Consider the following 102,975-nt stretch of genomic DNA (forward strand, 5'->3'; position numbering starts at 1 on the left):
CTTCCTGTCCAGGTGGTCACTCCATGATACCGCTTGGAGTCAGTAATGGCTAAATGGTTGTCCTAGACGGTAAAGCTGATGGTGCAATGTCTTAGTGGTAGTTTGACCTTCTGTTAGATCTTAGACCAACCAAGGTGTTCATGCATAGAACAGGTAGCATGGTTATGAGATTTGATTCCCTACTCTTTGGGTCCTGGTTGGTGGTTCCTGGTGGTTGATACTCACCATAAGGGGTGATCCTGGACAGATGCCTGCTACTTCCTGTCTGAGTGGTCACTACAAAGTATACCACTTGGGGTAAACAACTGTACTATCAGTGCTAGGTAATCGCGGGCTGTAGTGGCCTTTGAGTGAGACTTAGTACCTAAAAATGGTTGTATGAAAAGGTACTAGATGGTTGATGCTACCTGTCAAAAGTTTTCCATGAAAGTAAGTGCTCTCTAAAGGTCGTAAAATAAATTGAGTAACAGTATCATGCAATGGGTTTAAGGAAAAGTAGGCAGTATATTTCTAGCTTTAGATCAGCCTTAAATGTGGCCCGATGGGAAATGTCCTCATATATGGTGCTGTCTGCTTGAGGAACAATAAGTACTCAGTGGTATGGTTACCCTTGGGGATGATAGGATACTAGTCCAATGATGCTTCATAAGAAGTAAAGGGAGACTTGGCCATAAAAACTCTAGCAAAGTAGAAAGATGCTCTAAAGCTCATTAGATTCGTCTTAATGCAATGATTCGAATAAGCTATTGTGCATCTCTATATGATCACTGGTTGTCAAGATATTCAACAAACCATAAAATGGGGCAGTATCGTAACTTGCAATATATAAAATGCCAATTTTTTATATTTTGTTGAATATCTCAGCATCCAGTGATTGTATAAGGATGAAATTAGTGCCATTCGATCCATCTCAACGAGAAGATTCTAATGATTTATTGTGCATCTCTGTAGCTCACAATTTTAAAAAAATCCAATCCAGTTTCTGGTTTCTATCCAGATTATCTGATCTGGATTTAAAATCTGGATTGACCTGGATATAATCCAGATTTTTTTTTGTGTAATCCGGATGATGGTTTTCATTCGGGTCAAAGCACTATATTAACCTGAATAATCTAGAAAATAAAGAGCAAAAAAAACTTACGCTAACATGGAATAGATTAGGCACAAGCATAAAATATATTACACAATTCAAAACTATTTATACATGCTAGTCTAAACGTTACGATTTTTTTATGTATTTTTTGTTATACAGATTATGATCAAATTATGCAAATAATGCATTTTTGTGATATGGAATTGTCATTTTCCCATATTCCTATATAGATTAAATACATTTTTTAAGAAAAAATTGCATAAAACCTAGGTTCTAATTATAATAAAATTTATTATTCAGTGATATTTAAAGCTCCCTGCTATATTTAACATTTACTTGTTAGTAAAAAAAAAAATTATTCCACGATCGTCATCTATATCAATTCATACTAGACCCAAATTAACTATTGAAATTCATCCATGAAATACTTTATACCTTTGCATCTCTTAAATTTGTCATTTTTGAAGTTTTTCAATGTTTACAAAACAAGAAATTATTCCTTTCAGTCACAGCATTTTTATAATCATCTGGTGAACGGTTTATTGGACAAACCTTTAATTTTATTTTTCGAACAAAATAAAAAATCATTTACAGATCCAAATCATACAAATTTGGAATAAAAAAAAAATGATTTTGATTATTCTTTTTTTAAAGAGAACATTGAAAAAAAAAGTTATCCATGTTTATCAATTTATTTATTTATTTATTTTATCTATGTGGTAATTGTGGTTTATTCTTTATTTGTTATAAAAATAATTAGAAAGTATAAAATAAAAGGATTTTGATTTGTGTATTTTAGAGATTTAATAAATCATTTTATAATATTGTTACTCATAAATATTGAATCACAACATGATTAAATAAAATAGATAATTTATTAAAAGCTCCTTCAAAAATACAATCTTTGACCACTTAATTACAAATACTGTGCGCGAACTAACTTTCATAAATAAAAACTGACTTATCATTACTAGTTTACTAAATAAATTTCGATCTTAAAATTACCTATTGCAATTTATATTAATTTAGTAAAAAGCGTTTTATATTATAAAAGTAATTTTATTTTTTCAAATTCCTTCATTAATTTGTAATCTAAAAGAGGAATAGATTTAATGCAATAGAATAAAGTCAATTTCTTTGATAAATTTTGCTAATAATAAATATTCACTAGGATATTTCAAAAATTTTAGATGTTTAATAAAGGTATAAATGTATATTAGAAATTTTATTTATAGGCATTATAGTCTACAATGTTATTATTTTTATAGTTTTGATCAAGCTATTTGCTCAATTACAAACTGATTTTATTTTTGTAAAAATAAATTTTACATGTACTCTATAATCAAGTGTTGAACAAATATATAAATAAGAATAAATAATATAATACTATAGGTTATTTTCAATCTAGCTAACTTATCATGTTAAAAATAAAATTTATTCATTCGTCGTATCATCTTTGATTTATAATTTTATAATCTGTACAAAGAATTGGTTTTGGGTTAAATAAAATAAAATTATAAAATTTATAAAATATATAAAATTTATAAAACTTACTTTGTAAAATCAATAATTTCTACTGTGTTACTGTCAATATTATCATATTTTGGGATATTTTTTGTAAATGGATTAAGTAATCGTGATGCATAAATAGCTTGTGGATGATTAACTAATCGTTTGTTTTCATCAAATGATGTGAGATGTAATTTTCTGTATTCTTCTGCTTCTTTGAATTGTTTTTCCATTTCATAATGTTGTTGTTCCTTTTCAATTCCCATATAACTTTTAAAATTAGCTGTATTATAGCAGCCGATAAATAATTTAATTGATTCAAAAATTTCAGTTGCTTTTGGTCTATTATCTGGATTAGAATTCCAACACTGCTTCATCAAGTCAATATAACATTTTGGCGCTTCTGGCATATTAACTTCAGGTCTATTTCCATTACAAATATTTAATACTAAAAACTCATCATGTGCACAATCAGCAAAAGGTTGCTTTCCAGTTGCTACAAAATACATGATCATACCAAGACTATATACATCCGCTGCTTGAGTAAAAAGTTGCCCTTTTAACACTTCAGGAGCTACATAAGGTATAACTCCATAAATATTATTTTGATCGATATTACTAACATCTCCACATAATCCCATATCTGAAATATATATACTGTTATCATCCGTATTTGAATCGATTGTGTTTAATAAGATATTTCCTGCATGAAAATCACGGTGGACCATCTTCTTTTGATGAATTTCTTTAAGACCCAGACTAATATTATAAAGTATAACCAATTTTTCTGACCATTTAAAATTGTTATAATTTTTGTTCATCCAATAATTAAAATTTCCACCTTCCGCATAATCAAGAACTATAATGTATTCCTTTGTATCTGGATTTTGAGATATTCCATATATTTTAAGTATTTTATTTTCAGAATAAGTTTCATGTTCTTTAATTGAATATAATTTAGCCTATCAAAATATGAAAGAATACTATTATGTTAAAAAAATATATAATTAGTATTAAATTTACAGAAAAGTCACATACCTCATTGAGAAATTCACTTGTGATATTTTGTGAGTTATATAAACATTTTAATGCAACTTTTTTATCCTGGTTTCTTGTATATTTTTGTGTACCAATATTATACAACAATGGACCATCAACCCATATTGCTGAATATACTTTAGCAAAGCCACCTTTGCCTATCTCTTTAATATCATCAAACTTATCATATGGTATCCATTCAAATACTATATCGTCATAAGAATTGATTTTTGATCGCATTTCCCGGATTAAATTATCAATTTTTTCAATTTTACTGGTCAAGCTTATCTCATTAATTTGACACGGTTTGCACCATTTATAATCGTTATCTAGAATTTTACCGCATTTATTACAATAAAGTCTATTCGGAAATGATATAATATAATTTTTCGTATAAGGATTTTGAGATATTCCATACATTTTAAGTTCATTATTATTAACCTAATAAAATAAAGGAAATTTATTATTTTATTTTAAAATATTTAAATTAAATAGAAAGTTAATACCTCATTTAGAATTGCATTAATATTTTGTGAGTTATATGATTTTAAATTGACTTTTTTATTCTGTATTCCTGAATATTCACGTTCATCATCGTCATATTGTAATGGACCATCCTTCCATATTGCTGAATATATTGTAGAAAATTCATCTTTTCTTAACTCTTTAATATCATCGAACTTATCATATGGTATCCATTCAACTATAATATCATAAAATTCGTCGATTTCTAATTGCTTTCCCTGAATTAAACTATCAATTTTTTCATTTCCGCTGGTCCAATTTGCGAAATTTTTCTCTAGAGTATTTAATTGACATGTTTTACACCATTTAGAATAATCATTTGTAAATTTTTTACCGCATTTATTACAATAGACATTTTGAAGAACTAAAATGTAATCTTTTGTATCTGAATTTTGGGATATCCCATATATTTTAAGTTCATTATTATTAGCCTAATAAAATAAAGAAAATTTATTATTTTATTTTAAGTATTTAAATTAGATAAAAAATTAATACCTCATTTAGAAATCCATTAATATTTTGTGAGTCATATAATTTTAAATTGACTCTTGTACTCTGATTTCTTGAGTATTCACGTTCATTTCCGTCATATTGTAATGGACCATCCTTCCATATTGCTGAATATATTGTAGAAAATTCATCTTTTCTTAACTCTTTAATATCATCGAACTTATCATATGGTATCCATTCAACTATAATATCAGCATATTCGTTGATTTCTAATTGCTTTCCCTGAATTAAACTATCGATTTTTTCATTTCCACTGGTCCAATTTGTGAAATTTTTCTCTAGAGTATTTAATTGACATGGTTTACACCATTTATAATAATCATCTATAAATTTTTGACCGCATTTATTACAATAGACATTTTGAAGAACTAAAATGTAATCTTTTGTGTCTGAATTTTGGGATATCCCATATATTTTAGGTTCATTATTATTAACCTAATAAAATAAAGAAAATTAATTATTTTTTTTAAGTATTTAAGTTAGATAAAAAATTAATACCTCATTTAGAAATCCATTAATATTTTGTGAGTCATATAATTTTAAATTGACTTCAGTACTCTGATTTCTTGAGTATTCACGTTCATTTTCGTCATATTTTAATGGACCATCCTTCCATATTGCTGAATATATTGTAGCTAATTCATCTTTTCTTAACTCTTTAATATCATCGAACTTATCATATGGTATCCATTCAACTATAATATCATAAAATTCGTCGATTTCTAATTGCTTTCCCTGAATTAAACTATCAATTTTTTCATTTCCGCTGGTCCAATTTGTAAAATTTTTTTCTAGAGTATTTAATTGACATGTTTTACACCATTTAGAATAACCATTTGTAAATTTTTTACCGCATTTATTACAATAGACATTTTGAAGAACTAAAATGTAATCTTTTGTATCTGAATTTTGGGATATCCCATATATTTTAAGTTCATTATTATTAGCCTAATAAAATAAAGAAAATTTATTATTTTATTCCATATAAATTATTTCTTTCAAAATATACCTTAACGTATTATAATAAAAAAAATTGTTATTATACGTAAAATAATTAAGTTAAATAAAGAGATTCATACCCCATTTAAAAATTCATTAGTAATATTTTGTGAGTTATATAATTTTAAATTGACTTCTGTACATTGTTTTCTTGAATATTCACATTCAACTTCGTCATATTTTAATGGACCATCTTTCCATATTGCTGAATATATTGTAGAAAATTCATCTTTTCCTAACTCTTTAATATCATCGAACTTATCATATAGTATCCATTCAACTATAATATTGTCATATTCATCGATTTCTAATTGCTTTCCCTGAATTAAACTATCGATTTTTTCATTTCCACTGGTCCAATTTGTGAAATTTTTTCTTAGATCATTTATTAGACATGATTTGCACCATCTCCGTATAAAATAATTATAACTATATTTTCCGCATCTTTTACATTCACCATCTTCATAATCACCATATAACATTATAAAATTTTCAACGTTTGCAAAAAAATAAAAAAAATAAAAACTCAAGTTCCTTATTAACTGGCTGCATTTATGCCATTGTGCAGAGATCGTCATGTTATGCATTTGTGTAACACTAATATGATGAATGAGCGAATTAAAATCGTTGTAAAACAAATAAGTTCGGTAGAAATTTAACCGAAATCAAAGAAATCGGCTCTTGATTTAACCGGAACTTGTGACTTGTGTCGATCTTTAGGACACGTGCAGACAATTCTTTAAAGATGGTCCTAAAGACCATCGGCCTACGGGACCGCAGTCTTTTACGGCCCTCATGATCGTCCGATGGATCAACAAGACCGACGGTCTTTTTAGGATCGTGGTCTTTGATCAATATTAATTATTTATAGATCGATTACATTACAGCTGTTTTTATATTATTCGAGACAAAGTAAAATTTTGAACCCGACATCTGGTCTGGTATGTCGGATGTCGGATTGTTACGTGATATTTTTTTTTTGTTTATAGTTAAACGTAACTCATAAACATAAATATGATATGAATCAATAGTTCATATGTTAATTATTAAAATAAATGTTTCTGGAATAAAAATTATATTGAAAATTAGTATACTTTTTTGTGCGTATATCCAAGTCTAGGTAAACTTCAATCAGAAATGGAATTTCGGATGTGAAGAAGTCTAAGTATTTCAACATTATGCCGAAGTTCATGCAAATACCAGTCAACCCTTTCTTTAAGCAGGAAAATTCGTGGTCTACCTAATAAAGGAAGCTTTTCTACACGTAAAATATTGGCATCTAATATGTAATGAAAGCTTTGATTTTGTCATGATAGCATAAAATAATTGGTATACCGGTAATTGAACTTGTTTATTTTGTTTGTTTATTTCACCATTTATCATTTAGTATAAATCTTGATTCACGTGACTTCAAAATTTTACCTTGTCCGAATAATATGAAAACAGCTGTAATTGATCTCTTTTTTATTTTTTTAGTAAAACTTCTAATACATACAAATAAATACAAACTTTTGTTAAATGAGAAATTATGATTTTTTTTTTGTTTATAATATAAATTTCAGCTGTAAGTTTATAAATCAATTACTAGTTAATTTTAGTTTATTCCAATCTTCAATGGTTAAAGTTTTTGAGAACGAGATTGTGAATAATCAAGTCGTTTACTTGTAAGCAAAATTTGCGATTTCTTCGTAGGTATTGGCCAATTTTACTAATTCTTAATTTCTTGTAGCTTGCTATCCTTATTAAGTTCTTCAGTTGAATAGTTGTTATTCAAAACATGAAATAATTTACGAAACGCTTCTTCCAATTCCTTGGTCATTGGACGATTGGAAGAAACTGGATCCCAACAACGTTAAGGTGTACAGTATCATGTATGTTCTGGAATTTGTGGCGTTGACCATAACAAATAACCAAAGTTAAATTCTCATCATATTACCTGTCAGTTCCCTACTGATCACTTTGACATTATCATCCCAAATCCATAAATATCTGCTGCTTTGGCCAATAAAACTCAGTGTTCGGAAATGACCTGGTCATTTGACCTTTTAAATGATTTATGAAATCATTTGTCATTATTCATAATCATTTGTCATTTGGTCATTTCAATCATTTGATTTTGATTGGCTAATATTTATCACATAAATAATCATGTGACTATAATTAAAAAATAATGAATGTAGTGTAGGCAAAAATTATAATGCTGACCAAAATTACATTCAAATGACCAAGGTCATTTGTCATTTAAGCATTGAAATGACATGTCATTTGTCATTTGTCATGCATGTCTGAAATGTGTGCCAGGTTGATGGCGCAGTGTGGCGCAGCGATTTTTTCCAAAAAAATTAAATTGCAATTTTTTTTATTTAAAATAAAACCTTTAAATTCCTGCATTAGGTGTATTTTTGTCCGCTCTGCAAATTTACTTAAAGCATATACGGGTGGTTTAGAAGGCCATTTTCGAGTTATTTAACAAAAACTGTTCTTTCGACAAATCCAATTTTGGAAATGATCGGCAAAGACGATAAAATCGGTTGTTATATACTAAAGTCAAAATCTACTTCCAAAACCTCCTTCCATTTATAAGTGAATTTTGTAAAACAGATGAAAATACATCTAATGTGTAAATTTGAAAGCTTTACATTAAAATGAAAATCTTTAACTTAAATCTTTTTGAAATTACTGCGCCACACTGCGCCGTCAACCTGGCACACATTTCAGACGTGCATTTGTCATTTGAATCATTTGGTCATTTCAAGTCATTTTCCGAATACTGATAAAACTTGGTGCGACAAATGGTAAGACGTCACATAGTGTTTTATCTGGAAAACTTTAATCCATAGGACGATACAGACCAAAATCTGAAATCACAAAATTGTATTATCAGAGTAAATTGAGTTCAATATGTTGCCATTGCGGAAATCTTTGTGGTGGTAATATGCAATATGAACATTTTTCAAGTTAGGTTACTATATTTTTTAATCATTCCCTCAGATTACTGAATGCCGTAACAATGGATCACGAATCGCTCCATATATTCTAAGTAAAAATTTCACTTGAATTAATTGATATCAATCTAAAATTTTTTTTTTGTTAAAAAAACTTTATCAGAAAGATTTACAGAACGTTATTACGTTATTAGAGCATAAACCAGCATGTACACGCTTTTTATGATGTAGATTATAAATGTAATAGTTCACCACCTTACACAGAAGAAAAAACTGATACCAAAAAAAAAAATCAGGAAAATAACAATATTATATACTATTGATATTGCAATAAAATTCTGAATTGAACACGTTTAATTCTTAAATTTCGTAGTCTTATAGTGAATCTTATAAATTAATTATTTATTACTATTAAATCATTATTAATCTAATTAAGTTTGTAAAAAATACGGTAAAATGTTTTATTTAAATATTGAAACAACAATAATAAATAATAATAATGATAAATATTAAAAAAGTACGTTAATAGATTTTTAATAAACTTATTTATTTTCATTATCATCTTCCTCATCTTCAATATAAACTTCTTCATATACATTATCATCTTCCTCAATACCTGCTTCATTTTCATCTGCATATAATACCTTTAAAGTTTTAACAAACTTGGGAAGTTTATATAATTCACCAATACTTACCTACATTAAATCAAAACTAATTCCAACTCTACCATGATCATCGGTAAATACTGGTACTTTTGGATACCAATGAGTTAATAATAACAAGGTATGTGCATTCATCCTATTGTTTTTTTTTAAAAAAAAAAATTTTAAGATTGTTAATAATTATTAAGTAAAAAAAATTAATATATATATTAAATATACAACACACCTTTCACCTACTGAAACGGCTTCTTCCGTTATACTATGATTTTTACTTAAGGCTTGCTCTGTCAAATCATTCTCAAAGGTTGCCTCGTGAATTAAAAGCGTAGCGTCCTTACCAACACGCACAAGATCCTCACAAGGTCGAGTATCACCAGAATAACTAAATTATAATAAATAAATAAATAAAATTGTAAAAAGATTATTAGTATTAATTAATTAAAATGATTTATTTTAAAAAAACGCGTTAAATTTTCTTTTCATAAACTTACACAATTTTCTATCCATCAGAATGTTCTATGCTTATACCAAAAGAATTAGGACAATAATTACTGCCACAGTCTCAACTTTACTAATTCTCATCGAGTTCTTCAAATATTGTAGGCTATATTCGTATTATATTAGAAATTGTATAAATTAATTTAATTATGTTTAATGGATCTCTTTCAATAACTTTCAGTCTCTTTCATAATAATAAACTTACCTATCTAAACTAGTATTATTCCCTTTTTGTTGCTTCCAAAATAAAAGGTCTTTATTATCTGTAAATTTAACTTTAGAAAATCCGATATCCTCAACATCACTATATTCGTCAAGCCATTTCTGTAATCTTGAGGGTCCAAATACGGAAATTGTTGCATCATCCACACCCTTATGTATCTATTATCTTGCAAAAAGGTTAGGTATTGAGAAAGTAAAAAAATTTGAAATAAAATCTTATAATATTAAATTTTTTTTAAAAAAAAAATAAATAAATAAAATCAATCAACCGTTTACCTCATTCCATTTCTTTAAAACGCGAACTATGCCAAGATGGTGATCTGCGTGCATATGCGATATAAAAATACATTTCAAATTGCTTATGCGACTCTCTAAACTTGTTTGGTCATCACCATGAGGTTGATCATATGGTCCAAAGTGTCTTGACATTGAACCAAGTGTTCCTTCCCCAACATCGAGAAGAATAAATCCATTATTTGGAATTTTAATCAAGGTTGCACTCACTAATCGTAAAAAATTTGTGAGATAAATAAATAATTGCTTTTATTGTAAATAATAATAAAGAATTTACCATTTCGATACTTCGAGATCCTGTTCCAAGTGTTGTGATAATAACGTCTTTACCGGGGATATTTTTTGCTTCTGAATGCGATCTCGCAACTTCCTGCTTAACTTCTTCCGCAATGTTTAGATAATCATCTGATGACTCTAATAATTTACCAGATTCTATATTATGATCAAATACAGGTCCTAACTGGGACATATCAAGTTTAAAACTTGGTTCTGTTTGATATATCATCATTGGAACGGCGAATGATGCCTTCTTAGGAATGTTATCCACTACATTAAAAAAAATAAAAAATTAGAAATTGAGATTCTGTACTATTAAAATTAAAAGGATAATATACAAACATGATTCCAATTGTTTGATTGGTTCATTAGAATAATACGGAATGCGAAAATGTTTTTTCATCAATTTTAGACAATTTCAACTGACTAAGCGCCGAACTGTAAAAAATAATTCGTTGAGGACAATATTTCTCATTTGCAATGATAGGCTAATAATAAATAAATGAAACATTATGTTAAATTATGTGACTAAATTTTAATATAATTACACATAAATTAATATTATATCACTCTCACCTCAGTTTCTGGACCAAATTTGTTCATCCATTCCTGATATCTTTTATCTTCTAATACACCGTTTCCAACCATATGAATAATAACTCGAGGTTGTGTATCCTTATTACTTATCTGATATGTAACAAATTCAGGTGACTCACACACTGAAGAAATATACGAAGTAGAAGGAACATCCAATATAATAAAAGTCTAAATATATAAAATATTTAATTTAATTAATCTATAAAATTTAGCAATATTAATTTGATTATTACCATCCCAGGACGTGATGGATCCATAACTTGATGCGGATGGATGACAGTACCGTCTGGGGCTGTAACAGAATTTCCTCGCATCAAATCAGCTGTATAAAATCAAATAAGTTAACGAAAATGATAAATTGTTATTAAAAAAAATTTTAAATTATTAGATAAATATCCTACCATATTGGGGTCCAGGTTCCAACTCTAATGCTTTTGCAGCAAGTGGATCAAACTTTCCTTGTAATCAGGTCCTTTACAAATATAAGCTACTGATGTAAAAGAATGTTGGGATTTCGGTAATCTTTTTGGAAACATTTCTTTTCTTCTCTCACGTAACGAGTCTTTATTATCCCCACGATTTGGTGAAGACTTTCCACTATTTGATTTTTTTGACGTTTGCGTCGTTTGATTATCCTGAGGTTGATCAGAAATATTCATTGCTGTGCCAATATCTTCATCATACTTTGATCTTTTCTTATTCGATGATTTAAGATCATTGAATAATTGACCTTGATTAAACATCAATGATAGAATTTCCTTTTTGTATTTTAACGTAGAATTACTATTAATTTCATCCAAAGTGGAATCTCTTGTACGTTTTGTACCAGTTTCAAGATTTTGTGTTGAAGATGACGAAGAAGTAATATTTTTTTGCCATTCTGGATAAAGAAATACTGGAAGAATTGTTAAATTTTCATCTTTAAATTCCATTCCATCTTCTTGAAATTCATGTGTTTCTACTGACATGGTCGATCTAAGCAAACGACAAAAAAAATAAATAAATCGGTATATCGAAAAAAATAAAATACTAAATTTTTTTTTTTCTGTAATTACCTCATAACGAAACCTCTGGTAGCTGTAAGGAAATGAGTTAAATTTTCGCCACAAAAAATTTTTATATCTTTTGTTCCAGTATCAGCCAATGTAAGAAGCATTCCTAATTAATTTAAAAGATGATTAATTTTTTTTTTTTGTAAAAAATATATATATATACATTTTTAAAAACGTTAAAAAAACATTAAATAGAATTAAATTATAAAAAAAAAATTTTTTTAAATACCAGGAAGACCTCCAACATATTCCCAATTAACTCTAGTAAGAAAAATATTTTTTGTCTTTATGAGTCTTAATTTATTTTGTAAACAAATTCTCTGGGTTCCTTCACCACAATTAAATAAATTTATCTTTTACAACCTTTTTGATTATCATAATGAACTAATACTGAAGGATTAACATCAAAAGTTCCACTACCAAGTATTTGAATATAAGATTTCATGAGTAATAATGATGTATTAGTGATCATAAATAAATTTATTTAATAAGGGTCTTGACTTTAGGATAAGTCGACCGGATAAAGGAATACAATTTTTTTTTTTCTTAAAAAACAAAAATCATAAGTTATTTTGGTTTACAATAATTTAAATAATTTAATAACTTATTATCGAGGTCAGGAAAAAGATTTGAAAAAAAAAATTTTTTTTTATTTTTATTATTTAATTTGTCGTTACACAAATACTTTTTAGAATTTTGTGTCATTCTGAGGAAAATTTAATCGAAAAAAGTTTTTTTTTAATTTTAATAACAGATTTATAATAACTAATATAAATAAAATTATGAAGCATCACTAAAATCATCATCCTCCTCATACCAAGGTCTAGATTTTCTAATACTTCTCGAAGATAATATAGTAGGATCATCAATAATAATATCTTTTGTATCTTTATCAATATGAATAATTTTTTTTTCATTAGATAATTCTTCTAAAGTTAAACCTTTTGTTTCAGGTATTAATAAAGTAAATAAAAAACCAATAAAAGTGAAAAAACCAAAAAATTTAAATAAATGATTAACGGATTGATTTTTTCCTCCAATATCTTTTAATTTTAAAAATACGAATTGAGAAATTATAGCACCTAATTTACCAGAAGCAGCAGAAATTCCATGACAAGTTGAACGATATCTTGTTGGAAAAACTTCACCTGGTACGATAAAAGTGGTTGCATTTGGACCAAAATTTTGAAAAAATTGGGATAAAGAATAAAGGATTATAAATAAAGGAATTGATTTTGTAATAATTTCTTTATAACCAAAACCAATAATTATAAATATTATTGTAAGTAAAGCGAAACCTTGTAATTGAATATATTTTCTACCTAAAGAATCTACTAAAAATACTGTAAACCAATAACCTGGTATTGTACCCATAAGAGTTATAACAATATTTCCAATAGAAATATTAAATAAAGATTGATAAGCATCATCAGTTTTTACATAACCTATAGCTTCTAATATTATAGCATTATTTAAACCAATACCATAATAAGCAATATCATGAGCGAACCAAGTAACAGAAGTTCCAAGTAAAACTTTTCCATTTTCCCATTGTCCAAAATGATGTATGAAATCTTTCCAAGTAGCTTTTTGTATTACGATTCTATATTCTGATTCAATTTCATATTTTTCAATATATTTACCCTGTTCTAATGCAAATTTAATATTATGAGCAGCTTTATCAACATTTCCTTGAACATCTATAGTAAATCTTGGAGTTTCAGGAATTGTTAAACGAAAATAAAGTGCGATTGTAGCGGGAATAATACCGACACCAATAATGATACGCCAAACATAATCAAGATTTTGTGAATTTGATAAAATTAACGGTCGAAAAGCTAATAAAGTAACAAGAGATACAACTCCAGCGAATAAAATTCCAAATCCTTGCATCGCAAAAACGGCCGCCATCATTGCTCCACGCCTTTTTTTACTCGCAAATTCACTTGTTATAACTAAACGAAAAATTATAATTAATTTATATCTTACAAAAGCAAAATGATGAATGTAATTTAAATAATTAAATACTTACTTGCGGATAGAGGATAATCACCGCCGATACCAAGTCCAAGTATTAAACGCCATACAATTATGATAGTATACATATCAATTGATAAATTTTTTGGTGATAAAGCAGAACCAATTGTTGTAACAATAATTATCATAAGTTCAATTCCATACATCTAAATTTATGTAAGAAAATAAATTTATAAAATCAAAGAATTATGCATTTCTAACTTTAAAAATACGAACTTTCTTTCGACCAAATCGATCGGCCATCCAACCGAAAATCAATTGACCAAACATAGTACCAATTGCAGCAGATGATTTTAATCCCGAATCAATATCGGTTGGTACCTCATTTGCATTTATACTACTGAAATAAGTATAACCCAATATTGCTGAAACTAAATTAATTGAAAATAAATCATATGCATCTGTAAAGAATCCTATACCAGCGACCAAACATGCGCGAATATGAAACCATCCAAATTTAGCATTATCGATTTCTTCTAATGCTGCTCTACGTGTATCATCTAAATCTTCTCTCGAAGGAGATTTTGGATTTGATGTAGACATTGAGAAATGAATCAAGATTTACGAAATAAAAGCTGTTTAAAAAAAAAAAAATTTTCTTGAAGAGGCGCAAATATATATAATGGCTGTGCAGTGGCTGTGTCTAAACATAACACGTGAACGATTTATTATATTACCCGTTTAAGAAATTGCCATTTTATAGATTTAATTTCGATCCATGTGTTATCTGGATAGATTCTTTTAACGCATAATAACTTGTGAGTTTCTATTGTAAATGTCCGATGATTATTAAAAATATGGTTATAAAACTAGATTGTAAATTTAGAAAAAATACTGGTATAAAAAAAATGATTTTACGTATGAATTACCATAAAAAGTAAGATTTGAATCTAAATAATTGATGATTTACAAAATTTATTCAATTTAAGTGGATTATTTTTTTTAAATATAAACAACAATAAAAGCGATATCTTTCTTCAACGGATGATTTGTCTGTCTATTATTATGAATACATAATAAGACGATTTTGATATCCGAAAGGTTTATTAATAGGAAGACGTTGAATACTCAAAAAAAAATTATAATTTAAAAATGCTAAAAACAAAAACCAGTAGAATAATTTTTTTGTAAAATGTCATTAAAAAACCATTTTTATTTAAATAAGGTAAATTTTTAATAGAAATAAATAAATTTTGGTAAAAACTTTTGTTTAAAAAGTCTATCTTACGGTTAAATTCTCAATGATTAATCGCATTTGGTTAAGATAATTTCCATAACATTGTACGTAATCCCCTGGAGCGTGTCACACATTAAATATTAACTATTTTAAACTTAACTATTTTAGACTAAATTAGTAATTTCCCGGCTATCTATATGAGGCCGGACAATAAGTAAACGAAGATTCCCAGTCATTTGCTAATCACTCGCAATTTGTATGAAGGGACTGAAGGGTGATCACTTAGTACAACAGGGGATTGGGATTACATAGAATCTACAATCATCATTATTCTGTCACGTGTAAGGGCAATTCTATAGAATTTTACGCATAGTACAAATAATGAATCGTGTGTTACTTCTACTACGTTTTTATTTCATATAAAATGTTTTAAAAGTTCAAATTATTTGTTACTTGCTGTAAATCATCATACTGAATAGAGCTTTTGGAAACGTTGACAAATGATGACGTAATGGCCGCAGCGCAATCATATAAATGTTAATCCCGAACACGTGACTTTCTAAATCAACGAGATGTTTTTCTATCACTATTTCTGATGAAGACACAAAGTAGCCTTAAAAAACTTTAAATAAGAAATCATTTCAAAAAGTTAGACTTCAAATGGGAAAAACATTCAAATATTAGGGAATGTTAAAAATTTTCATAATTTTTATAATTTTTTTATATGATATAACATTTTAAAAACACCGCAATTTAGTTGTGATACTTTTTAGGCAGAACTCTTTCTTTTTATTTCGTTCGTAGAGAAAACAACAAAATGGTTGTATAGGGAAAGTATGACAGGCAAAGCGTGTCGGGAAATAATTATTCCTAAAATTTTATATTAAATTATTTTCTTCGACAAAAATATATATTGTATGTAGTAAAGTTTAAAAGATCTTGAAAAAATATTGGTATTGTAATAAGAAAACTCTTTATAGGACCTTTGATTAGAGAGAACCATTGTAAAATGGTTGTGTAAAAATTTGTACCAAAAATTTACGGAAAGAATCACTCTTTCGAAATGTACTATATATGAAATCATTCAAAATAAAAAAATCATGTGGTTTTTCCTGACCAGGGGTTAGCGAAATTTTGCCACAAGGGTTCAGGACGTAGCCCATATCGTAGTACATGACGAATTTTCTATGCTAATTATGTCAGTCTAATAAACATGCTTATTTTTTCAAACGATATTCCTCTATTTTAACCTTTTTTTTAAGTTGTGTAATGCGTCAGTTCTTTTAAATGAGTTCATAACGTTTAGAGTTACTGCGTTTTATTATTTTTCCGGTGTTGCAAGCACATTAGTTAAATACGGTCAATCGTACTACCAAAAAATTACGTAACAATAATCACAATCTAGTGTGTAATGATAAAACCGTACTATTCAAGATCAAATAGCTTATGAATCACAAATGTGACTCATATTTATAAATATTACTCATTCTATCTACAATACATGAATCTATTAATTCGCGTACTGATATATATACTCTCTAACTCTCAAACTCTCATAAAAACTACTAAACCCTTTTTTCTCCAAACTAAAATTTACGGATTTCGGCAATATATAGAAATATTTTATTATGCTTTTTCAAAAAAAAATGGCTCAAAAAAACCCGCTTTTTTTTAAGCAATGTAAAGATTATGTAAGATGAATTACAAGAGCAAGAAAAAAAAATTACTAGAAAACTGTAAGAAAAAGAACTGAAAGAAAATCAAAGAAAAGTAGAGAAAGTTTTTTTTGAAGGTAGGTTGTATTGGGTGGTATCCTCCAGTCCCTATTCAGCTTTTGCAACCCCGTTTACGTGACTTTACAACATTCTGAACAACATACGCTTTCAACACCGGGCACTTTCACTGACTTTTGAGAAGTTTTTGTAGATAAGCCACTTAAAGAAATTGAAACCAAAAAAATGTGACTCTGAAGAAAACAAGCCTGAAGGTAGGTTGTATTGGGTGGTATCCTCCAGTCCCTACTCAGCTTTTGCAACCCCGTTTACGTGACTATACAACATTCTGAATAACATTCGCTTTCAACACCGGGCACTTTCACTGACTTTTGAGAAGCTTTTGTAGATAAGCCACTTAAAGAACTCGAAACAAAAAAATGTGATTCTGAAGAAAACAAGCCTGAAGGTAGGTTGTATTGGGTGGTATCCTCCAGTCCCTACTCAGCTTTTGCAACCCCGTTTACGTGACTATACAACATTCTGAATAACATTCGCTTTCAACACCGGGCACTTTCACTGACTTTTGAGAAGCTTTTGTAGATAAGCCACTTAAAGAACTCGAAACAAAAAAATGTGATTCTGAAGAAAACAAGCCTAAAGGTAGGTTGTATTGGGTGGTATCCTCCAGTCCCTATTCAGCTTTTACAACCCCGTTTACGTGACTTTACAACATTTTGGACAACACACTTTCAACACCGGGCACTTTCACTGACTTTTGAGAAGTTTTTTTGTAGATAAGTCGCTTAAAGAACTCGAAAGGCAAGATGAAACCGAAAAATTTAACTCCAAAGAAGAATTTGCAGATAACGAGCTGAAGAACATAACACTGAAGTAAGAAAAAGCGTATATAATCATTTTATCATTTTATCATTTTACCATTTTAATTTTATAATATTCTTTTATTGTTTTTATTTTGTAAAATAGATTCAACTTTGATGTGAAAATTGTAATAATTCATATTGTAAATGCCGGCCAACTTATTGAAGCACAGATGGATATTGCCTAGAATGTTGTTATTGTAAATGTTGTAAAAAGAGGTTTAGTAATACAAAATCTGGGCTTCATATATTTTGATTATAAAAGCAGTTTAGTTAATATTAGCAAAAAATGAATACCACATTAACGTAACATGGCTGAATATTATGATCATTCTATCATTTTATCGTAACGAATTCCAAAGTTTATTATTATAGCGATTATTCATGTATAATAGTACATAATCTAACTATAAATTTATTTAGTACATCGTTCAAAATTTCTGTTATTATGATTTATGTAAAAAAGAATCCGTATTTTGGCGTATTTTGACATTAATAATCTTAAAAAAATTAACGTGAATCAAGAACGTGAGTCCAACCATAATAATAACGTGAAAATTTTTTGCAAAATGTATATAAATATTAAATATCATCTATACTCGCTAGTAAGTAGTAATTAAATAAATATACTGATTGTAATTGGTGAAACTTTGTTATAGAACAAAAGGATTGTTGAAAATATTTCGATTGAAAAAAAAATTGAATAGAATAACAGATTAGATTTTATATGAATCTTTATTATCATTATTTTTATTGAAATTATGTCTTTAAACGTTCAGATTAGCAAAGAACAGATACAATTGGAATTTACATTTAACAAAGGGATCTTTAATTTTCATTATCACATGAAATCGATCGCGTGACAACGTGTAATCAATGCAACGCGCACAACTCATAACGTTAACGCAAAGGTTGGAATAAAGTAATATTTCCTCATTCACCCATCTACTTTCGATATTCGAATAATTATTTTCATTTCATTAAAATTACGAAGGTAAAATTATTTCTTTTATTTATACTTGCAATAACTAATTTCATTATAATCATAGAATTGATAAATCATGATTGACAATGACTATGAGGATAATATTGAGGGCGATATGGACTTTGAAAGATATATTGACTGCGATTATAAATGTCATGAATGCAGTCAAGAAGATAGTATAGATTATTGTAAACCGTGCAACTCAGTACATTTCAGTGATAATTTCGCACATTGGATCAGTGGTGACTCGAATTTTGATGAGCTTATTCAAAATTCACAACTCAACGCAGATAATTCGTACAAATTTATTGAATGGATTGAATACTCAAATCGAAATATAGAATTTATTGCTCATGGTAGGTGTCTATAAAGCAATTTTGAAAGATGGTCCAATCATAAATTATAAACCTTGGAACTTTAACAAGTCTGAATAAAAAGGAAGCGGCAATAAAGAAATTTCGAAATGCGACACAGAGTTTTTGCGTGAAGTGAATAACATCAATTTTTTTTTTATATATTGCTTTTAGAAAAAAAAAAAGTTCACACAATGTAATCTAAATATATTATAGGTTGAAATTCTTTCAAAGTGGACACACTAATTACCGCTAGGATTTATGGAGTAACTCGTTCTCCACAAAGTTGAGAATACGCCATTGTGACTGAATTAAAAAATGGTGGAAATCTGAGCCGAATTAATGAGACATTGTTGGGATCCTGTTCCTAACAATCGTCCAACGGCTGTTGAATTGTGAGATTATTTTTATGAATTCTGGGAGGTTTTGAATAACAAATATTCAATAATCAAAATTAGTGAGAATCATAAAGAAAAATTTACTCGAGAACAAAAAAACAAGTGGAAAGCAATTTTGGTAGAATTGGCTACGAATCCTTCGAAAAAATCACAGAATATGCTTACTAGTAAAAGACTTCTTTCGTTGAAGATTGGAACATAACTGAAATTTATGTTTAATAATAGAAATTTGAAGTGTTATAATAATTCTAACGCATTTAACATTTTGAGAGTTAATTTTTTAATGAAAACTTTGGTTTATAACAGTAAGGATATTTTTTAAGAAAAATCATGTATAAATTAACTGAATTGAAAAAATTCTATTAACATGATTGGACTGAAATAATCGAAATATGGTATTTCATATATTTAGTTTTTCAAAAATAAATTAATGTTATAGGTATTATGAACGTTCATTTCATTTCACTCATTAACATTGATGCGTCCGTTATCTAGGATGAAGCTTGATAATACTGGATTCTTTAAAAAATTTATTCTGAGACTAAGATATTTTAGATTATGTAAAAAACTATTTTCAATTAATAAATAGCTTTTTTTATGGATGATTTATCTGTCTATTATCATGGGTACATCACATAAATTTCTTATGAGAATATTAATGTTTGATAACCGGAAGAATTTCATAGTTTTGTTTAATAGATGTCGTTGAATAATTAAAGTCTTAAATTATTACGTTAATATCATTAAAAATATTTTTATTTGAAAAAAATAAATTTTTAATAGAAACAAATAAATTTCAATAAAGAATAAAAATGTATTCTTCGTTTAAGATTCTATGCTTTTAGGTTTAATTTTAATCTAATTCTTAAATTCTTCTGCGATTAATAGGAAGTTGAAGATAATAACAATTCCGAATCTGCAATACGTACATGAATTGAACCAAAAAAAAATATTGGCAAAAAATTATTACGGAACTTGATTTCCGAATGTACTAGGTCCTGATTGGTTAGAACATTCGAGATAAAAACCTATTATAATCATTTTTTGAAAGTTTGAATAGGGTTTTTGTGAATCCGTTTGATAACTTTCTATATTAGTACAGTTTGAATGAGTTTATTGACAAAATTCCGGAGTGCGTAACCATATTCATTACCTACAGTATTGTATATCCTTTTATTTTGTATAAAATGCATCAAAGAAATGTAAAAATTTTCCTGTAATATAGATACTTAACTTCTAAAAGATTTCTAGCGGGCATAATATTATAATTTAATTCGGTTTCAAAAGCGTAAGGATGAATGATATTAACAATAACTATGAGGACGATATTGACTATGATATGGACTATGAGGAGAATACTGAGGATGATATGAACTATGAAAATGATATTAGCCATGGCTATAAATGTCAAGAATGAGGTCAAGAATATAATGGAGAATATTGTCGACCGTGCAATTCAGTACATTTTCGTGATAATTTTGCACATTGGACCAGTGGTGACTCGAAACTTGACGAATTAATTCAAAATTTCCAACTCAATGCGCCATTTTCTAGCCAATTAATTGAATGGATTGAATACTCAAATCTCGAAAATATTGAACTTATCGCTAATGGTGGGTTTGGAAGTGTATATAAAGCAATTTGGAAAGATGGTCCAATCATAGATTGGGATCCTTGGGACATGAATAAACACAAATGGCAACGGATAGGTGAAACGATAGTAGCAGTAAAAAAATTTCGAAATGCGACTCAAATCAACTCAGAGTTCCTAAATGAGGTGAATAACATTAATTTTTTTTATGCAAATATATTTATGTTAAAAAAAAATGTTCTCACAATATAATTAATATATTATAGATTAATATTACCTTAAAAATGAATAACTCAATTAACGATGTTTCTACAATTAAAATTTATGGAGTAGCTCGTGATCTACAAAATGGAGAGTATGCTATTGTTACTGATTTCAAAGATGGTGGTAATATGAGGGAATTTATTAAGAAAAACCACAGTGAACTAACTTGGAAAAAATTCATTAGGCTACTCATTCATTCCATTTGGACACTGTGGCAAATTCATGATAAAAATTATTACCACAGGGATCTCCACAGTGGCAACATTTTGAACTCAATTAACAAATACGATATTTCCCCAGCAATTTCAGATTTTGGTCTGGGTCGTCCTATGGATCAAAGTTCCACAGATAAAACTTCATATGGTGTCTTACCATTCGTCGCACCAGAGGTTTTACGTGGTGATGAATTTACTGAAGCAGCAGATATTTATGGATTTGGGATGATAATGTCAGAATTGATTAGCGGAGAACCACCTTTTGTTGATAGAGAATATGATATGAACTTGGCCTTGGCTATTTGCAATGGTCAACGTCCACAAATTCCAGAATATACACCTGAACCATATGCTAAATTAATGAAACGTTGTTGGGATCCTGTTCCTACCAATCGTCCAACGGCCAAGGCATTATCTAACAAGTTTAAGTGTTTATTAATTATTTTGTGTCCTGTTAAAGATGAATCAAATGAATCAATCGAACTTAGCGAAGACGATCTTAGCGAGGATTTTATCCTAGAAGTTGAAGAAGCATTTAGTCAGGAAAGGGAAGACAAGTGGAAATTACGACTAGCAGAGTTGGCTACAAATCCAATACCCTTAAAAAAATCACAAAATTTGCTAACCAGTAAACGACTTAATTTTTCAGAGTCCCTTTCTCTAAAACTTAGCGTTGAAGATTGGAATAAACTAAGATTAACCGATTAACTTGATAGAATTCATGTTTAAAAAAGGAAGAATTTCGATAAATAAGTTAAACATACGGATAAATTTTTCAATGATGATGTGTTATAACTTAATTTGTTTGAATTTAATATTTGATTATTTGAGTAGTATTGTAATTTTTGCATTTCATGATGAGTATATTAATTAAAAATAAAAATTTTTAGTTTATTGTTTCGTTGAAAGTTAAATAAAATTGCTTTTTACGATAAATAAAATGAATGTTTGGTGTCCGATATACACCAAATTTAAAAACATATTGAATAAAAGTTACTTAATATTTACGACCCTATAAAAAAAGAAAATTCGGAATTTGTCCTGAAAAGTATGGAAAATTTCCGGACATTTTCCATACTTTTCAGGACAAATTCCGAATTTTCTTTTTTTATAGGGCGAAACATTTAAATACTTTAAAAGACATGAAATAATCGATATACATACAAATATTTATGAAAAAAAATACAATATTTCAACGCTTTAAATTTTATTTTTTTAATAATTTTGATGTATTCTTTGTATTTACAATACTAAAGCCTTTTTTCAAATATTGTACGGTAGTAGTATTTATATTAGTTAACGTCACGAAATGACGTTAAACAATATAAATACAACACCGTCAGTTTTTATAAAATTAAAATCAAAATAATATATTAAATACAGTATTAATTTATTATACTAACGTTAAACGTTAGCTCAATTTTATATAAATTCATTCCATTCGTTAAAACGTCGTCTCGGACTAATCGGACTAATAATTCCAATACGATGATCAAAATAAGAAATTCATGTGTGTTTTACATTTTGCCATAACGCATGATGCATAATGATGATCTCATTCTCATAACTAGTTTTATGACTTGATTTTACGTACCATACATGTACTTATTCACACAAGTGTAACAACATGCATATCTAATTCTTTTAAGAAATGTATATTTTATTCTATTTGGAAAAATAGGAATAATAGAATTTTTAGAATATTCCAAAGATCTTTTAGTATTTTTCCTTTTTTAGATAATAAAAAAGATCATCACTTCTAGAATCCATTGTTTAAAAAATAAAATTTTCTAAAAGGAATATTCATAAAGAAAAAATTTTCATAATGTAAAACGGAAACTACACAAAGAATAATGTTACATTCTGAGAAAGAAAGAAGGAAAAAGTAAATATTTTTTTTTTCATTATAAATAAACCTTTTTAACGAAAATAATGGAACGTACTTTTTTTTTAAAAAAAAAGGAAAATTTATTAAAGCGAAAAAAAAATTATTTAATTATTTAAAATAATAATAAATTAAAATCGTTATTATTTCAATCGTTAATATTTCAAAATCAAATTAAACATATTTTCTAGTTAAACAAATTAATTATGTCACATAAATCAAGGAAAATAACATTTTTTTATAATAAAAGTAAGAAACGTCAAACAAATGATGATGATGAACAAATTTCGGAAAGAGGATCCAAAAATCCTCGTATTGAAACTAATGATGATTCAAGAATGATAATAGATGATGATAAAAATATACTTAAAACTTCTCCTCTATCAGTTTGTAATGATTCAATTGATAATCAATTAAATTCAACATCAAAAGGTTACGTTCAAGAAGATAATGAAGTTTCAAGTGAATTAAAAAGAATGAGTTTAAATAATATTAACCAATCAAAATGTGATGACAAATCAAAAACAGAATTATATAATAATAAATTAATTACTTTAACAAAAGGATTTTGTTGTATTGCTCAAAATATTGAAGAATTTACTCCTTTAATTAAATCTTTCCTTGCTTTAGGAAAAGAAATTATATCATTATATGAAAAAGCCGAACATCATAAAGAATTATGTAGTTTTCTTTTACAAAGATGCAATTGTGCTACGGCAACCGTAGAAGATTTATATATTAGAAAAACTGAGAATGAAAAATTTTTTTTTAAACAAGGAAATTTAAATTTATTTAAAGATTTTATAAAATGTATAAAAAGGATAAAAAATTTTATAGAAGAAATAAGTCAATTGGGTAAATATCGGAAATTTTTATTAGCCAATAATATTGAAGAAACTTTTTCTAAACTTATAACTGAATTTGATGGTTATATGAATAGTTTAAATTTTTCTTTTACTATCCAAGCTATTGATGAATTTAAAGTAATTAAAAATGAGACAAGGGAGATAAAAGAATTATTATTAAACGTTTATGGAGTTTCTGATGATAAACAATCTCAACAAAATTTTTTAAAAGATATGGATTCTTTGGCTGAAAGAAATAAGGAATTTCAAAAACAGAGTAAACAGAATAAAGTTTTGGATTCTTCAGATTTTAAATTATTAGAAGCGAATGAACCTTTACTGGACGGTAATGATTATCAAAGGACTAAAATTTGTCCTTCAAAAAGGATTGAAAAACGTACTTTATCTTCTGATGATAATATTATTCAAGAATTTTGTTTTAAAGAATTTTCAAATAATACTACAAATTCTCCTTCTGATGAATCTCAAATTGAAATTAGAAGACAAGTTAATATTCTTAAAGAATTAAAAAATACGAATAATATAATAAGATTTTTTGGTGTTGCTCAAGAAAATTCGAAATTTTATTTGGTTACTGAATGGATGGAACTTGGTAATTTACATGAATATTATACTAATTATAAAGATAAGATGAATTGGGAAACAAAAATTAGATTTGCTTTGGATATTTGTTGTGGTATTTCTTATCTTAACGATTGTCAGGTAAAAATAAATTAAAAGATTATTGAATGATCAAAATAAAAAATCGTAATTCTCATAATTCTTTATTAATCCATTTTAGATCCTTCATCATGACATTCAATCAGCAAACATTTTAGTAGATAAAAATGAGAAAATAAAGATAACAAATTTCGGTTTAAGTAAAAAATTCCATGATCTTACTAGAAATATATCTCCTAATATTGAAAATGTAAGATACATGGCTCCTGAAAAATTATTATCAGTAGATAACGACACAAAAAAGGAAAAAGTTCCCTATGATTCAAAGTGCGAAATATACAGGTATGAATCATATATTATCATATAACTATTAATTATTTATTTAACCTATTTTTTTGATATTATGTAGTGTTGGAGCATTATTATGGGAAATCGCTGAATTGAAAAAACCTCATTCTGATCTTAATAAATCTGAAATCCTTGTCGGTATTAGAAATCGTGTTACTGAAAGATATAATTTACCATTTTCAGATGGTATACCAGATGATTGGAAAAATTTAGTTATAACCGGTAAGTTTAAAATAATAATAATAATTATTATTTTTTTTTAAAAAAAAACGAAATATAATGATTTATTAATATATTTAAAATGTTATTTATTAGCTATGTTACATGAACCAGCATGTCGTCCTAAAATATCAAAAATTTGTCATAAACTTCATAAATTGAGTAAAAATTATTCTAAATTCTCTACATTAGATGATTGTACTGAAGATTATGATGAAAATTTATCATCAATTGATGATAATCAAAGTACGATGACTTCATTTTTCACAATTACAATTCTTACTGTTGAAGATGCTATTCGTGCTCATAAATCAAAAAATGGAAATAAACAATTAGCTTGGCAAAGTTTTAAATATCATTCTGTAATCGATATTTACGCAAAATATATGGTTGGTTATTATTATTATCATGAAGAAGTTCCTGAATTACAAAAAATTAGTAAAGATGAAAGGGTTAGAATTGCTGTAGAAATATTTAAAGAAACTGCTGATAAAGGAAATCCTTCTGCTCAATTAAGATATGGAATATGTTTATGGCAAGGTGAAGGTATAAGTGCTAATTCTTTTGAAGCTCTTAAATATTTAAAATTGTCTGCTAATCAAGGAAATTCTGCTGCTATGTATGTTATTGGGAAAGCTTATTTAAATGGTGGTAATGGTATTGAACAAGATAGGGAGAGGGGTGCTAAATATTTAAAAGAAGCTGCTTTAAAAAATCATCTAAAAGCTAAAGAAATGTGTACTAAAAATAATATCGTTTTTTAAATATTTTTATGTTATTCAATACATTTAGAACATTTATAAGTAATATTCAAATATTTGTTTTATTTCAAATAAAATGTACAAAATTATATTATTATTTGCTATTGATTATACATAATTTATGTATTACGTAAAATTTGTACATCCAAAAATAAAATTTTCTACTACAAATATAATTTGAACTCTATTTAATTGAGGAATTATGAAATTTTTCTTCGTTTAAATATAAGTTTCAGCTACAAGTCTTATTAATCGGTTAATTTTAGTTTATTCCAATCATCAACGGTAAGTTTTTGAGAAAGATACTGTGAATAATCAAGTCGTTTACTGGTAAGCATATTTTGCGATCTTTTCATGGGTATTGGATTAGTAGCCAACTCTGCTAATCGTGCTTTCCACTTGTCTTCCCGTTCTTGACTAAATGCTTGTTAATTTCTAGCCTTCGATCCTCACTAAGTTCGATTGAATTGTTATTATTCAAAACATTAAATAGATTCCAAAACTGGTTCTCCAATTCCTTAGCTGTTGGACGATTGGTAGCAATAGGATCCCAACAACGTTTCATTAATTCAGCATATGGTTCAGGTGTATATTCTGGAATTTGTGGACGTTGGCCATAGCAAATAGACAAAGCCAAATGTTCATCATAATCCCTATCAATAAAAGGCGGTTCTCCACTGATCACTTCCGACATTACCATACCAATCCCATAAATATCTGCTGCTTCAGTGAATTCTCTACCGAGCAATACCTACCTCAGGTGCGACAAACGATAAGACACCACATAGTGTTTTATCCGCGGAACTCTGTTCCATAGGACGACACAGACCGAAATCTGAAATTTCTGGGGAAATACCGTATTTGTCAATTGAGTTCAAGATGTTACCGCTGTGGAAATCCTTAAGGTAATAATTTTTCTTGTGGACAAAAAATAGTCCATTGCTGATATTTAAGAACATGCACAGAATCTCGTACCACGTTAGTTCACTGTGTCTTTTTTTTATCACTTCCCTCAAATTGCCATCACTTTTGAATTCAGTAACAATGGCGTATTCTCCATTTTGTAGATCACGGGTCACTCCATAAATCCGGACGACATTGCTAGATATGGTGTTCATTTTCATGTTAATATTAATCTGTAATATTAAAAAATTATATTGCGTGAATATTATTTTATTTTCTCTAAAGAATTTCAATATTTAAAAAATTACCTCATCCAAAAACTCTGAGCTGGCATGGGTTGTATTCCGGAATTTCTTTATCGCTACTATATAATTACTCTTTCTTCGCCATTTAGATTTATTGAAGTTCCAAGGTTGTTTATAATTTATAAGTGGACCATCTTTCCAAATTGCTTTATAAACATTCCCAAACCCACCATGAGCAATAAGTTCAATATTTTCGAAATTTGAGTATTCAATCCATTCAATTAATTTGTACGAACGATCTGCGTTTTGTTGCGAATTTTGAATCATTTCGTCAAGATTTGAATCACCGCTGGTCCAATGTGCAAAGTTATCACGGAAACGTACCGAGTTGCACGACTTACAGTAATCTTTACCATATATTTGACCACATTTTTGACATCTGTAGTATTCATCCATTCTTGTTCGTTCCCAAAGGCGCCTTTAAGCCAGAAAGTTCAATTTCAATATTCCTATAACAAAATACAGCATAAATATTTAAAGTCAGGGATGAGTTTAATAAAAATTTATTCTTTAATTATTAAAAAAAGCTACACAATGCATTAGCCAATAATTCAATAATATCATGCATGTTCGTCTTACCTAAAAGCCATATCTTAGGTAGAAATCTTAACGTTCGTGCTTTCGTAGTACTAATTACTATAATTCCACTAAAATTCTTAATTTAAATATTTATAAAAATAATACAATTGTTACGTCTATTACATGACTTTTTAGTTTTTATTTTATTATTCGTAATTACTTCATGATTGTACAGTACTATACCATATATAGATACTTAATTTTTTTAATTGACTCAAATTTTCACTAATGATAATTTTTAAATAAATCCTAATAAATTACCTTAATAACCCGCTTTTTAAATTCATTTTATTGATTTTTGTTGAATTTTTTTTTATTTTTTGCTAGTTGAAAATTACGTTACTCATTATAATTTTATAGTCTATCTTCAAATAAAAAAAACGAGAGCTTTTTTCTTACAACACAAATATTTGTGTTAGCCCCTATATTTTGTTATTTTGTTTATCTGTCCACTTGCCGCAACAGAATAAATACTTATTTGTGCCACTACTTTTTTTGTACTTGTACAACGAATGATTTTTGTATAACGATAATGAATTGATTTATCATCTAACGCAAAAATTTTATCCTTCAACTACTTATAGATCATATACTCGTCAAAGATTAGAATTAGAATTATTTTTTATTGATCATATTTTATAGAGAAAATTAGAAAATAACAAGTCTAAAAAAAAAATTGATTTAAATAATATTAAATATTACTTCATATTATATTAATTGAAGCGAAATTTTTTTATTATCTTGTATAGTATCTAATATAAACATTAATTTCTTAAATTCTTATTAAGTTTTAAACACGGAATTCTTTAACTAAATCTATTATTATATAACAGTCATAACGATATGTCGGGACGTATATGAAATTTTTAGAAAATATCGTTATATCAAAATTATACAATAATTATATGTTCTCACAAATAGTAGGAAAATAAAATTTTATTGGTATATCAAATTTTTAATAATAGTATATCAGTATATCGAATATCGGTATATCGAGGTTAGACTTGTACTACGATAGAACCTTTAAAAAAACACTTCCGGACTTATCCGTTTCCTAATCTATTTATATGTTTTAACGCCGATCGGTATATCGGAAAAAATACGGTCCGAAACTTAAACTAATTATTTATTCTTTTTTGTTTTTTTTGTTGTAATATCTAGTTTTGGTTAAAGTGTTTTCCTTTTTAGTAATCCATTAATGTAATATTAAAAAATTCGAAAATTCGTCTAAAAAGAATTCGTTCTAATAAAAAAAAAAAAAATTCAGTAAAATATATCTTTAATCAAATGGGAAATAAGTTTAGTAAATTAAGGCGTAAAGATGATAACAAATCTTTAAAAAAATTAGCAAAAAATGGTGATAAATTAGCAATGTTTAATTTAGCCAATAAATATAAAGATAGAGAAGAAACAAAAAAGAATTTAAAAAAAGCCTTTTATTGGTACCAAAAAGCTGCAGAGAATGATAATGAAGATGCAATGTTTAAATTAGCTTCATGTTATATAAATGGAAAAGGAATTAAAAAGAATTCTGAAAAAGCTTTTTATTGGTATCAAAAAGCAGCGGAAAATGATAATGTAGATGCAATGTATAATTTAGCCGCATGTTATATAAATGGTGAAGGAACAGAAAAAAATTTAGAAAATGCCTTTTATTGGTATCAAAAAGCTGCAGAAAATGGTGATGAAGATGCAATGTATAATTTAGCCATATGTTATAAAAATGGAGAAGGAATAGAAAAGAATTTAGAAGAAGCCTTTTATTGGTATCAAAAAGTAGCAGAAAAAGGCAATATAAAAGCAATGTTTAATTTAGCCATAATGTATAAAACAAATGAGAATTTAGAAAAAGCCTTTTACTGGTATCAAAAAACAGCAGAAAAAGATCATGTTAAAGCAATGTTTAATTTAGCCACATGTTATAAAATTGGAGAAGGAACAGAAAGGAATTTAGAAAAAGCCTATTATTGGTATAAAAAAGCAGCAGAAAATGGTGTTAAAGAAGCAATGTTTAATTTAGCCATATGTTATGAAAATGAAGAAGGAACAGAAAAGAATTTAGAAGAGGCCTTTTATTGGTGCCAAAAAGCAGCGGAAAAAAATCATATTAAAGCAATGTTCAATTTAGCCATATGTTATATAAATGGAGAAGGAACAGAAAAGAATTTAGAAAAAGCCCTTTATTGGTATCGAAAAGCAGCAGAAAATGATGATGAAGAAGCAATGTTTAATTTAGCCTCATGTTATGTAAATGGAGAAGGAATAAAGAAGAATTTAGAAAAAGCTTTTCATTTATATCAAAAAGTAGCAGAAAATGGTGACGAGGATGCAATGTTTAATTTAGCCATGTGTTATAGAAATGGTGAAGGAACAGAAAAGAATTTAGAAAAAGCCTTTTCTTGGTTTCAAAAAGCAGCAGAAAAAGGTGATAAAAAAGCAATTTTTAATGTAGCTGTTTGTTACAGAATTGGAGAAGGAATAGAAAAGAATTTAGAAAAAGCCATTTATTGGTTTCAAAAAGCAGCAGAAAAAGATCATACTAAAGCAATGATTAATTTAGCCATATATTATAGAAACGGAGAAGGAACAGAAAAGAATTTAGAAAAAGCCTTTCATTGGTATAAAAAAGCTGCAGTAAATGGGGAAGAAGATGCAATGTGTAATTTAGCCTCATGTTATATAAATGGAGAAGGAACCAAAAAGAATTTAGAAAAAGCCTTTCATTGGTATCAAAAAGCAGCAGAAAATGGTAATGAAGATGCAATGCTTAATTTGGCCACATGTTATATAAATGGTGAAGGAACCAAAAAGGCTTTAGAAAATGCTTTTCAATGGTATCAAATAGCAGCAGAGAAAGGTAATAAAGAGGCAATATTTAATTTAGCCATATGTTATAAAAATGGAGAAGGAATAGAAAAGAATTTAGAAAAAGCCTTTTATTGGTATCAAAAAGCAGCAGAAAGAGGTCATGTTAAAGCAATGACCAATTTAGCTTCATATTATGAAATTGGAGAAGGAACAGAAAAGAATTTAGAAAAAGCTTTTTATTGGTATCAAAAAGCAGCAGAAAATGGTATTAAAGAAGCAATGCTTAATTTAGCCACATATTATGATAATGGAGAAGGAACAGAAAAAAATTTAGAAAAAGCCTTTTATTGGTATCAAAAAGCAGCAGAAAATGGTCATAAAGATGCATTGTTTAATTTAGCTGTATGTTATGTTAATGGAGAAGGAATAGAAAAGAATTTAGAAAATGCCTTTTATTGGTATCAAAAAGCAGCAGAAAATGATGTTAAAGAAGCAATGTTTGCTTTAGCCACATGTTATAAATATGGAGATGGAACAGAAAAGAATTTAGAAAAAGCCTTTTATTGGTATCAAAAAGCAGCAGAAAAAGATCATATTAAAGCAATGTCCAATTTAGCCATGTATTATGAAAATGGAAAAGGAACAGAAAAGAATTTAGAAAAAGCCTTTTATTGGCAACAAAGAGCAACAGAAAGTAATAAAGTAAGTTTTAATAATGAAGCTGGATTACTATGTAATGAATGTGAACTACCATATATTGATTATCAGTGGTGCCAACAATGTAATACTAAACGATTTCAACAAGAATTTTCAAAATGGACTAGTAATAATGAATTTATTGATAAATTTATTCAAGAAGCACAAAAAAATGCTAAAAATAATTATGAAATTTTAGAGTGGATACCTTATAATAAATTGTCAAGCATTAATTATTATGATAAAGGAGGATTTAGTGAAATTCATAAAGCTATATGGTCAGATGGACCTATCTTTAGTTGGAATTTTGACAAACAACAATGGAATAGACAAACAGATTATGAGGTTATTCTTAAGACACTTAATAATTCATCAAGTTTAAATAAGAAATTTTTGGATGAGGTATAGTATATATATTTAATGGCAAATTTTATTTTCTTTTTACAAACAAAAATTTAATAATCTTTTATATTTATACAGTGGAACTATCATTATATTTGTCAGAAAAAATCATTTTCAAAATTTATTCAATTTTTTGGATTTACTCAAGATCCAAATAATTTAAATTATATAATAGTAATGAGTTATGCAAAAAAAGGAAGTTTGAGAAAATGTTTACCTAATATAATTAATTTTAAGTGGCAAGACAAGTTACAATTATTGAAAAAAATTGTATTAGGACTTAAGGTGATCCATGAATCAAATTTAGCTCATGGTGATTTTCATGATGGTAATATTTTAATGTCAGATAATTACAATGAATTATTTATTATTGATTTAGGTTTATGCAAACCTATAAGTGAAATACAAGATTCTGATAATAATGAAATTTATGGAGTTTTACCTTATATGGCGCCTGAAGTATTAAGAAGAAATCCCTATACTCCCGCAAGTGATATTTATAGTTTTTCAATGATAATGTGGGAATTTACATCAGGTAAACCTCCATTTAATCATGAAGCACATGATCATGATCTTATATTGAGTATTTGTGAAGGGAAACGTCCCGAAATTATAAAAAATACTCAAAAATGTTATATAGATTTAATGAAAAAATGCTGGGATTCAAATCCTTCCAATAGACCAACCATAACAATGCTTGAAAATATTATATCTGAATGGATTAGATGTATTGACGAATATTATAGAATAAACAGTGATGGAAATCCTACCTTTGAAGTACCTAATATTGATAATCAATTAATAAATGATATATCTGGATTTGTAGAAGCAAATAAAGCTTTAACAAAAGAAGAAGCAAATTTAGCACAAGAAAAAGTAAATACTTCTATTAAACAATCTCATCCACAAGCATATTATACAAGTCGCAAACTTACTGAAATGTATTTTCAAGAAGAATCTCAGGGTTTTGATTGTATGATTGAAGATTAATAATTTTATTATTAACTTATTATATAGAAATTTTTATATTATGTACTTTTACATACAGTTTTTACAAATAAAGTAAAAAGAACTATCCATGTGGTTGTTAATTTAATGAACAATTACGAATTATTTTTTCTCCTTTACTAAACATAAAATATGAAGTGGCTGTACGTAAAAGCACGAAAGCCAGTGTACGTACCAAATCCATCTTGGAACAATCCTATAATTATGTCTCAACTCCCAACCTAATTGAGATGATTTTTTCATATTCATAATCAACTTAATAGTAGCTTAATTGTCCGTTGTTTTTGCTTTCTTTATCAAAAAGTTATACCAATCGTAAAATTACTGCGCATGACATAAAATAATAAGCATTAAAAATTGAATTTTACTCCGCAACATAAACCAAATAGTTTTAATTCTTTATCGAAGTTTAATTTATTTAAATTAAAAATTTAAACCCTTCAAATGAAAAATATATAAATATACCTATATTAAAAATAATAATAAATTTTAAAAAATTATTACAAAAAAAATCAAAACTAAAAATCGAAAGCTTCTTTACCATTATTACGCCACCTAAAGTAATAAAACTTAATAAATATTATATGTATTGAAGATCAAAGATAAAATAATAAATAATAGAAAATTATAATAATAACAATTTGATTTGGTAATAAAGTAGCATCATAATAAAATCTAGGAGTTGGAGCATTAGTTAAATTTCCTATATTATAAACTAAATTTATCGTATATAATAAAATCATATCATTTGATATCAGGAGTTACACCAAATAAATAAATTTTAGAAAAAAAAAATGGTTATGTATGTAAAGGGGGTTAAATATGCGGTCAAAATAGAAATTGTCGATTTATTCCATAATAAAATAAATGTTTTAAAATATGAAACGAAAGATTTTCTTACCATATAATAAATTATTTGAGAGGGAAATAACGACTGAAATTGTTTATTGAAATAATCATGGCGCGTGTGGTTTATTTTGATTTATTTTCATTTTGATAATATAAAGTCATTATGCAGAAGCTACTTACATATTTTTCTATAACATTTTCCTACCGAATACCGAGTATTAAATAAATAATGATACAGGGTGAAATTCAAAATATTTACGAAAATTATTATTTTTTAAAAAATGAAAAATGACGTCAACATTTTTCCTATGAAAAAAAAGTCCGAGATTTTGAATGTTCGGGTGTTATCCGGAATTTCGGAGTATGTGATGATTCATGTTTTGTAAACGTTGATATTCTGAATGTTTTCTTTGTTCCCTGACGTTGCGTGGACGCCATGTCTTTTTTGAGGTAAACCTTTTACGATCAATGAAAATTATTATATAATACCCGCCAAAAAAAAAAAAATATCAGAAAATTTTGTTTTACAAATTTTTAATTCGAAGTACACTATTAACATCTATCTATAAAAAAAAATATTAATTCATAAAAATTTTACATTATCTTATCATTCAAATAAACTGGAGTGCAGCGACGATTAGGAGCTGCGGAGCTGCCGTTAAAATAAAATAAAAACCATACCGCTGTACTCGGGAATATATATTTAGAATATAACCAGATTTATTATAAAAGTCATCTAATCTTATAAGCGGACCTTGATATTATGCACATGTTCAAATCTCAGCTATTTTAGAGCAAGCGATTACAAAATTTTATGCATGATCACATGATCAATAAGACAATAATCATGAGTCATCTCATATTGATTTTTGATCATGACGCGATTTTTGATTTTTCTATACTTTGACTACAAACTCCCGTGGGAAAAAAAACTTTGTATGACAATTTTTCATATAAAATACCTCTCCAAAATTTTTTTTAAAAAAAATCCATCTTTCCCTGTCGTTCTCTCCTTTTCCTTTCGTTTTCCCCTTTCCCTTTCGTATTTTCCTTTCATAGACCATAAATCGTCTAAATTGATTTTTACCTATATACACTGATTAACTCTTAAATTTTTTTAAACATTTTTTTATATTTATATTAAAAATTTTTTTTTCATTTATAGTTTCATCTTACTGTAACTTATGTTCAACATTTTCATAACCATTTCTTTCTATTATATTAATTAAATAAAATAAAATTAGTGTCAGTTACAGTATACTTGCTCTTGGCCAGATATCATATAGTAAGTAACAAGTGGAAAAAAATGGTGAGGGTAAAAAAGAGGAAAAATCGCAACAATAATGCCAGTTACTTACGTAGACAAGCTTTAAGAAGCGAGATAAGAAGTGATCATTATTACAGGTGAGTAGGTTTGGATGTTGAGACGAAGGTTACCTAGTCTCCGTTATTCCGTAGTTGCGATAAGGTGGTCATGAGCATAAGGGTGGCCGAGGTACTTTGGTTACTACCATATGTATGGTCACTACAAGTATACCATACAACCACCATCTGTATGGTCACTTCATAGAAAACTATATGGTGCTGCAGAGTCACCCGCTTTAGCTTCGCAAAATGCTTGCTTAGGCTGGTCTTAACACTCACATTGTATATTTGTAGACGTATGATTTATGCCCATTGTTTTCAAGAGGAAAAATTGCAACAATAATGCCAGTTAGTCAGTTACTTACGAAGACAAGCTTTAAGAAGCGAGATCAGAAGTGACCATCATTGCAGGTGAGTAGGTTTGGATGTTGAGACGAAGGTTACCTAGTCTCCGTTATTCCGTAGTTGCGATAAGGTGGTCATGAGCATAAGGGTGGTCGAGGTACTTTGGTTACTACCATATGTATGGTCACTACAAGTATACCATACAACCACGACCTGTATGGTCACTTCATAGAAAACTATATGGTGCTGCAGAGTCACCCGCTTTAGCTTCGCAAAATGCTTGCTTAGGCTGGTCCTAACATTCACATTGTATATTTGTAGACATATGGTTTATACATAGAATGTTCGTAACAAGTGGAAAAATGGTGAGGGTAAAAAAAGAGGAAAAATCGCGACTAGTATGATGTATAGACAGAAATAAAACAAGGTAAGAGACCTGTTCCTTACTGATAACACACGCGTCATCTCAGGATACCGAATCATTATAATTTAATGGTTAAATTATAATGAGGGTGCCGCAAAATTTTCTCTTACATTGCAGGACCATGATAAGGATCCTCATACGCATATTTTATTGGAGGTTGGAGGAAAGTATGTTAAGTGAGGTGGTTGTATCTGATTGGCGGTCCCTAATAAGGGTGACGTTAAATTCCTTAATTCCTATTCGTTTTCTTGATAGACTATTTATAAAATTTCCTTTTGCTAATTAATCGTTACAGTGATCCGTGTTACTCATACATCGGTACTCTTTAATTTTATAGGTATTTTTCTGGATTCTGAGTCAAATTCACGTCAATATGATTGATAAATCAATAATTTTATTATATTATTGATTTTATCTATTGCTTCCGAAAATGCATTTTTAGTAAAAGATGTACAGTATATTAATAAAATTGTTAGGGAAAATTTGCTTTGTTCAAGATTCTAAATGAATATACAAAAATGATTTGATAAGTATACTTGGTATAACCATTCAAGTTTTTATATAAATAAATTAAATTGCATAGTCTAAATTATAAATAATATATACTATGTTATGTAATAATTTCGTTCTAAAATTACAATCAAATAAACTTACAGTATTAAAATGTAAAATTAAACAATTAAATCGAACAATATTTTTTACAGTTAAAATTATATTTGGTCGTACCATTTCCTACACAAATACAGTACATTATCCCTCAAGTACTTTCTGGATTCAATAATGAAATACAATGTACACGTCCCCATCACGATATTTTACAAAAAGAACTCTTTTTTTTGCATTAAAATTTAAAACCTTTTTTTTTTAAAAAAAAAAAGTATGAACATTTCTCTTTTTTTTTAATACGGTAAAAACAGGGTCTTTTTTCAGTATGTAAAAAAATAAAACGTCTCACTAATTTTTCGCACGTCTTATAAAATAAATTTATTTCTCTTATTAGGTTATTAAGCGCTGACACAATTGATTAAAACATGAACTTTCTATTTTTTCTATTTTTTTTAAGATATTATGTCACGTCAATAATGTTTCAAGATATCACATTTTCTATAATTAATAATCAGTAACGCCTTTATTGAAAGTTTTCATCTTGAATGAGTCTATATGTGTCTTTTTAACAAGGTATTTAAAAATAAATTAATAATCATAATATGTAACGATCTCTTAACAGATGAAAAAGATTTTATCATTGAGAACGAAAATCATGATTTTTAATTTAATAATGTTAATTTTATTTTCCATTTTTATTTTACATTAATTAAGTAATAAGCTTAGTTTTCCAGGTCCAAAGTAAAAATTATGGAATTGTAGTTATAGAAGCTCTTGCTAAATTAAATAAAAAGATAAGTATACTTCTAACATACAAATAAATATCAAAAAATTTATAAAATATTTTTATCAAAACTACTTTTTACCAGATTTGCATGCCACAAACAAGTTTTTTTGAAGGCTGTTATAAGGAAGGTACATAATTGAAACCTCATTCGGAATCAATAGACCTTATATCAAGTCCAACAAAAAAGGCTTGAAGTAAACATGAAATACTGGTAAAATAACTATAATACATTTCTAACTACTGTGCTCGGAGACGTATTCGTGTAAACTTTACTGATACTCTTTCAAGTAATTTTCGGCAATACGATCCTTATCTCCGGAACCTCACATAATAAGATAAATAACAAACTTTTTATACAGCTATAATAAAATAAATGTACAAAATACTTAGCTTTTGAACGATATTTTCTTATTAAATAAATATACAGGTTTCATAACATAAAGAGTGAGAAGAAAAATTTTTAATGAGAGAGAAAACTAAAAATTATACGTTTGTGAGTCAAATTAATCGTGAGAAAAAAAAATTTATCCACATGATTCACATGATATATTGATATACTTACATATCAATATTGACGTAACTCATTATAATTATTTATAGTGTTTATATAATCCGTAACCGTAAATCACAATTCACGAAAAAATAGAAAAAATATCGAATATACTATACATCAATAAAACTTTATTTAATGACACTTTGCAAAAAACTTAAATTTTGGTTTTTTTTAAACTTTCTAAATTTGCTTTTTTAAATTTAATCATATTATTCAAAGGCCTTTTAAACAAAACTTTGTGATATGTCAATTATACGAAAAAATTTTTGTAAAATTCACATTAGTACTTATCCATAAATCATAATAATGGATGAACGGAACTTCTCCGATTGTAGTATATCAATATTTTTTTTTTGTTTTTAAAACAAATTTTCCTTATTATTGAAGTTTAATGTGAGGTTAAAATATTTTGGACAAAAAAGATAACTTTATTTTCATGTCCTTGGAAACTGATAAAAAGCTCCATCTATTCATTAATATATAGTTAATTTTTATTACGAAAATTAAATATTTTAAATTCAAATTTTACTCTTTAATTTTAGTTGAATTAATGGTCAAAACTTCATTATTAAAAAAACCTGACGTACAAGAAAATTTTCTATATGATTTTCGATATAAATATTTTTAATATACCGTAGCATTGTAACCAGGTATGGAAATCGACTCGTTCAGTTGGTTCTATTTAGGTAACTTCATCTTAAAAATTTTAGTCAATTTATTGATTAACTTTATTGATATGTAATTATCAATAGACTTTATATACTGTTTATTATTCATAAATTTTTTTAAAAAATGTATCTTATTGTCATATTTATTAAGTATAAAAAATTCCATTTTTTTATAAAAGAATTTTCTTAATATGATAAAACACAAATTCAATAAATTAAAATATTACATAATTTTGTGAATTAAATGGAATGTGAATGAAAACAAGCAATTAGATAATATAATTTATTTCTCAAAAAGAAAAAAGGTCTCAAATATATTAGTTTAGAAGGTAGAAATAATTAATCTTTGTACATTTTTTTTTCTTCCTAAAAAAAAAAAATTCAATACTCTAACACCACAACTTAAAAAACTTAGCCCCCCGTATTTTAGCTAGGTAAAGTATATAACTGTTAAGATGATATCGGATCATAGACTGGTAACATTTTTGAGATATAGTCTTTATATAGATTAGTTCATCAAGGAAATTACGATCAAAACTTCCTTTGATTAATTTTTTTTAATGAATTATAATAAAAATTTAGTTGCTTCATAAACAAAATGTAAAAAAATTAAAATAGAATACTAATAAAGGTAGTTTTTGATTTTTGAAATCGATAAAAAATATTGGTAAATTAATCTTTTAAATATATAAATTTTTAAGCCTATATCGTACTTGTACAATTACTCTCATTAAATAAACTTTCTTTTATGATCGATTTTTTTTTTTTGTAAAAGGATTTTTATTTAACGTAACAAAAATTAATTTCTGTACTTTTCATGAAATATATGAAATTGGAATTGAAATTGAAACAAATATTAGTAATTTAAAATTTTATGATTACTTCAACATTATCATAAATCGTTTGAATAATTATTTTATTAGGATAAAATGTAAATTTTGTTAGATTTTTAACCAAATTTTTAAAAATTTCCTTTGTTTGGAAATGAATTTCAATTGCTGGTTTGATTTAATATTAGTCGGTCAATTTTAGTTTATTCCAATCTTCAACGCTAAGTTTTTGAGAAAGAGATTGTGAATAATCAAGTCGTTTACTGGTAAGCAAATTTTGTGATTTTTTCAGGGGTATTGGATTTGTGGCCAATTCTGCTAATCGTGCTCTAAACTTGTCTTCCCGTTCCTGACTAAATGCTTCTTTAATTTCTAGCTTTCGATCCTCAATTAAATTGTTATTATTATCCAAAACGCTAAATAGATTCATAAACTGGATACACAATTCATTAGCTGTTGGACGATTGGTGGGGATGTGATCCCAACAACGTTTCATTAATTCAGCATATGGTTCAGGTGTATATTCTGGAATTTGTGGACGTTGACCATAACAAATAGCCAAAGCCAAATTCTCATCATACTCTCTATCAACAAAAGGTGGTTCACCACTAATCAATTCTGACATTATCATTCCAAACCCATAAATATCTGCTGCTTCAGTGAATTCTTTACCAAGTAAAACCTCTGGTGCGACAAATGGTAAGACACCATATAGTGTTTTATCTGTAGAACTTTGATCCATAGGACAACACAGACCAAAATCTGAAATTACTGAACCGCCGATAGTATTATCAGAGTAAATTTTATTCAAGATGTTGCCACTGTGGAGATCCTTGTGGTAGCATTTTGATTCGTGAACAGAATCCAGTCCTTCGCTAATTCTGTTTAATATTTCTAGGATGTTTTCCCAAGTTAGATTACTGTAATTTTCTTTAATCATTTTCCTTAGATTACCACCATTTTTGAATTGAATAACAATAGCGTATTCTCCACTTTGCGGATCACGAGTCACTCCATAAATTCGAATAGTTTCAAAGCCACCATTCTTATTATTCATTTTTAGATTAGAATTAACCTGCAATATATTTAATTTATTTTGTGTAAATATTTGTTTTTATTCCTAAAAATCTTCATACATAATTTTAATATTTTAATTACCTCATTTAAAAAATCTGAGCTGACAATAGTCACATTCTGAAATTTCTTTACTGCCACTTCCTTTTTATTCTCTCGTTTCCATTCTGATTTATTCAGATCCCAAGCTTGACTACTCACGATTGGACCATCTTTCCAAATTGCTTTATAAACACTCCCAAACCCACCATGAGCAATAAGTTCAATATTTTCAAGATTTGAGTATTCAATCCATTCAATTATATCCAATCTAATTGTTGCATTAAGTTGTGAATTTTGAATAACTTTGTCAAGATTTGAATCACCGCTGGTCCAATGTATAAAATTATTGCGGAAATGTACAGAGTTGCACGGTTTGCAATAATCAAAATAATCAGAAATTTCTTGATAACATTCTTGACAGATGTACATCCTTATTAATTTTATTTTGAAACTATTTAGAAAGTAAATTGTAATGGGTGAAAAGTTGGGTTAGAAATACTTTATATAAAAAATAAAAAGATTTACATAGGACATGACCAATATATAGCCAATAATCTTATCCAACAAGTACACGTTTTTGAATGTAAATTCTATATAGAATAGTTTGCCTTACACAAAAGCTCGTCACGTTTTTCACGCACTAGGGATGATCATTACTATAAAATTAGGTGATTCAAAAATACTGAGATTTGTAAATAGATTTACTATAATTTATATGATAATCAATAAGCAACAAAACTCTCTTTCTTTTTAAAAAAAATTAACATATATTAGATTGAAAACTAAGCTTCACTCTTTATAATTTAAATAAAGTTTTATCTTTAATACATTAAAATCAATTCAATAGATTTTAAAATTTATATAAAATAGAAATTTTGTAATTCCAATAATTACAAAATTTGTTCCGGAAAGTGGGGAAAAACCTGTTATTTTTGTATTTAAATTATATAGAAACCATACATATTTTTGCTATACGGTTTTTGTCGCGTCTTAAAATGTAATTTTCAACATTATCATTATTAAAGGAGCATATAAAGCTATTCTTAGTAACACCACAATTACTATCAAATTTCCATCCAATCGGATTATATCCTCCAAGAATTTCGTTACTACACTTTAACAAATGTTACAGTATATTTAAATAAATAGTAATAAAATATCTCTATAGTAATATATGAGATTTAAGAATTCAGTTTAATAATAATTTTTTTTTTTCATGAATTAATTATACCTTGATGTATGTAGGATAAAGGTTGTTTGCACCTGCACTTTAAAGGTGTCAAATAAACATCTAAATTTTTTTTCTTCAAATTCAAAAAATGGATTTTTAAACAATTTGTTTTATTTTATCTAGAATTTGCAGTCTCGTATGGTATTTAAATAAACGAAATGGCTGGATTAATGCTTTGGAAAAAACCATCTTGATAAAAAGAATTTTCATCTTAAATTTTAAACTTTTTTCCGAATAAGATCTAAATATCTAATATTGAAATAATTTAATAAAATCTTTAAAGAAAGAATAAAGAAATTCATACTGATGATATTGAGTCATACTAGATCGGTATCATTTTTGAGATATAGTCTTTATATCATCTACACAATGGAATTGCGACCAAAATTTCCTTTGATGAAATTTTTTTAATTAATTATAATAAAAATTTAGTTGCTACATAAACATGTAAGAAAATTAAATAGAATACTAAAGAATATTGTTAATATAATATTTAATGATTAAAGGTAGTTTTTGATTTTTGAAATCAATTAAAAAAATTGGTAAATTAATCTTCTAAATACATAAAATTTTAAACCAATGTATAGAGTTTGGAACCGGTATCGGACATCGGATTTATAACCGGTTTAATCGGTTTTATTACAGCTGTTTTCATAAGACCTGGGACAAAATAAATTTTTGAACCCGACCGCCGACCCGCCGATCCGGTTCAGTTGTTATAATCAGGATCACGTGCCCAGCTAAAAATACCGGATCGGCGGATCGGGTTCAAAAATTTAGTTTGTCCCAGGTCTTATGAAAACAGCTGTAAAACCGGTTCAAACCGATTAATCGGTTTCATTCAAAAAATTTTTTCATTCATATGGGCGAATTTGACGATTATTTCAGCCAGAATTAACGTTAATTTTGGCCACATTTACAATCATTCACATTTTAAATCATAATTTTTTTAAGTGTTTTTAAATTTACTGCGTCCGCAATAGTGTCCGCAATAACGTTAAACTATTAAATAATTAATATAAAAATTTCAAGAAAGAATATAATTTCAAATCTAATATTGTGCCAAATTCCACGCAATATATTTATAAGAAAATAATAACCAATTAAAAATATTAATTTCCTAAATTGAACAACTTTATATAGAAACAAATCGCCTTTCATTAAAGAACCAATAACGTCACTACAGACTCCCTAAATAAACCCATTGTCCAATAGTTTATGGTCATTTTGGACCGCAGTCCCTATTAATAGATTACCCCAGCGTACCCTTCAAAAATGTCACGAAACGGCCGGCATTACGGTGTTATGCACTAACACGTGAAAATAAACAGTGACGAATAAGGGTGAATACGTTTCTACTTACCCGAAAAAAACTAAGTCCCTCAGATACTTATGAAAATTGGAAACAAGGAAGGGTGTGACGGATGTGACAAAAAACAGTCACGTGTTTTTATATTGTGACATTTTTGAAGGGTACGCTGTGGAAATCCTATTAATAATAAATGCGTCATACTTTATTAAAAATTTTAAATAATTGTATTTAGTTATAATAAGAAGTACAGTAAATATAAAATTTAATAAAACCAAATCTGACTAAAAACAAATTCTTTATTATTTTATTATTTTATTATTTATATCTATTTCATTATTAATATATTGCAATTGAATAGATAGACTTCCAGTACCATATTTAATTTATTTTTAATATACAAATTTTAAATAAAACAAAAAATAAAATAAATAAAATAACACTTTATTGATAAAAATTCTCTATAATGTATTTTATTATTTTTTTTAATTATTTTTAATTTACAAATTCTATTTAAAATAAAAATAAACAAAAAAAAATAAAATAAAACATATACTTTGATCGGAATGTTGATCATTTGCCAAAATTAATGTTAATTCTGGAAAATGATCAACATTCCGATCAAAAGATAGCCCATATGATAAATAAATAAAACGAATCAGAAAAAAATTTTTTTAAATATCATAATCAGTTTAAACTGGTTGAATATAACCGAATATTCGGTTTAAACCGGTTTAAATATAACCGGTTTACATTCGATTTTTAAACAAATTTTAAAAATTTCCTTTGTTTGGAAATGAATTTCAACTGCTGTTTTAACTTAATATTAGTCGGTCAATTTTACTTTTTCCAGTCTTCAACGCTAAGTTTTAGAGAAAGAGATTGTGAATAATCAAGTCGTTTACTGGTAAGCAAATTTTGTGAATCTTTCAGAGGTATTGGATTTGTAGCCAATTCTGCTAATCGAGCTTTCCATTTATCTTCTCTTTCCCGGCTAAATGCTTTCTTAATTTGTAGCTTGCGATCCTCGCTAAGTTTACTTGATTTGTTTTCGTTAAGTTCAATTGATTCATCCTCACTAATTTCAATTGATTCACTCTCACTCTCACTAATTTCAATTGATTCATCATCATTAAATTCACCATTAACTTCGATCAATTCATCCTCGATAGATTTAAATTCACCATTAACTTCGATCAATTCATCCTCGATAGATTTAAATTCATTAAAATCTAAATCTTGTAATAATTTATCAAACGTTTCTTGCAACTCCTCAGTCTTTGGTCGATTGGTAGGAATAGGATCCCAACAACGTTTCATTAATTCAGCATATGGTTCAGGTGTATATTCTGGAATTTGTGGACGTTCACCAAAACAAATGGCCAAAAACAAATTCTCATCATACTCTCTATCAGCAAAAGGTGTTTCTCCGCTAATCAATTCTGACATTATCATCCCAAATCCATAAATATCTGCTGCTTCAGTAAATTCATTTTCACGTAAAACCTCTGGTGCGACGAATGGTAAGATACCATATGGTGTTTTGTCTGTAGAACTTTGATTCATAGGACGACACAGACCAAAATCTGAAATTACTGATTCGCCAACAGTATTATCAAATAAAATTTTATTCAAGATGTTGCCACTGTGGAGATCCTTGTGGTAGTATTTTGATTCATGAACAGAATTCAGTCCTTCGCTAATTCTCCTTAATATTTCTAGGATGGTTTCCCAAGTTAGATTACTGTAATGTTCTTTAATCATTTTCCTTAGATTACCACCATTTTTGAATTGAATAACAATAGCGTATTCTCCATTTTGCGGATCACGAGTCACTCCATAAATTCTAATAGTTTCAATGCCACCATTCTCATTATTCATTTTTAGATTAAAATTAACCTGCAAAATTTTTAAATTATTTTGTGTGAATATTTGTTTTTATTCCTAAAACCTTCATATATGAAAATTAATTTTAATCACGTACCTCATTCAACAAATCTGAGCTGACATTAGTCGTATCCCGAAATTTCTTTACTGCTACTTCCTTTTTATTTTTCCGTCGCCATTTAGATTTATTAAAGTCCCAAGCATTGTCATCCTTGATTGGACCATCTTTCCAAATTGCTTTATAAACACTCCCAAACCCACCATGAGCAATAAGTTCAATATTTTCAAGGTTTGAGTATTCAATCCATTCAATTAATTCTGATGGACATGTTGCATTAAGTTGTGAATTTTGAATAACTTTGTCAAGATTTGAATCACCACTGGTCCAATGTACAAAATTATTACGAAAATGTACAGAGTTGCACGGTATACAATATTTATAAAAATCAAAATCATCACTTCGACCACATTCCTGACATTTAACCATCCTTATTAATTTTATTTTGAAACTATTTAGAAAGTAAATTGTAATGGGTGAAAAAGTTGGTTAGAAATACTTTATATAAAAAATAAAAAAGATTTACATAGGACATGATCAATAGCCAATAATCTTATCCGACAAGTGCACGTTTTTGAAAAGTAAATTCTATATAGAATTTTTTGCCTTACACAAAAGCTCGTCACGTTTTTCACGCACTAGGGATGATCATTACTATAAAATTAGGTGATTCAAAAATACTGAGATTTGTAAATAGATTTACTATAATTTATATGATAATCAATAAGCAACAAAACTCTCTTTCTTTTTAAAAAAAATTAACATATATTAGATTGAAAACTAAGCTTCACTCTTTATAATTTAAATAAAGTTTTATCTTTAACACATTAAAATCATTAAAATCAATTCAATAGATTTAAAATTTATATAAAATAGAAATTTTATAATTCCAATAAATTACAATTTGTTCCGGAAAGTGGTGAAAAACCTGTTATTTTTGTATTAAAATTATATAGAAACCATACATATTTTTGCTATACGGTTTTTGTCGCGTCTTAAAATGTAATTTTCAACATTATCATTATTAAAGGAGCATATAAAGCTATTCTTAGTAACACCACAATTACTATCAAATTTCCATCCAATCGGATTATATCCTCCAAGAATTACTTCAACTTTAACAAATGTTACAGTATATTTAAATAAATAGTAATAAAATATAACTCTATATTAAATTTAGGAATTCAGTTTAATAATATTAATTTTTTTTTTTTTCATTCGTTATAAGTTTATTATAAATAATTAATACCTTGATGTATTTAGGATAAAAGTTTGTTTGCACTTGCACTTTAAAGGTGTAAAATAAACATTTAAATTTTTTTTCTTCAAATTCAAAAAATGAATTTTTAAACAATTTGTTTTATTTTACAGTATCTAGATTTTGCATTCTCGTATGGTATTTTAAATAAACGAAATGGCTGGATTAATGCTTGGAAAAAAAACCATCTTGATAAAAAGAAATTTCATTTGAGATTGAAACTTTTTTCCGAATAAAATCTAATGCTGAAATAATTTAATAGAAACTTTAAAGAAAGAATACCGATGAGATCGGGCATAGACAGAATATTTTTTTAAGATATAAGTCTTCATGTAGATCATTAATTTTTATATTCATTGTGATTTTTGAATAATTTATGATCTGATGTTTTAGTGAATGGCAATAAATACATGTCTCTGTAATTTTAAAATAAGCTCTAGTTGAAACAAGGATTGTGAAATACAATACAAATTCCAGTAATCACTTTTCTAATGAAAGAGTCATAAGGATTGGAGAAAAATACAAATTCCAGTAATTACTCGAATCATGGGGTCAGAGAACAATATAAATTTGACCCATTCTAAAGAACCCATCTCATCCCTTTTTCTACATGAATTACTCCTTCTTTTAAGATCCTTTAGCATCATGGTATGAAATAAAGAAATTAACTTTCCATGACGAGTGTTTCATTCAGAAATAGGTATTTAATGTCGTAGTTGCTACCCGCTTCAAATAATAATTTAAGAAGGGCATCATTTGCATCATTTTCTGCTAATGGACCTATTTCTACAACTTTTGACAACAATTCTTTTGTAATCAGGAGTCCAGGTGATCTTATATGAGAAAGGACCAGTTTAGGTGGACAATTGTCACCTTCAATTAAAGTATTTTTTGGGTTTAATACTATTAAATTGAGTGATTGTCAATTTAAGCATTAACTTTCATAGTGAATACAATAACATATACTATCTGCTAATGAATTTCCCTACATCGTCAGAAAATGTATATTCGACAAACTGTACTGTATGGTGCTTATCTGAACATAGACTAAAATCTGGAATTGCTGTCTTAATAATATCAGAATAAGATGTATCATTGTGGAAACAAAAAGTTTGGCAATAAATAAAAAAAAAATTACGAATTACTCATCTTTAATAAAAAATCAATAAATGAAATAATGAATCTATATCTATATAATTCTATAATTAAAAAAATTCATGTGTAACCGGTAACGTTTAGATTAATCTATCTGCATAAATATTACTGAATTGTGATTCGTCTGCACGTATGGGAATTCTAATCATTCGACGCACCTGACACACCTCGTTTGACATAGGTTGGCGATTATTATGATTTGAATAATTTGATTGGCTGTGGGGTCACGTGTACGGTGTACGTTCCGAACATTCAATCGCTGCTGCGGTCGATCGCATCATTCGCCTCACTTTTGAAGATCGGATCTTTTTTTTTTAATATTATTCTTTTTTCGGTAGACCGGATCTTTTAACCGAAATTTTAATAAATTTTAATATTTTTCATTCCGGTTTTTTTGAAATTTTTCATTTATTTTTATACATATTTTTTTTATGAATTTTTATCTTATTTAAATATTTTATTGTTATATTGATTTAAACCCATTTAATTCTGTTGCAACGCAACAGGTTACAGCTAGTATTATATAAAAAAACCATCAAGATAAACATATTCGTTGGTTTGTAAAATTACGTTATACTTTAATAATTTTTTTTTTTCATATTTACATAATTAACAATAAATATTAATAAATTCCTTTTAATATGAAATTATATTAAACTTCATTATTATTTTGAGTTCAGGAATTGTACATAAAAATCGATCATATTTTATATAATAAAAAAATATATATTTATGTATGATATATATTAAATCACATTCAATATGAAGATTTCGATTAGTGAAACGTGGCTTTTATAATTTTATCGATCAATCAGTTTTTTTTCGCTGATTAAAAAATTTAAAAATAAGTTTTTAAGTACGGTTATTTGATTATGTATTTATTACGTGAAATTTTTAATTATATTAATTTTAAGAAATTCGAACCTGAATCCGTTATTACTTTACTATAATAAAAAAATCCTTAAAAAAAGAATGATGGCACAGTAAAATTTTTAGTTCCGAATTATGATAGGGTCCTTTGCAATAACATTTGATTAAACAGATAACGAATTCTAACGTTGCTAAAAAAGAATTAAAAACACTATTAAAAAATTATAACGAAAAACTAATCTGCAAGATAGAGTTAATATTAAATACAAGCATCATTTATGCGCAGTAGCTTATCTGAGATTATTTTTTTAGTTTCAGAAAAAAAACACTGTGGCATTATTGTGATCGTAAAAACGTTAGCATCCTTTTTATAGCGAATTTTCTTTAGTGTGGTACGCATTTAATCATATGAAAAAAAATTGTTACACCGAATTTTACTAATAAAATGCAGTATAACGTTGAACGAAGAAAAACTTATAAATTCGTGACCCCTTTTATAACGAATTTTTTTTTTAATATAACAAAGATTTTTTCAAGATAAATATTAATATAAAGGGCAGCTTGATACTAATTTTGTGGAATTTTTCTCAAATAAGCAATTTTACCACTTTTAATTCATTTTATCAAAAGATGGATGATTTATGTTTCGAAGTTTCCTTTGCCTCATGAACATGACATGTTTTGATTTTCCTCTATTTACTGCATTATACCAAAATTTTTCGTTATACCGAATAATTCGTTATAGCATTAACGAATTTTCTCATAACGAAGGCCTGATCGGCTTGGACGCCTACTTCGTTATATCGAGGGCCGACTTTAAATATTTTAAGTTTAAAAATATATTGTAATAAAAATATTAGATGCTATCATTTTAAAATTTCTATTTTTATTGAAAGTAGAGCTCATACTCAGTAGTCAGTACAGATTACACGTACACAAAATAAAAAACTTTTAAAGAACCGTATTCATGTGATCTGCTGATATTCACGTGATGATGTATTATTCGTTGTACGTTTAAATTAAATCGTTAAAACTTTAATAATTGGTTGATAATAGAAAGTTCTCTAACTTTTCTCTTATTATACTGCATATCCTTCCTAATAAAATCAATAATATTCAAAGTTAAAATATTAGTCGTTCTTATTTTGGATTTTGTCCATACAAATGGAGTTTTGGACTTTATGAAATCTTGCAGGACTTCTCCGTATTTTTCCGATAATTCCTTTTTTAGTTTAGGTGCAAATATCGATATTATAATCAAGACTTGGCAGTTGACACTTTGCTGACACTTGGCAGTTTGTCAGTGTAACTTAGTTTTTTATAAAAATTCTAAAAAACTTTTTATTTGGGCGTTTTATGCTCGTGTAAATTTTTTTTTTAGCCAATAAAAAAAATTTGAAGCAGGTCATCAACGGGTCTACCCAGTGTTACACGTAACGTCACTACCGACATTACGGAGAAAATTTTAACAAAAAATTCCGTATTTCATATCATGTGTACCGGTATCTTATGTATTATTTGTTTGCCGATCCTATAATGAATTTATTCCGTAATCAAAATTTAGGAGAAAAAAAAGATTATGCAACAATGAAAAAACAATCAGAAATGTTTAAAATTAAAAAATTCTTTTTTGTTTTTTTTTATCCTATTGCATTGCCATTCTATTCAGAAATGTTAACTAGAATATTCTTGGAAACTTCTTAGAAGGGTCGTACTAATTAATTTTGATTTATATTTTTCCATTTTTAAAATATTTTTTTTTTTTTTTGTATTTTTAATTTATTACATCTTTTTTTTATTATGAAAAAAGAAATTATTTTATAAATAAAAAATTCTTCTAGACGTCAGAGAAAGAAAAATCCTGTATTTTTTAAAAAGAAAGTAATACAAGAAAGTTTTATCCCATTTTAGTATTAGACTAATGCATAATGCACATCAATGTCCTTTGAAAAAATGAATAAATATAAAGAAATAAAACTCCGAAAAAAAATTTTTTTTTTATTTATTGTCCGAGCATTTTTCGTGGTCGTTACAATTTTTTTTTTTTTTTTTTCGCTTAAAATTATCCCGTTAAAACCCATTAAATTGATTATATACACATATTAGATTAAATATGAATATGAATAAAATAAAAAATAAATTTAAAGGTAAAAAGCGTAGCAAAGATGATGATGATCAAGCGTCGGAACACCTTCCTCGTATTAAAGTTACTAGAATAGACGAGCCACTGTGTATGGATTTAGATTTTTCAAATGTTTATCAACAACAACAAAACATTTCAACTCCGTCCCCATCATCTCCTTGTCCTTCACCGTCATATTCGACATATTCGAATTTTTCGACAATTTCGACACATTCAACATATTCGAATATGAATATGTTTAATCCAATGTTTAATAATAATAATAATAATAATAATCAACAATTATTTTTTTTTCCACAAGAAACTAGTTTGATCCCAAATTATATTCCATCTCAAGAAGAGAATGAATTAAATAGATTTAAGATGATGAGTATAGATAATATAGTGGACTTAACTCGTGAAAATACTTCTGATACAGCTGCTAATATTAATTTAATGGCAACTTCAACTTTTAAAGGAGTATGTAGTGTGGCTCAAAATTTTGGTGAATTTATTCCACTTATAGATAAATTTATTAAATTAGGTGAAGAAGTTTTACTCTTATATGAAAAAGCAAAACATAATAAAGAATTATGTGGGTTTCTTTTAAATAGGTGTAATTGTGCTATGGCCGCTGTAAGAGATTTAAATATTAGAAAAACTGAAAATACGGAATTTTTTTCAAAGGAAGAAAATTTAAGGTTATTTAGAGAATTTATTAGATGTATGGAAAAGATAAGAAAGTTCGTCTCACGTATTAGTAAATTACATAAACTTCTAAAATATTTCGCTGCTTCTAATATTGAACAAGATTTTAATGATCTTATATTAGAATTTGATGGATATATGAGAAGTTTAAATTTTTCTTTTATTGTACAATCTAGGGATGAAATATCAAAAATGAGAAATGATATTAGAGATATTAAAGATATGTTGATAAATGTTTATGGCGTACCTGATGATAAACAAGCCCTTATAGAATTTTCAAATAGAATGGATCAATTAACTATGAAAAATATAAATTTTCAAACTTCTGCTAGACATGCGATCGAAGATTCTTCTGAAATAGAAGCAAATGAACCTTTACTCGACGGTACAAAATATCAAAGATCATATATACATACAAAAAAGATTGAAAAACGTACATTATATAGTAGGTGTGAGGAATTTTGTTTTAAAGAATTTGCAAATAATACTTCTCCTCCGGATCAATCTCAATTTGAAATTAGAAGACAAGTAAACATTTTAAAAGAACTGAAAGATTCTGATCATATTATTAGATTTTTTGGTGTAGCTCACGAAGATTCAAAATTTTATTTGGTTACTGAATGGATGGAATTTGGAAATTTACATGAATATTATACGGATTATAGCGAAATTATCGATTGGAATACTAAAATTAAATTTGCTTTAGATATTTGTCGTGGTGTCGCGTATCTGCACGAGTGTAAGGTGAGCTAAATTATTACTTTTATTCATAACAATATTATTAATTGTAATTTTTTTTTAATAAATTTCTTCTTTCTTTCTTTAGATTCTTCATCATGATATTCAATCAACAAATATTTTAGTAAATAGAGATTGTAAGGTTAAGATAGCCAATTTTGGTTTAAGCAAAAAATTTTCCGACATTACGAGAAATATTACGCACAATCTAGAAAATATAAGATATATGGCGCCAGAGAAATTATTGTTAGATAATGATGATGATCGTAACAATCATAATGTAAAAAAAAAGAAAGTTCCATACGATTCTAAATGTGAAATTTACAGGTAATATATTTTTATGACGCCCTTTTTGTATATTGATATACAGTATACTAATATATATATATTTTTATTTTTTAAAAAAAAAATTATAATAATAATTATATAGCGTTGGAACATTGTTATGGGAGATCGCTGAATTGAAAAAACCTCATTCTGATCTTAATAAAGCGGACATGCTTGTTAGTATCAGAAAACGGGTTAGTGAAAGGTATTCTTTACCATTTTCAAATGACGTACCTATTGAATGGAGATTTATAGTAGCTAGAGGTAATTATTATTATAATTAATTAATTTGTTTATACATTGAAAAATCATTCGATAATAACAAATATTTTTTTTAAAAAATATTTTTTAAGCTATGGAATATGAACCATCGTGGCGTCTTAATATATCTGATATTTGTCGTGATTTTTACAACCTCAGTAAAAAATATCAACAAAAATCTCTGTCATATGATTCTTCTATGTTTAATTTTGAATTTAATGAATCTGGTTGTTTTGATGAACCAATAATAATAGATGATGATGATGATAGTCCAAGTAATCAAAATCAAAATATTATCACAATTACGATTCTTTCCGTTGATGATGCAATTCGTGAACATAAATCCAAAAATGGTAACAAACGATTAGCGTGGGAAAGTTTCAAGCATCATTCATCGACAAGTCTTGAAGCAAAATATTGGTTAGGTTATTATTACTTTCATGATAAAGAAATTCCCGAATTACTACAGATTGATAAAAGAATAAGAATTAAGACCGCAGTGGAAATATTTAAAGAAACTGCGGATAAAGGAAATCCTTCCGCTCAATTAAGATATGGAATATGTTTATGGCAAGGTGATGGTGTTAATGCAAATTCTTTTGAAGCTCTTAAATATTTAAAAAAAGCAGCAGGTTCAGGAAATTCTGCTGCAATGTTTATAATTGGGAAAGCTTATTGGAATGGTGGTAATGGTGTTGTAAAAGATAGAAATCAAGGTGCTGAATATTTAAAAAGGGCTGCATTAAATAATCATCCCAAAGCTAAAGAAATGTGTATCGAAAATAACATTAATTATAATATATAGTAAAAGAAAAAAAAAAAAATTTTTTTAATTATTTTTTATGAACATTTTTCTTTTTCTTTTTCTTTTTCTTTTTTTTACTTTTCCGTGTTTTATATATGTAAATTTAAATAATAAATTATAATATTAAAAATTGACATTATTTATTTCGTTTCTTTAATGATTTACATAAAAAATTTTCTCGAAATTAAATTCTGACCAATAAAAAAGAAAAGATAAACACGTTAATAAATCCGAACAAGAAAGAAAAAAAAATATGTACTTGTATATAAAAATTAATCCCTTAAATTTTCAAAATTCGTCGAATTTTTTAATGTAATAATAATCATAAACAGTTAAAATATTAAATATTAATAAAATAAACTTTATATTGAAAAATTCCAAAAAAAAAAATAATAATAATAATAATAATATCTAGTTAGTTATTTTGATAATATTTCAGAAAAAAAAATCAGAAAAATTTTTTTGTAAAAAAAAAAATTATTGGTAAAATTAATTCCCGACCCTGTCGGGATACTTTTCTTCTCAAAAATTACAGTACAGGATAATGTAACTATGATACATAACAGAAAAGAGGAATGGGAAAGTAATAATTGTAAATAATCCAGGATTAACTTCACGCTGATATTTAGCTACTCAATAGTTTCTTGGAAACCGGAAGTAAACTTATTAACAAGATGACAAGTCGGGGTTCCTTTAAAGTATGTAATTCGTGTAAAATAGTTGGAACTGCAGACCCTGATTCTTCCTGTAATGAATATCGGAAAAAAAAATTAATAAATAATGATGATTATGACAAATTGAATTTGATTCATATTATTTAAGACGCATCAATCTTCTGCAATCAAACATTTATGATTCGCATCATAATTAAAAAGATTCATTGTGTGATAAATAGCTTTTTCTTTTTTAACAAGAGTAGTCCAAGATGTAAGGTCATTAGCAATACTAAATAATTCAGCTCTTCTAGCATTATTAGAATTTGTGGCGCAGAATTTAAATCAATTCGTGCATTAACTTCACGATAGTGCTCTTGCCCTTTATCTGAACTATATACAGGATATAGTCATTATAGTATTGCACCCAATGATTCAATGACAAACTGACACACGAAAAATGAAACGATATTAAAAAAAAAAGAATAAGGCGAAACGTTGAAAATGAAATCATTTAGACTAAAAAAGTGAGACGCGAAAAATGAAAAAAAGAACAACTAAGAAGACGAAAAACGAAAAAAAAATGGATGATATTAAGAAAAAAAATAGACTAAGAAAAGGAGTCGTGAAAAATGAAATGTTATTAAAAGAAGCAAAAAAACGAAATAATATTAAAAAGAACGGTTAAGTAAGTAAGAAATTAAAGTGAGTGGTATGAGACTAAGGAATTTTGAAGCGAAACGAAATAACATTAAAAAGAACGACTAAAAAAAGTGAGAGACTAAAATAAAATGATATTAGACTAGACGTGAAAAAATGAAACGATATTGGAAAGAATGACAAAAAGAGAATTGCGGGGAATTGAAAAGAAGGATGATGAAAGTGATGATATGCGAAATACGGGAAAGGGAAAGAATGGCCAATTAGCTATGTTTTCCTGTAGATTAAAAACTTACATTATTAATATAGTACTAATATAAGATACGATTTTTCGATAAAAAAAAATGCAATAAATACCTTGGATCGAAGATCGTACAGTTAATTGTACCAACACTTGGTTTTTTGCAAGTTTGACACTTTTTACTACAGCGAGGATATTTAGCTTGTATCAATCCATCAACTTGTCTCAAATAAATTGTCCCAATTGCATCATTATGATCGTAAATTGGACTTATAAACTTTGGATAATGGCAATTATGATTGGGAATGTAATAATAATGTGAGCTGTAATAATATGAGGCTCTTATGAGAGGAGTTACCCCACAATCTATAAAGCGCTGGCCGAAATTTCTAATGGCTAATACGTCAAAGGTAAAAGGAGGTAACTCTACGTATTGTTTCTCTTTTATATTATAACAATATACATACGCTTCGATATTACTATCCACATTACTATATAGAAAGTGATGTCCTATTACAAGACAGTCATTTTGCAAATTCAATTTACTTATTACAGGTACCCCCAATAAAGGGAGTTTGCTAGAATAAGGATCATATTTATAATTCAACAATTTTTTTGTTTCATGACTGTTCTTGTCTTGTTCTTCAAATTTGACTTTCAGGTTGGTTAACTGGTAATCGTCCAGATATATACAATCTGGATATCCGATTACCATCCAGCCAATTTTTAATTTATATGATTGACGCATTGAATTATGTTGAATATGACTGACTAAAATACTTGGAACTTCATTGGTTTGACGAAGAACACTGTACGTAAATAATTCATCTTTGTTCTTTGGCTCCATTTCAGAAATAGTTGCAAAAATATTGCAATCTGCGTCTTTGTTTGTTATAATACTCAATATTTCTGATGGAGCTTCCATCAATTCAACTTTTAGAGGATTAACATTTGATAGATACTCTATTCCTTTATATGCAGAATACAATACTTTTTTACCAACAAGTTCTCTGACTTGTGCACGCAATTCAGTTGGCAAAGGTTGGAAAATACTGATCGTATCTTGATATTCAATTACATCCCAAGCTCTGAAGTCTTCATCAAGAGATTTAATCCAAGATTTCTCATTAAAATTATCAAGACTTTCTGGTGGACTTCCTCCAATTATTTTGGTATATTTAAGATTCATGCGATTTGATTTTTTTTCTGAAGACTTGGGAGCATAGGAGCCTTTTATGTTTGCATATCCAGTTACATTAACATTTGCAGAAATTTCTTTGTTATCCTCTGTGACCCGTCCAGCTGATACCTCTACATTTTCATAATAGACTCTTCCACCTAAGATAATACTTGTTGGGATAAATTGCCCATAAACTTCTGTTATCCTAACAAGTTTTTGAGGATCTTTTGAAGTTATAGCACGCCTTATTTCATCAACAAATTCGGGAGTCGGTTCTAAATATTCATCCAATTTTAAATTCATTTTTCCATAATCTGCACAGATATGTGAAACATTTTCTTTTAAATTTAAATTCAAACTCTTTGATTTTTCAAATGAAATTCCTAATTTTAAATTTACAAATTTATTAATGTTAGCATCCCCACTGGCAAATAAACTTGTTTTCAACATTTTGTCCTCACTTGAATTATAACTAATCTCTTTTTTTATACATTGTTTAGTGCCAGTTTCAATCATTTCACAATCTTTGATAGTGAACGCTTTTTTTTCCACTTTTTTAATTTCATCAGTGGACTTTATACACCCGTATTCTAATTTGCATTTTCTATTAAAGAACTTCAAATCAGGGTATAACCTTACATATAAAATATTGTTTCCATTTTTGTATATAACATCATTTAAAGAAGTGGTTTGTTCCTGGTTACGAAGTACTTCAGCAAATTTATCTTCGGAATACCTTTTTAAAAAAAAGGATTCATCATTAATAATGTCTTCCTTAAGAAGCTTACTACGAATATTTTCCAAGTGATCGTCAACATTTAAAGAAATAAGTTTAGATGTTTGCGAAAGTAAATTACACTCAATTATTACTAATGTTTCTTTATTGATGGTACCAGAAGTATCTTTGGCAAGAAGGGAAAACATTCTTTTTTGAAAAGCAATTTTTTGACAGTTTTTGAGATATCTTTTTTGGATTTTATTTTATTTTTATTTATTTTTTTTTTTGCAAATTTTTGCACACATCTTAAATAATTTTCACAACCTTATATGTAAAATTATAATAAAACCATTTGCGTTGATAAGCAATCGCTACTTTTAGTAATTAATGCCACAAAGGTCAATACAAAATTCTCAAAGTTCGTCTAATTTAGACAAGAAAAACAGAAAAAGATGTTGAATGATTAATATGGTAAATAATTTGCAACTTTGGATACGTGATAATCTCTATACAAAAATAAATGCGGGCGCGTTTTATTATATTTGACCCTTAGGAATTTCTTTATTAGTTTAATAATAATTTTTCGAATCATTACAATATTTCCACTAAGTAATAGTTATTTCACAGATATCAATGATTTTCACGGCGCAGCTGTGAAATCATATTCCGTGAAATAATTATATATATTATATTGTATTACCGTACCGTATATTAAAAGGCTTATCAAACTTATCAAACTTTACAATATAAGGAATTCAAATAAAAAAAGGTTCATATATGAAATATAACTAAAACTCTTCAATTGTGTAACTTTTAAATCTTTTAATATCGATATTAATCGTATTATATTAAATTATCAAAACGCTTATATATTTATCTATTAGATTGACCTGGTGCAGTAGTATCTTTCTGACTGACACAACAATATTTCTTTATAGGAGAGGGAGACGGCCAAATAATCCGGTATGGAAAAGTTATTTATGATCGCGACTAATTCATTTCCAAACATGGCTAGCAAATATCACGTGATTTCTCGTCATACAAACCCTGAAGTTACAAAATCGTAGTAACTGGTTTATCGTACTTATTAATCACCAGAATTAGAATTAGTTAGTTTATTTGTTTTTATTATTTTTATTTTTGTTATATTATTTTATTATATATTGTATTGTTTTTATTAGTTAGATTTTATAGTATTACAATAGATTATATTGTTGGAATTATTAGATTATTTTAGTTAGAACTTTATACGTTTCTTTTATAATTAATGATTAGCTGCTGGATGAGCATCGATTATGTAAGCAGGACGACTAGTCCATGGGACGAGTTGACCCGATGTACAAGTTGACGAATAGTCAAGTTGTCCACTGAAATTTTTTCGTTATATATATCCCTCAAAATTGAGGAGGGAGAATGCAAGTTTTAGAAAGTTTTTGTTGTAGTTTTAAGTTCTTAGCGAATAGATTTTCATAGTAAAAGTTGTTCGGCAGATTTTACTATCAAGAAAATTTGTCTGAAATTTTATTACAAAGCCAATAATAACATTTTCTTATGATTATTAACGTACATCTAAATAAAATTGATCGCGTCATATTCTTTTTTTCCTGAAATGAGTGAATTGACGCATAAACCATCAACATTTTGAACCCTGTATCCTGTGATTAAAGTAAACCGGTAGATAAATTGTCAGGTCACACATAATCTATGCACATGACCCGGATGATGATTTTCGGTAAATATATATACATACTTTACGGATTACAAGCCGCACAAATAAATATTATTTAATAAAGCAAAAAATTAAATGTTTCAAATATCTTGTAGTTACCGAAATACTGAGAATAATTATCCGGATCACGTGCACGATGATCGTGATGCTTCGTCTCTGTAAATACTGTATTCGTACTATCCTATTACAAGTATTAATAACTAAAACTACACGAAATCAACTAAAATCGACCACTATTCCACTGCCATTTCTTCCATCTTTTAAATATCAGTAAAATTTGGTCAAATGGCCAAATTGTTACTGGCCATTTGTCGATTGGACCATTAGCTAATCCGATCAATACATTTCGCCGAAACCCATCTCGCCGCCAAAGGGATGTTTCGCCGAAGGGACGTTTCACCGAAGCCATTTCACCGAATCGTCCATTTCGCCGAAAGTCATTCCGAAAATTATAGAAATGATAGCGATTATCACTTTTATAAAAATATTAATCGCGCAATGAAAATAAAAAATTTTTTTTTTATTTATTTACTAAATTAGGCCACACAAATTCAATTTTTCGGTTCACGTAACATTGAAATTTAAAATCGACCCGGGGACCTGGGGTTTATTGTTTATTAGTAAAAGAAGTTTATATATATAATCGTGACATTTGATTGGTTGACTTTTAAAAGGAAGGAATTTATTTTCGCTCTAGAAGTTCTCAGCCGTGATAAACTTACTCGCCAATAAAATTACGTCCTGATCACATGATAATTTTTTTTATATATAAACTTTTTTTTATTGAAATTTGAAAAAGTGACCCGGCCGGGTGAAGTGAACCAAAAATTCGAATTTGTGTGGCCTTGAATATACAAATGACAAATATATAAAATAAAACTTCGACGTTGAATAATATCTTTGATTCTTGATTGAGTACTTAATATTTTCATTTTTTAGTTTCTATTTTACATTCTTTTGCCACGTCACCTATTTTTGTAATAAAAATGAACGTTTAAACAAATTTATTTTTAATTGACTTTTCTTCTATGATAATATCACTTTAACATTCAAAGTAACTGATATTAATTGTTACGTAATAAATAAATAACTTTATTTTCCTGAAAACGTTTAAATATTCACGAAAAAGTAATTATATTTTGTGTGTTATAGTCTTCATAGTCTTCTAATAACATATAATGCTTGTATGCACAAAATATTTGTATAATATGTTTATATATTTATTTTTATATAATTAAAAAAAAAAGTGTGTGACTAGCTAATCCATGTTCTTTATAGTTAAGACTCGCTTGATCGGCAAGTCATGTTGTACATCTTTTACATCTATATAATTAAAAAAAATTTGTCTGACGTTTGGATTAGTCTCCGTATAAATAATTTAAATAATTTGAATTGTGTAGCTTGAAATCTCATGCCATATAATTAAAACCCGTGACATGTCTCCGCCTGATCTATTTATAGTCAAAAACTATTCGATTCCAATCAACTAATCCAATTTCAGTTAATAAAATTTTACCTTAATTTTTTTTGATTATTAATTTTTAGGTTTATGTAATTTTTTTCCCAAACTGAAAAAATTATATTTTTTTTATTAAATAATCCCCCATTGTTTTGGTCTTCGATCTTTTTTTTTAGGACCGTATTGTTATTTTTTTTTTAAAAAAAAAATTTTTTTTTTCACTCTTTTAGACCGGATTATTGTCCTTTTTTTTTCAGAATTCTTTTCGTACTTATTTTTTTTTTTCGGATTCCTTTTTTTCAGAAATTTCCCTTTTTTTTTAAACTGATTTCTTTTTTTTATCCTTTTTCTTCCCCCAAATTTTTTTAATTTTTTTTATTATTAAATAAAAAATAAAATATTATATTAAATATAATTACAAAATTATTATTTTTTTTAAAAGAAAATATAACATATCAGATATAGGAAAATTGACCGACGTTGATAGAAAGATGAGTAAGATATTTTCAATTAAATTGAACGCTGGATAAATAGTTTGATTTTTTCAAATTCATAAAAAATCAAAAAAATCAATTAATTAATTATAAAATATGTAAAAAATATCAATTTTTTAATAATAGATCATTATAACCAAATCCATATCCGAAATTCTCTAAATAACTACCAGATTTTTGAATAAAGATTTTAATTCTGATTTAGTTAAATTAAGTACCAAAAGAATAATAATAAATGAAAATGAATATATTCTAATACATTTAATTATTCAAATATTTTTTTTAAGTTGGTTATAAGTTTAAGATTGACGTAATATAAAATAAGAAATAATTATAAAGTTTATAATTAATCAAAAAAATGAGGGTGAATGAAAAAATAAGGAGAGTAAAAGGGAATAAAAGAAACGAAGGGGGAGTGAGGGAAAAACGAAATGGAGCAAAGGGGAGTGAAAGAAACAAGAGGAACAAAAAAAATGAAGCGGGAAAATGAAAGGAACGAAGGGTAGTGTAAAGGAATGAAAAAGACAAAGGAACGAAGAGGAAATAAAAAAACAATGGAAAAAATGAAGGAAGGGAAGAATAAAAAGAGCAAAAGAGATGAAGAGACAAAAAGAAAACAAAAAAGTGGAGAAGGGACGAAATGAGATAAACAGGGGGACCAAGTAAAAACAAAACCCATAAAACTAAAAGAAGAAATAAAGTAGTAGGGAACGGAAATTACATGTAATAAATAAACAAAAACAAAAAAAATAAAAAACATACCTTAGTAGTTACAAAGAAGAACCGAAAGACAAAAGAATGAATTCAAACAGCTCATTAATTAGCCAATAAAATTTAATGTACAAATTTAATAATGAGGTGATATCACCAGGTAAATTATATAGGTTCAACCACCCTAGGTGAAAAATTATTAATAGTAATAATTTAATACATATTAATTTATTATTTTTTGTTAACTAATTATTACCATATTAAATTCCTAATTATAAACAAAAAACTACTGTAACCATCTTTAATTTACTTAGTATTACATTTATAATACTAAATTTTTCTACTTAAACAAATTCATTGGTCCCGGTGCGAAGCAACGGGTGACTGCTAGTATATTTTTAAGAAAAAACTGATGATCGATTTTCTTCAATTAAACAGAAAATCAAAAACTTCAAAATCAAATGATAATTATAGGCTAATGTTCGCTACTAATCAGTGATCTTGTTCCTCAATTACAGTACATTTTTATCCGCTTTAATGAAAGTATATCTTAATGTGTGGTATCTATTACAGTATCTATATTCCGACTTCTCTACAATGGTGCTGCTGGGAACGTAGGATATGTCCAACAAATATGAAGGATTTATTGGTGTAAACCTTAGTAAACTGATTTAGTATATTACTGATCCTTCTTCAAAGTATACTTGAAACTAATGTCCAAATAAAAATTATTTAAATTGAACTAAGACCCGATTAAAATAATAAAAAATCTACTTTTCATTTCCCCAAATTTTGTAAAAGTACGATCAACGAAGCGCTAATGAGATTATCTTTGTACTTTATGTGTATTTTTTATTTTTTAATTTTTAACTAAAATCAATTAGCGAATTATAAATTTATTTTATTAAAAAAAGTAAAAAATAAACAAGGCATTACTAAAAATACTAAAAAAGATGAAACTAAATTATATATATATTAATTAATTGATACAATAATAAAGAAAAATAAGCTACAATAAATGAATATAAAAATAAATTGCTCTTTTTCAAATGAAATACATGACATTTTGCAACTTGGGTTCCACTGTACTTAAAGTTATTTTCCCCGTAGATGACGATGATGACGATTCTTTGAAATTGTCGTCACGTAAATGAAATCGACCTCGTTTACAAGCAAGATGGGCATAATAAACGGAAGGAACTATGGAAACTGCTCGAGTACATCGTGCGTATGTATAGCACAGATTATATGATAACGTTTGAAGCGAGTCTGAAGTAAAATTGTTTTCATCGTATAGAACGTGATAATGAGTAGGCCGACACGTTCCTTGTAACCCAGCTTGACTTTGTAAATAAAAATCAAATTCTACAGGATGAACCACTTCGGTCTCTATAAGGGTCCCAGGAAGACAGTTTCCAGTTCGGTCTGAATCTATTCTGTCAATTGGAAAAAATCGTGCGTGGTGGCGCTTTTGTACGATAACAAATGTAATTGTGGGTGAATATTCCTGTTCAAGAGAGTGGCACGCGGCTAATTATTAAGATAAAGAGGTTGAAGATAAATAAATAAATAAAATTATTTTATTCATTTATTCAATAAGTAAAAATAAGTAACATATAAATTATAATATATACATACATTTGATTGCCCTAATTTCTTCTTCAAGTACTTGTTTAAATTGATATTCTGAAACACCATCCCTGTAAAAAAGAATTCGTTCCGGTTTTCTTCCACAAGTCTGGTAAAAAACTTTTAGTGCATCTTTGACCATGTTAGTTAAATCAGAAATGATTTCTATACGGGGCATGTGTTGCATTCTTATTGAAGCAGCATATCGAGAAGCTCCGGAATCCACGGAAGCACAGAGAGCAGCAACCGAATAATAATCATCTGAAACGCCTGGGTGTGTCACGTCAGCGCCCATCAAAATTGAAGCCTTTTCATTAAGGAATGGATTTTGTCTTAGAGTAAGGAAAGAATTGACCCCCCCAAGTTTCGCATTAATTTTAAGACAGACATTGGAATAATATTGATTGCTAGCTTCCAACAAATATCTACTTTGAATACATTGAGTAACTACTCCAACGATTGTATCACCTACGTATTTGATAGTTCCATAAAGTTGAGAACTAGTATTTGGTAGTACACATATAATTAATTGTGGTTTTGAATTGGCGGCATGTCCAGCACGTAACCATGCTTTTTTTAAGTTCTCTTCAACATTGCCTTGAGCGTTCGCGTGTAGAATTGGTGGGCTCTTATTGGGAATGTTCATACCAGCAATCGAACAAGCATCAATTAACTCTCGAACAAAACGTTTAACCGAATGTTCATTATCTGTTCCAAAGACTAGAATCGACCATGAAGTAAGTATTGCGCCTGTAGCGAGTTTCTTATCCTTTAAATCCCATACTCCATATTCAGGAACGATCGAACTATAACGGTAATTAATCGTGGGTGTAGGCAATATTCTAGCTTTTACAGTGGCCATTTTATTCGACACTATCATGTTAAACTGAGTCATTTTTTCACTAGCGTAATCAATCTCTTCAACACCTCTCATGATTTTGGCTGCACGAGAATGCGGCGATTGATATGTAAGTTTAATTATTTCGGCAGTCTGCCTGTCATTAAGTTTTCGAAAATAACGTTGATTCTAATAAAAATTAAATAGTATTAAGTAAAAATTATATACAGTAATTAGTTGGATTTCTATAAAAATAAATAATAAAAATTTACTTACTTCAATGACTTCACATACTTCCATTGGAAGAAAAATTCCCTCTCCAGCTATAACACAAGGTAAATATGGATAATCAAGGCATTTATGAGATTTTTGAAAGTATGAAGCCACATCAATTATGTCACCGTCCGCATCATAAAATTTCGTTTGTTGAGCACTCAGAGAAGTAAATTTTAAAATACGATAAAATTGGTTGGTTTTACGATGAATAACTCGAATTATGTAATTCTTAAGCTCTTTTTCAAGTTTATTACGTTCCCTTTCATTGATTCCTCCACGCAAGTCATTAGTACTTCGTTTTTCAAGCAATTTAACAACAATATTGATCAAAGGACCGCTTTCACAGAACGCAGTCGCAGTCAAGTCTACATTAATCATCATTTTTCCTGTGTAATTAGAATGATATATAATATGAGCATAGGAAATAGTTGTAAAAGTGAAGTATCAAATAATTATTACCTGGTGTAGGTCGTGCGGATTGATAATACCCTTGCCAAGCTTCAGCGATGCCGGTTAAATTTATACGTCCATTACGTGTATAGAAAGATCTACCGCTGGGAACATAATTCACTAAAGTTTGATGTTTAATAAGAGCATTCACAAACGTGATAGCATTCAGCACGTTTGGAGTACGTTTAGCCTTGCCAACCAAATAACGCTGCAATTCATCCATATTAATTTCGTCAATTTTTTTAAGTCTGATTTTAAGAGTTCTTGGTTCGCGTTTTGTCAAAATTGAACGACTGTCAACTTCTGGAAGAGTAATATCAAAAGTGGCGGAATCTTTGAGAGGAAGAGGTTTGCAACTAAATATATTTTTATGCCCATCAAAAACGAGTGGAGTATTTTTTAACTTCTTACTATGCGAATCTTCAAATATTTGAAAAACCTTCCTAGTTAATAAGAACGGAACATCAGGTGTAATAGTTAAATCATAGTGATAAATGTTCGCCTTAGGAAGTGACGTTATTTCAAAGAAATTTGTATAAACGTGAATTTTTCGACCCTGGGTACCTAAGGAAGGTCTTTTATTAACTAAATATTCTTGTTGTGCACCCTCTCTAACAAAGTTTTCATCCGTTAATGTATGTCTAACGATTAAGTCTACACAACATTCCTCACTTCTATTATCAATTTTCAAAACTTTATAATCTGAATGTAAAACACAAATATTTACATCCATAGTAACAGTTCTATTGTCTACCATAGATACATTGTTATCTCTGAATATTTGAAAATAAATGAAATTTTTCGACCAATTAACGAATTTTAAACCATGGCCTAAAAATGGATAGTATATATTAGCAAAAATGGAATCCCCTTTCGCCAATTGATGAGAAGTTTTAATTGGATAATAAGAATTATCAATGCCAAGTCGTACTGTAACTTGTGTTTTTATATAACTAACATGTAATTCTCGATTCCTTGGACTAAATACTTTTAAATTTGAAGGAATTCCAACAATTATCCATGAAACATAGCATTCTTTGATATTAATATTTGATTCTGATAGTGGAATTATCTCTATGGAGAATGCATCATAGCAGTTTGCATAAAATTTAACGAAGAAATTCTCCATTCTTGTATTATCTTTTGAGATAATTGATCCAAAAACTACAAAATTATTTCCATTAAAATTAAAATGCACTTTTGTGCTTATATATTTGCGATAAATTTTATTATCAGTTGAAACTAAATCTTTCAAATCATCAATTCCCGTCAGGATAATTTTATAATTGTCTTTTATATTTAATACATAATCTATTTTCTTTTGTTGTTCTAACTCAAGAAGACGATGTGTGGAAATTATGTTATCCAATTCAACAATCTCCAAATCATCATTTGTATATTTAGATAAATAATTTGATAAATTCTCTACTTCAACACATTTATCACCTTTCCCAAGAAAATATGTAACATTAAAATCAACTAAATATTCCTTTAAAGATTCAAGTGGATTTGCTCCTAAATCTTTCTTTCCAACAAGAGTTTCTGAGTCTTTAGCAAGGTAGGCGATTAGTAAAGTATGTCTGTATAACTTTCCTAAAACTATTCTTGTTGGAAAAAATTGTCCATATTCATCAAATAAATTTTGCAAATCTGTAAATGGCGTCATGCTTTCAATGGCTTTTTCTGCAGCTTGTTTAAATTCTTCTGATGGTTTAATGGAATTTAAAGAAATCACATATTGTTCACATTTAATCATAAGATGTCCTAAACTTTGCAACTTTTCAACATCTTTAGGTGTGATTACCCCTTTAACAAATTGAAGAGATTCCACATCCTTAATTGAAAATATTTCTCTAGAAATAAATAATTCTTCCAAAGTTGTTGTAGGAATTGCAATTTCCACATAAGTTTTATTAATTATATCTATATCAGGGATATTAACGAAATTGAAAGCAATTTTGCTACTATATTTTGATGTGAAATTTTTACTAAATATTAGACCTTGAAGAAGATGAAATTCTTTAATCCATCTCATTAAACTATAATGTAATGAATTTCTAATCCACGTTTCTAAACTCATTTTCTTTTTAAAATTAACAACTCCAGGTTGTTTTCCATTTGCAAATGATGAAATATCAAAATTTAATTCAGAGAGAGGAATTAAGTCATTATAAAAGATCACGTCAAGTTCTTTTTCATTAAGTTCTTTTTCTTGATATAAATTATTCATCCACTCGATTAATTCTTCGGGGTTATTTAAGCTTTTTTCATCAAATGTTCTTATTTTCGGAAAAAAATTTAAACTGAAAAAATCATTAAATTGATTTTTTACGATAGATTTTGCTGAATCAAGCGCCCAAATTAGAAATAATTTAAAAGTATAAATTTGTTTTGATGTGAATGATGAAAGATTATCAATATATAATCTTTGACCAATTATAAATCGTTTTGAGAACACCAAGTGGTCGTACATTCCTTTCTCATTATTTGAAAAAGATTTTAGCGAATCAACATCATTAACATTAAAAGTGAATTCAATGATAGGAAGATCAATACATGTGTCTGATGGTTTTAAATCTTCATTGAAACTTATGAAATTTCTATCATTTATTGAGGTATATACTGAATGTTGAATATCTTTATGAAATTTTGCATTTTTTAATTCAACACTTTCAACGAGTACGGCAGCTTGTTTACCGAGTTTTATGTCATATCCATCAATGAATAATCCATGATCCAATTTATAATCTTTAAGTATTTGATGCCCAGTATATGTAAGAATTGCCGTAACAACTTCGTGAATTGTTGGTCTCATATCTGGAACGCCGTTCCAAGATTCTATAGAATTAAAAAATATGGTTTATTATTTAAAACTGTAATATTCGAATGCTTTACTATTAAAATAATTAACTTACTTGTGTAAATATTGGAGTATTCTTCAGGTGTACCCTCTACTATATTTTCTCTTAATCCTTGTGCAATTTCTTTAGCCAAATTAGCATCATATTCTCTATCAGAAAAAGGTATTTTTCCACTATACAGTTCCCAAAGTAATACTCCGACGCTATAAACATTACATTTTTTTAACTTTTCTATTTGTTTTGATGAGTACCACTTTTCAACTTTAATATTAAATACTTCTGGAGCGTCATAAGGTAATGTATCATATGAAATTTTGTTTTTGTTTTTAATGCGTCTGCTTAAACCAAAATCTGATATTCTTATTGAATCTTGATGTACGAGTATATTGTTTGAATTTAAGTCTTCGTGTACTACCCCATTATTATGCATAGAACGTATTGCATTTGATATTTCACAAGCAAATCTGCATTTAATTTCCCAACCCATTAAAGAAAATCTCTCGTTTAAATAATTACGAAGTGTTCTCCCTTCCGTATAACTCATTACTAATAAACATTCGTCTATAATAAATAAAAATAAATATTAATTTTAGAAAGTCTTATTGATATTAATGCTTTAAAGTCATATTTACTTGAATCAGACTCAGTTATCCCAGAGAAATTTAATATATGTTCTTGAATTCCAACTTTTTTATGTAACTTTATCTATAAAAATCAAATTATTTTTAGCATGAATGAATTTCTTAAAAAAAAAAGGGCTTCATTATATACCTCGCGGATAATTTCTTTTGTAACAGTGACATTATCTGAATTAAACGATTTTAGTGTTTTTGCATATAACTTGTACATATTTGCTTTATACATTTTATTATTAACTGATCCACAGTCCATTTCTTCTATGTCAGAGAAGAATCTTTCATATGAGAAATAATATTCACCATTCTGTATTGTATATTTTTCTATCGAAAATGCATTATCAGTTCCAGTATACACATTGGATGATGAAGCCATACTGGAACGAGGGAGAAAATATGAGGAATAGAAAAAATAATTAAATGTGGTAGAATTTATGAGGAATAAAAAAATAGGAAGATTTATGAAATGTGGGATAATTTATGAGGAATTAAAAAAAAATAATTAAGTGTGGGAGAATTTATGAGGAATAAAAAATAATCAAAGCCAGAACTTATTTTATATGATATTTTTTTCCTAAAATGTTTACTAAATGTTCTTTACTTTTTTAAAAAAACAGCTCTTAAGAGTGAAAAGGGCGCAAGGTAAAGCTGTGAGAGTGGAACAAAAATACAATTAAATGTGGGAGTATTTATGAATAAAAAAAAAGGATTATTTATACCTTTTTTTCTTTTTTTCGGTTTGATATTGTTAAGAATTTATAGATCCGAAATAATAATTACTATGACTGTAGATTGATTCATTGATGGCCAATTCAAACTAAAAATATTATTTAATCAAATTTTTATTGTTAAATTTTTATTTTTAACTAAGATAAAAATAAAAAAAATTTAATTTTAATTCATTTCCATTGTTAAAATTTTTATTTTTATCCTTCCCTTTCTTTTTTAAATAAAAAAGTAAAGGTAAAAATAAAATAAAGATAAAAGATAAAAATAATTAAATATAAGATATTTTTAGATTATTATTATTATTATTATTATTAAATTAATCTAAATAATACTCGTACCCCTTTATTTCTGCTAAAAACTATCAAACAATAACAACATCAGATTGTGATGTCGATTAGTAAATAGTGAATGGGAATGGTTGATGCAAAATGATTATAATAATTGGCATCGAACAAATAACTTCACTCATCAGTAAACATAGTGTAAACATGTGGCTTAGAACTTTCACGTTTGACACATTTTCCCCTGCGCCATATTGTGTTACGTCGTTGATCTGGAGTGATCCTCCTGCATAATTTTTTTTTAGCTTCAAAAAGATAATTATATACTATTATTAGAACAAATTCAGTACTTTATTAATATCGCTATTATTGTTGAATTTTGGACTACAAGAATATTTTGATGTTGATCAAATATCTTGTCAAATACCAGCTTAGGGTTAATATTATACAAATGAATAGTAAAATATATAAAATATGATGTAGAAAAGGTATTGTATGACTAATATGGTAAGTAATTTGAGTAATTTGTGACCAAAATAGTGCGGTAATACTTAATTCTGATCCTGAAGAACTCATAGTAAATGAGTGCCGATCTCGTTATTATATTGATTGGCGTAGAATATTTACTGCAAGGAATTGTAAACAATTAAACACATGATTTGAAGCATCTATAGTACGAGCAATACAGAATATCGAATCTTTCTCAATGATGCTGGTAAACCAGAATGGCGTAAGAGTGAATTAAAGGATAGAATAGTTAGAGATGCTTGATTGCACAGTGAGGGGATTCATCTCTTTTTGGCCTGCTTTGTTTTTTATCAGATGGACTACCTTAACCCGCTTTTCACTTACATTTGTGTGCATCAAAAATTATAATCATATCGTAGTAAAAAGAAAAATTTTTTCAGATAATAATTATATCACGTTTTTCAAAATGAAATAATTACTTAAATTTATTCATCGAATCATCGATACATCGAAAAACGAAAGCGTAACCAATCAAATTGTCAATATTAAATTGCATAATTATATTATTCTTTACTTACGTAATAAATGTTATCCTCCTTGTTTTTAATAGAAGAATAACTTACCCTTGTATTTAAAATTGTACACAAATAAAAAATTTCATGAGAACAGGGACATACCATATTTTATTTACGTAAAATATTAATATAATGCGCCGCAGTGAAATCCGTTTATTCACGTACGTCGTATTTAAAGGTTTTGTTAATATAGGCGTAGGAACATTATTATAATGTATTTTTATAATATTAAAAGTTTGAAGCGAAACGGAAAGTAAGAGCTTATTTTCATCGTATAAACATGATAATGAGTGATTTGATTTAGAATTGGGGCACTCATCTGTTTTACAAGTCACATGACTTTTTTATACTTTTTGTCTTTCCTTCGCTCCCTTTCACTCATTTTTTATTTTTTATTTTCGTTCATTTTATCAATTTTTATTTTTATAATTTTTATTGTTAAATGGTTTAATGAATCAGAAGGTAAGGATATTTTTTATTTTTTAACTTTTTTTTCGAGACATAGCTTTTATGTGCTTCCCTCAGGTTTGTGGTGCAGCAACTCGGTATTCGGTAAATGTAATTTTAATTTTTTATATTTGTTTTTGTTTACTTATTTCGATAAATATTAGATCATTAATTTTTAGGCTTATCTTCAACTGTGGTAGATTTGATTTCAATGGAATAATGTTGATTTTCATTTTAATTAAAAAATTTTTATTTATTTCTTTTTATATAGGAACGTTACTCATGTTCTTTTCATTGTTTTTTAAGGACGGAATCTGGACGAATGGATGAATGATGAACTAAAGATTGTAAGTTTGTTTCTTTTCGTTTTTTCTTATTTCTTCCTTTCATTCTGTTTACTTTCAAGGAACGCGATCATTATTCTCTTTTTTCTTCTTTTTAGGAAATTTGAGAAGCCGAACAACCAGAATATGAATGAATGAACTATCATTCTTTCCTTTTTTCTTTCATTTATTTACTTTCAGGAAATGTAATTAACATTCTTTTAGAAAGAAGAGTGTCAAACTGTCAATTCAACTCGGGACTCAAGTTAGTAGCCTAGATTTCTTAAGATAATGATTATTTTTTTTTGTTTGTTGACGGATCTGTTTTCAACTCTTCTTTTTATAAAAATGGTACAGGGCTTGCAAACAACTTTGTTCCAGAAACTAAGGTAAGGCATTAGATCAAAAAAAATTTCATTATTATATTCCGTTCCTTTTTTTTTCTTGTTCAGAATGACGGAACCCTTCAATAATCAAAAACAAATCGTATATAGATGCCCTTATTCTTCTTTTGCAGCAGAAATTCAATAGAAATTGGAAAGTAGTGCTTCGATCCGGGTAGAAACCATTATCCAGATAAATTAAAAAAATTATCTGGTTTTTATCCGGATTATCCGGTTCAGATATAAATCCGGATATATCTGGATAGAAACCGAAACCCGGATAAGATTATATATAAAAAATTTTTTTTATTGATCAATCTTAACAAATAATATCAGTGGCATTAACTTAATTAAATTTTGACTTAATATTTTTAACTAAATTAGTGATATTTTATTAATTTTAAATAAAATAAAATTTTAATTTCGGCCAGCACTACGAATTTTGCCTGAATTATGTCAATTTTTTGAAAATTTGAGAAACGTAAAATTTTGCAATAAATACATTATTATAAATATCAAAAACAATCGTAAAATAATGGAAGATTAGGCATAAACTAATTATTTTTATTATATTTATATACTATTTTGTAACTTGAAATTATCATTATCTATTAGAAAAAATCTTTTTTTTTTAAAATCATGGATCAACAGTAATTTGGGCCAAACATATAATGGCGGCCAAAATTACAAAAACCCAAATTTTGTTTAGCTGGGCTGCCTCTTGACAAACATCAATTTTGCAAAATTCGGGCTGGCATTATAGATGGCCTGAATTACTGCAGACCATCAAATATTCTACTAATAATTTTAGTAAGATAGATGATTTTAATAAATGGTAATTTAATAGATAATAATTTCAATAAATAAGTAATTTAAATGATTAAAAAAAATTTTTATAATTTTTTTTATCCGGATAATGGGTCAAACCGGATATTTTCTATCCAGATATTTATCCGGATAAAAACCGTGGTATCCGGATAGTTATTTTTTTTTCAGATATCCGGATACTGCAGTTTTATCTATGCACGGATCGAAGCACTATTGGAAAGATGGAAGGCTGATATTGCATTTAAATTGCACAATTGCCGAAGCCACTGGGAAATTGCGTGAGATTACTTGCAAGAATTGAGTGAGATTGATTCTTAGAATACAAACGAGATCTTTGAGGCCAAATTGGACATCCTTTCTATCCGATATAAAAATGTTAATTAAAAGACCTTGTTCTCATCGAATATAAGCCATTACACATCGAGCGAGACGGGAAATTCTTCATGTATCCCAGGCTAAGGCCCAAATCTTGTAACTTATTTCTTACATTACTACAATTATAATCCGAGAATAAAATCCTTGGATTTCCGGAATACACACAGTATCCGACGGATGAAAAATATCCGTGGATTGTAGCACTATGCGTGCTATGCGTGTCTTATGAAAAATTCTGCATACCGCAGTATACCATTGTTCGGAAATAACCTGGTCATAAAGGATTTGCCTAACCATTTGCCATTATTCATGATCATTTGTCATTTTGTCATTTAAATTTGCCAAATGCATTTCATTTATTCGACTAGATATGGGAATAGGGGCTGTGAAATATAAAATTTTCGCGTATTTTTCTATTTACCAGACGTTTACTAATTCTTCCGAAGTATTGCAAGTAAAGAAAAAGTAGCAACTTTCACGATGTACTACGGTGTGACGAAAAAATACTGGAAAAGAAACTTCTGGATGAATGTTTTCTTTCAGTTGAGGCTGACAGAGCTTTCATTCAAGATTTTTGAGGGTAGCATCACAAAGGCACTAATATCACGTTCGGAAATATTAAAGTTTCATGTATTATTTTAATTTTTAAAATAAAATTGGGCTTGGATAAGTTCTCAAAGAAAACAGTTTTGCTCGCAACATTATATCATTGAATTACGGATCATAAAAATTAGACTATATGTATTCCAGGCTAGTTATGAAGCCAAATTTTGTAATTTATTACGGTATATCGTTGATTCTTTTTTTATTTTTTTTTCGATTTTATTTTTATTTTTATTTTATTATTTATTTTATTTTTATCTAGGCTTTTAAGCTCATATATAGCTATATTACAGTTTCGCAACAAGTACTTTATAATACTTAATTGTAATTTTCAAAAAAATAAAATTTTATTGCACCTTTTTTACTTAATTTTGAATAGATTATTTTTTTTTGCAAATTTTTTCACATTATATAACAATTGCGTCGATAAACATAAACGTAAATTTTACTAATAATGTGGCATAATAATGATATATATAATAAATTCTCGAAGTTTGGTAATTTATAAAATAAAATAAAAAATATATATACCTTCAATTATAATATTGTAATTCCATACGCCCAAAAAATTTCAATAATAAAAATATTGAGTAATAACATTTGTGATTCGAATCAGTCAACTTATATTTGCAGTCACAATTATTATTTATTAGCAGTATAATATATATCGAACCGAAAAAATATATGAGTAACATATCGTTAATTCTTCATCATCTTATTTCCAACATGTCTACTGAAACTGATAATACATTTTCGATAGAAAATTATTCAATACAGAATGGTGAATATTATTTCTATGAAAGATTCTTCTCTTACGTAGAAAAAATGGACTGTGGATCAGTTAATAATAAAATGTATAAAGCAAATATGAGTTATATGCAAAAACACTAAAATCGTTTAATTCAAATAATGTTACTGTTACAAAAGAAATTTTCCGCGAGATATATAATTAATGAACCCTTTTTTTTAAGAAATTCATTTATGCTAAAAATAATTTGATTTTATAGATGAAGTTACATAAAAAAGTTGGAATTCAAGAACATACAGTATATTAAATTTCTCTGGGACAACTGAGTCTGGTTCAAGTAAATATGACTTTAAAGTATTAATATCAATAAGATTTTCTAAAATTAATATTTATTTTTATTTATTATAGACAAATGTTTATTAGTAATAAGTTATACGGAAGGGAGAACACTTCGTAATTATTTAGACGAGAGATTTTCTTTAATGGGTTGGGAAATTAAATGCAGATTTGGTTGTGAAATATCAAATGCAATACGTTATATGCATATTAATGGGGTAGTACACGAAGACTTAAATTCAAACAATATACTCGTACATCAAAATTCAATAAGAATATCAGATTTCGGTCTAAGCAGACGCATTAAAAACAAAAGCAAAATTTCATATGATGCATTACCTTATGACGCTCCAGAAGTATTTAATATTAAAGTTGAAAAGTGGTACTTACCAGAACAAATAGAAAAGTTAAAAAAATGTAATGTTTATAGCGTCAGGGTGTTACTTTGGGAACTGTATAGTGGAAAAATACCTTTTTCTGATAGAGAATATAATGCTAATTTGGCTAAAGAAATTGTATAAGGATTAAGAGAAAATATAGTAGAGGGTACACCTGAAGAATACTCCAAGTAAGTTAATTATTTTAATGGTAAAGCATTCGAATATTACAGTTTTAAATAAATAAACCTATATTTTTTAATTCTATAGAATCTTGGAACGGCGATCCAGATATGAGACCAACAATTCACGAAGTTATTACGGCAATGCTTACATATACTGGGCATCAAATACTTAAAGATTATAAATTGGATCATGGATTATTCATTGATGGATATGACATAAAACTCGGTAAACAAGCTGCCGTACTCGTTGAAAGTGTTGAATTAAAAGATTCAAAATTTCATAAAGATATTCAACATTCAGTATATACCTCAATAAATGATAGCAATTCCAAATGTTTCAATGAAAATTTAAAACCATCAGACATATGCATTGATCTTCCTATCATTGAATTCACTTTTAATGTTAATAATGTTGATTCGCTAAAATCTTTTTCAAATAATGAGAAAGGAATGTACGACCACTTGGTGTTCGCAAAACGATTTATAATTGGTCAAAGATTATATATTGATAATCTTTCATCATTCACATCAAAACAAATTAATACTTTTAAATTATTTCTAATTCGGGCGCTTGATTCAGCAAAATCTATCATAAAAATCAATTTAATGATTTTTTCAGTTTAAATTTTTTTCCAAAAATAAGAACGTTTAATGAAAAAAGCTTAAATAATCCTAAAGAATTAATCAAGTGGATGAATAATTTATATCAAAAAAAGAACTTGATATCTCGTCATATTAATATTATTAATGCGTTTAATCAAAGAATTTGATCAAGATTCCGTTAGTCGTTTAGAAAAACTCCAAAAAATTCACAATGACATAAAGAATGTATGGATGAAAGAGTTCAAATTTCTTGATAGAAGCATATATAGATAACAATATGATAGATAAGGCGTGTGAAGTATTTAACAAAATTAATGAGTGGAAATATATTGGAAATGGTCCTCTCAAAAAACTCAACTTTTGTAATGCGTTCAGGAACAAATCTTGAAGAAGTAACAAAGTTATTTACATTAATGCATGAAAAAAAATTAACACCTAACAAAACAACTAAACCAATTCTCAAGAATATTTTTCGTCATCATTTAAATAATGATGCAATATCTTGGATTCGAGAGTTAAGAGAGAAAAATTTTATTGATGTAGGTTTAGAGAAAGAAATTTTGTTAATATTATTGAAAATAATAATTTAAAGAAGCCCTTCGTTCTTTCGAGGTTTCGAGGATATGAAGGCAAGAAATTTGAAGCCAGATATTTATTCATATGTTCCGTTGATTCATCAACTTGCACAACATGAAAGGGCTGATGAAGCATTAAAGCTAATAGAAGTTAAAGAACAAAAAGTTCATCTAAACACTGTAGCTTACAACGTTTTTATTAAAGTATATAATATGGCATCAAAATATGAGCAAACAGGGCAAATTATTGGGATATGAACACTGCGTACATTTAGTAGTCAACTCTTCAATGCATACGCCAAAGCGGGTAATGCCGATCTGGCTCTTCAAATTATAAAGAAAATGTCAGATATGAACATTCAACCTAACGAATATATTTATTATTTAATGATCGAAATGTTTTCAAATTTATCATATCCAATCAATGGAAAATGTATTTCGTCACATGATCGACAACGGAATAGAATCAAAAGGGGTCGCTTATTATTATCTATTATTGGGTTATACTCGGGTCCAAGGTTTTAACAAGGCACTTCAAACTTGTCGACTTATGATAAAATCAGGGATTGAACCTAAGATAAGCACATATAACGCATTATTATCACTTTTTACTGAGAAAGGAGGCAAAAAAGGTGCTCGTTTGTTGTTTCGTGAAATGCAACGATTTGGATTATCTCCTGACGTATATACTTATACTTCACTTATCAACGCTTATGTGAAAGCTTCAGATATAAAAAGCAGAAAAATTCTCTCTGAAATGAAAAAAGCTGGGATTGAACCATCAATTACATGCAACATTTAATGAGTTATTATGCAAAGACAAAGAATATAAAAAAATTGAGACAAATATTTAATGAAATTGTAATAAGAACATTCAACCTGATAATTTTACTTATTGCTGTCTTATGGATGGATTTGTTTCTATAATGACTTCCGATCTGTTATCACTCTTCTGAATGATATGCAAAATAGAAATCTAAAACTTCAGTTGATGCTCACGTATATACAGTTCTTATCAAAGCATATATGAAAATTGGAAATTTTCAAAGGCAAAATCTCTTTATGAGACCATGATCAAGGATAAAGTAGATCCTACTTTCGTCACATGTGCCGTTTTAATTGATGGCCATGCTAGAATTAGAGAATTGGATTTTTCTAGAAAACTTTTAACAGAGCTTATTTCTCATGGAACTAGTATGAATCAAATAACCTATAATAAAGTATTAAGTCCTGATATATTTACTCCTTTGATGGACGCTTATGCAAAACAAGGACTGGCTGAACCTGCAAGGGCAATATTTGAAGAAATGACAACAGTAGGAGCAAAGCATAATTTATATGTATATACTATACTTATGGATGCATATTATCGTGGTCATAAGTATGAAGCTGTGTGGCAGATGTGGAAATTGACGAAAAAAATTTTCGTGACTCCTTTATCGAAATCAAAAATATACGAACAATTATTAGATTTACAACAAAATGAACAAAATGAACATAAAGAAAATTCTTCATTAGCGGAGTCAAATGGTCCTCTTCATTATTGATATCATTTAGTTTATTATATAGTTTGAGACCAATTACACAATTACAATAATGATAAACGTATTAACAGCAGCAAAAAAATTTAAACTTATTGAATTAGAATGGAATAAGCTAAATAACGAAGATTTTGAATTTGATTTATATATATATATGTGTGTCTAAATTATAATGACTATATACAAAGTTTAATAATATCAGGAAAAATTGGATTAGCCTGTAAATTATTGAATGAACATTTAGTTAAAGGTTGGGAAAAGGGTTTAGCTCTTTCAAATATTTATGAAGAAAAATTTTCTACGCAAAGTATAAAATATAGATTGAAAAATTCTGCAAAATTTTATCCTCAGAAAAAACTTTATTCTTATTGGCCAATTATATAAATCAAGGGAAAGTTAATAAAAAGATTACTCAATATTTAAAAGAACTTAAAGAAGAATTTCCCGAAGTTTTTTATATTACTCGGGAATTTGCTAAATCCTGTAAATTAAATAAGTTCAAATGTTATCAAGATAGAAGTCATAGCGGATAGTGAATAACAAACTAGAGTTTGGATCCGTTATCCGGTAGGACTTTCAGTAAAATTGTAATTTATAATTACGAATATGTGTTTGAACCAAAAAATTTTGGAATAAATATTCTTTGCAGAATTGATGGTTTAGTCATGAAATTAATTTCAATTTTATGTATAGTAATAGGCTCGCTATACGCAAATTACATTTTGGATATCCGTTATCCGGATATCCGTCGGATATTAAATTCTAATTCCATTACTCCAACATTACGAAATGAATTTTTTAAACTTTTATCATTAAGGTTGATCATTGGCTTAATGACTACCCGCTAAACTATTTAAATCTTCAGATATTTATTTTTAAATCTGAATAATCATCCAATTTATTAATATCCGTTCAAACAACGGATCCAAACTCTATAACAAACTTCTTTCAAATTGTTTATCACGAATAATCTAATTCGAGATTAATCACAATTCAGATCAAAGAAACTTGCTTGACTTGATGTTTCTTAAAATATAATGGATCAAATTGTAGAAGGTCGTCCGCGTATCATTTTAAGGCCACGTTAAGTCGAATTTTGTTCCAAATAAATTATTTAATTGCAAAAATTTTATAAGTTTAAAACAACAAATTTCAAATAAATTGATCTCTGATAAGATATTAAAATACTTAAATATTTTGATTTTGATTTTGATTTTGATTGTTTGATTGTTTGTTTTTTATTACAATATTTGCACTTATATTATTTATGTATAAAAAATTGCTAATTTATCATACTATATTTCACATAATTTACAGATACTAAAGATACTAATCTACAAGTAATTTCAAAGTTCAAACTGCTTGTCCACAAACTTGAACGTTTGACCATTGACTTCTATCAACGTTTGCCTTAACTTCACCAGTTTCTGCCCAATTTATCGGTTCACTATTACCACCTCTTATTTGCCCAAAGTACATTACCAACAAATCCTCTGATCATTTCAACAACAACTTCGCCATTTATTCCACCTTCAACATGTACATTTTCGAATAATATGAATCTTTCCTTGATCACTTTCACAAAACAAAACTCTTCTTTCGTCAATAACTTTTGAACTAAATAATTTTGAATTAAGAAGACGACCAAGAATTTGTTGTTTCTCTTGTTCACTTGATACCGGACAAATGAGATGAATAACATATATTTTAGATAATTGATGTAGGAAAGGAACTATATTTTCAATAAATGCATGATTTGGTGAATCAGGATCAGACGATGGATTCAATAACAAAGTCTATATTTTATTAAGAAATAAATAAATGAATCGTTAACTTAAATATAAAACTCAATCCAACATAGATAGTCACTTACATTCTTCATTGAAATGGAGATAGTTTTCTTTTTTGGTGATAACAATGCATTTCTAAATAACCTAGAAGCAAGTTCGTTCCTTTGAATAAATATAAAGTAAGTAACGGAAATTGGCAAAGTAACGAACGTAAAGTCACATGATCTATTACGTTCTTTTCTTATATAAGGTACGGAACGTAAATTTTTTTGGTAAATACTTTACGTTACTCCTTATATTTGCGTCATGTTTATTTGTTTATCGAATCTCGTTTTCAGTATAGGTTCATTTCCTCGGTTCCTTCCGGTTCTGCAATTAAAGTTCAGTTGATTTAGTTGTTTTCACTTTATGTTTCGTTTCTTAATTTTTTTTATTTTGTTTCTGTTTCATATTTCGTTTTTCACTAATTTTATTTCAATTTTTTTTAGATATTTTAGTTCTTTCAATTCTAAAATTAATAAAGGTGTTTTTTTTTTATTTTCTATTTATTTTTTTTATTTCGTTTTTATCTTATATTTCGTTTCTTACTAACTTTATTTTTTTTTACTTTATGGTTTATTTTTTACTTGGTTTCCTATCACTCCTCTTCGTCTCCCATCACTTCTTTTGTCTTTCATCATTCCTTTCGTCTCCCATCATTTCTTTTTGTCTCTCATCACTTCCTTTCGTCTCTCATCACTCCTCTTTGTCTCCCATCACTTTTTTTCGTCTTCCATCACTCCTTTTCGTCTCCCATCACTTCTTTTCGTCACTCATAATTCTTTTTGTCTCACTTCACTTCCTTTCGTCTTTCATCATTTCTTTTTGTCTCTCATCACTTCCTTTCGTCTCTCATCACTCCTTTTCGTCTCCCATCATTTCTTTTCGTCTCCCTTTTCGCCTCCTATTACTCCTCTTCGTCTCCCATCACTTCTTTTCGTTTTCCATCACTCATTTTTATCTCCCATCATGTCCTATTTCTCCTTTTGTTTCTCATTGCTCTTTTTTACTCCTTTTTATCTTCTATAACTTTCCATTACTCCATTGTTATTTCATTTTTTTATTAGCATCTTTCTCCTTGATCATTATAATTTACTTATCTTTTTTATTTATTGTTTTTGTTTTTTTATTTGTATTACTTCATTAAAAATAAATATGGTGATTTTTTCTTTAAAATCGAAAATGTGAGACTTAAATTATAATATATGCAAATAAAATTTCATTAAATAAAATTATTTTAAAAAATTTTTTTAATTATCTTCGCAATAAAATTTTGAGTTTAACCGTTTAATTTTTTAATTTTGATTTTAATAAAATGAAAAAAAAAAATTTTTAAAAAATATATTGCCATGCATCACGTGCATCAATATCTTTATAACTGGTGTAACCTTTAATTACATTTAAAGAAACTGTGTAACTGGTCAATTAATCAAATGTTTCATGCAAATGTAATGATTATGATGTAATATAATCAAGATAAAAAAAGTATAAAAGATAAGAAAAAATTTGTTTTCTTCACAGATTTTACAGATTCCCTGATCAGTTTCTATTTTTTTTACTATTACTAATTTCCTTCTATAATTTGTAATGTACACAAGCTCTGTGACTCAACCTTTAATTAACACCACAAAAAGAATAAAAGAAACCAAGAATATATTGTTTTATGAAAAGGATAAGGTACAAGAAATATGTGAAGAAATAAATCTATTAAAGCATGAAATTAAAGATTTTAATGATAACGATGAGAATTTAAGACAGGAAAAAATAAATGTTTATGATAATATTCAGAAAAAAGAATTGAATGCAATTCAATTATATCATTTTGAAAGAATTCAAAAAAATAAAGTAGTTGCAAATAAAGAAACAATTTTGACTCAAAATGAATTAAATAGATTAACTGATCAAGAACAATCATTTTATAAAAAATATGAGCAATTTATTCATAATTTCAAAAGTGAATTACCAGAATCATTTTACACATCTAGTGAATTACATGCACCTAAAAGACCTTATACAATAGTTCGAGTGATTGAAAATATTGGTGAAGTAGTGACTAAGAATGGTACTATTGGATTACTTAAAGGAAGTCAAACTATAGTCAGAGAAGCAGATCCAACAATCGCAAAATTGATAAAGTTGGGACACCTTAAAAAAATTGATAAATGAATAATATAATCATACACTTTGCGCAACTTTAGATTCATATGCTGTAATAATTTTACAAATGACATTGTAAAATTAATTTTCATAAACTTAATAAACAAAGATACTGTAATTATAAAGGTACTTTTATTGTTATTATGTAACTAAAATTTTTGTGATTTAAACATTGATAAAATTCTTTTAATTCGTGATACACTTAAAAAGACAACCTATTTTGATATAAAATTCGTGATATCAGTGCAAAAAATAGAGGATCAAATATTCTAAAAAGAAGGAGTATATGTATGTTAATTATGTTACGTTTCACATGCTTAGCCTGATGACACCCCTTTGATAACATTATAATTCAAGAATTATATATTATTGGATGATTAAACTAAATAATAATATTATCGGTTTGACGGGACCGTTCATGCAATTTTTATAATAAACTCCCGTTACTATCCAATAATTTTATTATTATGCTAATACATAGTAATATGAGATAACCGACCTAAATAACAATTATGTAAAATCTGCATGAACTTATATAATATAGGATATACTGATATTAACTTTGCAAAATAATTAAAATAATTGGACTAGGATATCTAAAATATTAAGAATTTATTTAGTATGGATTTATAAAAAAATACTGGGATATTTATGATTGCAAATTAATTTGGTTTAGATGGTTTAGAAAAAAAATTAATGTTCAATTCCTATTATATTTTAGTTAATACTTTAATATTGTAAATATGTACAATGTCATTAATAAAAAAAAATTTTTATGATGCAAGTTATCGTATATATATACAACATTGTCTTTTGGGAAGAACAGAATAAAATTATTGAATTTCTAACCTATAAATAAATTAATTTAAATATTGTAACGTTACATAATGATATCGTCATACTGTCAGCTATCTGATTATTTTGAGACATATTTAAAAGCAAAAATGTCAAAGCGTATTAAAAATTAATAAACTATTGTTAATTATTGCATCATATCCTACACATGCTTCATCACCTTGAAAATACAAAAATTAATTAATAATAGTAATCCCCTGTCGCACTAAGTGTCACTCATGATCAACCTTCATACTAATTTTTAGTGATTAGCTGAGTTTATAAATGACCGGGAATCTTCGTTTAGTTATTTCCCGGTCTCATAATTACTAATTTTAGTTTAAAATAGTTAAAATAGTTAATATTTAATGAGTGACACGCTCCAGGGGATTACCCTATTATTTCCAACTCCCCATGAAATAAATAATACTAATTTGTATTATGCTTGTGATATTGATTATTAATGTAGCGAATGTCCGTCTGTAATAATTGATGATCATACGATTATAACGCGCCCAATACTTGGTTTATCATTATTATTGTTAATTTTATTATTTAATTAACTTAGTAATATAAGAACCCGAGCTATAATAGAAAGGTCGGTCCTGCTTATTTGCTTATAATGAGCCAAAATCATGTAGATCGCTTCTATTTGTGGATAATGCTGACAAGCATTATATGGTGCCGGCTAATATTAAATGTGTGCCGATCTTTCCTGACCTATATAATATATAACTCGGCGTTCTAGTAATATTTGCTAAAGCACATTGAAATTCTTTTGCTCGTTTGGTGGGATTTGTGGGAAATAAGTTTAATATTTTTCACCTCAAATAATAATAAAATAATTTTTTAGAATGATTATAAAGAAATATTGAAATTTTATTTATGACAAATCTTTAAACAAATTTATAATATTGAATTGATTATATAATATATACAGTATATATATATATATATTATCAATATGTGATAATTTCAACAGTCTATTTAATTTTTAAATGTAAAACCTACAAAAGATGACTCATGATTATATTGATCGTGTAATGCTTGAATATTACATGCATATGATAATGTTTCACTTGATTAAGTGCGTGTAGATAAATTTAATACCTTAAATTTAGTATAATCTTAAGAAGTTTTGTAATGACTAAATAAAACAAAAATAAATTGATGATAGGGATCGTAATACTAAGTAGAGGCTCTTTTTTTGTTGTATTTTTTGAAGAAGGAGTTTGTTACATTCCTATACTCTAGATGAGTCTGTTTTTAAAAAGTATGGTTTTTATCAACTTTAATTTCATAATTTTCTTGATCTATAGTAATGTAATATCTCCATTTAATATAAAGATTCCTAATCATATCGTTCCCATTATCTATCAAAGATTTTTTCCGTATCTGTATGTAGCTAGAAAAAAATAAAACAATTAATAAGTATTTATTTAATTTAAATAGACACTATCTGTATTCAACTAAAATGCATAAGCTTCTTCATAATCATCCAGAACTTTTATCATTTCCAACACGTTTTTATCCCATAATTACAATCAAGTATTTCCTTATAAGTCATCTTTGGAATTATAAAGTCTACTGAATGTCTTTATAATAAAATCATGACACAGTTCTAATGTATTGTATGACTGACATTTATTATAGTGCTATAGTATGCATTAGTCATATAGTATTATTTATGTGATGATATTATGTTTACAATTTGTTAATTTATTCATATTTATTCAGAATTATCTGCAGCAATTACAACATATAAAGTCTACACTTCCCCATTATTATAAAATCCATACTTCCAATAATATTCTTACTTCCAATAATTCAATATTATGCGAAAAAATTATTTTTTAAATACTCCACCTAAAGATTATGAATTCCTTGGATATTACAGTCATCGCAGACAACAACCTGATTTCACATTCTCATTTGAAAAAGAATCATATATACTTACTATGGAATTAGAGAAACTAATAAAAGGAAATTACTCAAGTGAAATTAAAGTCTCTGCAAGTCAATTATATAATAGACTTAAGGCAAGTTTAAATGTTATCATGTTGTTATTATTGTTATTATTATTGTTATTATGATTTTGATCATAATTGTTATTCTTATTATGTTTTTCTTTGTTGTTTACAAGGATCATCGCATAAAATATCGTGGTGTTCAGTTATTTTGGGATATGATAGAATCATCATTCAATGATATAAACCCACAATTTGCACATCTTGGCAATGTTTGTTACATTATTTTTTATTTTCTTTATTTCCATTCCTAGTTTAAGCCCAATATTAATTTGGTATCATATTTTTGATTAGATACAAAATGCTCAAATCGGTAATAATTTGGTATGTACTTTTAAAATTAAATCTTTTTCTGGAATTTTTTACCATAAATATGTTCAAAAAAATTTACTCTTCAAAAATTTGTTAAAGAATTATAATACCAAATGGCATGCTGAAGGTCCAGAAGTTTCAAAAAATTGTACTCCCATTTTTTGTTTTCCTCCTAAGCATAATGAGAAACCGGCTACAAACCCTTTAAATGTACCTATTAATGAAAAACCAAATTTGGATTTTTCAGGTGGATCTTTCTCATCAGAAAGTGGAAATACTCATGATACTGAACTCATAAAATTTGTTCATGAGGGATTGAAGACTTTAGGAATGAAGGCTATCATAACAAGGAAGACATACAGAAATCCAGTAACAAAAAAAATAGATTTTTTTGATAATGGTGGAGTTGATATAATTGCCTGGTACAGAGAAATGGAAGTATTCATTCAATGTAAAGGATCTACTAATCCTGTGACGATTAAGACAATTCAAGAGATGGAAAATCTCTTGTTAAAACAGGTTGGTAAAGTAGGTTGTATAGTATCAGAATCAAATATTAATCAAAATATCATCAACATGGTAAACTCATCTAAACGGAAAATTATTCTTACTACCAAATCAAAAGCTTACTTTGATATAGAAAGTTATTATAATGCCATTAAAATGCCTAGACAAGTCCCTCTTGTGCATAATAATGAAATTGTTGTAGAAGATATGAGAATTGAAGTAGTGAAAGGGGATGATGATGAGGTTAATATGATAAATTATGGACAGATTGGAGTGAAAGGAAAAGGAAATACAAAACTTAATGTTAGTTGTAAAAAGATTTGTCAAAAATTAATAGATCCTACAACCCAATTTACAATAGGCCAATTTAGTATTCCAAATAATTTACTTAAAAAATGAAAGAAGTTGATACTTTGAAAGATTCTTGAATAATTATGTTTATTATATATGATTTTCTATCATATGAGAAAATGGTGCACTCAGAAAAATTTAAGTAAATACTGGTTGAAATTGCAATTATAAGCTTGAGAATGCCTTTTTTATAATTTGACGTTAAGCAACAGATTTTCGATTTTTTTTTTAAATAAATAATATAATAAAAGGTTATTTATATAAGTTATAAAATATTTAATTAACCAGCCTCTCTATGCAAATTGGTAAAAAAAGTACAGTATGATCCTATAAGGATATATAATAAATAAGTTTTATTAACGAATTTATGTGACGCAATACAAAAAAGGGAACACCATGACAATATATGATGAAACTAAATATGTAAATTATTTATACCATGCCATTTTAATCTTTTTTTTCTTACATATTTTTTGACAAACCCACAATTAAAAATATTAAACAATTACTTTTTCCAATCATTGCAATAATTTATCCATGTGGCTATTCCACGAAGGGAACTTCAAAAACAATCGAACAAGTCTAAAAAAACAAAAAGCAAAACTTAAATACTTCAAATATCAATTGATGTCGTTCGAAAATGATGGTCACAAAGCAGGAAACTATCTAATAATTTCTTGACCAATCAGATCACTTATCGGCCTGTCATTAGTCAGATGAATAATCAGCTGATTCTTGTAATTTTAATCCGAAAAGGGAAAAAAGCAGGGATAGTTCGTTCAAAGAGGAAGGAAAGAAATTTACAGGGGACAACACAAAATTTGTGCTACTTATAGCTTAGAAAGGCCGATTTTTCTCTTATTTAGCTTATTGATCACTGTTTTAATCTTTTTTCCTGCAGATCGAAATCCTGATAGCCTCAAAAATTGCTTTATATGGTTTAGATTCGGTAATTTCCTCGTCTTCTGCAATGGCATGATAATTATCCGTATGTTGATTGGCTCGATCTTCGGAATTTTGTGTAATACTTGCATTTAAATCAACATTTCCACAATCGAATTTCCCGATTCAGATTAGAATCATGTTTTTTATCACCGGAAATTCTTTTGGTTTCCACCGGAATTTTTATTGGATCGGCCTTTTATTGCTGCGACCTCGTAAGTTTCTTCTAATGTTAGACTTCTCCAAAAATGATGCTATGCTGTTTGTTGAACTTATTTTTTCGGTTTTATTTTAGTGGTATTGTTTTCTTAAATGAACTACTTTATAACCTCTTTGTCAGGTTGTTGCGATATAATGCGAGAGGTGGAACGTGCTGAGTACCTTGTTCGCTTAAACTTTGATCAGAATTCTTCGGTAGTGTCTATTCCTGTTGTTATTAAGTACTCTTTAAATGAATAACGCGATAGTTTGTGTTCTACCTGTCATTTCATAACAATTGTACTAAATAATAAACTTGTTTTTTCGCTGAGAACAATACATTTGAAAATACATTTGTTATTTGTTCCATTCTGATTTCCTTTTTTGGATGTAGATCATCATTTAGTCTTGCTTACGTAATACATTTTCACGCATTGCGTCCTCTAACAGCCTTTTAATGTTTTTATGTCGATTTTTCAAAAAAAATAATTTTTTACGAGTCCAATGACAGAAAATAAAGCATGAACGCACAAGAATATATAAATTCTACCTATCTAACAAAAGAATTAAGAGAGAAAGAAACGAAATTAGATATTAAAGATATAAATTTAATTGGTCATTTAGATTTATCTGATTTTATTAATTTAGAGAAATTAAGTTGTTCTGAAAATCAATTAACTAGTTTAGATATCAGAAAAAATGGGAAATTAACCGAGATTGATTGTTATCAAAATAAATTAACTGATTTAGACCTTAGTAATTGTTCAAATATTATTTTTATCAGAGCTGGTTGTAACCACCTTAAAGACATAAAATTACCTACTGATATAAATAATGAAATATTAGAATACTTAGATTTATTTGATAATTTATTTTCTCAAAACTTGAGCTGTTTTAGTCACTTTGTAGGCTTAGAAGAATTGCATATAGGAAAAAACAAGTTTAACGGTAGTTTAGAATATTTAAAAAATTTAGTTAAATTAGAAAGCTTAAATATTAGTAATACAGATATAGACTCTGGTTTAGAATACTTACCTGATAGTGTTAAAAGTTTTTTATGCTTAACAAATGAAAGGCCAGAAGCAAAAGTGAAAAAAATATATGAACAACTTGAGATTTATGCTATGAGCAATAATGATGCCCACAAAGGTAGATATAATTTGAGAGCATGGAAATTAAATTGGAAGTTAGTTAAAGACAAGGAAGCGCTTCAATGTCAAATAAAGTTAAATGATAAATTTACAGAACTTGAGGAAGAAGAAGGTAGTTTGCATGTAAAAGAAGAAAAATTGACAATAAAAAATAATCAATTGGAGACAGAAATAAAAGATTTGAGGGAATTGACCAAGGATTTAAGTTCTAAATTAAAACAAAAAGATATTGATTATCAACAAATCCTACAACAATTAAAAAAAAAAGAGGAGGAATTAAAATCCTCTGCCGCCGAACACTATATAGAAAAAGAAGAATTGCAAAAAGAAGTGAATGTTTTAAGAGATGAATTAGATACTAAAGAGAAAGAGATAAAACAATCAGAAGAGCTGTTAGAAAAAACAAATAAAGAATTGAGAACTAAAGTAGAAGCATCAGCCAGCTTGAAAAATGAATTAGACAATATTAGATTGTTATTTTCTAATATTGAAGTTAAAAAAGCGAAATTAAATGATATTAAAAAAGAATTACTTGATGAAATAGCTTATACTAAAGCTTGTACATCTGAACTGAGAAAGAAAAAAGATGACTTAAAGACAGAAATAAATAGAATAAATAATCAAGCGGGAAAAGTTAAAGAAATGGAGAAAATACTTGAAACGATCGAAAAAAATAAGGAAGAACTTCAAGATGAACGACGCGTTCAACGACTCCGTATAGAAAAACTTCGGAAAGACGAGGAAAATCTACAGCAAACATTTGAAATCCGTAATAGCCAATTAAAGGACAAGGAAGAACTTATCAATGAATATAAACAACAAAGCAAGCAACGTACTGATGAACTTCAAAGAAGATTGAATGAAGAAACCAAAAAATATCAAAATTCTCAGGAGAATCTTAAGGTACTACAAAGACAGTTAGATGAAGAAACCAGAAAATATCAAGATTCCCAGGTAGAACTTACTGTTCTTAACGACCAATTAAAAAATAAAGAGGATCTTATTAATGAGCTCCATAAACAAATTGAAAATCTAAATGGACGATTGAGCCAAATAAGAAAGTTGTCATTTTCAGATGCCGAATAAAAATAATGAAATGCTGACATTAAATATTTTGGAAAGCAAAGCAAAATCTTTTAACTATGAATCTACACTAGAAATTAAGTGATCTATTGTGTATATCGAATATCATTTCTACGTGTTTTCTATTTATAAAAGGCAATTTAAAATTATGAGGGATGATTTATTTTTTGACTTGTCAATGCACTTTACTAGAATTTAATTTTTTTTTCTTATGATTTGTTGGAATATTGTATCTTTATATAATAAATGTGCTTTTCTAAAATATTATACTTATTACTTTATTATCTTAATATAGCGTGTAATTCATTCAGCGTATATACTCATTATCAACTGAAGACGAGTTTTTGAATATTTATAATATAAATATAAAATATTAACACGTGTAGTTTTAATGTTGCAATTTTTTTAATATACATTGTCTGAATCGCTTTATTATAATCCAATGAATAATTCAGTATTCGCTCACTTTATTATTTTTTCTTCGGCTTTAAGCTTTAAGCTTGTTAACTCACTGTAGCTGTCACCAGGAAATTTTTTTAGACGTAAACCTTCGACGGAAGTATAAACTTATGTAAGTTTGTGTAAATGTGCGTAGGCTTGTTTATGTTTTCGTAAATTTTTCTAAATTTATGTAACTTATATAGGATTACATCCCATCGGAATGGCGAAAATTTTTGATTAAGTTCATTGTAAGTCTGTATGATATAGCATAATGATTCTTTTTCGATTAACTGAATGCTTAAAATCTATATTTACGACTTAAACGCGATATACGCTAACGTTTCTGTAAAATATCTATCTAACGAAATTCAAAATTTCAACTTCTACTTAAAATTAATGTTTTTTTCCAAAAAAAAAAAAAATCTATTTTTCACAATCATACTCCTAGAATGTTGTAGTAATTCAATAAATAAAATAAATAATATTATGGAATAATGAATTGAATTCATGAAATATTCAATAAAATCTCAGTCCTTTACGTTAAAAGATTCTGTCTTAAATAAGATTTAATTAAATATACCCAATACCACTTTGAATTCATTTTAGGAGAAAAAATTCACTTTGGTTTAAGTCTAAAAACATATTACGATATTAGTTTACGTTAGCAAGAATAAAACTTAATAATAATACTATTGAAGAAAGTAAAAATGCGTCATTAAATCAGAACTTTATAGAAATTTAATACATTATAATAAAGTGTACTATTTATAATACAATTTATCCTAGCGAAACTTTGACCGAAGTTTAAGAACATGGCTGAAATTATTTGGTTATTCTGGCCAAATTTGTGGTGCCGGCCAGAATTATAAATCACGTGATTACGGATAAATTCCATGCCTTTCAACAGGTTCATAATACGGGCCAAAATGTATAGTGTTGGCCAGACAATTTCGGCCCGAATTTCGACTTTCGGCAGAGTTTCAGTTCAATCTTAAAACATAAGTATATTGCTTAAATTCCACAAGGAGAGCTGGCAACATCAGTACTTTATTTAATCAGTAATAAAGTTTTCCGGTAAAAAAAATCCGATTGGTTCGGATTAAACCGAAAATCCGGATGAAAATCAACGGTTTAAATCCGACCGGATTATCAGATTCCGGATAACTCGGAAATTAATGTCTTATCTAATAGTATTTGATGTTTATGTATACAGTGGAAGGACTAAATATATATTTTTTTATCTAGATTTTTATTACAGCAATATCTATAATATACAGAATGCCCTGCAATTTTATCTCTTGTCGATCGAGTTCGAAATAAAATATCCGCCGATCTGCAGAATGCATGTGATAATTTGGCGAATTCCCTGTAAAAAATTTTATCCGTCATTTCTGTAGAAACTCCGTGAATATGATATATTTGCATTCTGCAAATCGGAGGAATGAGTGCTCTCTAGCGATATAATTTTCCTTACTCGGAGTTTTACCGAGTTTTGCCGAATGTGCCAGGTTGCATCGGCAATGTGATGTTGTGTCCCATATATTATTGTGACAATTGTGACATGTCATTTAGATCATATGTAACAAATTAACATAACAAGATCGGCAAATATCTCCTCAGAATTACGTAAATACAACTGGAAATTATCCAGAATTGGAAGGATCAGCGAAATTATTTCGGTTCCATTTTCTATTCAAACTCCCGCATTGTTACCTTTTTGTGTTTTTGTGTCGTACAGTATAATATATAAAATGTAGTGCAAAGTTACAATCGCCGCTTATTAAAGTTTCCCTCGAATAATTTATCAAAAAAATGAGTTCATGTAAAGAATGTTATCAAAAAAATACCGGACATAGATGGTGTAAAGCATGTTATGCAGAACATTTTCAACAAAATTTTGAAAATTGGACCAGTGGAAATAATGATATTGACAAATTTATTCAAAATGCTCAACTAAAAGCAATTAATTCTGAAAAAGTATTGGAATGGATACCTTATGATAGGTTTTATAATATTGAATTTATTGCAAAAGGTGGATATGGTAGAGTGTATAGAGCAATCTGGATTGATGGATTTATAACATACTGGGATAATATAACAAAAAATTGGAAAAGAATGTACCAAAACAAAGAGGTAGCACTAAAAAGTTTAAATAATTCAAAAAATGTTACATTTGAATTTCTTAACGAGGTATAAATCAATTTTTTTTAATAAAATTTATTTACTAAAATACTAAAATACACCTATTTTTTTTCTTTTTAAAATATTGTGCAGATTACATCACATCATAAAATTGAAGACAATTTTTCTATTACTAGACTTTATGGAATAACTCAAGATCCAGAGACAAGAAATTATATTATGGTTTTAGATTATGCAGATCATGGAAGTTTACGAAACTATTTAGATACATATTATAATAAATTAAGTTGGTATACAAAGTTTCATGATTTATGGCGCATTGCATATGGGCTTAAAAAAATTCATGGGAAAGAATTAATTCATCGAGATTTACATATTGGCAATATACTAAGGTTTTTTAATAGTACTAGTATAACTGACATGGGATTGTGTAAACCTGCAGATTATTATAACAAAATAGAAAACACAGATATTAATAAAATATATGGCGTTTTACCTTATATTGCACCAGAAGTTTTAAGAGGACAAAATTATACTAAAGCAGCTGATGTTTATAGTTTTGGTATTATTATGTACGAAGTAATTTCTGGATTACCTCCATATCATGATGTAAGACATGATAGTAATTTGGCAATGAAAATTTGTTTAGGATTAAGACCGAGGTTCGATATTAAAGTACCTCAATTAATTGTGCATTTGATAAAAAGATGTTTGGATGCAAATTTATTAAATCGACCAAAAATGGGAGAAGCTGAATTCATTTTATATAAGTGGTGGAATTGGTTTGACAATCAAATCGAATTAAAAAACCAAATTAAAGAAGCGGAAGAAATCAACAATAATTTATCATTTAATAGTACTTTAACACCAACTAGTTTAGCTTTATCATATGAAACACATTCAGAAGCTATTTATACGAGTAGATTACTTAATTTTAATGATCTTCCTGAACCGAAAAATTCTGATGATTATTACATTCAAAATGATAATATAATAAGCAAGGAATATTCAGGTAACTGCAATTAATATTTTTTTCATTAAAGTTACTCAAAAAACTAACAAATATTATTTTATTAAATAGAAACTTTAAACATCGAACTTTCTCAATTAATAATAAAAGCAATATTATGAACTTGATGTGTTTAATTTTTTTCGTTATATTAATAGATAAATGATTAATTATATTTATTATTTTTTACATTAAATATGAAACAAGATATGCATTATTTGTGTTATTAGCAGTTATTTTATCCTTATCTCATCCCTTTTTTTATTAGATATATATTTTTTATTCAATACTAAAAATGAAATTTATTAGGGTTGTTATTTAATACAGTGGATTTAAATTAAATTTTATGCACATTTATTTTATGATTACAAAGGTAATAAATATTTGTTTCATATACATACAGTAGTTTACTTATAACTATGTCAAAGTTTTTTTGGTCAAGTCAATTATGTTCTTTTACAGTTTATAATATAATTCATTACAAATGATGTTTCAGCTGATCAAATCAAATGTTTAAATATTTAACTTGTCTTTTTTTATTAGCAGGTTTATTTCTGTATCGTTTAATTATGTAGTTAAAGCTAATATTAGTAGCTTGTGTGCTAAAATAATTTTATACAATAATCATTCTGGGTTTGACAGCATTTACGTCTAGTAACAGGTTTGTTGTTCGAAAGAAAAATACGGTTTACCATTACGATGTTGCTTTACCATTCCTCTTACTTCAAATCGTTGGGAAAGTTCAGGAGAGGGTTTTAATTAATAGTGGTTCTGATGCCAAGGATTGTATATTAAATTTTAATTAATATAGCCAACCCATTTTCGTGTTAAATTTACACGCAATTTAGCAATAATCTATTATTATAAATTAGCTAAACGTCTCTTGATTTATTTAACAAAAATAAATAAATAAATAAGTAAACACAATTTTTTCTTTTTGCTAAATTTAAAGACAACACAGACTGACGACATCAAATTAAATTGGGTCAAGATTTAACTAATTAATGTTGCATTATCCGATCATAAGACTGAAATAACACATTTAAAATTTTCTTATTTATTTAATTATTCAAGTTTTTATTGTATCTTAAATTTTTATTTTTCGTATTGAGATGAATGCAGTGTATTTTCTTGGTTTTCATCTTACGTTTATTTAAAGTTCATGATTTAAGAAGATGCATTAGCAATCTGAAATATGAACTCAATTAATAACCCAAATGAATAGCATTTTAACATAAAATACAACTTTATATTTTTATGATTCTTGTCCTTTTATTTATAAGCAGTATCTGTGTATTATTCATTTTATATATATTGTAAGGCATTCCATACGAAAAATAAAAATAAACGTCCGGAATATGTCAGCGAAATGTCCAGAATATTTCCCGTTATTATTCTTCAATGTCCGAAAAAATGTCTATTCTTTTGATTGGTATCGAAATTTGTTCGGAATTTTTCATATTGAACAAAATCCGGACTGATCAACAGGACAAATTCCGGACATTGAAAAATTTCTAAAAAAGGATAAATTAGCGTAAAAGAAAAATTGATCATTTCTAAATTTATCTACTACCTCCAACCTTCATGCATATTTTCATATTTTTGGAAAAATGCAATCTTATTGCATAAAAATGCATTATGCTTTATATATGTGTAAAGAAAAAAAATGCATTACGTGTAAAAAAAAATGCATTATACTTTGTGTAAAAAATGCATTATGCTGCTTTATGCATATGCAGAATACATATAATTTCTTTGTATTAAAGAATGAAATTGCGATTAATCATTCTATATATATTCCTGTGCCACTTTCGTTACATGTTCAGTTTACCCATCAAGAAATAGGATCTTACGCTACCCATAAATATAAAAATTTTTTAAATAAACTAGGATATGTGACTTTGAGACTTCATCCGCCAGACATAATATTTATTATTGTTACAAACATATTTATTGTTCAAAAGTAAGAAAAATTCCCATGAATTTTTCTAAGAAACTTTAATTGGAGCTTTTTTTTTACAATCATTGATAATGTATTAGTGTTTTCTGGCTGACCAGAATAAGCATAATATTTTGTATTTATAATTAAGAAAATAATAGTAAGGGATTAGCAAAAATGTTTATATTCTTTAAGTATTAAAAAGGAGGCCTTTTGCAACAATTGTTACTCATAACAAAAGCTATTGAACTTACGATAAATGATTTTAAGGAATGACGGAAGCAATAAAGCAGCGGTTTATTTTTGAAAAACAAACTAATTTTGATAGTACTTTTGTTAGTTAGCTATTTTTTTTTTTTTTTTTAGTTGAATTGAATTTTCAATATTAATAAAGTGATTTAGTAAATAATCAAAAAAAAAAATTAATAATTATCATATTATTAAAAATATTATTATGAAATTTGAGTTTTAATAGATAGGACTGGGAACATTTTGCGCAATTAATAAAATGCGACGGCGACACAAAATAAAACTTAATTATTCGTTATAACATACCGAATATTCTTACAAATTTTCTTATTACGGAGTCCTTTTTCTGGACAAAAAATTCAGTATAATGCGAGCCGACTGTATAGCGATGAATCGATGATAACATGATTTAATTCCCATCTTGTGATGAATCTAATTGGTTATAAAAGTGATTATCATAGTTATAAAATGGTCAAAATTACGTTATCCTATTATTAAAAACTTGTTGAAAGATAATTAAGTTTAGTTAAGAATAAGGAATGATATTAAAATAATAACATAATCCAGTTAACGGAAACCTTCAGTTCTTTTCTTAAACATGGAGTTGATAAATTTAAATACTCATTTACAAATATATTTAAAAAGAAATTCTATCTTTAAGCGTGATAATAACACATAGTTTAACGAGCTTTATCAACATAAGTAATAATTGCAAAGAAAAGAATTTAGCAATATAATTGGATAATTTAATAAAATAAGGAGATAACTACATAAAGAAGCAAGATTTCTAACGTCTTTGATACGGAAGAATCTATAAAGTAATGACAAAAAACCACTTTACACTTTGTACATGTTTCAATTTAAGCTTAAGGATGAATATACTATTAGGACTGTCTGATATATTAAATATATAATATTATAACGACCCGAGTTTATGACTGGTTTATGCGGCTAAATTAACATATATTTTCTCTAATAGTAACTATAATTATAAGCATCCTAACCCTAACTTTATTTTAATTTCCAAAAGTTAGTCTTAAAAATTCTTTCTTTCATTTGACAAATTCATTATTTTTCAAATCTTTCATTAATTAACCTTGGTGAGTTTATCAACGTCTGCATAGTAATAACTGCAAAATAAAAGGAAGGAAATTTAGCAATATAGCATTTGAATAATCTTTAATAAAAATAGAAAGAAAATAATTACATAATATCAGGGAACCAAGTTTTCCAACGTCTTTGATGCGGAAACAAATAAAATAATTCAATTTCTCTAAGAATCTATTATAAAAAAACAAAGTTAACATTTTAGAACTAATTATATCAAGATTCATTATAATCATCATCACTAACCAATGCTTTTTGTGCTAAATAAGACGCTCGATTATTATCCGCCTCAATAGCCATATTCAGTAATCCGATGAACAAATTCATAAGGTACACAACAACAACAAATGAAAAAATTATCATCAATATTATCATTAATGGATTTTCATTCGGTGACCACGCTGATAAAGAGTTTCTATCTCCTATTAAATTATATTTTATAAATATTGTTAATAATAGATTAATGATTTTATTTTCTTTTTAGTACATTACCTGTAAGAAATAAATACATAGAAAGAAGTGAATTAGGGTAGTTAGAAAATAAATTGGTATATCCATCAGGTTCTTCAATTAGAATTGCATTTTTAATGATATTTCCATCTTCTGTCATTTGATGATATTTTTTCGTAAGCGACCAAGGATTATTAGGATCATTCAAATTTCCTTGTTCACTTTCAGAAAAATCTGATTTTGGTTCTAATAGTATAAAAAGTGCATGTGCGAATCCAAGTATAATAATAAGAATAATAAAAAGAAAAGAAATAATTCTTTTAGCAACACCTATAATAATAGCAAAATAGATTCCAAAAGATTCAAATGCTCTAAAGAAAAGTAAAAATTTTATATCAAGCAAAAGACATGAAACTGAAATAGCTTTTGTATAGTCTGCGTTATCTCCATCTACATAGCTATTAATACAGTATATAGAAGTTAAAACAGGTACAAGGTATGCACTAAGATCTATATAAATTAAATCATGAATAAGTATTATTCTTTAGAAAATGCTTTACTATTAAAAAATTTAATTACCAAACAAATTCCATATTTCAGATATCCATCTAAATGGGCTCCAAATAAATTGACGAACTTCAAATAATAAGTGAACAAATCCAAGAATAATTGAGGAAAAGAAAAGCTTTTTTCTAACTTCCTTATTAAAGATATCATAAGGGATTGATGCCAATGTAAAACATGTAAGGTAAATTATGAATAAAATCCAGATTCCAGCATAATAATATCTACCAAACACTCTCCATTTAAAATTAATAATAGCTTCACCATTCCAAGTTTTATAAAGATCATTATTTTGTGTTTGTGAAAAAGGGCTTGATTGAGGTTTGATTAATAATTCTTTAAGAAAATTATAATCTTTTGGATATGTTACATAACCGGGGAATGGAACTAAAAATGTAAGCTTTGGTTTTGTCTTTCGTTCATTAAAGATAATTTTGATAAAATAGGCACAAATAGTGAAGCATATAAAGAATATGTGAATTCCAAATTCGTCAACTAGAATACCTAATAAGTCAAGAAAGTCAAGAAAGTAACTACTAGTGTTTATTGTTAATAATAAACTATGAATAAAATAATAATTATGAATGCTAAACATTAATGATAGAAATACCAATTGAAATTTAAGTGATTCATAATATTTTATAAAGTATGTAACAATAAGAACAAAAATAATCGCGGAAATTTCGTGTTCATCTAATACAGCAATTATAATTAAGCCAAGAATGCCAATAATATATATAAGGAATACTAATATTGGGTGTGATTTATAGTATTTTCTAAGGGATATATTCATTACAATCATAATATCCACCGATTTTACTGAATTGAAACCAAAAGTTTGAGAAATACATGCCATATACATTAATTGTGTTTGTGATTTCCAATATTTCCAGGAGAATAAAATCATAATAATTCCATCTGTAAAAAAACAAAGTGTTGCAATGACATATAACATATATAACAGAAGCACTAATTGTGGACGTGATTTCCAATATTTCCTGAAGAATAGAATAATAATGGTGGTAGTGTCTAGTATGTAGTGCATGTAGTAGGGATAGTCGTAATAAAAGGAACTTTCAAAAATAATTTCATAAAGGAATAATATAACAATATAAGATAATACTAGTCGATATAATTGTGATTTCAAAAAATTTGACAACTTTGAAAATAATGTATAAAGAAAAGTCAAGATAGTAATATATAATTTATGAAGAAAATAATATATTATAAATGTATATTTAAGTATTTTTAATTCATTACAATAAGAATAAAGATGTTGGAGGTTATTATAAATCATGTTTGAATTTGTATCTGCAAACAAATTCATTTCATCATAGTATTTCGATAAGAATTCAAAATAATTTTGATTTAAATATGGCATATTCTTACATAATAGTGATAGTATATAAATATTATTTTTCGGATCTTCTTTGAAATATTCAAGAGTTTTGTTATAGATTGATTCAATTAACTCTATATTATGTTGTTTTATTGCTGATTTTAATAGGTTCTCTCCATAATAAATTAAAAAGTATCTTTGATTTATTTCATACAAGATCCATTGCTTTTTTAATCCATTATTATCTGTAGGTTGAGCTATTTCTTTAATTTCCTCGATTTTTAAAGCATCTGGTTTATTATTATTATAGAGCCTAAATGCATATTTAAGAAATTTAATATTATAACAACATTGCATTTCAATCTTATAAAATGCTGTATTGAAAATGTAAATATGTAACTCTGTCTCATCATATAAAATGTAAGTATTATTAACTTTTATGTCTTTCCAACTTTTAGAATATTTAATATTGTACGAAGATACAATTTCGTTTTGGGATGAATTATTAATAAAAGCCTCTAAAATAAATTCATTTTTTCTTAATCTCATGTCATATCCACTTTGATTTTCATTTGAGTTTACTAAATTTGGTATAACGTACTTTTCTATAAACTCAGTTTCGTCTTTTGCTGCAGTAAATTGTTTTCCTATATTATAAAAGATGTTTCCATTGATTGAATCTTTGCTTTTGTTAATTTCTTCCGAATCAATATAGTTATTATTAATTATATAATTTTCCAAATCGCACTTTTTTATATTAATCATCCATGGTTTTTCATAGAATATTCCAAATACTTTTCGATCATTAAGTCTAAATTGTATATTATTAAAATAATTAAAGTAATTAGAATTACCATTAGTTTCAAGAAAAGATTTTATCATGGTATTGTATTTTGTTGAATTTTCCAAATTTGTCCCTACAATAATTTTAATTATAAAATCCATCCTATCAGAATAAATATAATGTATGCCTTCAATACTTATAACCATTAACGGCTTAAGATATTTTAATTCTATCATTTTAGTATCTACATTTCCCTATAAATAAAGAATAAATATTATAAATATTGAGATCAAAGACAGTATCAATGTTATTATTAATTTTAGTATTAATATTAAGATTATACAATTATACATACATTTATCTTAAGCATAATTTTCCGATATTGGAATGTAAATAAATCTAATATAAATATGGCATCCTTTGATAACATCCATACCATATCATTAGTAATTCCACCAAAATTAATTTCCATTGTATCGTCGAGTTCATATGTAGATTTGCATTTCCAGATATTACCTTTAGTATTTGAAGAATAAATTAGAATAACAGGTTCCCTCCTAATCGTTTGACTCTTAAATCCTTTACTTTCAATAATATTATAAGTAATTAAATCTCCACTTGTAAGAAAATTTGTAAATTTGTAATATGGGATGTTAAATTCATATTTGTCATCTGCATATTTTTTTACACTTGAATTGAGAGTAATTTTCTTTTTATTTTTCATATCATAGATAATTGCTACAGAAAGGTAAAAATTTTTCTTATCAATAAAATAAAATTTCTTAATTACTGAAATACAATTTGAAAAATAATTTACCTAATTCATCGTTACTCTCATACATTAAAATCTTATCATCAGAGACTTTATAATCCAAAATATCTAAATCTAAATTATATGGTTGGACTTTGTCGTCAACGATAAGCGGTCCTGTATCATCATCATCATTATCATCATTAAACTCGTCGTCTTGATTGTCTTTGATATCAAAAGACAATCCAATAAACGGGTTTATATTATTCTTAATATATTCGGAACAAAAATTTTTCTTTCGGATATCTTTACAAACTTTACTACACCATCCAACAAAAGATTTGTCTTCTTGACTATATGTCATGATATATTTTGACTGTGGAGAAATTGCAATTTTAGTTATCGGCTTTCCATTGTGCGGAATTTCTTCAACTTTGACAGTATGATCCATTATACAGTAAATAATAAATGTAAATATTACTATTTAATAGGAGAAAGATTATATAAATGAACTTATTTCCACGCATTAATTTGAGCAATAAAACATTATTCGAAACTTGTTTGAAACTTTATATGAAAAAACTTTTAGATATTAGATACATTTTTGGAAATTATATCCGAATTTTTTATTACGATCCCAAAGTGTTTCGGCATTATCTATTATCCGTGACAAATATATTTCATTTTACCTGTGTGCTAAACGAAAAAAAAAGGAGCAATAAAACGGAAAGGATTATTGTACCACATTTAAATCCCATTTAAATGAATCATCTTACCACACCACCACCCCTGTGATGTTTTTGTACCATCGTCACGTGCTGACCTGTTTACGTTTTTTATTATTTTACTGGCCTGATCTCTATTTGTCACTGCATTATATATCACCTGTACTACCACATTTATAATACTATTTATATTGTGACAGGTGGTAAGATGATCTTAGTACAAATGCTACGGTAGTTTGATCACGTGTTCGTACATAACTCTGTCGCAGGGACGATGATTTTTTGCGGCGGTATAAAGTAAATTTTGTGTGTGGTAAAAGTAAATTTTGTGAAATTTTGTGATTTGGCCAGAATTATGCAAGGTTGGCCAACATTACGATTCGTAAATTCTGGCCAAATTTAGTGTCTGCCGGAATTATAATAATTTCAAATCCTAAATCAGGCCAAAAACTTGAAAATTATCAACATTTTTATAGCCAAATTTTGTGATTTTCTGTGAAATTCTGTGATCACAAAAAATCATCGTCCCTGCTCTGTCGGGCAAATTTCATCATCCGTTGGAAAATCGTGCCCGGAAAAATTCTACAGAATGTAATAGTCCTTACATTTATACTATTATTGCGTTTATAAATATACAAAAAATCCTTTTGTTATATATTTTATGTTTCTATCATGTTCATATAGCAATATCTGCTATAAAGTTTGAATCTGTGATCTCTCCGCCTACTCTTACCTGATTACGGTAATAGAATTCAATATAGAATTCTATCTCGTAATGTGGGTTTGGATCTATATCGCCAAGTACAGAGCAGAAATCCAAGGGATAAGAGATTTCCAAGCAGAATTTGCGAGCTTGACATTTGATCTCGTAAATAGATGACGATGATAACATCTTGTGATTTTTATGAATGGATCTAATTGATCATAAAAAGTGATTAAAACAAATTTTTAAAATAGGGCAAGCGTAAAAAAAGTAAATCCGTTTTTATATTCCATCTTTTTTCCGTAAAAGGCTCATATTTCCGGATTTAATAACCTTAAATATCGAATTATTTACATTTCCGTGAATGGATAAAGGCTCATTTTTATGGAGTTTTTACAGAAATATTAAACGGATAAAATTTTTTATAGTGATTTTGATCATTTTGATCATTTTATAATAAAGTTTAATTAACTCATTTAACTGAAACTTTCAGTTCTTTTCTTCTTAAAATAAAATAACATGGGGCTAATAAATTTAAAAATTCAAAATGCAGGTATAATATGGTAGATAAAAGTAAATAGTCTTTTTTTTTAAAAAAAATAAATTAGGATAATTTATTATGTGAAAATTTTAGTTTGAGCATAGAAAGAAAATTCATAGCAAAATTACTTAGATTCCGATATTATTAAATTTGGTTTTTAGAAGGCAAAATAGGGGGAAAAATAATAAATAGAATTTTCATTTTTTTTATTTGCATTTTTTTTAAATTAGTATTCTAATTTCTAAGGATAAATTTCGACATAATTATTTTTAATTTTAAATAGGAAATGCCAAAATAACATGTGATATTATGTGTTAGGGGAGGGCCAGAAATGACATCATTTCCTAAGGGGGGGAGGGGGTATCATGCCATGATGACGTTACACAATTCCTTATTAGGAAATTTCATAATTCTGGGCAACGTTAGATTAGCCATTAATTTTACTGCGCCATAGTCTTAAATGTTCAGATGACACCGTTACTTAATAATTTACTGCGCCATAACCTTAATTTTCAGTTGTTACAATCTTACCTAATAAAATTTACTGTGCCATTTTAGTGTAACAACTTTTTAGAACAACGTTGAACAAATGTTACAATTTTAGAACAATGAGCATTTCACATGTTTCTAAAATAAAAATGTTCGCCTCACTTTGCCACTTTCTTCTTCACGTCAAAATCAAACATTTCGTAAAAATGTAGTCGCGTCAGTACATTTATACTTAATATTTACAATGAAGCAAACATATTTTCAGGAACCAAAATATTCCAAAAATTACCTTATTTCGAACCCCCAAAATCTTTATGAACAGTATGTGAATGCTTTTGCATTCAGTGAAATGGTAAAGAGTCAGAGTTTGATGCCAAATAAGAAGGAACTACAATTACAAGCACAAAGTAGTTGGCGAAAAATCAAGTCAGAAAATAAAAATATTATTCAGAACTATATTTCTGAACTATTAAAGACTCCTGTTCAACCTCCTCCCTTCACTTTTTTTTCACAACAAAATTCAGTAGTTAAACCTTCAGCCCCATCTCCAAATATTATTCCTGAACCTTCTGCTAATATTCAACCTTCTAATAATGCAACAGCACAAAAGCAGTCAGATGCTAATCTTCAAAAAGCTAAAGCTGAATTGTGTGAATATGCTAATCTATCAAGAGTAACAACATCATCGGAACTTCATATACAATTTTCTTCAAAGATTAAGGATCTTGAGAAATCTATATTTTTAGAAGAAAAAACACTCAAGCGGTTAAGAGGTAATGCAGAAGCTCAGAAACGGGCTAGAAATAAAAAAAGGGAAATGTTAGAAAAGGAAAATATTGTGGAAGTGTATGATACACCTGGGCGTCCATCATTTCTAATAAATGAACCTAATCTT

At 27.4% G+C, this 102,975-nt stretch overlaps 26 protein-coding genes across 27 annotated transcripts; 15 read left to right on the plus strand and 11 right to left on the minus strand.

Annotated features, from left to right (window-relative positions):
* Positions 1–2,562: 2,562 nt before the first annotated feature.
* OCT59_006868 (uncharacterized protein) lies at positions 2,563–6,156 on the minus strand (the record flags this gene model as incomplete). The annotated part of the gene is made up of 12 exons (XM_066132427.1): positions 2,563–2,569; positions 2,648–3,564; positions 3,641–3,846; positions 3,982–4,081; positions 4,147–4,343; positions 4,458–4,596; positions 4,661–4,857; positions 5,026–5,110; positions 5,174–5,370; positions 5,485–5,623; positions 5,755–5,879; positions 6,132–6,156. The coding sequence occupies 12 exons, from the start codon at positions 6,154–6,156 to the stop codon at positions 2,563–2,565; spliced, it is 2,334 nt and encodes a 777-aa protein (XP_065998355.1).
* A 3,005-nt stretch (positions 6,157–9,161) lies between these two features.
* Positions 9,162–10,430, minus strand: OCT59_006869 (uncharacterized protein; the record flags this gene model as incomplete). The annotated part of the gene is made up of 8 exons (XM_066132500.1): positions 9,162–9,250; positions 9,347–9,417; positions 9,508–9,663; positions 9,773–9,780; positions 9,849–9,885; positions 9,985–10,160; positions 10,278–10,321; positions 10,394–10,430. The coding sequence occupies 8 exons, from the start codon at positions 10,428–10,430 to the stop codon at positions 9,162–9,164; spliced, it is 618 nt and encodes a 205-aa protein (XP_065998356.1).
* Positions 10,431–10,501: 71 nt separating this feature from the next.
* OCT59_006870 (uncharacterized protein) lies at positions 10,502–12,665 on the minus strand (the record flags this gene model as incomplete). The annotated part of the gene is made up of 10 exons (XM_066132569.1): positions 10,502–10,504; positions 10,573–10,841; positions 10,999–11,059; positions 11,148–11,336; positions 11,402–11,490; positions 11,570–11,626; positions 11,722–12,143; positions 12,224–12,326; positions 12,450–12,458; positions 12,584–12,665. 10 exons carry the CDS (start codon positions 12,663–12,665, stop codon positions 10,502–10,504), a joined length of 1,284 nt encoding a protein of 427 aa, XP_065998357.1.
* Positions 12,666–12,936: 271 nt separating this feature from the next.
* Positions 12,937–14,837, minus strand: OCT59_006871 (uncharacterized protein). The gene is made up of 3 exons (XM_025309069.2): positions 14,474–14,837; positions 14,253–14,403; positions 12,937–14,175 (listed from the first exon to the last, which is right to left on the minus strand). Exons 1-3 carry the CDS (start codon positions 14,798–14,800, stop codon positions 13,001–13,003), a joined length of 1,653 nt encoding a protein of 550 aa, XP_025185469.2. The 5' UTR covers positions 14,801–14,837; the 3' UTR covers positions 12,937–13,000.
* A 2,243-nt stretch (positions 14,838–17,080) lies between these two features.
* Positions 17,081–18,215, plus strand: OCT59_006872 (uncharacterized protein; the record flags this gene model as incomplete). The annotated part of the gene is made up of 6 exons (XM_066132686.1): positions 17,081–17,125; positions 17,361–17,421; positions 17,556–17,615; positions 17,750–17,809; positions 17,944–18,040; positions 18,134–18,215. 6 exons carry the CDS (start codon positions 17,081–17,083, stop codon positions 18,213–18,215), a joined length of 405 nt encoding a protein of 134 aa, XP_065998358.1.
* An 873-nt stretch (positions 18,216–19,088) lies between these two features.
* On the plus strand, positions 19,089–19,382 carry OCT59_006873 (uncharacterized protein; the record flags this gene model as incomplete). The annotated part of the gene is made up of 1 exon (XM_025324559.2): positions 19,089–19,382. One exon carries the CDS (start codon positions 19,089–19,091, stop codon positions 19,380–19,382), a length of 294 nt encoding a protein of 97 aa, XP_025185468.2.
* Positions 19,383–21,057: 1,675 nt separating this feature from the next.
* OCT59_006874 (uncharacterized protein) lies at positions 21,058–22,541 on the plus strand (the record flags this gene model as incomplete). The annotated part of the gene is made up of 3 exons (XM_025310151.2): positions 21,058–21,169; positions 21,224–21,540; positions 21,621–22,541. 3 exons carry the CDS (start codon positions 21,058–21,060, stop codon positions 22,539–22,541), a joined length of 1,350 nt encoding a protein of 449 aa, XP_025185467.2.
* A 1,383-nt stretch (positions 22,542–23,924) lies between these two features.
* Positions 23,925–26,685, plus strand: OCT59_006875 (uncharacterized protein; the record flags this gene model as incomplete). Its single annotated transcript, XM_025314275.2, has 4 exons — positions 23,925–25,286; positions 25,366–25,586; positions 25,654–25,814; positions 25,908–26,685. 4 exons carry the CDS (start codon positions 23,925–23,927, stop codon positions 26,573–26,575), a joined length of 2,412 nt encoding a protein of 803 aa, XP_025185466.2. The 3' UTR covers positions 26,576–26,685.
* Positions 26,686–26,954: 269 nt separating this feature from the next.
* Positions 26,955–27,266, minus strand: OCT59_006876 (uncharacterized protein; the record flags this gene model as incomplete). The annotated part of the gene is made up of 1 exon (XM_066132935.1): positions 26,955–27,266. One exon carries the CDS (start codon positions 27,264–27,266, stop codon positions 26,955–26,957), a length of 312 nt encoding a protein of 103 aa, XP_065998359.1.
* A 43-nt stretch (positions 27,267–27,309) lies between these two features.
* Positions 27,310–28,176, minus strand: OCT59_006877 (uncharacterized protein; the record flags this gene model as incomplete). Its single annotated transcript, XM_066132986.1, has 3 exons — positions 27,310–27,460; positions 27,548–27,708; positions 27,784–28,176. 3 exons carry the CDS (start codon positions 28,174–28,176, stop codon positions 27,310–27,312), a joined length of 705 nt encoding a protein of 234 aa, XP_065998360.1.
* Positions 28,177–29,646: 1,470 nt separating this feature from the next.
* On the plus strand, positions 29,647–31,952 carry OCT59_006878 (uncharacterized protein; the record flags this gene model as incomplete). 2 transcript variants are annotated; one of them, XM_066133063.1, is made up of 2 exons in its annotated part: positions 29,647–31,861; positions 31,936–31,952. In XM_066133063.1, the coding sequence occupies 2 exons, from the start codon at positions 29,647–29,649 to the stop codon at positions 31,950–31,952; spliced, it is 2,232 nt and encodes a 743-aa protein (XP_065998362.1). The 2 variants fall into 2 exon arrangements, with proteins under 2 accessions (XP_065998362.1, XP_065998361.1); XM_066133062.1 differs by lacking the exon at positions 31,936–31,952 and having other exon boundaries at positions 29,647–31,085; positions 31,171–31,177.
* Positions 31,953–32,958: 1,006 nt separating this feature from the next.
* Positions 32,959–33,255, plus strand: OCT59_006879 (uncharacterized protein; the record flags this gene model as incomplete). The annotated part of the gene is made up of 1 exon (XM_066133134.1): positions 32,959–33,255. The coding sequence occupies one exon, from the start codon at positions 32,959–32,961 to the stop codon at positions 33,253–33,255; it is 297 nt and encodes a 98-aa protein (XP_065998363.1).
* Positions 33,256–39,884: 6,629 nt separating this feature from the next.
* On the minus strand, positions 39,885–41,245 carry OCT59_006880 (uncharacterized protein; the record flags this gene model as incomplete). Its single annotated transcript, XM_025324558.1, has 2 exons — positions 39,885–40,775; positions 40,859–41,245. 2 exons carry the CDS (start codon positions 41,243–41,245, stop codon positions 39,885–39,887), a joined length of 1,278 nt encoding a protein of 425 aa, XP_025185462.1.
* A 2,951-nt stretch (positions 41,246–44,196) lies between these two features.
* On the minus strand, positions 44,197–45,730 carry OCT59_006881 (uncharacterized protein; the record flags this gene model as incomplete). Its single annotated transcript, XM_025324557.1, has 2 exons — positions 44,197–45,255; positions 45,341–45,730. 2 exons carry the CDS (start codon positions 45,728–45,730, stop codon positions 44,197–44,199), a joined length of 1,449 nt encoding a protein of 482 aa, XP_025185461.1.
* Positions 45,731–50,637: 4,907 nt separating this feature from the next.
* OCT59_006882 (uncharacterized protein) lies at positions 50,638–53,548 on the plus strand. Its single transcript, XM_025314272.2, has 4 exons — positions 50,638–52,158; positions 52,241–52,479; positions 52,583–52,743; positions 52,833–53,548. The coding sequence occupies exons 1-4, from the start codon at positions 50,698–50,700 to the stop codon at positions 53,543–53,545; spliced, it is 2,574 nt and encodes an 857-aa protein (XP_025185459.2). The 5' UTR covers positions 50,638–50,697; the 3' UTR covers positions 53,546–53,548.
* A 1,577-nt stretch (positions 53,549–55,125) lies between these two features.
* Positions 55,126–57,203, minus strand: OCT59_006883 (uncharacterized protein; the record flags this gene model as incomplete). Its single annotated transcript, XM_066133366.1, has 2 exons — positions 55,126–55,135; positions 55,216–57,203. 2 exons carry the CDS (start codon positions 57,201–57,203, stop codon positions 55,126–55,128), a joined length of 1,998 nt encoding a protein of 665 aa, XP_065998364.1.
* Positions 57,204–73,817: 16,614 nt separating this feature from the next.
* On the plus strand, positions 73,818–75,361 carry OCT59_006884 (uncharacterized protein; the record flags this gene model as incomplete). Its single annotated transcript, XM_066133494.1, has 2 exons — positions 73,818–73,872; positions 74,823–75,361. 2 exons carry the CDS (start codon positions 73,818–73,820, stop codon positions 75,359–75,361), a joined length of 594 nt encoding a protein of 197 aa, XP_065998365.1.
* A 344-nt stretch (positions 75,362–75,705) lies between these two features.
* OCT59_006885 (uncharacterized protein) lies at positions 75,706–76,173 on the plus strand (the record flags this gene model as incomplete). The annotated part of the gene is made up of 2 exons (XM_066133569.1): positions 75,706–75,854; positions 75,933–76,173. 2 exons carry the CDS (start codon positions 75,706–75,708, stop codon positions 76,171–76,173), a joined length of 390 nt encoding a protein of 129 aa, XP_065998366.1.
* Positions 76,174–76,339: 166 nt separating this feature from the next.
* OCT59_006886 (uncharacterized protein) lies at positions 76,340–76,717 on the plus strand (the record flags this gene model as incomplete). The annotated part of the gene is made up of 1 exon (XM_066133653.1): positions 76,340–76,717. One exon carries the CDS (start codon positions 76,340–76,342, stop codon positions 76,715–76,717), a length of 378 nt encoding a protein of 125 aa, XP_065998367.1.
* Positions 76,718–76,985: 268 nt separating this feature from the next.
* On the plus strand, positions 76,986–77,462 carry OCT59_006887 (uncharacterized protein; the record flags this gene model as incomplete). Its single annotated transcript, XM_025324555.2, has 1 exon — positions 76,986–77,462. The coding sequence occupies one exon, from the start codon at positions 76,986–76,988 to the stop codon at positions 77,460–77,462; it is 477 nt and encodes a 158-aa protein (XP_025185454.2).
* Positions 77,463–78,809: 1,347 nt separating this feature from the next.
* OCT59_006888 (uncharacterized protein) lies at positions 78,810–79,338 on the minus strand (the record flags this gene model as incomplete). The annotated part of the gene is made up of 3 exons (XM_066133807.1): positions 78,810–78,949; positions 79,033–79,252; positions 79,330–79,338. The coding sequence occupies 3 exons, from the start codon at positions 79,336–79,338 to the stop codon at positions 78,810–78,812; spliced, it is 369 nt and encodes a 122-aa protein (XP_065998368.1).
* Positions 79,339–80,872: 1,534 nt separating this feature from the next.
* OCT59_006889 (uncharacterized protein) lies at positions 80,873–81,451 on the plus strand (the record flags this gene model as incomplete). The annotated part of the gene is made up of 1 exon (XM_025309064.1): positions 80,873–81,451. The coding sequence occupies one exon, from the start codon at positions 80,873–80,875 to the stop codon at positions 81,449–81,451; it is 579 nt and encodes a 192-aa protein (XP_025185452.1).
* Positions 81,452–84,111: 2,660 nt separating this feature from the next.
* On the plus strand, positions 84,112–85,521 carry OCT59_006890 (uncharacterized protein; the record flags this gene model as incomplete). Its single annotated transcript, XM_066133964.1, has 4 exons — positions 84,112–84,315; positions 84,420–84,515; positions 84,598–84,627; positions 84,715–85,521. The coding sequence occupies 4 exons, from the start codon at positions 84,112–84,114 to the stop codon at positions 85,519–85,521; spliced, it is 1,137 nt and encodes a 378-aa protein (XP_065998369.1).
* Positions 85,522–87,079: 1,558 nt separating this feature from the next.
* Positions 87,080–89,036, plus strand: OCT59_006891 (uncharacterized protein). The gene has a single exon (XM_025314271.2). The coding sequence runs from the start codon at positions 87,135–87,137 to the stop codon at positions 88,848–88,850; it is 1,716 nt and encodes a 571-aa protein (XP_025185450.2). The 5' UTR covers positions 87,080–87,134; the 3' UTR covers positions 88,851–89,036.
* Positions 89,037–92,171: 3,135 nt separating this feature from the next.
* On the plus strand, positions 92,172–92,561 carry OCT59_006892 (uncharacterized protein; the record flags this gene model as incomplete). Its single annotated transcript, XM_025314270.2, has 2 exons — positions 92,172–92,442; positions 92,512–92,561. The coding sequence occupies 2 exons, from the start codon at positions 92,172–92,174 to the stop codon at positions 92,559–92,561; spliced, it is 321 nt and encodes a 106-aa protein (XP_025185448.2).
* A 3,153-nt stretch (positions 92,562–95,714) lies between these two features.
* On the minus strand, positions 95,715–96,245 carry OCT59_006893 (uncharacterized protein; the record flags this gene model as incomplete). Its single annotated transcript, XM_025314269.2, has 4 exons — positions 95,715–95,757; positions 95,835–95,908; positions 95,981–96,156; positions 96,227–96,245. The coding sequence occupies 4 exons, from the start codon at positions 96,243–96,245 to the stop codon at positions 95,715–95,717; spliced, it is 312 nt and encodes a 103-aa protein (XP_025185447.2).
* Positions 96,246–102,975: the final 6,730 nt, after the last annotated feature.

Source organism: Rhizophagus irregularis, chromosome 15 (genome assembly GCF_026210795.1).
Source record: "Rhizophagus irregularis chromosome 15, complete sequence".
Taxonomy (NCBI): Eukaryota; Fungi; Glomeromycota; class Glomeromycetes; order Glomerales; family Glomeraceae; genus Rhizophagus; species Rhizophagus irregularis.

What these genes read in the sequence shown, in the direction of transcription:
- OCT59_006882 (XM_025314272.2), top strand. Translation starts at nt 50,698, where the DNA reads ATGAATATGAATAAAATAAAAAATAAATTTAAAGGTAAAAAGCGTAGC. An exon ending in CGTATCTGCACGAGTGTAAG is followed by an intron (nt 52,159 to 52,240) that starts GTGAGCTAAATT and finishes TTCTTTCTTTAG; the next exon opens with ATTCTTCATCATGATATTCA. An exon ending in GAGATTTATAGTAGCTAGAG is followed by an intron (nt 52,744 to 52,832) that starts GTAATTATTATT and finishes ATATTTTTTAAG; the next exon opens with CTATGGAATATGAACCATCG.
- OCT59_006891 (XM_025314271.2), top strand. Translation starts at nt 87,135, where the DNA reads ATGAACGCACAAGAATATATAAATTCTACCTATCTAACAAAAGAATTA.
- OCT59_006871 (XM_025309069.2), bottom strand. Translation starts at nt 14,800, where the DNA reads ATGTCTACATCAAATCCAAAATCTCCTTCGAGAGAAGATTTAGATGAT. An exon ending in ATCGATTTGGTCGAAAGAAA is followed by an intron (nt 14,404 to 14,473) that starts GTTCGTATTTTT and finishes ACATAAATTTAG; the next exon opens with ATGTATGGAATTGAACTTAT. An exon ending in TGATTATCCTCTATCCGCAA is followed by an intron (nt 14,176 to 14,252) that starts GTAAGTATTTAA and finishes TTTTTCGTTTAG; the next exon opens with TTATAACAAGTGAATTTGCG.